The 144,179-nt window shown below is 34.2% G+C and overlaps 4 protein-coding genes and 1 pseudogene across 4 annotated transcripts; 2 read left to right on the forward strand and 3 right to left on the reverse strand.

The window, feature by feature from the left end:
* Positions 1–10,115: 10,115 nt before the first annotated feature.
* LOC111989476 (GDSL esterase/lipase At5g37690) lies at positions 10,116–12,708 on the forward strand. The gene is made up of 6 exons (XM_024021253.2): positions 10,116–10,402; positions 10,542–10,669; positions 10,800–10,926; positions 11,088–11,200; positions 11,840–12,089; positions 12,180–12,708. Exons 1-6 carry the CDS (start codon positions 10,168–10,170, stop codon positions 12,389–12,391), a joined length of 1,065 nt encoding a protein of 354 aa, XP_023877021.2. The 5' UTR covers positions 10,116–10,167; the 3' UTR covers positions 12,392–12,708.
* Positions 12,709–20,938: 8,230 nt separating this feature from the next.
* LOC111989494 (glucan endo-1,3-beta-glucosidase 2) lies at positions 20,939–25,698 on the reverse strand. The gene is made up of 4 exons (XM_024021282.2): positions 25,506–25,698; positions 21,692–22,945; positions 21,520–21,547; positions 20,939–21,365 (listed from the first exon to the last, which is right to left on the reverse strand). The coding sequence occupies exons 1-4, from the start codon at positions 25,561–25,563 to the stop codon at positions 21,215–21,217; spliced, it is 1,491 nt and encodes a 496-aa protein (XP_023877050.1). The 5' UTR covers positions 25,564–25,698; the 3' UTR covers positions 20,939–21,214.
* Positions 25,699–44,720: 19,022 nt separating this feature from the next.
* LOC111999650 (uncharacterized) lies at positions 44,721–68,259 on the forward strand. The gene is made up of 12 exons (XM_024031782.2): positions 44,721–44,863; positions 44,993–45,260; positions 45,396–45,450; positions 48,773–49,296; positions 49,630–49,663; positions 55,675–56,348; positions 56,448–56,496; positions 56,570–56,695; positions 65,304–65,408; positions 65,557–65,648; positions 66,041–66,194; positions 67,842–68,259. Exons 2-12 carry the CDS (start codon positions 45,073–45,075, stop codon positions 68,106–68,108), a joined length of 2,268 nt encoding a protein of 755 aa, XP_023887550.1. The 5' UTR covers positions 44,721–44,863; positions 44,993–45,072; the 3' UTR covers positions 68,109–68,259.
* Positions 68,260–98,081: 29,822 nt separating this feature from the next.
* LOC111999653 (protein SOSEKI 5-like) lies at positions 98,082–109,085 on the reverse strand (annotated as a pseudogene).
* Positions 109,086–136,029: 26,944 nt separating this feature from the next.
* LOC111999648 (transcription factor MYB20) lies at positions 136,030–138,781 on the reverse strand. The gene is made up of 3 exons (XM_024031779.2): positions 138,476–138,781; positions 137,569–137,698; positions 136,030–136,929 (listed from the first exon to the last, which is right to left on the reverse strand). Exons 1-3 carry the CDS (start codon positions 138,606–138,608, stop codon positions 136,254–136,256), a joined length of 939 nt encoding a protein of 312 aa, XP_023887547.1. The 5' UTR covers positions 138,609–138,781; the 3' UTR covers positions 136,030–136,253.
* Positions 138,782–144,179: the final 5,398 nt, after the last annotated feature.

Here is a 144,179-nt window from a genome sequence, read left to right on the forward strand (position 1 = left end):
ATTTTATGTCTAAATTTGAAATTTGATAGTTATAAGAGTTATTAACTAACATTTACTTTAATTGTGTTTGTATATGAAACTATATGGAGTTTTTTTTTACCATTTAAAGAAAATATAATGTGTGAAGATTCTAATATAGGGTTTAAAACCACCGCACACCCTTGGTGCGATGGTCACTCCACAAGGAAGTTTCATACATATATACACTTTATATTAGGCTAGAGTAAAATTATATCTTGTATACAAAAAAAAAAAAATATATATATATATATATATATGTAAGGACTCAATTTGGAAAAACCCTCGTAAATCAAAAGGAAATTCATCCCATAAGTCCAAACAATACATTTTTAGAGAGTGAGTTCAAGAACTAAGCCCTAACAAATGAACAACGCCCAAAACAGGACTCGCATCCGTTGAAGGCCGGCGTGCCAAAGTTACTTCTCAACGTCTCTCCTCGGCACCGATCTGAGGATCCTGACCGAGGTCCCCCCTCCTTTTCACTGTTTTGTTGGTTCCCCTTATATAGCCCTCTTGTCACCATCTCTTTCTTCCACCTGTTGATCATCCATGCGCTTCCATTCTGACCGTCCGTTCCATCAACTGCGTTATCAGTAATCATGTGATTTGTAGTGGCCAAGGTTGCCCTGTCCAGGAGTCACATCTCCATTAGTGCGGTCGGAGAGTTAGTTGAGCGTATTTATTGTGGAGGTGATAACCTGTCCTGGGCTTGTTCCCCCACTTGGTGTTGGCCTCGGTCCACCGAGGACAGGGTCATCCTCGGCAGGGTCCTTACAGCTGAGGCCTTTATACAGTATCCTCGGGCGATTCTCCATCCTCGGCATGGGCCTTGGGCCGGATGTAAAATGGGCTGAGGCTATCAAACTTTCAAGCCCCACAATAGCCCCTCAAAATCCTGCTGTCCGTATCCTCGGACAGGGAGGAGGGTTTTGATATCCCCGGGCCTTTTTCATGATTCGCCCAACATCGGTCGACATCAGCGTTGGAGTCTTTTTGCCTGCCCAATATACGTTTCTGGTGCCTCGATATTCGGCGCGCGTTTGCATTAAATTTTCTGCGGCTCCATGTTCCCCACGTCCAACGGTGTGATGGCAATCAATCGGTGGGGATTTCCTACCTTTATGGGTGGGAAGTTCCGCCTGGTTAATTTTAATTGGGGATATAAATACTCATTTGAACCGCTTGGTCTCCTTATTTGTACATTTAAGAACTTCGGCACGCACGCTCTAAATCTGGTCCAATCTCCACACTGACCAGTGCTCCTTTTCAGCATAAAGAGTCTATCCGAGGAGAATCGCCCCATTTCTGTAAGTCTCCTTCTCTCTGTAGCACAAACTTCTCTCTAATTCCTTTTTCTCTTTTGCTCTCTCTCTCTCTCTCAGGTCTTTAAGTCGTTACTAGGGATGGATAAATTTAAGAAGTTAGTTGAGTCTGAAGAGATGATAGAGAAATTCATTACCAATTATGAGATACCCCATAATGTCGGCTTAAGGTATTGCGAGGAAGGAGAGTGGTACACTAAAAGGAACGAAGGTGAAGTTGTGATTCCCATAGTAGCCTTCGTATAGGGAGGCATGAGAATCCCTATACGGCTAGTGATGAGCGGTTACCCTAGGCATTTTCGGCTAGCTCCCACCCAATGCGTCGTTAATATGTTTAGGATACTAGGGTGCGTAGACGTCCTGAATGAGAAGATGGGGTTGAGGTTAACCCACCATGATGTGAACTGGTGCTACAATCTTTAGCACCTGAAGGGTAAGTCATACTCTATGAAGACAAGGGACGATAGGGTTCGGCTTATCCAGTGCCTCCCCTATTCTAGTAAGAGGTTGATCCAAGATTTTCTCATTGTGTCAGGGGAGTGGCACGACGGTCTTCACTGCCCGACAGTAGAGGGAGAACGAGGTAGGGTACTCGAAGTAGGAGATGGTCTAACTTCTTTTCTTTTTTCTTGGTCGTATATCTTCTTTGTTTGATTGATCATAGGAGTTTTGTTTCTCTTTTTGCAGATCTGCACGCCTTCGCGCGTCATTTTCACCTGGTTAACAAGCAGGACTTAGAAGCCGTTCTTAGGGCGGAGCTCTTCCTGAACGAGACCGATAACCAGGTTAGAGCCGCCCATAAAATCCTCGGATGTAATCCAGCCCAGAAGTCATTTTCGGTCCCGAAACACATTATCAGGGCTCGTGATCCTCGGCTTAGGCAAATCACCGTCGTAGAGGATGGGTTTTCATTTTCCGAAGGAACTTCTATTCCGGAGGGCATCCCGTTGGCAGGTTCTTCCTCATCCTATCAAGCAGTACAGGCCGAATAAAGGAGCTGGGAGAAGGGGGAGAAGTGGTCGAACTAAGCTCGTTTGAGGACGAATTTGGTGCATTTGACCAAGCCGATCAGTCTGAGGATCCCTCTGGTGATTTGGGAGACCCCCATTTGTCCGAAGCCGATCTTCAACCCTCAAGGGTTGGTACTCAGAGGAAGATGGGTTCCAAGAGACAGCCCCAAACCAGCCTCCTTGACCTGCTTGAGGGCAAGTCTGGGAAAGGTGTGCCGAGGGAGTCACAGCCCAAACCTCCTCTACCTCTGCCCAAGCCTTTGCCTATGCAGACCAGGTCGTCCTCCATCCCTCCAATCTCGAACTCTCGGCCTAAGTCCTCCGATCCAAAAAGAAAAAGGCCTTCTAAGGGCAAAGACCCAATGGATGGGGGCAGATCCCATTCTTCTCCAGAGGAAGGTGAAGCCCGTCGACCTTCTAAACAATTGAGGCTTGGTGGTCAGCGTAAAGGACAAGAAATCGTTTAGCAGTCCGAGCCCCAAGCCTGGCTGCCCGCTGCCATGCTCTATGGACAACCTTTGATGGATGACTCTACTCTCCGGGATTTCCGAGGAGGCGAGGGGGCTCGTGTAGACGATGCCCTGGAGAGGTCCCTTCTCCTCCCCGTCGACATGGCTAAGCTTGGGAGTATGAGGGGGCAAGAGATTGCCTACAACCTTAAGAGATACCTGGGCAGGGTAGGACCTCTGGTACTTGTTTATTTTGTTTGAATTTTATTGCCTAGCACCTCTCTTTCCCTTAATGGCGTATTTGTCTTGGTTGGCAGGCTATCCAGGCTGTTTTCAGGCTAGACGAGGAGGTCGACATCCAGAGCAACGCTTTAGGGCAGGAGCGTGACAAGTTCCTGAAGGCTGCGAGTACCCTTAAGAGATTTGAAACAGATCTCAAGAATGCAATTGAAAGCTTGGAGGAGAGGACAAGGGCTAGAGATAGCGCGGCCTCTGACCTAGCCACTGCTACGAAACAAGCCAGGGATCAAACGAAGCGTTTGCAAGATGTCGAGGGCCAACTGCGGGCTGCTCAAGAGGACATCGCCGACCTGAAGCAAAATTTGGCCGAGGCAGTTGGGGCGAAAGGTATTGCCGAGTACGCCAGGGACAAGGCCGTGAGGGCCAAAGAAGAAGTCGTGTTTGCGAGAATAGACGTCAAGCGTTCCGTAGAACAAGCTGAGGAAGAGTTCTTCGCTGAGGGGGTGGCTAAAACTGAAGCTACCCTTAAGGCTCAAATTCCTGAAGTGTGCAGGCGCTTCTGTTCCCAGACCTGGAATGAAGCCCTCAACCAAGCAGGGGTTGATGCCTCGTCTGAACTTAGGAGAGCGGAGAGAGTGTATTATCCCCCTGCAATTCGCGAGGTTATCCCTTTTACTTCTGAGGCGAAGTCCGCTTTGCCAGCGGCAGGTGAAAGTCAGACTAAAACTGTCGAGGACACATCTTCAACTGAAAAACCTGTCGAAGGGGTTAAGCTCCATGGAGCGTTGGATGGGGCGGGAATCGACGGTCAAGAAGTGCCCTAAGGTGTGGTGAAGCCTCCTGTTGATCCCCAAGCCACACTCATTGTCCCTCAGATCCCTCCTGCCGAGGAAGGATCCTCTGAAGTAGCCCCTCGGAGGCAAGGTCCCGAGGTGTGAGTCAAAGTCGTCACCTTGTTCTGATGGCGTGGACACTCCTATTTGTTTTCTTTTTCATTTCATTTCGCTTTTTGCCTTGGCGACATTGTAACAGAATTACATACTTTCTATTTGAAATACATATTCAGTAGTTCGCTTTTAGTTCTTTGATTGATACTCCCTTTTACTTGTTATACTTTAATGTTTCACTCAATACCTTGGTTCTGTTATGGACTTAGTCTTATGAAGCAATTAGCTCTCCCTCAAGTTTGAATCTGAGGACCATACCACAACTCGATTCTATCTGACGCTTTTGTTCTTCTGCAAGTAGCTAGCTTTCCCCTAGGTTTGAGTCCTTGGACCATGCAAGACCTTGGTTCAGTCTAGTACCCAAGTATATTTGAGTGGTTAGTTTTCCCATAGGCTTAAGTCTGAGGACCATGCAAGGCCTTGGTTCTGTGTAACGCTTAGAATCTTTTTGAAGTAGTTAGTTTCCCCATAGGCTTAAGTCCGAGGACCATACAAGGCCTTGGTTCTGTCTGGCACTTAGGATCTTTTTTGAAGTAGTTGGTTTCCCCATAGGCTTGAGTCTGAGGACCATGCAAGGCCTTGGTTCTGTCTAACACTTCTATATGGGATGAAGGAGTTTGTCCTTAACGCTTGGAATCTTATTTTTGTCATGATGATGGCCTGGGCCCTACTTCACCGAGAGTGGGCCATCCTCGGGCCGGATCCTTTACCTCGTGGTGCCCTGGGTAGGGGTGGTTCGGACTTCTAACCTTATGCGTGGCAGTAACCCCGCCTTCAGTTTAAGCTTCCGCCCTTCTCAGTTACGAGGCGTCCCCTGACTGTTCGCATTTCGCGCCTGACGTTTCGATGCACGAGACGCGCCCTGATTAATATCCTCGTGGATTGATGCAGATCCAGCGGTCTACGGCCTCCTTGGAATTTGGTCAGGATTAATGCTGCTGATAACCCTTTTCTCGAATTCTGTGTGGATCAATTCCCACTAACCTCCATATTCTATATAAGGCTCCCTGGGGAGAAATGTCCTTCCACACTCCATGAACCCTCTAACAAAACAAGAAACACGTCCCTTCAGCTCTCCGAGCCCCTTCAATAACCCTGCCAGGATTGTGACAAGAGTTTGGAGAAATGGGGCGGCCTTGGATGGGAGAGAGGGCACACAGGCCAAAGGTCCTCTTCCCTCGACCGAGAGTCGTTGTGGCTGTAGCCCGCGTCAGACTTCTGGCGCGGCAAAGTTTGGGCATCATCTTGATGGTGTCGTGCATGGCGGTCAGGAGGGAGGTCCCTGAAGTACATAATGCTCTTCTCCGGGGCGCACCCATACCTGCCCTTCAGACTGGCAGTGACTCGCGCCTGGCCTATCCATTGGTGGAGGCTCACAAGATTATGTCATGTCCGGTGCCCAGGTGTTGCCGTCTCCAACGGCCAACCACAATGGGACCGGGAGAGAATTAAGGGAACATCATGGGGAGGGTCGTCATGCGCCCATGCATCTGCTCCTCTCTTCTCGCCGGCACCAACCGCACCAGCCCGGGGGTTGTTGGCAGCCTTAAAACAAGCCTGCCTCAGCCCCCTTCCCGAAAGTTAGTTTTAAAACAGGCCCGTCTGGGCCTCTGTTTGTAGAATTAGCTTTAAAACACGCCTGTCTGAGCCTCTGTTTGTATCATGTATTTACTTTTCGATTAATAAAACGTTGTGATGTTTGTTTCCTTCTCCTATTCTCTGAATCTTTTACTTTCCTGCAACGATCATATCTTGTGCAAAAGCGTTATTGTTGGTTGTTACTTCGTTTTTTTTTTTTTTGGAAGTCGGGGTCAGTGTCGCCGGTGGTGACGAAAAACTACCCAACCTTGCGCAAGCCCCCAATGGTGGAAATCACTAGCTGTCGCGCCTACTAACGCCCTAGTTCTTTCCCACAGACGGCGCCAATTGTAAGGACTCAATTTGGAAAAGCTCTCGTAAATCAAAAGGAAATTCATCCCATAAGCCCAAACAATACATTTTTAGAGAGTGGGTTCAAGAACTAGGTCCTAACAAACGGACAACGCCCAAAACAGGACTCGCATTTGTTGAAGGCCGGCGTGCCAAAGTTACTTCTCAAGGTCTCTCCTCGGCACCGATCTGAGGATCCTGACCGAGGTCCCCCCTCCTTTTCACTGTTTTGTTGGTTCCCCCTTATATAGCCCTCTTCTCACTATCTCTTTCTTCCACCTGTTGATCATCCATGCGCTTCCCTTCTGACCGTCCGTCCCATCAACTGCATTATCAATAATCATGTGATTTGTAGTGGCCAAGGTTGCCATGTCCAGGAGTCACATCTCCATTAGTGCGGTCAGAGAGTTAGGTGAACGTATTTATTGTGGAGGTGACAACTTGTCCTGGGCTTGTTCCCCCACTTGGTGTTGGCCTCGGTCCACCGAGGACAGGGTCATCCTCAGCGGGGTCCTTACAGCTCAGGCCTTTATACAGCGTCCTCGGGCGATTCTCCATCCTCGGCATGGGCCTTGGGCCAGATGTAAAATGGGTTGAGGCTATCAGACTTTCAGGCCCCACAATATATATATAGGGTTTAGATATGAATAGAATTCAAATTTAATTATATATTAAAATAGTGATGTGTAAAATTTTGATATGGCAAACTTATGTGGCACAATATTATGAAATTAACCAAAAGTCGAATTGCTTCAATTTTATATATGGATTCAAGCCTACAAAATAAAAAAAAAAATAAAAATTAAAAATCAAGTTCTGTAAATTTAATAGTATAAATTTTTAATATGCCTTCATTAAAGGTTTTTTATTCGATTCATTAAACTCTCCTTAAAAGAACAGGAAAAAGGTGATGAAAATTCTAAGAAACCATAATAAAAACTACAAACGGAGATCAAAAAACTGGAATATGAAAGCCTCTTCAAAAGTAATAATATAAATAAATTTTTATATGCGGCTTTGATATTATTCAACATGGCCTCTACAATTGACAACCCATACAAGAAAATTTGAATATTTATGGGGGAATACATCAATTAGTTGCATTAGAAATTCTAAAATGCGAAGAAGGTGAACCAAAAAAAAAAAAAATTCCAAGGAATATATAAGAAATAGTTCGACGGGGAGGGGATGTTTATAGCAAAAACATCAAGGGAGTTAAACCCCACACTACAACAGCCATGGGGAGTGGAAATTATGCATATGGTTTGTGGGGATCAGCATGTTACATTGATAGACTTAGAATCGTGGATTATAACCTCCTTATGAAGTACCCTATATGGGTACGTGGTAATGCCAGAGGAACCCAATCGCTACACTGCTCTTAATTACCAAAAGAGTCTTGCAATTGAGCCTGTGTTCTACTTTGTAGGGCCTGGTCGAGGTCTTTTTTGTCCATGAGATTTACAAGATTTGTTGATGCCAACAATTTTTTTAGCAACAAATAAATATTTAAAATATATATATATATATATATAAAACCCTCTAAAATTTAGTTGATGCCTTCCACGTAAAAGGTGAGGATAGTTTTGCTTGTTTTGAGTAGTGTAGATATCAAAGCTGAAGCTAGAAAAACTTAAAGAGTTTGTTTAGATACCACTTATTTTGTTGAAATTGAAAATTTATTGCTGAAAATACTATAAATAAAGGTAAAAGTTACCGAAATAGTACAGTGAAACCTATAAATAATACTAAAAAGTGTAGTGAAGCCCATAAATAATAACAAAAATAAGCTGAATAATAAAATAATTTTCATTTTTCATTATTGGTATCCAAACTCATGCTAATTATTAGAAGTCAAATAGAAAATTGAAGCTTCTCAACAAGGCAGCAATCAAAAGTATTAAGGTTTTTTTTCCGCTACTAAACGTTCCACTATCCTCCTTTGCAAAGAAAGAAAGACACTGCAGATTCAATTATCTCAATTGGTAAAAAAAATTTATTGTCAAATGAAATATCTAGGATTCAAACTCTTTTACACCAAAAATCAATTGTTGTTTTGACTTGATAATAAAGAACAATTATCGTGAAGCAATTGCCATAGAATGAAATTTTGTTGTATCTAATTAAAAAAAATAGAGACTCTGAAACTTTCAGTGTATCCGTGTTCAACTTGTTGAGGAAAACTCCTACATGCATGTTCTTATTGTGTTAGGAGGAAAATAATATTTAAATTTTGATTTTAGATATATTTCTAAAGATTTGGATAATTATTATTTATTTTAAAAACTTAAAATAATCATAAATTATGCCTATAATGACTATACATGACATTTGAACACTATGACATCTAAAATTGAAATCCATATCAGGAAATATTTTATTTAAACAATTTTTTTCTTATAGATTAAATGGTGTAAGGACTAGACATACGGCCGCGGTGAAAACGCGGCCTAAGGACTAGATCTTAGGCCGCGTTTTAAACGCAGCCAAAGGACTCATCTTTAGGCTGCGTTTTAAGTGCGGCTGTAGGACGAACCCTTAGGCCGTGGCTAGAAACCGCGGCCATAGACCCTCTTGTGCCTATAGTCAAGGATTTTAGGCCATGTTTGTAAATGCGGCCTAAAAAACTGCGGCTATAGGCCAAATCGGGTTATGGCCGCGTTTTTGTGACCTATAGCCGCGTTTTTAAACCGCGGCCACAGGTGCTTTTTTTTGTAGTGTGTGCCTCAAAGCAAATCATACCTCACGGTAGAACGTGCCACGTGGCATAGATTATGCATGTTAGTAGGCCATACATAAGGGGGGAAAATAGGTCAAAATTGTTGGGAAAAATTGAATAAATTTTAGCAAGTACGCACAACCACACAATAACACAAAAATTTACGTGGAAGCCCTTTCTCCTTGAAGAAAAAAATCACTGGACAAACTCTGAATAATTTCACTATATTAAATAGAGATTACAACACTTAGAAATACAATTTAAGTAAAGAAAAACTTTATTTTTCTTTTCACTCACGGCTCTCTTTCTCATTGTGTATTTTCTCTTACCCTCTCTATTTTTCTCCTCTCTTTTACTTGCTCTCACTCACGCAGTACATCAAGACTGCACCAACCCTCTCACACTTTGGGACTTCACTTCTTCTTCACTCTCTGCCCAAATGGCCGAATGGCCTCTCTATTTATTTCTTCATCTTTTCTCTCTTTTCTTCTTTTTACACTCTTAGCACCAAATTACAATAAATGCAAGCCACTTACTTTGACTTACTTCAACCAAAATCTCATTCTTCACCTACTTAAGCCGAATGGACTTTGCATCTTTCTTTTCTTTTTTCTTCAGCGTGTTAGACACACCTTGCATCAGCTTTGCATTACACCAAAAGTTGATTTTGTGGGGCTTGAGAAGACATGCAAGCTCATAAATGAACTTCAACATGAGTGGCAAGCAAGTGGGCTGGACACACTAGGTGCCACGCACCCAACAAAAATTTCTATAAAAATTATAGACTAGAAAATTTTGACACATTTCTCTTCATATCTGCAGTACATTCATTGTAAATTATCGAAATTCGAAAAAGATATTTTCTCTTTTTTTAACGTTATTCTTCAAAATATTGTAGATGAATACATATATATATATATATATATATATATTTTTTTTTTGAGAATCGTAGATGAATATTTTCATTATGTGGTCTAGCGTGATAGGCCAATAGATCATAGTTGCGTCACTTGTGTGTCAATCTGATGTGATGTTTTCGCTAGAAATGAGATTGAGCTTTTAGAAGCAGTTGGATACTTGTAAGCCAATTCATTCACATGCATACTGTTAAAGGACAGTTTTGCCTTTGAGCAGATTGGAGACGTTACAAGAAGTAACTAGAAATATTTCATTGCCATTTTCACGCCAAGTGCAAAACCTAACAAAACCAACTTTGATGACTTAACGTGGTGAGTTGCAGTTGCAGAGTTGGCCAACTCCTGGAGAGACACTCCTAGACAAGAAATTGCACTCAACAAAACGTTTCGGGCCTTTTAAGGTTTACACCTATTGCATAAACTATGGTTTTGAAAATTGTCACCTAATATGTGCAAACTTGGAGAACTGGACATTTTTTTTTTTTTTGAGAAACTTGGAGAACTGGACATGACTTAAAATGATCATTCACCATTACTGAACATACTATAAATCCACGTTACTAATTGCCACTCCTTTTAACAAACCCACAAGTGAGACTAAAGTGAAATTAAGATGGCCATGCCAAGGCTAGCTTTTGCTGCATTGATTTTTGCAGCCACAGCATCCATGGCATCAGCAGCATCACCAGTCACATTTATCTTTGGTGACTCATTAACAGAAGTTGGAAACAACAATTATCTGCAATATTCTCTTGCAAAATCAAATTTTCCTTTTTATGGGATTGATTATGTTGGTGGCCAGGCCACTGGGAGGTTCACAAATGGGAGGACTATTGGTGATATCATTTGTATGTTAATTACCCCTAAATTACAATGCCCGTCTTTTCTTTTTTCTTTCAATGCTTGATTTCTCTGAATTGCATTGAAGCTTTTTATGCAACTTGATGTTGTCTTCCACTAATGGTATCTTTTTTATGAATTTTGTAGCGAAAAAACTTGGGATTTCATCACCACCACCTTATCTTTCTTTGTCGCAAAATGACGATGCAGTCCTTAAAGGGGTTAATTATGCATCGGGCGGAGCAGGAATTCTCAATGACACTGGACTTTATTTTGTAATAACACATTCTTTTAAAAAGGGTTTATTTTTGCTTTCGAATTGATTAAACAACTTTTATTTAATTTACACATTTACAGGATTGACCATTTTCCTAAATATTCTTGATCTTGTTTTCTGCATTGTAGATTCAGAGATTATCCTTTGATGATCAGATCAAATACTTTGAGAAGACTAAGGAAACAATGAAGAACAAAGTAGGGGAAGTGGCAGCAAACAAGCTATGCAATGAAGCCATGTACTTCATTGGAATTGGTAATTACTCCAGCATTGCTGAGTATTATAGCACTTCCCCATGTTTGGCAATTTCTGTTAAAACTACTATTCACAGAAGCAAGAAACTAAAGTGAATAACAATTAAAGCAATTCAAATCTTCAACTAAAAAATTATTATCTTTTTTAAACTGATTTTGCAGGAAGCAATGACTTTGTCAACAATTTCTTGCAGCCCTTTTTACCAGATAGTCAACAATACACACCCGACGAGTTTAGGGACCTCTTAATCTCCACCCTGGACAAACAACTTTCGGTAAAAAGTTTTACCATCCCCATTAATTTATTTATCTGGCCTCTTAAAAGCGTATAAGAGACATGAATGTGGAATCACTTGCATTGAAAAAAAAATGGAACAATCTATCAGAAAGGCTTCATAGGAGTAGTTTCTTGAAAGTTTGTAGTACATAATTATACTGTAATGTTCTTCTTCAAAGTTGTGTGAAATTGCCTCCATGTCACAACCAATGACCAATCTTACCACCTACAAGGAAGTTTTAAAATAGAGTTTTGCCATTCTTTATAGGTAAAGTGTTTAATCCTTGGCTGTTTTATGTTAGTCTTTAAATCTAAAAAGAATAAGAACACTTATATGGTGTATTTCTTAACATTTTGGCCAAGATTGATTATAAATATGATGGAGAGATTTATTTCACAATTATTAGTCACTATAAAGTATAAACCATTATTTTTTCAAGATATCAGAAATGTGGTGGTTTTGATTCAAAACTTTTGAATATAAGCATGACTTATAAATTTCTCAAAAAATTAAGCTAGGAGGAAATAGTAACCCTGAATTAATCTATTTCGAAAATAACCACCATAACTATCATTACTTTAATAAGTCAAATTTACAATTTAGTGATATATGAGAACTGAACTTGCATGTGTTAAGAGGCTCTACCAACTCGGTGCACGAAAGATGGTCTTTCATGGTCTTGGCCCTCTAGGCTGCATTCCTTCTCAGAGGGTGAAATCAAAGAAAGGTGAATGCTTGGAGAGAGTCAATCAATGGGTTCTGGACTTCAACTCCAGTGTACAAAAGCTATTTGCCTCTCTCAGCCAGCGCCTTCCAAATGCACAACTAATATTTGCAGATACATACCCAGCAATTCTAGACTTGATTGATAATCCTAGTAAATATGGTAAATCCAATGCTTTCTTTTCAGCCTCAAAACATACTAGTTTGACAATGTAAGCAATGTCTTAAACATCATTCTTTTTTTCTTCTGCAGGTTTTAAGGTTTCTAATACATCGTGTTGCAACGTAGACTCATCCATTGGAGGGCTATGCTTGCCTAACTCGAAGTTATGCAATAATCGCGGTGACTATGTATTCTGGGATGCATTCCATCCCTCGGACAAAGCAAATGCAATACTTGCTGAAGAATTCTTCTCCCTCATGTTTTCTGCTGCTCCATCCATTGCACCTACTCCCTCAAATTGATCACATATCAATAGTAATAATACCCTAAACTTATACGGTTCATATATCCCTATTAATTATTTAGGAAAGCCAAGGAACAGTTTGTTTCCAGCTATGTCTTGTCGAAACACAAGCTTCTTCGATAATTATATCTAAAATATTGAGTGAGCACAATTTTAGCAATGTACAAAATAGTATTTGAGTAATAGAAATCATTGAAACTCTTTGGCAGACGATTAAGGGATCCTGTGGAATTATTATTGATACTGCAAAGCTTGTGTCTGCTATTTGTTGTGTAAATTATTCATGAAATACTAAAAGTTACTATTATTAATTAAGGTTATTTGTACCGGCTCCGGTTAATTTTGAAGTAACTTTCTAAATCTGGAGGATTCCATGTTATGATTGCAACTTTTTCTTGTCAATCCTGCAAGTTAGACTTTACAAAGTCTCATATCCTATACTCAAACCAACAAGGCAGCAGGTAGCCAATGATTTGGTGATTAGTTATCATGAGTTTGAATTCTTGGGCGGATATTGCAGAAATCCTAAGAATCCTTTCCTTAAAGAAAGACAAGTTCTAAGAACTTGTTTCACTCATCACTACAAGTGCTTCATCTTATAAAAACAGAAGACATGTTGAAGCAAAGCAAATGTAGCAAGACCAAGACTTTTCTCTAATGAGGGGATTAAAAATAGTACTGAAGTGAACAAGTGGTTCGAACTCAAAAAAAAAAAAAAATAATAATAATAATAATAATAAGGCATATTTCCTCTTTAAACTTTTTTATCGTAATTAATTGAGTTATGGGCCCTCCCCAGTGTGATGTATGAATATCAGGAAGGAATGGCAATTGTACAATTTTTTCAGAATATTACTGTGTCAAGATCAGACTACTAAGGAGAGGTGATTAAGAAGTGAGCAGTTAGAAGACAAAAACCTAATAGATTCATTAAAATTGAGTAGGTTTGAGTAGATTCATTTGGGAAATGTCAAAGGCCATCCTAAGGTGCTCGTTAAGGATGATTTACTGTGGAGTCCACCTAATAAAAAATTTGTATAGATTAATGAGAGGATTGAAAATATTATTGAAGTAACAATTGGAATTCAAAATGTTAGCTTTATTGGCTCTACACCCTATAAAGCTAATAAAAAATCTTACATTAAGTAAAATTATTTGACATAAAGCTACTTCTTAATGGGCACTACACTATCCTTAATGTATATTGAAAAAATAAAAACAAAAACAAAAACAAAGAAAGTAATATTTCCTTGTTAAAGTTTCTGACCATAATTAATTGAATCATGGACCCTCTCTAATGTGATATATGAATTTCAAGAAGGAATGGCAATTGTACAATTTTTTCCCGAATACGACTATGTCAGGATCATACCACTGAGGAAAGGTGACTAAGAAGTGAGCAGTGAGATGACAAAAAGCTAATAGATTCATTAAATTTGAGTAGGTTTGAGTAGATTCATTAGTGAAATGTTAACGGGCACTATAAAGTGCTCATTAAGAATGATTTATTGGGGGATCCACCTAATAAAAAATTGGTATATATTGATGGGAGGAGGACTGAAAATATTACTAAAGTGACAAACGGAACTCAAAAAAAAAAAAACAAAATATAAAGCATATTTCCGCGTTAAAGTTTTTTACCGTAATTAATTGAGTCAGGGGCCCTCCTGAATGTGGTATATGAATATCAAGAAAGAATGGTAATAGTACAATTTTTTTTTTTCAAAATACAATTGTGTCAGGATCAAACTACTGAGAAGAGGTAACTGAGAAGTGAGCAGTGAGATGACAAAAGGCTAAAATACTCATTAAAATTGAGTAGGTTTAAGTAGATTCCTTAGAGAAATGTTAACGGGGGACCGTAAATTGCTTGTTAAGGATAATTTATTTTACCTAATAAAAAGTTGGTATAAATTGATAAGGAACTAAAAATATTACTAAAATGACAAGTGAAATTCAAAAAAAAAAAAAATTAATGCTTATTTCCTTAAAGTTTCTGACCATAATTAATTGAGTCATGGGCCCTCCCCAATGTAATATATGAATATCAAGAACAAATGGCAATTGTACATTTTTTTTTTTCCCGAATAAGGCTGTGTCAGGATCAAATTACTAAGAAGAGGTGATTGAGAGGTGAGCAGTGAGATGACAAAAAGCTAATAGATTCATTAAAATTAAGTAGGTTTGAGTAAATTCATTAGGAAAATATTAATAGGCAGCGTAAGATGCTCATTAATGTTGATTTATTATCGAGTTCACCTAATAAAAATTTGGTATAAATTAACAAAGAGACAAAAAATATTATTAAAGTGATAAGTGAAATTCAAAAAGTTAGCTTTATTAGGTCTACACCAGTACACCCTAAAAAGCTAGTCAAAACTCTGACATAAAGTAAAATAATTTGACATAAATCTACTTTTTAACGGGCACCTTAAAATGCACTATTAACACTAACCAACTGATAATAGTGAAGATTTTCAAAGCTAGCCTTGTGGCCTTTCCTTAACCCAACTGATAAGGTGATAATAGTGGATAAATTGCACTTTACCTTTAATATGGTACAGCTGCAATGTCTGCCCTAAACCACAAAATTAAGCAATGTGAATGTCCCCCTTAACTATTTGTAATAAGTATTGTTCCCATTATTTAAAGAATTTTTTTAAAATTAAGTGAAAGTTTCAAATTTCTATTTGACAATTTTTGTTTATATATATATGGTGTGAGTCTATGAGGTAAGGTCCCTTTCAAAGTGGAGATGAGGACGATGCGTGTGTTCGTGTGAGCATAAACGAGTGCACATTGCACAAGGTAAAGCCAAAAAATCTACACAAATGATCTTGGAAATAAAGTAATATTGTCATGAAAACTGAGAAATTTTTAATGAAGAATGTCTATAGACTCTCATTGAAAACAATCCACATTTTTATTGGTTGGTCCACCATTAATGTAACACATGAAAGAGAAAAGAGAATTAGTCCAAGGTCGTTTGAAGAGTATCAAAAGAAAGGAAATGCACGTATTTTGAGCAATGAAAATGGTATTTTTGTATTAATTTCATAGAACGGTGGGCAAATCCCATCCCTACTACCCAGTACAATTTCCTTTGAAAAATATTTCTTCTTATATTAATTTGATCCCATCAAATTTAATTAGAAAGAGCATGTGATTTTATCAAAAAGAAAATATGCTCACGCTGTTCTAAAATCTAATTTATTAAAGCGTCCGCTGTTCTAAAATCTAATTTATTAAAGTGTCCACATTCATAGAGTGTTCACATTTGTGGAATGCAAGTTCTATCGGTCCTACATTTAGGGAGCGTTTGATTTGTTATGATGTTACATTACACCATAATATTACATTAATGTAATTTTATAATAATGTAATCTCAATACAAGAATACAACATTACATTGTTTAAGAAGGTAATTAGATTAAGATGATGTGATATATTTTATAATTTTCAATTATAATAATGTAAAAAAATAAAAAATAAAAACTAAAAACTTTAATGTCAATGTTTCGTCACCATAATGTACATTACATAGGGAACCAAACGCCCCTTTAATAGATGCCAAGCAACAAGGATCATATGTGTCTAACCAGGTGAAAATGGAACCCTTTAATAGATGCCAAGCAACAGGTGAAAATGGAAAGCTCCTGCTGTGAATGAATTCAGGTTAAAATATATAACAAGCCCTTTCGTTTAAGGACCCGGGTGGAAGTGTTTGCTGCAATGTGTGAAACACTGGTACACTACGCTAGGAAGGGCGGTCACTTTACTGAGGATTGTGTACCCATGTCAAACCCTTTATTTAGGGTTCTGTACACATGTATGAAATAATTTTTTAGAAATTGCTCATGCCACATGTTGTACCGTGTCCGTGCTTCTTAGAAGGTTACTTCTTATACCAGTACCATACCAGATTTCACAAATTGGGTATTTTATTAGCTTTCTTAAGGGGTGCTTGGTTCGTCAAGATATGTAATATTAATATTATATTATTATGATAACGTTAGAAGAAAAAAAAATCGGTTTCAAAAAAAAAAAAAAAAAAAACATTAGAGATTGATGTAGGGAGGAAGGTATCACCCAATTTGAATGTATCCATTCCCTTCCTAGCAAAGCATTATAAGCTGCCTTTGTATGAACAACAAAAAAGGCAACATTTGTAATCTTATTCCCTACTTTTAATTCTACAGGTATAATACCTCTAGTTTTAGTAGATTCACCAGCAAAACCACTGACTAAAACATCTGACTGAATTAAATCTGCTTCTATTTTATTGATTTTTTTCAACATTCCCCAAGGTAGAATATTTACTGCAGCACCATTATCTACTAAAACTCTATTAATAGGTATTCCATCCATGTGAACTTTAATGAATAAAGGTTTTAAATGCTGTGACATTATTTTAGATGGTTTAACTTTAATAAGTGCATTTGCCTCACATGAATTATCTAAGTTTAGTTTTTGTAATTTAACTTAGGAGTTTGTGTGATTTGAATCTTTCTTATTTGTATGAACTTGAATTAAGATATCTACATATTGTGATTATATTGCTTGTTCCCTTATTTTTCTTAGTTGAATATTTTGTACTTTTGAAGTCCTATTAGTTTAGGCAGTGGCAGAGCCCATCAATTTGGTGTGAAGTTTTGTCTTGCAATTAGTTCTTTTTAAGTTAGTTTGTATTCTCACAAACAACAAATGATCTTGGAAATAAAGTAATATTGTCATGAAAACTGAGAAATTTTTGATGAAGAATGTCTATAGACTCTCATTGAAAACAATCCACATTTTTATTGGTTGGTCCACCATTAATGTAACACATGAAAGAGAAAAGAGAATTAGTCCAAGGTCGTTTGAAGAGTATCAAAAGAAAGGAAATGCACGTATTTTGAGCAATGAAAATGGTATTTTTGTATTAATTTCATAGAACAGTGGGCAAATCCCATCCCTACTACCCAGTACAATTTCCTTTGAAAAATATTTCTTCTTATATTAATTTGATCCCATCAAATTTAATTAGAAAGAGCATGTGATTTTATCAAAAAGAAAATATGCTCACGCTGTTCTAAAATCTAATTTATTAAAGCGTCCGCTGTTCTAAAATCTAATTTATTAAAGTGTCCACATTCATAGAGTGTTCACATTTGTGGAATGCAAGTTCTATCGGTCCTACATTTAGGGAGCGTTTGATTTGTTATGATGTTACATTACACCATAATATTACATTAATGTAATTTTATAATAATGTAATCTCAATACAAGAATACAACATTACATTGTTTAAGAAGGTAATTAGATTAAGATGATGTGATATATTTTATAATTTTCAATTATAATAATGTAAAAAAATAAAAAATAAAAACTAAAAACTTTAATGTCAATGTTTCGTCACCATAATGTACATTACATAGGGAACCAAACGCCCCTTTAATAGATGCCAAGCAACAAGGATCATATGTGTCTAACCAGGTGAAAATGGAACCCTTTAATAGATGCCAAGCAACAGGTGAAAATGGAAAGCTCCTGCTGTGAATGAATTCAGGTTAAAATATATAACAAGCCCTTTCGTTTAAGGACCCGGGTGGAAGTGTTTGCTGCAATGTGTGAAACACTGGTACACTACGCTAGGAAGGGCGGTCACTTTACTGAGGATTGTGTACCCATGTCAAACCCTTTATTTAGGGTTCTGTACACATGTATGAAATAATTTTTTAGAAATTGCTCATGCCACATGTTGTACCGTGTCCGTGCTTCTTAGAAGGTTACTTCTTATACCAGTACCATACCAGATTTCACAAATTGGGTATTTTATTAGCTTTCTTAAGGGGTGCTTGGTTCGTCAAGATATGTAATATTAATATTATATTATTATGATAACGTTAGAAGAAAAAAAAATCGGTTTCAAAAAAAAAAAAAAAGTCATTAACATCAGGATCCGTTAATTCGGTGGTGAAAGGAAGTTTTCAAATCTAAAAAAGAAATCTATTTGCCCTCCCTTCCTACAACCCATTGTAGGCACAAAATATCAACTTGAATATAATCAAATACTAATTCATACCCAAAATATAAAGATTTATTAGTTATAAAAAAAATGTAGGTATCGTTTCGTTGCTCTCAGTTCAAAGGCCAAAGCTTTTCCACATGAGAGAAGATGAAAGCGGTAGAATTAGAAACCCTCTAAAATATAAGCCAAGGGAACCCACTTGAAATGCTTGACAGAGCCTTCTTCTTCTCTCTATAAAAAAAGAGGCAGTAACCTAACCTCCTAATCATAGAAAAAAGAATCATTAGGCACCCACCAAGCACAACAAGCCCCATTGCCTTATACCAAAGAGAGAATCAAATCCAAACTCTCAAACCTCTCTTTTTTCGGTGTGGTTAAAGCATAAATAAAATCATCATCGAGCAACTACCACAACTAAACCATAAAAAAAAACAGAAAGACAATTATTTGAGAATTAACTGGGAATGAAGAAGTGTGGAACCTCGAGAAATGGCGAGAATTCACTGAGATAATTGAATCTGCCAGTCCAGAGATACCCTTGCGAATTTTTTTGATTTCGCATCCCTTCGTATTCCCAATTGCTATTGATTGAGCACGGAGAATCATAGTGTTGATGCAATTCCAAATAACATCAAAAACAATTTCAACCAATTCAGTATAAAAAATATACAGATACGAAATTGAAAGAAGTTTAAAAAGGCTCAGATCTAGTTTTCGGGGGTTTGTGAAGACGAGAGGGGTGGTAGTTGATTTATATATGGGGAAGAGTGAGAGAGGGGAAATTAGGGTTTGAGGAAATGCGATAATTAATCAACCACGATGTTCGCCATAATTACATACTCAGAGGACCCGAAAGTCTTTTTTTGCGGGTCCAGGCTGGAATTTTGAATCCGGGTATGTAGGCGGCCCAATATGTGTCGACCTAGTTGGATTCATAACAGGGCCAGGTATTTGGAAGTGGAAAAGGTTTTGCTTCATTCATGTTTCTCCGAAAATGTTCTCTCCCTCTCAATGGAGATTATAAATATTGGGCAAAATACAAAACATTGGCCAAAAAAATTAGTGTTACAAAACATGTTAGAAAAAGGAATGGTCCGGGTGATATTCATATTCCTTAATTGCCTCATCTTGCTATGCTTTTGACTCAAAAAAAAGTAAGGGCTATGCTGTTTTTTCCCTTCTACCAAAAGGTCAGCACATTAGTTAACTTCACAATATACGTGTTAAGAGATCGTCATCCATTTTCAATTCAGCAACTCTTTACAAATTAAAGCATATGCTCAAGGGAAAAATGAATTGGTGGAAAATATGAGAAATGTTATGTTCATAGTATTTTCACAACAAATCTTAAGTGGCAAGTACTATTAATTGTTATTGATTGGTCAAAAAATAATTTAAGTGATGGGTTCAAATTAGAACCAATAAATAATAAATTACCACCTAACTGGAAAAATATTATGAACATAGCAATTCTTTATAAATAATCATGTTAATTGCTATTTGAGAGTCAACATTCTTGAAACACATATCCCAAACCCAAAGCAAGTTTTAGTGCAAATCTTATGGCCATAATTCTCTATAAATGTATAAAATCAAAGGAAAAAAAGTCATTTTTCAATCTTCCTCTTTATCTCTCATTATACCACTTGTGCCTAGCCCACCTTATTATCATAATACCTCTAGTCCCGGGATTACCTCATACGCATCCATCTATATTTATCTTAACAAAAGGGGAATAGGAAGGAGTCCACCTAACCCACCTTGTTTTCCCAGTATAAACCTTTGGGCATGGGTAAGAGCTATGGGTACACTACTCTGGATAAGGCTCACAAGGGTATCATTGGATATGAAGGAATTTATTAGCCAACATCTTCCCTAATCGAACTTGGGCCAGAATAAATTAGATGTCAACCATTCAACAACCTTGGTGTCAACAATTCACAAGTAAATAAAGGTCAATTTCCATATAAGCTTCTTTAACAATATCTACAAAAGATCATGACCCTAATGCTAGAGCCACATACCCATTAGGATTTGGCTTGTCTCTGGTGCATTTGTGTAGTAGAGGCAATATGGGCACAACAACATGTGTTCTAAATTGACCATGTATCATGTCAAGTGCACCTTACTCCTTAGAAAAGGTTTAAAATTCAATTATTATTTAGGATTAAAATTTATTCTAACGGCTTAAAAGACTTTAGTTTTTTTTTTTTTTTTGGGATAATTCGATACTTGAAAAATAGGAAATTTGAACATTGAACATCTATAGACCCCATTAAGAAATGTCCACTGAGCTTGAAAAGGGTCAAGGTTTGAATCTTTCCTATCCTTTGAGAGAATAGGAATTTTCTTAGAATAAACTTGCATTATTGTCATTTGTCAGGACAAATTTTCCACCTCATACAAAAGATTAATAAATTACACCTAGTCAATTTCTCCCTCGTTGACAGTTTTGGGGAAAGAAAAGAGCGTAAGATGCTTTAATTCACAGGATTTGGTCGTTCACAAGATAATCTCAGAGAGGACAAGATGCAGTTGAAGCAATATTTTTTAAGAGCAAAAATCTGGGCATTAAGAGGAATAATAATGGGTCGGTGTCATACAAGGAAGAATCATCATTCAGTTGGAAAAAATAAGAATGTAGATGGAGCACAAGACAGTCCAGGCCATTTAGCTTGTTTTGTACAAAATTGAATGAGCCACTATCTCTAAACTAGCTCGTCACTAAAAGTGAACAATCTCAAGCTCCTCCAAGCACCTTCTCAAAACTTTGAATGAAAGCTGCAAAAGATTCCAACAATACCACCCCATCTACAAGAATACTCCACACCATATTAGAAATGTGATCGTCATGAAAATGCTTTTCAAACCAGTGCCGTGAATACTATGGCTCGAAGACTCTGAACTTGTGGAATTCATAGATGGGGCTGTGATATTTACCAGGGAGCCATTCTTGCCAACACTGCATGCACATATCAATAACAAATAAAATTTTATCATTGCTCGTCTAGGGTTGTTCTCTACAAACATTGTTTTTTTATAGTTCCTCAATCATAATCATATGGGAAACTTAAAAGATGTAAAAGATTGGTTAATTAAGAAAGTTAGAAGTTTACCTTCCGGGAAATATACAAGTACCATGACCTGCATCATTGAAAAAACAAAACCATTAGAACTTCGAAATGTATTATTAAAACGCATGACCTGAGACCAAAATAAAAATATGAAAAAAAAAAAAGAAAAAAAGAAAAATAGAACATGCTGCCTTCTTTACAAGCATGATCTTACTTGGATCTGTGGTGGTGATTGCAGCCACCCCCTTGAAGTCGCATGTCCCAGGAGCCTTCCCCATCTGATGATAGTAACTGTCAAAGGCATAGGTTGCATGTGCAAGCACATTGTCTGGTTCATAGCATGCTTGACCCTGCGACAAAGGTGTGCAATCCACCTTGCCAGCTCCACAAGCCCAATCTAATGCAGCCTGCACCATCTTTGGATCAGCACCATTCTTTACTGCACAGTAAGTTTGGTTCGTAGTATCATTTGCTAACACCAGTCCTGATCCTGTCAAGTGTAATATGTAAATGGGTGACCCATTTGCATCAAACAATCCCCAGTTCTTCTCTGAGACTGGCCCCGTTTTTGTGTCCTCATTATAGAGCTCATAAATATAGGTACTAACAGCAATTCCGGGATGCTTGGGAGTTCCAGTTTTGTTCAGCACATGCCTTATCAAATTGCTGTTATAAGTGTTAGCATTTTCTAATGTTGCATCAGGTTCATGTGCATCACCTTTTGAGGGCCAGCCAGATTCTGTCACTATCACAGGAATGTTTGTAAAATTTAGGAAAGCCATAGCAAAGTATGCTGCATCAACCATTGCATCAAAGACATTGGAGTAATGCAGAAGTGTATTTGCATCAACAGCTTCTTTATTTGAAGGGAGAGGCTTGAAGAGTGCATAATCTAAAGGAATTACACCATTTGATTGCATATAGTCATAATAAGGGTAAATGTTGAGCATGAGAAATGAACCTGTGGACTGCAAGAAATTCAACATGGGTACCAAAACTGGATTCCATGAACGATTAAAAAAGGCTTGGGAGGGAGGGAATGAATCAAGGATAATAGAGGAAGAAAGAGGTGTTGAAATTTTTATCTGACGGTCAAGATTGGATGCCACAAGGGCTGAGTGAATGAACTTGAGGGCATTGACAAGGATTGTTGCTGCATTGGGGATAGTAGTTAGCACCTCAGAACCGACCGATATAGCTGTGATATTGGTGACTGGGTAATGTGCTACAACATTGTGGGAGACCCAGTTAGCTGCAGTGGAGTTTGATTGACCAATTCCAAGTAGCTGTTCATTAGGGACAGAGATCATGACTTGAATGCCTGTGTTTGCAAGCGCAAGAAGCATGGCACGGTCAGCATCGTATAGGCGGATGTGCCGGATTTGCTGGGCTTTGAGGAGGGCTACTACTTGAGTTGGGTGAGGCATGTCTGAGAGATCTGTTCCTATGTTCACACCAATAAACGCATCTGAAAAAGAAACAACCATTATAATTTTGCATTTTCTAAAGCTTATAGTTTGTAATCCATATGATGAGTAGATGCAAATGCAAACAACATTGAGGGGGCTATTTTTTTTTTTTTTTCGAAGAGGATATTTGCTAGTACTGTTTGGGACTTGGAAGAGTTTTGGTTCATAAAATGAATGATAACAGACAAGTTCATGCTACTTGATTTTCTTTAAACATCATTATTATTTGTAAGAAAAAATATATGTAACATATCAAATGTTTCGGTGAAGCACATGCTAGTTGTTGCAAGAATCTTATTCTTGCAAATTGAAAATTTGGGGGCTATGGGTTTTTATAAAAATAAATAAAAAATAAAAAATAAAAAAATAAAAAAAATAAAAAATAAAAATAAAAATAAAACCTTTTGAGCAGGAGATCATAGCAGTTGTTGCAAGAATCTTATTCTTGCAAATTGAAAATTTGGGGGCTATGGGTTTTTATAAAAATAAATAAAAAATAAAAAATAAAAAAATAAAAAATAAAAATAAAACCTTTTGAGCAGGAGATCATAGCTGACAGCAAAAGCATATAAACATCTAAAGATTAATTCCACAGTTGTATCACAGTATCAACAATACTTCCATGTCTTTGTTTGTTTGTGGTGCTTGCTACTAGAGCACATGCAAATCCCCACCAAAGAATAGAAACAGAGAGAGAGAGAGAGAGAAAGAGATACGAAGTTTTTCTTTTATAGATTTTGCATGGGTTGTTGTAGGTGGTTATGGGCAGTAGACTTAATTAATGGGTCCAAATCCATTAATAAATGAGACAATTTTAAGGAAAAAAAATCCCACTTTGGTGGATCAAATGCTAATAAATTGAAAATTCTCAAGCCTTTATGAATTTGGTGCACATGAAGGGATGTGGATAGCAAGGAAAGGAACATTAAAATTTAGCCCAGAAGAATGGCTTGGACCAAATTCAACATGATTTTTGTAGCCAATTTTTCATAAACTATATTGTATACAGTTTCATAAACTATCTGTAATTTCCTATTGGATCTACCACATACAAGAAAGATGTAATGCTTGCATAAACTTGTGTATTTAAGTTGAAAAAGAATAATAAGTAATGTAATTTCATAAACTTGTGAATATAAGCTTTAATTTTTACCCATGGCTATGAAAATCCAGTATAAATTTGACAACTATGATATTACAGAAAGCCTAGACATCAAGGTATGTGAAATCTTTGTTAATGATAGTTTGTAACAATTGCATAACTCAAGAGGAAATAGTGAAGTCATGTCTTTATTGGAACCAGTATCAGTATTGCAAGAATAATGAAGTCATATTTGTTCCCTAAAGGAGGGAAAATGGATTGATTACAATGACATAAAGATAGGTATTAGGAAGCCCACACAAAAAAGGAAGAAAATTTACTAGCTGGTGAACTTTTCTATTTGTGGGGTTAAATACTTTTTTGTTTAGAGAAGTGGGGTTAAATACTTAAATATCAGATATGTCATAGTTGCCCTTGTTGATTTGAATTGATAATAGATAATATTATAAAGAAAACATATTAATGCATCCAAGCACCCCACGTGAGGTGTATGGACAAAAGGTGTAATATAATAGGGCAACAAAAACACAGTGTAGCAGGCACCCATAACTCCACCAAGTTCTAAGCCCCAAGCAAAAGTGCCTAAATTCTCTAACCCTTGACCATTTACACAACCAAGGCAAATGCTACTACTGGCGAAAAGATAAGTAGGGCTGGGAATAGGATGAAATGCCCATGAGCTGGAAGACAATTAGACATTGATATTAACAATATTGCTAGTCTCTCCTCTTTACTCCCATCTTTTAATGCACAAAAAGAAGGAAAGGGACATTGAGGAATACCTCCAGCAATAAATCCAGTAACAATAACTTCTTCTTCATTTCTTTTCTTTTTCTTTTTTCTTTTTTAACACCAGTAACACAACTATCATCATAACATATTTTTATTGATGCATAAAAATATACATCAAAAAATTTCACCTCAGCAAGTTGAGAAAAATATATCTCCAAAACTTCTGCTATTTTATTTCATTATGTATCTTAGTCCCCTTTGCATTCCATAATAAGATGGTTCAACAATCAAGTAATCCCAAACTTCCAAGTAACATTTAAAACCCCCAACTCCCACTCTGTACTCATTTATTCCACATTTAATTCTAACCCACCAACCCTCATAAGCAAGAAGAGTAGAAGACACACACACACACAGCCTTTGGACTAGGAAAGAACCAACCCACCCCCACAGTAACAGAGAGAGAGAGTGTGTGAAAGGCCATTTTGTCTATTTCTTTGTTGGTGTATTCGCATTAAACATTGGTCACTAAATTTGTGACACTACGACCTCAAGGAGAAGCGGAGAACACGTGCATACCGTATCAATGCACTATAAACTCTAAGAAACAACTGAGATATTACAATATTGAGTAAAATTAGTACCAAAACCAAATACTGTGAACAGAGAAAAAAAAATCACAAAACCAGTATAAAGAACGCGTGCAATAGATAAAATAAAGTCACCTTCATCAGCTGCAACTCCAGAAGCTGCTAAGAGAAAAAGAAGAATAAGCACAGCCATGGATTCCTCAATGAGAGAGAAGAAGGCTCCGGAAAATCTGAAGGAAACCCAACAACGAAGAGAAGAGAGAGAGAGTGAGTGAGTGAGTGTGGAATAACAACCAAAGTCAGAGAGTAAAGTTGAGCAAAGGTTGTGTGGGAAATATAAGAGAGAGAGCAGAGTGGTGCCCACATACAACGTGTAAAGGTTTTTGCAGGAATCAAGAACAGTGTTGAAGAGAGAATAGAGAGATAACCCAAGGCCCAATGCAATTTTTTGTTGGATACTTTTTTTTTTTTTTGTTGGATAGTTGTATAGCCGGCTTTTCAGTTTTGTTAGTGCCATTTTAATTTTTCATCGTTATAGACTATAGTATTTGTCTTTGTGTGTAAATATGCGTGCTTTTCACTAGGAAAAACTGAAAAAGTAGGGGATCGCATCGTGTGCAGACAAACAATGAATGGTACTAAGTAGGGTCATCGAAAAGACAAAGGTGGACTCAACGGTCATATTTATCGTCCTTTCTTATTCTTTATTGCTACAATTATTCTATACCAGGAATAATAGTTTTCACCCTCAAAAAAATAAAAATAAAAGGAATAATATCTTTTTTCTAATTTATAATTCTGTTTGCTTTAATAAAAGAAGACTATAGTATTTGTCTTTGTGTGTAAATATGCGTGCTTTTCACTAGGAAAAACTGAAAAAGTAGGGGATCGCATCGTGTGCAGACAAACAATGAATGGTACTAAGTAGGGTCATCGAAAAGACAAAGGTGGACTCAACGGTCATATTTATCGTCCTTTCTTATTCTTTATTGCTACAATTATTCTATACCAGGAATAATAGTTTTCACCCTCAAAAAAATAAAAATAAAAGGAATAATATCTTTTTTCTAATTTATAATTCTGTTTGCTTTAATAAAAGGGTCCGATTAATTTGTGCATCAACTATTTATTTTAATTCTAAAAAAAAAAATTATCCATTTTGAGAAATTTTTTATAAAGAATTGAAAAGCTGTCAAAACAGTTAATTATTTTTACGGTTTTTCATAAAAAGTTTTCTAAAATGGTTTACGTATGCCCTAAGGACACACATTAATAAATCCCTTAATAAAATATGGTTTAAGGAATGTCTTTAGGACATTTATTAATAAAGTATCTAAAAAAAGTTTTGATACAATTTTATAATAAATATATAATATTATATAAAATAAAAAATAGTTACTTTTTTCCGTAAAATTTTTAAAAAATAAACTTCTTAAAATCAATGTCATTAGAATATCTATTAACTTTATGCTTAACATTTTTTTTTTTTTTAAGTTGAAGTACACTATTATCCTCAGTTTTATCCATTTTTAGTGCTTGAAAATGTTGAAATTCAAAATTTTAAATGATCTCTTTTAAATCTTAAAGTTTTTAAAATAAGAGCTATCAATCCATATGTTCACCTCCATAATTTTCTTGCTTATTTGCCTATGAACAATGATTTGACATTTCTTCAATAATGTAGTAACTTATTTTTCATTAAAAATTATACATATGCAAATCCTAGGGTTTCTCTTTCTTGTCAAATTGAAATGTGTATATTCAAGTCCAAAACCAAAACTCATGATTAGCTCAAGAAAAATGAAGTGTTTAAAGGCTCCACACACTACTAGATTGATAGAGTGGTGCCCACGGGAAATAAAAAAATTTGCTATTAATAGAGAAAACCTTAACCTTCACCTATTCACCCTTAAGCTAAGAAGCAAACAGGGAACCATCATCCACAATGTTATTACTAACATAGTAGAGATCTAGGTTGAAGCCACAGAGCTATCCTTGGTTTTGTGAGAGAATCAATCTTCAAGAGGTTCTTTTTGGAGTCACAGATGTAAGTCATATGGAGAATTATATATAAAATAGTATAAGAAGTTAAGAGCAATGTGGAATTACATCTGTAAGTACTATTGGAGTTAGTAATTAGGACCATGGATATGTTTAAAATATAAAAACTTTAATTTTAATAGTGGAATTTTCCTTGAGGTTTGTTGATACCCGTTTTTGATAAAACAAGTCCAACAACAGAAAGCCCCAATAGCAAGCAAAAATGAAGAAGAAGAGGTAAAAGCAAAACAAAATAGAAATAATTGGGCCATAAAAGCTCAAAGAGAAAAGAAGGAAGGAATAAAGCCTAGTGGGCCAGCATGGCAAGAAATATCAGCAAGCAAGCCCACAGGCACAATAAGAGATAAAAGCAAAGCAAGATAAAAGCAAATAGGCCATAAAAGCCCAAAGAAAGAAAGAAGAGGAATGAAAGCCCAAAAGGCCAGTTTGGCAATCATGCCAAGCAAACTCACGAATCCAAGAAGGGACGAAAGAAAACAAGGTAAGCCCAAGGAAAGAAGCCCACGTCATTCTCCGTAGAGGATAAGCACGGGTAGAAGGGATATGCTGCAGGATGAAATAAAATTAACCAGCAATGGCAAAAATGGCATGGGAATGAAAGAAAACAAAAGCAGAGAGTAGTGGAGCAAGCACACAGCAACCAAAGCACCACCAACTTGTACCCAGCCAATACAAGAGAAGTAGGCCTACGTTCAAGAAATTCAAAGGGTGTGGTTTGGTGAAGGGGGGAAAAGAGCTTATTTTCAGTTTCCAGCTAGGACCTCTTTTAGGGAAATGCTTTGTTGGGATAACATTTTACCCAAAAGAGATGGTAGATGGCTGAGACCACTTGATACATGCTAGAAAGGTAGGTAGCGAGATACTCCAAAGCCTTATCCATTCAAACAAAAGGGAAATTTGTCACGGAATGGGTAATGGAAGAAAGAGAATGCCCTGGGCATACCTGGTAGTGGTAGTGGATGGGCAACCAATGGGTTGGTGGGCAACCCTGAAAAGGTGTCCATCGCAGACCAAAAACAGTTAGTAAAACCCTAGGGGTAAAAAGGAGAAGTCTCATAAGATCTGCCTATTATAAACAACGGCAATGACCATGGATAAGAAGGAGGAACCCAATGGAAGAAAGCAGAAAGAACTATGAGAGAAATAACAAAGAGAAAGAAAAAGGAAAAGTGATAAGAAAAGAGAGAACACACAGTAGAAAGGGAATGCATCAGTAGGAAATTTTTTCCCTCCCTCTTCAGCAAACCCACTCTTTGAAATCCCAGAAGCAGTAACAAGTAGAAATTTAGGCCCATTCTTCAAAATGCATAACTTTATTTGCATAGTCCAACAGTAAGATTATTCAGGTTCGGGTTCGAGCTCTTTTTAGTTCACTTGCTGCGGGAAGATTCCGCATCTCACTCTCATTACAAACATTTGCACACATAACTTTACCTACTGGAAACTTATTATATTTGTTGTATCAGTTGTTCTATTGTAGCATATTTATTATATTTGTTGTACCAGTTGTTTTGTTAACTTAACCTGTCTGATGTAACTAATCCATTTGCTATTTTTGCTATAAGGCATTTACTTTTAAGTCCATAAAATGTGTGTTAATGCCTACGGAGTAAAATGCATGTGTATTTGTTTATCTTTGTTGTCTTTATTCTTGGATGCTAGGCTTGTGCACAGACTCGCTCATAGTGCGGTCCTGCTAGAATATTAGGCCAGATCTAACTCTCTGACCCACAGCAGAACGGATTTGGGTGTAGCAGAACATGCTTTAGCCCGTTGATACAAAAAAACCACTTACAAGGTTATTGGTTAACACTCGCAATGGTTTTTCCTGTAAGTATGTCCTTACTTAATAGGTTTTGTACTTTGTTATTTTAAAAACTCTATGGACTAAAACCACTTATTTGAAACTTCGTGGACTAAAAATGCTTAAGATATCAACTTTAAGAACTAACAGTATTTTTCAGTATTTTTTTTAAATCACTTTAGTTAGGGCACAACTATTTTTACACATAATAATTGTAGATACCTGAACTTTGTTATTCCTGTGGAAGGGGTGGAAGCTTGCTTCTATAATGGACCTCATCAAGCATGGCAATGTGGAAATAAACACGTGTGCATTTGAAGGTGACATGTACATATACTTGTATGCATTGGGGGATTTCTTCTTTAAAAAACATGGAATCCCTATCAATCATTAGTATTTGAGGTGTTATTGGTCACCTGTGCCTATTTGACTTTATTTTTATATTAAAATATATATATATGTATAAAAATCAAAGCTAAATTTGAGGATTTGATTATGTGTAGGGAAGGTGTTAGGAACCTCATAACAACCGTTCGTAGATGATTTACCTTTCTTTGATTATCTTCCATATGGTTTTGAAATTTGTTAGTTTTTTAAATAGGGGCAACTGTCCCAATATTGTTACACAAGTCAAGGATGGCATATGTTGATTGACTCCATTGGTTTTGCTTGTGTTGAGGTACAAATTTTCAGATCTATCACATGTCCTATTCCCATTTGAAATTATCTACCCATTCATCAAAAACTACCTAAATATCTTTCATCAATTGAAATTGGGCCTCTACAATTATTTCTCATCTTATTACCAAAATTGGGCCACAATATAATCATCACAAAAAAGCCCCAAAGACTTATATCTAATTTTATATCATAATTTGGCAAAGCCCAAAATACCAGCCCTATAAACTCAATACATACATCCCATTTTGTCCAAGCCCATACCCAAAAAAAATCATGGAAATATCTATCAAAACCCAAGCTAACTACTTGGCAATGTTTGTCAAAGCCTAAGCTAATTACTTTGCAACATCAGTATCATAGTTCAAGGTAACTATTTGGCAACAACAATACCCAAGATAACTATTTGACAATATCAAAAGCCCAAAACAATTTCTTGGCAATATCAAAAAGCCGAAGATGATCACTGCTTGGCAATCAAATATTTTAAGCCCTAGACTATTACTGCTAGACACATGATTATTTTGAAGCTCAATATCACTTGGCAAATACTATGATCTCAAAAGTCCAAGACAAATAATGTTTGGCAAAACATATTATATTATGTGAATATTTTACTTAAAGCCAAATACTAATAATTCTTGACAAATAAAATTACCTAGCAATTATATCATAAGCTGATGAAGATTATAAACCCATGGAAATTATTCATTTCATACCCTGTTACAAGTCCATGAAACTTATCTTAAAAATCCATTATAATAATTTATGTCACAATGTTTTATTTCACTAATATTTAAGTCCATGAAAGTTATATTTATTTCCAAAACTTATGGCAAACATTATAAACCCAGAGCAAATACTATTTACAAGGTAATCCATGACAAATATTATTTATCAAATGGTATAAAATAATTAAACCTATGTCAAATATTATTTATGAGAAACTATACAAATTATTGTCTAAGTCCATGGAAACTAATTGTTAGGTTATAGATTGAATCCAGTTAATTAATTCAATTACCCAAGTTGATTAATTAATTACATGTAAAATCATAGAGGCACAAACAAATCACCAAATAAACTAAAGTGCAGTAGAAATTAAATTAAAACAGTGATTTGTTGACTAATGAGAAAAACCTCTCACAATTAGTTTGGTCTTGATTTTGTAGAGACTTCATCCCTTTGCACAAATCACAGTACGTGACTAACACCTTTGCACAAATCATAGTACGTAACTAACTCCACAACAACACTTTTGATTGTTGTAGTTGATTTGCAGCAAGTTCACATAAAAACGCCAATAAGATTTTTCAATTGTTGGTGCCGGAGACTTTCCTTGGTACAGAGCCCAAAGGCGCACAAGAATTGTAGCAAGATCTTTTTCTTCAATAGGAAAATCTTATAAAGCTCTCTATGATTAGGGTTTTCTTTCTCTACCACCATGTTTATATAAGAGCTTAATGGACCTTTTAAATAGGCTCTCCTATTCCTATTAGGTTTACTCAAACCATGAGAACAATAGCCAATTAGAATCCAAATGTTGTAGGCTATATTCTGAAATCTCGTAACTCGATAGATTAAGAGGTATCAAGATAGGTATCGAGCTTCATCAAATCTCGATAGATCGATAGGTATCGAGGAGGTATCAGAACTTGCAGATTCAGCTTTTCTTCACTTGTTTCTTGTTGTAATCTTTATGTCTTCAATAATACCACTTGATAAAGTCCTAAGACATACATTCTAGAAACTACTTAGAACTACCCAAATACAAGTAAAGTGTGTTTTGTCAAATGATATGCCAACACATGAAAAATATGACCCTATCAATCCCCCCTTTGACAATCTGTGACAAAACCACAAGAATACATTGAATGTCCTAAAATATACTCTCCTCATGATTGCAAGAAAAATAAGTCTAGTCTAAAAGATTTGAACTTTGGAAGTTGCTGCAAGAAGAAGACTCAAAATACTAACTTGGCTTTAACCTGTCTTTTGTGAATGGAACTAAACAAGACGCATCAAGCAACTATGTGAAAAAACATTGACAAGTTAAAATAATAATAATAAAATAAAAAAACCTAAACTCAAGAAGGGAACCATAGGCCTACATGAAGAACATGAAAACAAGATTCTATGTTCACAAAGGGATTTAAAAAAAAAAAATTCAAAACATGAAACACACATGAAATGCGTGCAAGAGAAGCTCAATCTATCAGAAGTTATCGAGTGAGGTGTTGAGAAAGACTTCGATAGATCGACATAGGTATCGAGCAAATAGAACCTTAGGAAAGGATTCTCGATGGATCGAAGATGTATCGATAAAGAACTCGATGTATTGGGTAGGTATTTAGATGCAAAAGATTAAGATTTTTCAAGCATAAAGCAAAGGCAAACATGAAAAAATCAATGCCATGAACCAATCTAGATTAAAATAGTTAAACATATGAATTAAAAACTTAGAGATTAAAACTCCAAAAATAATTTTCAAGCAAAAACACAAATTTTTGTTTTTTTAAAACATATACTCACACTAGTACAAGAGTAATTTTAGATGGTCAAATCATATTGTACTTGTAAATTGTATCAAGAGTAGCAAAGATTACGCACGTGTTTTTGTGTTAAAACATTTTCAAGTAAGCATGTGTCTCAAAATGGAAAAATAAAATATAAGAGAATCATGAAAACTCACACACAATAATAACCATTTGATGGAGACTATTACCTTCAAGGTACATCCTATAACTCCCACATTTTCTAAAAACACGCTTGTAATCATATTTTAAAGCATTTTAATTCTTTTTTCCTTTTCTTTTTCTTTGATCACATCTTTGCACATTCTTTTTAAGCACAATTTAGCATATCATTCATGGGTATATAAGAGAGAGAAAAGAAAATATCATTTTTATTAATACACATTTTTCTTGCTATGCAAGTACTACACTTTACTGAGCACTTGTTATAACCCCTTATTTTGTTATCAAAATAAATAACATTGTTAAAAATATGAATTACAAACTAAAAAAATCTAGAGGGTGTTACGATTGATGTTGCTACATTGGGCGATAATGAGCAAATGATATGTTACCATGTGGCCAAAGAAGAAGAAAAAAAGACTAAATAGAGAAGCAAGAGCTAATTTTGTGTTTAATATCTTCTAAAAAAATTGTGTTTAATAAGTTTCTTTGAAAAATATTTATCATTTTTGAATGTTTATTTTATAATTAGATTGTTTATTACAAAACATTTGAGTATTTGTCAATCGTACATAAGACCAAAGTCACCATTATTGCAAAAAAAAAAGGTACCAACAATTCTATTATTGATAAATAATGAAATAATAAAAGAAGAATACACACACACAACATATATATATATATATACTACTATTTAAGGGGCTTTTCTATTTGGATTCCTCATTTTTTTTGGTTCAAAAATGCTCATACACCTCTATGTTTAAGTAGAGATAAAACTAAAGGACAATTGGTAAAAATACAATTCTAACTCCCACTAAAACATTGACCAAAAAATATGGTCATTCTCCTAATCTCCTGTTGATTTTTAAATTATTTTATCCATTTATAAAGTAGATTCTCTAAATAAAAATTATATATATAAAATAAAAACACATAGTTTTTTTTTTTTTTTTGCTAAAAAAAAAGCCTTATCGCACGCGCAAAGCACGTGTGATGAGGCTAGTATATATATAAAGGGCTTCTCCTGTTTGGGAATCTTATTTATTTATTTATTTTTTTTGTTAAAAAATGCTCATACACTCTTATGTTTAAGTAGAGACAAAACTAAATGACAATCCTATAAAAATACAATTCTAACTCCACTAAAATATTACCTAAAAAATAAGGTCACTCTCTTGTTGATTTTCAAATTGCTTTATCCACTTATAAATTAAATTCTCAAAATAAAAATTGTATATAAAAAATAAATATGCAGGTTTTTTTTTTCTATCAAATAAGACCACCAAGCCCAACGTTTTGTCCTATGAATTAGGCTAATTAATTGGGTTTTAGGCAGATATTGAGGGTGTGCAATTCAACCCACAAATTTGATGAATTTAATCCAATGCAACACAATGTGATGTCTTTGGTTTGCTTTTTGGTGGGTTGATGGGTTTGTAGTAATTTAATTTTGAAGCTTGGGTTGGGCTTGGATTAATGAAAGTTTCAACTAAAAAAATATTATCAAAAACCACTTTATTAATTTTTTAAAAATATATGCATTTTAAAATTGTTAATTTTATTTATTTATACTTTAAGATTTAGCTTAAATTTGTTAATATGATTTATTTTAGAGATTAGGGCTCAATTTTGTAAATTGCAATAAGTTATTAAACAATGAATTTAAATAATTGAATGAAAACTCTTTATTGTATAATGGTGTCAATAAGACAACTCAACCCAAATGAAAACCCAAGATTATTGGGATGTTTTAGTCGTTTTTTTCGAGCTATCATTATTTGATTTAAATTCAAAATTCCTGAAAAATAGATGGAATGAAATTGAAAAATACATAAAATCCAACCAAACCCATGCACAATCCAAAAGCATACACAATCCTAACTAAGATGAGACGGTATCTTATAAAATGGTCTAACAAAATATCTCTCTCACAATATGTGAGATTTACATGTGATATAAGAGGGGTGTTTTATAAGACCATCCCATGAGACAATTTTTCACTAAAATATGAGTAATTAATGCTACATAGGCCAAAATAAAATAAATATTCATAATATTTTTCACACGGTAAGCTCTCTTGCTAGTTTTCATTTAAGCTCATCACTGAAATTACTTTTTATTTTTTATTTATTTTTATACTAATAGGGCTACAAACGATTCTGATGATGTGCAAATCATCAGTCTTGTAGGTTCGTCCAGATAGAGCTGAATCCACGTCACTAACTCTGCAAATGTAGAACAATGGCTCCTTTAAGGTGATCACCGGTGTGGTGCCTGCCACAACGCCTCCGATACTAAAACTAGTAAATAGGAGCTTTGAGAGAATAATAATAAAATTCAGGATATTAGAGCATCTGTATGATAGTACTTTTAGGGTTAATTGTCTATACCTTCTTTGTCTCTAATTAATGTGTATATATACTACTTCATGGTTTCTTGCTGTTGGGGCCTTAACTGTGGTTTTAGTGCCCTTTTTGTAACACCTCAAGGCTCATGAATGGTCTTGATAAGGCTTCAACAGTCTGCCAACTGATTGGTAACTGTTCGAGGTGTTGAATGCTCTTATTAATGACTTGCCTATGTTCGTCCATGATGTGCCGAGGTGGACAAGTATATTTATTAAGGTCGTCCAAGGAAGGAGAGTTCGTTGGTCCCATCAGCTGCCCCCCAAGTTCTGTGGTCGTTGTGGTGTGTAATGAAGACTATCAGAAGATGAAAGGTTTTTTGTCCAGACATGACTCTTGGGATTTCACTCTGCATTTAATGCATAGTGGCGGCACCATGCATATAGTGGCCACGTGGCGTGTTCTGACCAATGGAGTTAATGCTCTAATTGTGTGACTCTTGGGTTTCTTACTGAATTTTAGTTTTTGTGCCTTGGTTTTTAAACTTCCTCTCTTTTCCACTTTCCCCTTCACTTTTTCCAACTATCTCTTAATCATTGCTTTGTGCTTCTTCTTCTCCAATCCACTTTGCGATTTTCTTTGAACTTTTGCATTTTGCAGTTGAGCTTTTGACGTATGTCTCTTTTTTCCTCTTTCCTTTGCTCTTTATGGCGTAGATAGGTTATGTTGGCTTTCTGATTTCCTTTTCTTTCCTTTTTTCTTTCTTTTAAGATTATCCTCTCTCTTTCTCTATTTTCGGGGTTTCCATGGTTAGTAGCTCTGAAGTTAGGATAATTTGCCCCTCAATTTCATTCCTTTTTTTTTTTCAAGGTCTGGTTCCTTCTTTCAAGTGTTGGGGGAGAGCCTTCACATCGCTTCAGAGTTCCTTACACAGGAGACAAAGATTGCGTCCGCAGTGTCCCAGGTGGAGGCTTTGGAGGCAAAGAACTCCAAACTGAAGAAGGATTTGATCGTTGCTATGGACAAAGCTAATACTGTCAAGGAAAAGGTTAAGGGCCTCTCCGACGAGCTGAGGACGAAAAAGCAGCTGACTTTGAAGAAAGACGAGCAACTTCTGGTTGCAAAGGAAAAAATCAAAACGTTTGCTACGAAGTTCGTTGAAGCCTTCCAGACGACAGAGGAGTACAATACCGTCCTCTTCAACTGGTACTTCAAAGGTTTCGAGCTCCTGAGGCGGTATCTTGTCAAGCATCCCGTTGGAGTGGATTTAGAGAACCTAGACCTTGAAGAGGTGGACAAGGAAATGGTGGCTAACGAAGCTTCTCAGTCCACAACTCTTGAGGGTGATGCTCCTGGGACGCCCCTCTGCCTTCGGTTGGTGACGACGCAGCCACATTTGCCTGAACCTGTTTACTTGCTTTTATTTTATTTTTGGGTGCCCGTGTGGCTTTTTAATTATACTTTTAGAACAATGTTTTTATTCTAATTTAAGAACAATGTTTTTGCCCAGTGTTTATGGGCTTTTACTTACTGTATTGAAACAATGTTGGTTGCCAATTGTTTTTGGGCCTTCAGTTATATCAGTGATTTTTATACTTACTTGTTTTCATTCCTTCTTTGCATGATACTTAGTGATTGCTCCCTTCCTTTAGTTGCCTCTGTTGCGTTAGTGATTTGCATTGTTGTGACTTAGTTAAAGTTTCTGTTGTGACTCATACTCGTTGCTGGGGGTCTTGTCCCTTCAGTAACCTATATCCATCTAAGAGGAATCTTGTTACTTAGCCAATTTTTGTGACTTACACCCATTTAAGGAATCTTGTCATTCTTAACTTTGTCAGCAACTTACATCTGTTTATGCGGAATCTTGTTACTTAGCCAATTTTTTTGACTTACACCCATTTAGAGTATCTTATCATACTTGGCTTCATCAGTAACTTACATCCATCTATGCGAAATTTTGTTACTTAGCCAATTTGTGTAACTTACACCCATTTAAGGGATATTGTCATATTTGGCTTTGTCAGTAACTTACATCCGTTTATGCGGAATCTTGTTACTTAGCCAATTTTTGGCTTTTAAGCTACTAGGTTTGCTTGCATTGGGTCATTGGCTGAATAATTCTTTTATTTCTTAAAAAAATGAATACAATTATCTATTACATCTATTGATGGTACTTCTTCAAGTGCTCAATGTTCCATGGTCGTGGTAGTTTTTGCCTGTCTAAGGTCTTTAGGTGATAACTGCCTTGTCTAGAGTAATGGACGATCCGGTAAGGTCCTTCCCAAGTTGGGTTGAGTTTCCCTTAGGCTGGGTCTTTGGTTGCCGGGGTGACTTTGCATAGGACAAAGTACCCTATGTCAAGTTGTTTGAGTTTCACTCTCTTATTGTAGTACTCGGCCATCTTCTGTTGATACTTCGTCATTTTGTTGGAAGCTCTATCTCTGACTTCGTCCAAGCAATCCAGGTTGACCTTTAGTTGATCGTTGTTGCTTTCTCCATGGAACGTCTCTCATCTGATACTGGTTATTCCCACCTCGACTGAGATTAGTGCCTCGGTGCCATATATGAGTCTAAAGGGGGTTTCTCCTGTCGGGGTTCTTACTGTAGTCCTATAAGCCCACAAGACATTGGGCAATTCCTCCAGCTAGGCTCCCTTAGCGTCGTTTAGCTTGACTTTGATGATCTTGGGTAGTGTTCGATTAGTCACTTCCTTGTCCATTCACTTGTGGGTGTCCTAGAGATAAGTACTGGTTTTTGATCCTTAAGCTTGAGCAAAAATCCCTAAAGCCTTGATTGTTAAACTATCACCCGTTGTCTAACACGATCGTCCGTGGAATCCCGAATCTGCAAATTATGTTCTTCTATACGAAGCTCTGGATTTTTGCTTCAGTGATGGTTGATAATGCCTCTATTTCAACCATTTTGTGAAGTAGCCAATAGCGACTAGTAGAAACTTTACCTGCCTCTCACCTCGGGGCAATGGGCCGACGATGTCAATTCCTCATTGTGCAAATGGCCATGGGGAGGTTATCATCGTCAGTCTTTCTACTGGAAGGCACTGGACATTTCCAAACCTTTGACATTTGTCGCATTTCTTAATGAGCTCCCTCGCATCCCCCTGCAAAGTAGGCCAGAAGTGACATGTTCTGATAACTTTTCTTACCAAGGATTTAGGGCCTGCATGGTCTCTGCAAACCCCTTCATGGATCTCTTCCATAATATATTTGGCCTCTTCTTTGTCAAGCACTTTAAGTACGGCATGGAGAAGCCTCTCTTGTACAGGGTGTCATTCAAGATCGTGAATCTGGCTACTTTCTTCCTGACCTTTTTGGCCTCCTAGATGTCCTATGGAAGGTGTCCATCTTGAAGAAAGGATAGGATCGGGGCCATCCAACTGCTTGTGCTTTGGATTACGAAGGTAGAGACTTCTTCAATGCTGGGGTGTTTTTGGACTTCCATCTCTAAGCCCATGCTCGTCGGTCTTTCTTCTGCGATGCTTGCTTCACGATATCGTCTGCTATCATGTTCTGGCTTTTGGGGATCTACACGAATTCCACCCTATCGAAAGCCCATGTTAAATGCTTCATCAGCCTAAGATATTGTTGCATTCTCTCCTCTTTTGCTTCATATTCCTTTCTTATCTACCCTACTACTAGCTTAGAATCACTCTAGAGGAGCACGTTTTTAACTCTTAATTCTTTCTCGACCTTTAACCCCATCGGTATTCCTTCCTACTCAGCTTCATTATTGGTGGCCGGGAACTTTAGTTGAACCTCGTATTTAAGCATTTCTCCTTTTAGGGTGATGATGACGACACCTACTCATCCCCTCTTTTGGATTGACGAACCATCAGTTTGTACCGTCCATCTTTCTTCTTCGTTGGGCGCATTGTCCTCGTCTGGGATGGTGAAATTGGCGATGAAGTCCACTAATGCTTGTGCTTTAATAGCTGTCCTAGGGTGATATTCGATGTCGAACTGGCTAAGCTTGATCGCCCACTGGACCATTCTCCCTGCTGCCTCGAGCCGGTTCATAGACTTCTTGATGGGCTGGTTTGTCATTACCAAGATGGAGTTCACTTGAAAATAAGGTCGCAATTTGCGTGAGGCTACTATTAATGCATGCAATCTTCTCAATTCTGGGGTACTTGGCTTCTGCTCCTTGAAAAGCTTGACTGATGTAGTAAACTAAGAGTTATTTCCTATCCTCTTTCCAAACTAAGGCTGAGCTTACGGCTGTGGTTGATACTGCCATATACAGATACAAGTTTTCCCCCTCATTGGATGGACTCAAGAAGGGTGGATTGCTCAGGTAGCGCTTGAGTTCTTGAAAAGCTGCCTCACATTTGTCAGTCCAAGCAAAAGCTTGCTTCAATGTCTTGAAGAAAGGGAAGCAATTGTTCGTCGCTTTAGAGACGAACCTGTTGAGCACAACTATCCTTCCCGTCAGCTTCTGGACTTCCTTAACAGTCTTGGGCGATGCCATGTCAAGTATGGCTCGGACCTTTTTAGATTTTCTTCTATCCCTTTATGGGATACCATGAATCCCAAGAACTTCCTCGAGGTTACTCCAAAGGCACACTTACTAGGGTTCTACTTCATTTGGTACTGCTTAAGTGTGGCTAATGTCTCTTTGAGATCGTCCAAATATGCAAGCTTTTCCTTATTCTTGATGAGCATGTCATCCGTGTATACTTCCATGTTCCTTCCAATCTACTTACTGAACATTTTATTCACTAACCTCTAGTAGGTTGCTCTTGCATTTTTCAGCCCGAAGGGCATTACCTTATAGTAATAGAGCCTTTGACTCGCGATGAAGGAAATTTTCTCTTGGTCTTCTTCAGTCATCTTGATCTGATTGTACCTCGAGAATGCATCCATGAACGTCAGTAGTTTATGCCCTACTGTGGAATCCATCAACTGATCTATCCTTGGTAGAGGAAAACTGTCCTTTGGACAGGCTTTGTCTAGGTCCGTGAGGTCTACGCATATCCTTCACTTTTCGTTCGCCTTTTTCACTAGGACGACATTGGCGAGTTAATTTGGGTAATAGACTTCTCGAATAAAGCCTGCTGTCAACAGCTTGTTGACCTCGTCTGTAATTGCTTGATTTCGCTCTAGAACAAATACTCGTTGTCTCTGCTGGACAGGCTTCTTCTCGGGGTCCACGTTTAGCCTATGGTGAATGGCTTCTGGGGATATGCCTGGCATGTCCTTGTGACTCCATGCGAAGACATCCAGGTTCTCTTTGAAGAACTAGACGAGCTTCTTCTTCATGTTTGCACTCATAGTCGTCCCTACCTTGGTGGTCTTCATTGGCTCCCTATCCACCAGTTCCACGATTTCCAAGGTTTTCACTTTATCTTCTTCCTTTTCCTCAATCATCCACGTATGGTTTTCTTTTGCAGCTAACACGACCTAGTAGCATTCTCTGGCCAATATTTGATCTCCCTTTACCTTGCTTACACCGTTTTCTGTTGGGAATTTCACCTTCAGGCAGTAGGTGGATTAGCAGCCTTCCAGTAGTTGAGTGTGGGCCTTCCAATAATCACATTATAAGATGAGGGACATTCTACTACCAAGAAGTTTAATTGACGAGTCAATTGCCTCGGCTAAGCTCCCACTGTGACCGTCAGTGTCACTATGCCTTTAGGATACACTTTGTCTCCACTAAAACTGACGAGGGGAGAGTTAAATAGGCGCAGCCTTCCTAGATCTAGCTTCAACTGCTGAAAAGTGGTGAGGGAGATGATGTACGCGGAGTTGCCATTATCCAAAAGGATTCTCCTAGTGTTGAATCCTTCTATTGTGAGCATTATGACCAAGGGGTTGTCATGAGGCTGTTCACTTTTCTAGCATCTTCCTCAAAGAAAAACATGTCCCTGTCCATTCGTCTCTGTTTCATCGAGGGCATCCTGTGGACGCTGTTCACCTACCTTTGATATGACTTCTTGAGAGATCTAAATGACCCTCCCGTGGATGGCCCACTTGTGATCGTTTTTATCTCCCCGATCACGCTTGGTGGACGCTAGGACGTGTGGTCCTCGTCCTTTGGTCAGGTTTCGCGTTTGTCCTTGTCATCGTCCTTGGACCTGCTAGATTCTCCCTTTTTCACAAATCTCTGTAGTTTCCCTTTTTGTATAAGTTCCTCTATTTGCTTCTTCAAGCCCCTGCAATCTTCTATGTAATGGCCGTGATCTTTGTGGAAACGGCAATACTTCTTCTTATCACGTACGTTAGATGACGAGTGTAATGGCCTTGGCTATTTGAGGTAGTGCTCATTTTTAATCTGCGCCAAAATTTTGTCAACAGGCATAACTAGGGGAGTAAATTTTACCGTTCGAGGAGCTTTTTTGTCTTCCTTTTAACCCTGTCGTTAGTCTGATGATTTAAGCGTTCCCTTTTTCGTCCTCTATGGTCATCTTCTTTCCTTCCTTTTCCATTGGTTTTCTTTACATCATTTATCGGGGCTAAGGCGTCTTCATCGTTCATGTATTTTTGTGCCTTCAAGAGCATCTCCAACATCGTCTTTAGAGGATTCTTCACAATTGAGACCACTAACTCCTTGGATTTTAATTCGGCTTTAAAGGTTGTTAGCTGCACCTTGTCATTAGCTTCGTCTACCTCTAAAGTTTCCTGAGTGAAACGCTTCACGTACGACCTCAAGGTTTCCTTTTCTCCTTACCTGATAGTGAGTAAGTGGTTTACTGGCCTCTTTAGACGTTGTCCCTCGACAAAATGGCACAAAAAGAACTGCTCAATTGTTCGAAGCTATCAATGGACGATGTTGGTAATTTCATAAACCACTCTCTTGCAGCACCTTTAAGGGTGGTAAGGAAATAACGACACAATATTTCATCTGGAGGCTGTTAGAGACTTAGTGTCATCTTGAAAGTGTTTAGGTGGTCCAAGGGGTCCTTAAGTCTGTCAAACGATTCAAGTTGAGGCAGACGAAACTTTGATGGTACAAGGCATTCCAAAACCGCCGCTGTAAAGGGTGAATCCATTGTCCCAACCATTCTATCCAAGTTTCGATCTGTTTTCCCTTTAATAGTGTTTCTAAGCTCGTCCATCTCCTTCTTCATCTCCCGAAGAAGATCTGAGCTCGGTCCATTTGGAGTGGGTGGCCTTTGACTGTCACTCCTCTTTTTACTATCTCCTTCCTCTTCCTGATTGGTCCTGGACCGGTTCTCCTCCTGTTGGAGTTGCATCCTCATCTCTTGGTTCTATCTTGTAAGTTCTTCCGTGCTAGTTGTAAGTGCTTGGATTTGCAGGGCTAGTGTTCCAGAACCTTGATTAGACTCCATCTGAATTTAGAACTTATCTGGAACTGCGCTTTCTAACCTAAGTGCAAAAATGTCATTCCCCACAGATGGCGCCAAACTGATGACGTGCAAATCACCAGTCTTGTAGGTTCGTCCAAATGGAGCTGAATCTGCGTCACTAGCTCTGCAAATGTAGAACAATGACTCCCTTAAGGTGGTCACCGGTGTGATGTCTACCACAACGCCTCCGATGCCAAAGTTAGTATAGGAGCTTTGAGAGAATAATAATAAAATTCAGGATATTAGAGCATTTGTATGATAGTACTTTCAGGGTCAATTATCTGTACCTTCTGTCTCTGATCAATGTGTATATATACTACTTCATGGTTTCTAGCCGTTGGGGCCTTAACTGTGGTTTTAGTGCCCTTTTTGTAACGCCTCAGGGCTCATAAATTTGAGTTTTGATTAGACTTCAACGGTCTGCCAACTGATTGATAACTGTCCGAGGTGTTGAATGCTCTTATTAATGACTCGTCTGTGTTCGTTCGTGTTGTGTCGAGGTGGACGAGTATATTTATTGAGGTCGTCCAAGGAAGGGGAGTTCGTCGGTCCTATCAGATTCAAACCGAGTTAGGTATTAAAAGTTCAAACTTATTCATTTAATTTTATTTTAAACGCAAGTGTAGCTGAAGCTCATTACCAAATAATATTTCATGTTCAAGTTTTGTTCATTTTCTTGTTGAACAAGCTTAAGCTTGTTCACGAGTATCTTGATTAACTTATTTTTTCCTGTATATAGTTAAATAATGAATAAAATTTCTTACCCCTTCACAAATTTATGAATTTCACTATTTATAATATCAACATAAACTACAAATATGAATTTGATATTATATGAACTTAGTTACAAATTTACACAATTCATTCTCAAGTCTATACAAGTATATTTTTGGACAACTATACATATAAAATTATAATACAACTAGCCTCTAAGCACGCACATTGCGCGTGCTTAGAGACTCTTCAATTTTTTTGGGTAAAGGTTAATAATTTGCAGCTATTATAATTTAGAAATATATATTTTTATTTTTCAAAAAAATAAAAAGGATAAACTTTAGAGATAAGCAATAAATTTAATTTTTTTTTTGAACTTAAAGAGAAAAAAATCCTAAATTTTAGGAGTTCTCTTTTTGAATTCAAAATGAAATTTGTTATTTGATATTTATGACCCTATTTTTAAATGAAGTTAATATTTATTAATGAAGATATTTTTGAACCACATAAAAGTCTAGGTGAAAGATGAGTATCCTCTTATATATAGTATAGATATATAGTTAAATCGAGTTTGCATGTTCACAAGCTTGTTTACGAGTACATTATTATGTTTGAGCTTGACTTGTTTAAAAGTTGTGCCTAAACTTGTGATTGAGTATTATTGGTTTGTTAAACAAATGAATTTGAATTTTTTTTTCCCCTAGCTTGACTTGAGTCGTTTATAAATAACTTGGTTCATTTATAATCTTATCTACCACTTAGGAGTGTCCACGGGTCGGTTCGATTCAGGTTTGTGCTCAATCCGGAACCGACCTGATCTAGTCGGGTGGCAGGGCGACGGACCCGCCGCCGACCGTGAAAAATCACGGGTTGAGTCTGATTAGGCTCGGGTACACAGCGGTCGGGTTCGATTTTGACCAAAAAACAAAGATCAAAGACCACAAATTTCACAAATCTAAAAAAACCAATCTACACTGAAGAACAGATCTACAAACCCAAACACTAGTAACCCATAAATACAAAGAACACAAATAGAAATTGAACTTGCATGAGACTGAAACAAAGAAATAAAGAGAAAATTACTGAAAACTACATCCTTGACTCGCAGATCGGAGATGGTGAATGGCAGAGATTGTAGATCGACGATGGTGAATGGAAGAGAATTGCAAATCAGTGATGGAGGTTGAGAGATCAGCGCAGATCGGCGATGATGGAGGTTGAGAGCTCAGCACAGATTGACGATTATGGAGGTTGAACCTCAGCAATGTTGAGATATTAGTGTAGATTGGCACATATTGGAGATGTTGAGAGATTGAGAGAGTGAGAGAGAGCCTTAAGACTGAGAAAGAATGAGAGAACTGAGAACTAACTAAACACTGAGCACTGAAGGTTATATATCACAGTTGGGTCGGGTTTTGGAAGGGAAGACTTGCCACTCGACCTGCTAGAATCGGTTTGGGATGGTAGGAACCCATCGTCGACCAACAAGTTGTCCGGTCAGATAACGGACGGTTCGAGTTTGGCCGGGTGGGTTGGGTCTTCGGTTTTGTTGGACAGGCCTACTACCACTAACAATTTATCATGTCAACAAAATGTGAAATTTGTTATTAAATTTATTGTGTCCATTTTTCAAAAAAATTCAAATCTCAAATTTCACCCTAAAATTTACCCATGGTATATCAATCACTTCAAAACAAAGATAATAGAGATAAAAAAAAAGAAAAAAAAAAAGAAAAAGAAGAGAATAAAGAATTGGGGTACAGCCTAAACGAAAGGAGCGAAGCTTGAATTAAGCTTCGGTCGCGCCATAAACCGTGACACTCGCTCGACACCAACAGTAACGCTTCACGCGCATCCCTGTCAATCCCAAGGTTCTCTCTCTCTTCCTTCTCTTACACTATTTCCCTAATGTTTCTCCAAACCCTAGTTCTCAGTTCCTTTGTAACAATTCTGCAATTTAAAAATCCAAAAAAGTTAATCAAACTTACTCTTGTTTGCAGATTTTAAGAATTTAATCTTATTTATATGCGGCGGAATTGGTTATTATGGCCGTTAATCCGCGAAACTGAGAGCTCCGAAAATGGTTCAATTGAATGCAAATTTGTTTGATTCCTCCGAGGTTGAGGCCGAGGCCGAGGCCGAGGCTGGAATTTTTGAGCTTGAGCATGTTCCATTGTCACAAAGGCGAAAGCTTTTGAGGGCTTCAACTAAGCGCCATAAGGGTTTTGGTGGCATTGTCCAAAATGGAAGCGAAACAAAAAAATCTATGTCAGTTCTCTCTTTTATTTTGTGTTTTCTGATTACTTATTGTTTGTTTTTAATGTCATTATAGATTTTATAAGTGTGGGTTTAGTGCTAGAAAAGCATTGTTTTTTTGTTTTTTGTGTTTTAAATTTTATGCAGGCCTTGCGTTGATGTCGTCGTCAAAAAAGAAGATTTGAACTGTGATTCATCACAGGTAATTTAGCATTAAGCAATGGATGTATATATTTCTGTGAACGAGGTCTGGTTCAAATGACGCTTGTTAGTTTGTGGGTTTAAAACATATTGGATGCATGTGTGTAACCTACTGATAAATTTTAAAAAAGAGGGCTTAAAGTGTTTAAATACACTATTTGTCCCTTAAGTGTAGGCCATAGGAACTAAAATGCATCATTTTAAGTTTGTTAGGGACCAAAGCGATCACTTTTAATTTTTAAAGGACTTAAATCACTTTCAATTTCCAGGATTAAAATCACTCATGAGATAAATTTTAGGGACTAACAATATATATATATATTAAAAAAAAGTGGCTTCTCTAGAGGCACTTCAACTTTTAAAAAGAAGAACCTACCCTATTAGCTTGTTTTGTAATGGGATTTTTGCTTATTTGTGAAGTAGCATGAGCTTTTCTAGACAGCCCCTGAAAATCTATTCAAGGTTAGCTTCTAAATGCTGATACAGCTTTTTGTATTTTGTAAAACTGCAGCCCTTCCAAACTTGCCTTTATTGTTTGAAGGTTTGAATTTTTTCATGTATTAGGAAATTCAATGAATGCTTTACTTGTTCCAGAATAAAATTTTGCTTTCCAATTAGTAACTATTGATTCTAAAGTGCTTGAATATCAAATAAAAGTCATCTTTTAAACCTTTTATAAATGGAGCCTATTTTATGGTGGCATATTTTGTCATCTAAATTTTGCAGAGTGTAGAGAACTTTTGGTAATGAGGTTTTCATTTAATATATATTAGGGGTGGCAATATTTAACGTGACCCGAGAACATGACATGGATCTTTTGTGGGTTAGTGTTTAGTGTAAATGCCTAAATGGGTTTGTGTCAGAGCGGGTCGACTTGCTTTAACCTGCAATCAACCCAAAATGATTCAATTCAGATAAATAAATGTCATTTTATCCAACATAAATTTAAATTTAAAATATAGAATTGAGAAATTAAAAGAATATAACTGATTATATTGATAAATTCTTAATTTTCTTATTAAAAATTTTTTTTTGGTCATTTTTAAATGAGTTAGAAATGGGTTGTGTAGGTGTCAACCTAACAAGACTTGTATATTAAGAGTTTGTTTAGATACCGCTTATTTGCTGAAAATTGAAAACTTATTATTGAAAACACTGTAGCAAAATAATTTTTTAAAGGCAAAACATAATAGCAAAACCCATGGCTGCATTTTTCAGTTCTTGGTGGTCCGTGAATAGTACGCATGGGACCCACTAAAAAAACGTAAAACGCGAAAAACTCTGTATGCAAACACACGCTAATCGTATTATGTGGGTTATATCATGTCAACCGGCGTAATAAATGGGTTGTATTAGGGTTGAGGAGTTTTGACGTGACTATTAAATGGGTCAGGTTAGGGTTGACCCATCTAGTCAAATATGAGACGAACACGACTTGCTAACTTGAATTGCCACCCCTATATATTGGGTGCTCTAAGACTCGATGGTCAAGAGATGCTAAGTAGCAAAAGCTTTTGATATCTTGGATTAATAATTCATAAAGATGGAGAGATTGAAAACTATGTGAATCATACGATAAGAGCATGGTGGATGAAGTGGAGAAGCACATTATGAGTATTGTATGATCGTAGAATACTTATTAAGTTAAAGGGAGAATTTTATAAGATTGCTATAAGACCAACTATATTCTATAGTACTAAATGTTGGCTATTAAGAATCAACATATTCCTAAAATGAGTGTAGTTGAAATAAGATTTTTTTTTTTTTTTGATAAGTAGGTGAAATAAGAATGTTACAATGGATAAGTGGAAATGCTTGAAAATATATGATTCCAAAGATAGGGGTGACCTCTATTGATGAAAAGATGAGGCAAAGTCGTGTGAGATGGTAATAAATGGTATGCCTTAAGATAGAATAGAAATGGAGGAAAAAAAATGCATTCGGCCGATTCCGACTAATATGTTGAGGATTTATAGTTGATATCAAAAAATTGGGATTCAGGTGATAGCCTAATGGTAAGGACTTCCTTTGTGGTGCCTCATGTCGGTTGTTAGGACCCCACCTCCCTCTCCCCCACTATTCACCCATTAGAAAATAGCCGACCCCAACAAATTTGGGGCTAAGGTTTTGTTGTTGTTGTTTGCTATGTAATGTTTTATTATTTTAGAATATGACAAATAATCAATCCTAGGAAAAGAAACAGAAACGGTCATCAGTATTCCTTATGTTGTCTATAATCTTTTGTAATTGTTTATATGCTTCCCAGCCATTTAATTTTGTTTTCATGATTATAGGAACCACACGAATTAGGATAGGATTGTAATGGAAGCTGTTTACATTGATCCCGTGGTCAGTATATAACACCCCTCCCATTTGCATCAAGATTGGATATGGAGTTATGTATGCATGACCTATGGTCTTGAAACTAAAATTTATATTCTGTTAGGCATTGCAAAGTAAAGTGAATATTTGCTTCAAGAATTTATTATATGATGATTGTGCCAGGTACTTTGGTTTGAACAATTTACTTGCAGTCGTTATAATTGGGTTTAGAAATTTTAGAGCACAATAACATTGAAATGGTATAGAGGTCTTAGACATTGGCGAGAAGATAATTTAAGGCATTAAAGCATAGGACTGATTACGGCTACTTTGGTTGGAATAGAAGTTGAGCCATATTAATTAAAAAACAAAAAGAATTTGTTGAGTACTCCGTTGATGAATGAACCTTTAGTTTCTTTCTATTCCCTTTTCCTTTTTCCATGCATTGATAATATATTATTAAGTAGGTTTAAAAGGTAGAGCTTTTTGTTTCTGATAAGTAAACACAAATCGAATTTTATTCTAGTAAAAATAATAGGTTGGCTAATACTTCAGAGAGTTAAGAGTAGATTTATCCTTTATATTGTGGTATTTATAAAAAAAGATCAATTGTACTGTGGGAGACAATGGAGACACACTGTCAACAAAAAGAGTGGATACCATGTCTCTTGTCTAATTAAATTAATTAAACTGTTGAGAGAATTTTATAAACTCTAGAAGTCTTGGTAAATCATATAAAGGGCAATTAAGAAATAAATGGATTGCTGATGAATTGAGGATTGAGGACAGATTTAGGGATGAATTCACTTTGTGAAGTTTGAGTTTGTTATCTATCGTCTCATACATGTGTTTTACTTACCCAAAAAAAGTCTCCTACATGGGGCTCCTGTCTCTCTCTCTCTCTCTATTTATATTGTTTTTTTCAGTAAATAGAATATCCCTTAATTATCAAAAAAAGAAAAAGAAAAAAGAAAAGTAAATAGAATATGCTTGTTCTGCAGGGAGTTCTCCCTTTCCCTTCTGCTTGCTCTGCCAGAGTAGGAGATCAGCAATTGTCAAAGAAACAAAATTATGATATTAAAGATCCCAGCAAAGTTTCTTCTGAAGATCCATGCTGCAGAATTCTGCTTGACTCTGCAATTGATCATTGTTCACAAAGTTCTATTTGCGGAAAATATGTGGGTATGCCTGGAGATGGCAACCACCATGACACTCAAGTAAATGCATATCCTTATTCTGAGCAGGGAAGATGTAGTGGAGTTAACACTGATGATATTGGAGAAGAGAAAAAACATGATGTTGATGATTGCACTTTGCACAAAAGTCAGACATTGCTGGTGGTTCCTGCCAAAATTAAGGTTGAACATTCTGACAACTTGCTAAATTCATTGGGTAATGGTGTAAACGGCTTTGCTGGTGATGACATGTCAGCAGTTGCGGTAAAAACTGAAATCCCCAGTGACTTTCCCGATGATGATCTTGATCACATTGTGCTGAAAGAGCGGCGAAGGATGCTGCTATCAAGGTGCCATTTTGTTATTTATCATTATTATCTAGTGGTGCCTATTTCTTTAGATACATTATGAACTTATGATGTGTCCTTGTTGTCAATATGTGGTTTTCTAAGCACGTGTCTTTTCAATTTCCTGCCACACAAAAACACAGGCACACACACACACACACACACACACACACACACACACACACTCACACACTCATACATACATACATATGAAAATATGGTGTGTACATATATAGATGTATGTGTGTGCTTATGTATGTGTATATCTGTGTATTTGCATATGCATGTATGTAATGTAGAACTAATCAAATATGGTCTTTCTATGTTATTTTGCAGGAAACTGTTGGAGCTTGCTAACCCACTTCAAGAGGTAATTTATTTTTCTGCTATTTGGTTGGTTGAAGATATTTGTAATTCGTGAGAAGTAATAGGGTATTTTTTCAATACCCTATTATGCAATTTTATAGTAAAAGCATTGTGCTTTTTTTTTTTTTGGTTGGAAAACGGGCTTGTTTTCCAGTATTTGTTTGCAACATCGAAAATAAGCCGGAAAACATTTTCTGATGTTTGGTACGCATAGAAAATTAATAATATTTTCTTTTTGATAAGTAATAAGATATATTGATATCAAAAGGGAAAGACCCTAGTACACAGGGAGTGAACAAGGAGCCAAACAGATCAAACACAAAAAAGCATTGTGCTTTTTTTTTTTTTGGTTGGAAAACGGGCTTGTTTTCCAGTATTTGTTTGCAACATCGAAAATAAGCCGGAAAACATTTTCCGATGTTTGGTACGCATAGAAAATTAATAATATTTTCTTTTTGATAAGTAATAAGATATATTGATATCAAAAGGGAAAGACCCTAGTACACAGGGAGTGAACAAGGAGCCAAACAGATCAAACACAAAATTGCAAGAATCTAGGAAAACAAACAGAGAAGGGAAAGATTTGTTTTGCAAAGCAAACAACCAATCCAACAAAGTTCTAAAAAAGAAAAGCTTAAGGTCTGGAATAGATCTCTCAGAATCTTCGAAACAACGACTATTCCTCTCCCTCCAAAGACACCACATTAAGCCATGAGGAATGATGGACCATATATAACCATTTCGATGACGACCAAAGCTGCCTTGCCAGCACCCTAACAGCCCCAAAACAGTAAGGGGCATAACCCAAGATACTCCAAATAAACCCAAGACCATAGACCAGAGATCCATAGCAACGGGGCAATGGAGGAACAAATGGTCAACCGATTCAGCATTACTCTTGCACATGTAGCACCAATCCAAAATATTTTCTATAATTCCAACCCAAAACTTTCATTTATATCATTAATATAATATAGAGCAAGTGCATGAGTATATACCAATTAAGTTGCTAGAAATGGTTTGTAACACGTAGTCAACTCAAATTTGGGTTTCATGAAACCAATCTTAGAAACCAACAAATCATTTGCACCAATGAAATCAAGCACAAGCAGAATCAGAAACTATTTGAAAAGGTTGTTCACTGTGGGGAAGACTGGTCAATATCTTTAGGAAGGAGGTGTGGGAATCGTAGTCCCTGCTGTCACCTGATATGCGAAATCACTGTCATTGGCTCATATCCTCTTACCTCCACAGCATTGATTAATTGATTAATGTATTTTTAATGTTTGGGGAAAAAAGTAAGGGGTTGACCTGATCTCATGGCATCACAGTTCTAAAACAATAGTGATCCATTGAAATCATGTAATTTTTCCCTGAACCTGAGTGTGTCAAACACTCAAACCCAAACATTACCCAACCCGACCCATTGCTAGGTCTACCTATATCTCAACAATGAATTTGAAGGAGCTAAATCCAGGTGGGAGGTTGGTAGTCAATTAACTTATGAAACCCCTGCTTCTCTCCCTTGTTGGCTTTGAGTTCCTTATTGACAACTTGAAATATGAAAAGGCTTGAACCCTAGCTTATTTGGGAAACCCTATTTTTATGGCTTTAAGGTGAAAGTGCAAGGTATGCATAAATATAAGTTTTGGATTATGTTTTGATTGCTAAGGAATGTGTTGATAGCAGATTAAAAAATGGTATACAGGTTTTACTATGTAAACTGGAGTTGGAAAAGGCATACGATCTTGTAAATTGAAACTTTGTTATATATGTTGGTGAAATGTGGCTTTAGCAAGCAGTGGAGGAAATGAATTATTTATGTCCACAGTTAGTTTCTCTGTCCTCGTAAATGGGAGCCCTAGTGTTCTTTTTGAAAGCTCCATGGGTTGAGACAAGGTGATCCAATATCGCCTCGTTTATTATTAGTGGTGATGGAGGCTTTAGATAAACAGTATATAAGGGTTTTACAGTGGGAGGTCAAACAATGAGCCATTGATGATCTCACATCTTTTGTTCGCAGATGAAACTTTGATTTTATGTGGTTCTGATCCTGAGCAACTTGGGTATCAGAAGTATGTGCTGTTGTGTTTTGACATGGTGTCTGGCCTAAAAATCAATTTAAGCAAATTTGAGATGGTGAGGTCCCAAACATATTAGTTTTGGCTGAGATTCTGGACTGCAAAGTGTCTACCTTGCCTATGAAATATTTGGGGTTACCTTTGGGGGCTAGTTATAACTTCAAGGCTAAAAGAACTGATTTTGGAGAAGATGGAGAGAAGGTTAGCAGGCTGAAAGAAGTTGTGTTTATCAAAGAGAGGCAGAATCACTTTGATAAAGAGCACTCTATCTAGCTTACCTACCTATTTTCTTTCCTTATTCCCTATTCCAGTAAGTGTTGCTCATTCTCCTGAGAAGTTACAATGGGGTTTTGAGCATGGGAGGGTTAGGGGATGATGTCAAATTTATTTAATAAACTGGAACGCTGTATGACAGCCAGTCTGATATGGTAGTTTGGGTATAGGAACCCTTGTACATTTTAATAATGCGCTGTTGGGGAAATGGCTTTGGGACAGCCAGTCTGCCACTGATACTAATTCTTTATGGAGAAATGTAGCAGCTATGAAGTGTGGGTGTATTTTGGGCAATTGGACTTCCGGTGTGCTTAAGGAACCTTATGGTGTGTTCTTTTGGGAACCTATCCGTAGAGGATGGGGGAGGTTTTCACGATATGTTGAGTTTGGGGTGGGTAATGGACTCATAGTTTGTTTTTGGCTTGAGTTATGGTGTGGAGACTGGAGATACAATCCTAGAGGATGCTTCTCTGATGTTGTATTACATGGTTAGAAATAAGGAGGTGTTTGTGGTGGATAATACGAATTGGAATTCTGGGGTACTTCACTGGGATATTTCGTTTACTAGATCTGTTAATGATTGGGAGGTAGGGATTTTGCAGTCATTCCTTGGTCTTCTCTATTCTTTTAAAGTTACTAGGGTCGAGGAAGACTGGATGTGTTGGACCCATACTAGGATGGTATTTTTCAGGTTTAAGTCCTATTATCGGGCTCTTACTACAGGTTTCCCTAGAAAAGCATTTGGAAGGCTAAGATTCCTTTTAATTAGCGTTTTACACATAAAGCAGTTTGTGACAAATTCTTACCATGGAGAATCTTTGGGGCAGAATATGTGCCTTGTCGATTGGTTTTGCATGTGTTAGCAGTGGGGAGACCACTGACCATGTGTTACTTCATTGCGACTATGCGCATGATCTTTGGTCTATGGTGTTTTGTCTTTTTGGAGTGCATTTGTTATGCCAAAGAGTGTGGTAGAGGATTTGGAGTGCTGGAAGGGGGGCTTTGGTAACCATCATACTGCTGATGTATGGTCCTCATGCCTCATTGTGTTATGTGTACCATTTAGAGGGAGATGGATCTTTGTACTTTTGATGGGATTGAGAGTTTTTCTGTGGATAAGGCTCTCCAGTGGGTGTAAAGGAAAATCTTTGAGGGAGAGTCTCAAGAGGCTCTTTGGTCACAAAGCCACATTGAGAATCTAGAGAGAGTCTTGAGAGGAGAAGTAGAAAACAGAGAACACACACATGAATACATAACAAACTTTTCCTCTCTAAAAATTTCAACTTTCATTCTGAGTCCATTTGTTTTTCTTGTTTTTGATTTCCCTTTCGTTGAATTTGAAACACTATTTTGAGAGACAGATTGACCAAAATATTTTGAGAGAACAAACCCAATCCTGAGAGGGGCAACCCACAATCTGTATGGCTCCATCCATAACCCCAAGTCTCCAAGTACAAAAACCCACACACAGAACCAACAACAAATACATATCAAAAAAAGAAAAAATAGTGTTTTTCTGTGGAGATAAAATTGTCTCCTTTATGATCTGTGTTTGATTGGTTGGCTGCCTTAAATGGCCATTTTTGTCTACCTTGGAGGATTCTATATTTATGTAATTTTAGTTGATGCTTTGTTGCATCCTAGTACACTGCCTGTATGGGGACCACTTTCGTTTAACTTTCAATAAAACATTATTACTTATATAAAAAAAGTATAAGGTATGCATAGACGGTTAATGCAAGGTATAATATGAGGGATGAAAGTGTGTTGGGCACCTTGTACTTATTAAAAAAAAAAAAAGGTTGTGTTGGGCACTTTGTAGGTTGATGCCTGGATCCTCGAGTCAAACACCTGCCTGGGCACTTGTGATGTGTTGGTTGGTGCTAAATTATAATTTTTTGGCTATGATACTTTGATGTTGCATGTTTTGCTTGGAAAAGAAGGAATGTTTTACTTACGGTACTTAATTGATTTTTTGTTTACAGAATTTTGAAAATTCACTAACTTTTGTACAAATGTGATAGCCAAATTGGAGACTGAATTTTTTTATTTTTGGAACTCAGTCTGTTCATATGATATTCATTTTAATGAAACAAAATAAACACAACAGTGTTACTTAAATGCCCTGAGATGGACCAAAGAAGGTGGGTTCAAATTTAAGGTAATATGGGAAGTTAAATGGATTAATGCTTTAATTTTTTGAAACTTGCAACCGTTTTTGACATTTCTTAGAACGGAGCACCTCACCTATTTTGTGGCTGAGGGAGTATTATTTAGGCATTTATGGACACAGGAATTGGCTTTGGAGAATTTGTTTCTATGCACATTTTACGTGTTGACGATGGAGTGACTACCCTGTACATTACAACCCTGTACATTACTAAGTCTTTTGGACTTCTTTGATTCCATGTGTTTAGTTGTTTTCTTTTGTGTGTGTGTTTGTGTATTCTTTTATTTTTCCATTATCTTTCTTTTTCTGCCATTAATTCTCTCTTGTATAACTTTGATTAACCTGTGTGGAGTACCTTCGCTATTCTTTTATTTACTGAATTCACTTATCAAATAGTGTAAAAAGCCAAATTCTGCCTTTTTGTTACAAAAACTGTTTTAAAATGATTAAACTTGCCATAAAATTCTTCAATTCCTCCACATACTACACAGTGTTGGAAAAAATCTGAAGTATCTTAATGCCCATGAATTCTATGCTGTAGATTGTAATGCAAAACACTTATTCATATCCAGAAATTAGTAAATTATAGATAGTTTGTATATTGTTGCTTTCTTGAAGAATTAGTGTCCCTTCTTTATGCTTGGGTAAAGTTTCATTCCCAGAAGAGGATTTTATAAGAAAGGGTCATTATGAAATTCACCTTTGTCCTCAGTCAGCCTATATTCTTCTCTGCTGCTGTGGAGAAAGAGTTCTTGCTCAGCATGAACTTAGCTCAGAAGGTAGAGAAGAGGACTATATATCTCTATATTGCTGGTTACAATCACTATGATTGAGTAGGATGACCTCCTGGGAAGTCCTCGAGTTGCACCCCTTTCTTCTAACTTATCCAAAAAAAAAAAAAAAAAATGATTGAGTGGCATGGCTTGCTTTAAAAGAATTATAAGACGTGTTTTATAGTTTGTTCCTTTTAGTTCCTGTAATTCTTCTTGCGTCTAGTATTGTCCTTTTTAAGATTCAAAAGATATATTGAATTTGTTTACTCAGTAAATGTGATCTCACTGCAGTGTGGAATCTTTCATTTTGCTACATGAGCTCAGTCATACCTTTCCCATATATATAAATCTGTGTGTGAGCCCTTGTGCACACATGCTTGTGTTTGTCTCCCTTCCCTGGCTAATTAATTTCTTTTGTAATCAATATAATTTATTATGTAATCCCCCTTCCCCTCCTCCTTTCAAAGAAAAAAAAAAAAAAAAAAAAGAAGAAGAAGAAGAAGAAAAAGAAAAAGAAAAAAAGAATGGAAACAAAAATTTGGAGATAATATTATTTCTATGTCTATGTATGCATTGGTTATTACCTTCTTTGATTTTTTTCTTTTTTTTTTTGCTTGCTTTCTGTTTTCCATGCAATGCACACCAGGAAATATGTGGCTTGCAAATGTAGTATTACTCTTTGATATCTTGTGTTTGCTACTAACTTTAAATACCACAGGGTACTTCTGGAGGCTTATCAGAAATCCTTAAACAACAGTATGCTGAAAAAGGAAAGGAAGACATTCATATTGGAGAGTTAGTTCCTGGAAATCAGCTTGACGACAAGCCTGAAGGAACTGCTTTTGTTTCCTGCAGAACTTTGGTAACTGGTTTGCCAGATGACATCATTGCAGAAACATCTTCTGTAATCAATCAATATTCAAGCGAATCAACTAAATCAGGTGATGATATGGAAATTCATGTAAGTGACAAGAACTCGTCAGAAAGAATGATGTTGGAGTTGAATTCATCTGAGGGGCAGGGTTATGCGCCTGCTAACACAAGTAGTGCATGTACTTCACTTTCATCAACCTTTGTTAAGGTCAAGGATGAACCTGGGGATAACAATGACTTACCTGACCCTGACAAGAGTGCTAGACATAACTTTTCCTTTAACAAGCAGCCATTGAAGAGTGAATTGGGAGCGTCTGATAAACTATATGGAGATGATGTAGACCATATGCCACTGCGATCCCGGATGAAGATGCCAACGTTGGTGGAAAATAACATATTGAGGAACAATGAATACTTGAAGAAAAGTGTGCTGTCTTCTGTTGGGTGTAGCATTATTGCTACAGAATCTGCTGATCCAATACACATCAGCCGTCCACGGAAGAGAAAAAAGACCGTCACGTAGTTTCTGTTTTTGACATATTTATATTAATTATATTTTCTTGTTCTAGCATTATTCCACTTTTCTTAGGGTTTTCCTGCTTGTTAATTCAATTACAGTGATTCAGTTGAGTCAGCATTGGAGGAAGATGCTCCTGGACTACTGAAGGTATATATAGCCATGTTATTGTTGCAGTTCCTGTGACATTTGGATGAGGATTAATGGAAATGTCAATTGGCAGGTGTTGATTGACAAAGGGGTCTCTGTTGATGAAATTAAGCTTTATGGGGAGATGGAGAGCGATGAAGCTCTTGATGAGTCATTTATTGAAGAGAGTTTTTCTGAGCTTGAAGCTGTGATTACAAAGGTGTGCCACAGTTCTGAGATTTAGATGTATTTCTCGTCTTTGCCTTGCAGTTGCTCTGATAGTATGATGTGGTTTTCTTTTACTTTTGTGGTTTCTCTGTTTTAAACCATATAGGTAAACTATACATGAAATCATCTTAAGGTTATTATTGCTCTGAGGATGAAAGACATAAGTGACCAATTAAAAACTGAACTTGGTTGAAAGAAAAGAATTGACATGGATATGCAGATTTTTCTTAAGAAGAGATAGAATCATTGATGTTTTATTTTGGTGAGTATCATGGTTGCTAGAGATGGCTAATTTTACTTTTGTCTATTCTAATTGAAAATAAATTGGATTTATGGGCGAAATGTAATTTTGGCTTGTTCACCTTTGTTATGAAGTATATGCAATATTTTCTGGAATCAATTTAATGAAATGAAAGAAAATTTGGGAGGGGCAGTCTCTAATTCATGTTGCATCTTTTTAATTTTTTGTCTACAAGATTAACAATCTATTTAAATGTGTTGAATAATAGGGTCTACTGTCTCTTTGGTTATAATAGTTGGAGTTCATTGTTCAAGTTCCTTTGTGATATAAGATCATTGTACGTATATCTTGATTACGCTCAGTCATCATACTGGCAAAAATGCCCTTTATTAGGTGCCCAACATTATATTAGTTATAAGGCAACTGTCCATAGCTTTCATTAAAGTCATGGGTAGAAAGAGCAATTTTAAGTTTTCCATCATTGTTGTAGTGATAGCTCTCACTAACAGTCAGTTATTGTATATACTACTCCCTCTGATCATTATTGTTTGTCTACTATTTCATTTTGAGATGTCCTAAAATATTGTCTATTTTGAAAAGACAATGAACAACATTTTTATTAATGTTTTTAACTTGGCCTTTATTTATTACTGATGCTCTTTTGCCTGTTTCTATGTTTCATTGGTTGTCAAATTTGATGCCCCATATTTTGCAAGAAAGGACAAAGCTTCAACTATTTCATATATCATCTATTTTGTCTCTGGGTTCCCTTTGTTAAGAATTGTTTTTAAAATAAATATAGTGCAATTTGCAGCGGTTTATGTTTCCACTCTAATGGGAGTATTGTTAGAGATTAACAAAAACAACCTAAACATTGTTAGGATATCTATGGTACTCCAAGAATTCATAAATTAACTGTCATGTGGAGCTTATGTATTCAGAGAGATCACTCTAAGATGTAACACCATCTTGACTGACCTGTTGTACCACACATTTGTTCTTGGTCTTTCATGTTGCTTGATAGCCATTTGATTTCATCCATTTTCCTAGCTTTATTTAAAAAATCCAAGGCATACTCCCTGTTGGATGTGAAATGGTTTCCCTTGTATGAGAAACAGAATGGAAAAAACAATATTGCTTCGGTTGTTTATGTGATATAGACATGAATGTCGAACATTTTTATTTGATACATAGACATGGAACATAGATGTGACATGCCATAGACACATTGATTTAGAAAATATCGCATAGACCATGGACTCTCCCAGGGAATAGTATTTGTTATAAGAAAAATAATCTTTACTTGTATGAAAGCAATATAAGAGTTGGGCATTTTCTGTAAACAAAAAATTGGTTTATACAGTTGTCTTAAAGCACATGGTTGGTGTTAAAAGGAAAGAGTTATATTTAGTTTATTCTTTCTAGTATAATAATTGAAGTTTGGGTCAGTTGAATTAGTAGAGGAGTTACTTTTTCTTTTTAACTGAATAAACATCATTTATTTAATAGCCAAAGATTATGGAGAAGAGGCAGATGGTTGCAAATCATCTCCCCCCTCTTGGTAGTAAACCCAAGTGGTAGATATAGTGACGGAGCCTTCTGCAGAAAGAGGTAGAGCCCAAACGTCTGAAGCAGGAGTTACTTGTTGGAGGGTTTTTCAGCACTAATTTGTTGATTGGTTTACGTTATTAAAAAAAAAAAGATGTTGATAGGCTACAATGATAAGAGTTTCACGTTCCTATGCAAGTGCATTGATCCAATTCTTGAGAGTGGCTACTTCATGTGGATATGTAAAGGTTAGGAGCATATAATTAAGGATAGCAATGGGTCCTGCTAACAAAATCTCCCAACTGTACTTGGGGTTTAGTTCTCTACCCCATCCCCATCCCCATCCTGCTCTATCCCACCTAACATAGCATGTGGTTCCATTATCTAGTTGCCTAGCTTGCTTTAAGAAAATCCAAATGCTATAGCGGAATGAATTTGGTGAGAGAGAGAGAGAGAGAGAGAGAGAGAGAGGGAGTGTGTGTGTGCGTGCGTGTAAATGGAAAGTTGGGGGGGGGGGTGTCAGTGCGAATCAGAAGTAGGGGGAGGGGCAGCTAATTGGCAAAAGGAGAAAAAAAATTTAAAGTAGTTTTCGTATCATATATTATATAATAAAAGTTGCAGCCTGTAACTTGTGGTTGTGCCAAGCGGACAGATTCTTTATTTTTTCCTCTGCTTGATTTCATGCCTTCTCTCTATCTCTCTCTCTCTTCTCCACTGTAGAAGCATCAGTTTGATTATCCAGTTCTACTCAGGGTTCTGGGTGTAGCAGGAAAATAAGCTATATGTGAAACAGTGCTCATACAAAAATGCTCTTTCTTGGCCATTAGATCAGCAAGGGTGTGATTCAGATGGAACAAGAGAAGATAAGGTCTGTTGTTGACTGGGAAGTGCTAAAGGAGAGAGCAGGCAGCAGCAGTGAAGCCGGATGGTCGACGTGATTTTAGATATTCCCAATTCATTAGAAAGTCATTGCTCATAGATAAAGACTGTTTCAACATAACAATATGACTGTAATAGTGGACTTGAAATTGTAACCTTCCATTGCTCTGTCTTTGATAGCATGCAGTTGATAATGAAGACAAATATTTAGAAAGTGCAGTGAGGGATCTTTATAGGTAGTCAGTCTTTAGTTAACTCTGCCCATGCAATGCCCAAAGACTTCCATGCCTTTCCTGGTTGGACTTACCCAACTGGAGATTTTGGACAAGTTTTTCTTCATATTTAGAGCAAGGAGTGAAACTACAAGAAAATTTTCTTTATCTTTATGGATAACCAACTCATTTTCAAATATAGTTGGAGCCTCTTCCCAAGAAATGGGTAAAACAAATGGAAAAATTGGAACATGAGAATAGATTTGATTCCAATGCAGATTACCCATCACAGACTCACTTAGACAAATCATCTGATCTATTCCATCAACATTGATTCTTTCCTTCATGAGGAAATTGCATAAGTGATGATTGAGATCACCAATTCTTTCCTCCTTTTTTCAGAAAGCAACATAAACCTCTGACCTGCGAGTCATGTTATGGGGAACTCACCATTCCTGCTCTTGTCTGGTAACTTTGGCAAATGAAACCAAAAAGATCATGGAATTTTGAGTGGGGCACAAGCTTTCTTTGAAGACCTAATCCGTTGAATGTACTGCATAAAAAGAAGGTGAAAGGTTACAAGTCCTGAGGATTGCAGTGAGCTTCCTAGATAGAAGATAGAGAGAGGAAGCATTGTACCGGGCCTTAGGTGACAAGAAGGAAGTCATTAACTCACTTCAAGATGGGGTTTCCATGCTTTGAAGACCTAATCCATTGAATGTAATGCATAAAAAGAAGGTGAAAGGTTACAAGTCCTGAGGAATTGCAGTGAGCTTCCTAGATAGAAGATAGAGAGAGGAAGCATTCTACCGGGCCTTAGGTGACAAGAAGGAAGTCATTAAATCACTTCAAGATGGGGTTTCCATGCTGCAAATTATGAGTATGTTATAATTAAATTTTGCTTTCTCTAAGTGAAACTCTACTTCCAAAATTTAAAGAATTTTAAAAATACCATTGCGATTAAAAAAGTTTCTAGAAATTTAAAGAAATTTTATAATTTATATTATATTATTTTAATTATTTTAAAAATATATATTATTTTAATAATCTACCATACTTTTTTTTAATAAGAGTCGGGTCTTATACGTGATTGCATTGTGTGTTTCAAGCAAGTATTAACATTTTATTCTCTATGAAACTCTACTACTTTACAGTCTTTACTTATCAAAAAAAAAAAAAGAAACTCTACTACCTAAGTTTTAAAATATTTAAAATACTATTATGATTAAAACTCAATTATCAAAACTTTCAAGAAATTTAAAATGTATTTTCTTATTCATTTTTTGAATTATTTTTGTAATCTATTATAATTTTTTGTTTTTATAAAAAATTGGTTTATACAATGTGCTCTTGCTACTTTTTTTATTTTTATTTTTTCGAAATCTTATTTATCTATCTATTTCAATTATATTATTGAAGGTTTTTTTTGATGTACATGTGATTTTTGATTAATCTGTGCATTGGATAGACACTTTTTGTGCTTGCATTGCGTGGTTCACCATAGACGTGTACAAAGTGCTTTTACCATGTGATGCATTCTAACTATTTATTTGGATTAGCTTATTTTGGGAAACTTATTTTTAAAAGTGGAGCTTGTTTTTATATATACATATATATATATAAAAGGTAAAGAAAAAGTGGAGCTTGTTTTAATTAGTGAGTTTTTAATAAGCTGTAACTAGAAAAAGTTGAGGCTTTAAAAAGCTATACCTAAATAAACTAGGGAAAATAATATCACCAATAAGCCCTAACAACTAAATAAAAATTATTAACATAGTATTTACTCTAAGTGAAACTCTTTTACTAATGCTTTAAGAAGTTCAAATTAATTTTATGACTAAAACTAAATTACCAAAAGTTTCAAGAAATTTAAAATAAATTTCATTATTATTTTAATAAAAGCTTGGGTGTTACGTTATTTATTTTTTCCATGTAAATTAATTTTTGTTCTTTCATTTATATAGTCTATTTTATTGTTAAATGTAAGTTATATTCTTGAAATATTTTATTTTGAGAGAGAGAGAGAGAGAGAGATTGATTTTAATTTAGTTTTATCTAATTCTAGAACTTAACTGTTTTTTTATTGGTCAGTTGAAATTTGTTTTAGGTTTTCTTAGTTAATTATTTTCATTACTATTTTAATTAATTTCTTAGACTCAAGAGCATTTTTGTAATTCAATAATTTGGTATTCTTAATTCAATTAGAATTAGGTTTTATGTCTCTATATAAGCAAGCTATTGTGTTCCTAAAATATTTCCAATGGTTTGATGGGGTGGCTTCATTTTTCTATCTATTAGAATCTCATATTCCCATTAGGGAAGAGAATGATAGAATGAGATGGAAGTTGAAGAGAAATGGGGATTTCACTGTGTGATCTTTTTATGAGACATTACAGTGCTCATCTTCTATGCCTTTCTCTTGAAGAGTTTCATTTTTTGTATGGACAGTGGCTTGGGTGATAATTCTCATTTGTGAGAACCTAATCAAGAGGGGTTATTCAATAATGAGTTGGTGTTGTATGTGTCATCGTAGTGGGGAGACTGTGGATCACCTTTTGTTACATTGTAGTGTAGCTTTTGGGTTGTGGAGTTTCATATTCAGGTTGTTTGGGAGTTTTACCAGAGAAGGTTCTTGATTTATTATGTGGGTGGTGGAGTAGGGGACCAAATATCTGGAATTTCGTTCCTTCATGTTTGATGTGGACTATTTGGAGGGAAAGAAATCGATGTACTTTTGAGGGTGTGGAATGCATGTCTACTCAATTGCAAGCATCATTCATTAGCTCTTTCTATGAGTGGTCTTTTGTATTGGGTCTCACATATATTAACTTTGTTCAATTCTTCATAGAGTTGATCACATGTAGATATTTTTTTCAATTGTAATTTTTTAGGCTACTTTATGTATTTTTCCATGGAGGAGTCTCTTTTCAATAAAATTATTCTTACCTATCAAAAAAATAATACAAAATATTTCCAATGGTTTGGTTCTTACTCCAGCTAACCCTAGGTACTAACTCGTAGATTTATTCTCTCTTGCTTGGTGCTGATTTCTAGGTTGTCTATCTTTTTTATTTTACTGTTCTTTAATTTTGTTTGTTGTTGCATCCGTTTTGGTTTTTTCCTACGTCAAGTTTTGGTATCAGAGCTGCTTTGTTCTACATCAATTTTGGTGTTAGTCCAACATATCAAACCAGCCCAGCCGATTGATAAAAAATTCATGCCCACTCTGGACCAACACAACATACGACCAGTTTTGATTAGGCTACTATGGAACAAACCCTAAAGAATATCGTGAAAACTGTCCAAAATCTATTTGCAAAGTTAGATAAGCATGTTAGAATATATGACCAATGGAATGCCTGATTAGATAGAATGATGGATGGATAATGATAGCATCCATCCAAAGGCTGACCAATAATCTTGAAGTTAATGCTTCACACACAAGATAATAATGTTGAGCCTCCAAAAATTTGTGTTGAAATGGAAGTTTTGACGTTAACAGATATTGCTGCTATAAAAGCACACTGCAGAGCCTAAACAGTATGATGGAATGTCTGAACCATGTGCAATAGACTTACTATAGCCTGTGCAAGGAAAACTCTATTCTAATTTTGTTTATTTATTTCTAGAAGTCGGTTGCATTCTTATTGGTCGTTTGGATTTTATTTTAGGTTTTATTAGTTAATTAGTAATTTGTTTAATTTCTTAGAATTAAGGTTATTTTTGTAATTTAATAATTTGGTTTTACTAGGTTAATTAGAAGTAGGATTTAGTCCTAATAATCTATATAAGATACTATTTTACTCTTGTGGAGACAATTTGGTTGATTAATAAAATCCCTCTTGTGATTTTTTCAATGGAGTGTTGTTGACTCCAGTCAACCTTAGGTGCTGATTCTTGGATTTGTTCTCTCTTGTTTGGTGTTGAGTGTTGACTCCTAGGTTATCTTTCCTCTTCTTCTTCTTCCTCTTCTTTTTTTTTTCCTTAATTTTGTTGTTGCATCTAGCGGTAGATAGGGTTCAAGTTACACTTGAGGTAAATCATGGTGTGGAGAGATTTAATCCCCATGTCATTTGATTTCCCAAAATGTGGTAAATTGAGGAAGGTTCCAAATAAGAGCCAGAAATTTGAACAATGTAATACTTTATTGAATAGATCAAATACTTGTTCAATCTCAATGTTTGTTGATTTGGTGTGGTAAGACGATGCAAGATTGAGTAATGAAAGTCCTACTAATCACAATGGTGGAAGAAACTATGTCAGAAATGCAAGTTCTCATTCTTTTGTGACAAAATAAAGAAGACCAAAAAAAAAAAAAAAAAAAGGCAAAACGACAAGGGGTTTTGATTTGATGAATGTATGGGGCAACCCAGTGACCTCATATTGAATGGTTTGCAGTTTCTTAGCAAGATATCCTTGATGAGTGGAATTGTGAAGTATTTGTTAAGGTTTTCTTTATGGACCTACATTTTGGATTCTGCTTGTTGTAATGAAAAGCAACTTTCCTAATGGGATTATGGGGGTGGGAACTAACAATTGTACTTTATGTCTGTGTTTAGCATGGTTGAATATAATCATGAAGGCAAATTTTTTTTTTCCTTCCTTTCTTTGTTTGCAGCAGTAAAAAATAACAAAGAGCTGTTCCAATCAAAGAGACGAAGAAGAAGAGTTTTGAGAAAGTAAGAGACGTGGATAATAATGATTCTCATTGCCGATAGATCTAATGGAAATCAACAGTGTTAAAAGCTTGTAAAATGCGAGAAGTTATACCAAGTGTAACTTTAACTTATCTTGTATATGCATACATCCATACATACATACATGGGCCATTTTTTGTAAATATACTTGAGGTGGGTAGCGCAGCCAAAATCCACCCCCATCCTCACTGGGTTCATAATTTCTCTCCCTATTCAAATCCTCCCTGATCAGGGTATATTAGAGTGGGGTAAATTGCTGCTCTACATATGATCTTCCCTTCTAGGATTTGTCTAAGTGGGATCAGTACTATTTGACGGTCTTAGCATGTGAGATTGTTAAATTTATTTGTACCTGTATTTGATTCATATGAAGGACATACATTGGGTGCGTGTGTAACTTAGAAATACTTTTTTAAAGAAAAAGTTGAAGGGCTTGCTTAAAGTTTAAGGATTGTGGGTTCAAATTTGGGTACTGGGTAATCATCACCAAATTTTCTCCTAGGAAACACTCAATTATTTAAATCTAATGACTGTGGTTTCCCCTAAAAAAAATAAACAAAAAGAAAAAGGAACGCTAACTTCTTCAAAATCTCATAATTCTTGTTTTAGTACACTATAAAAATTTGTCATTTTGATTCCAAAGCAAAGCACCTGGATAATACCTGAGTAACATTAGTTCCTTCTCTCCCTCTAAGACTTTTCTAACTTTTCAATCTTTTTTTCCTTATGATGTAATCTACATTTACAACATATTTGAGGGTATAGGTTGAGACAATTAAATTGTAGTTTCTGCATTCTATTGCTGATGTAATAGTTCCTGCCTAATTGGTGGATTGTCTGTAAGAATGACTTCGGAGTGTCATCTGGCGTGTGGTAGTAATGAGTGAAGGAATAGAGTTAAGCACTTCTGGTGGTCAAAGTCTCTAAAATATGATATTATTGATTTATTTTTTTTCCATGTGGCAGTTTGCACCTTTCGATGAATTCGGTTCCTTATCTTAGTTTCTTGATTCATGTGGACAGCTTTTCTCTCAGCGGGAATCCTTTATAAAATTTGCTTCTGTACGATGCACAAAGGGTGCTAGAGCTACATATTGCTTGGCCTGTCTATTTTCACTTGTGGAGCAGGTAACAAATTTCTTAAATCTGATTATCTGAATATAGTGGATGTCATACTCATTTTTGTCCATTAGCTAACCATCTATTTGTATTGGGTGATAAGTTTTAATTTTTTTAGTCATTCTTTTCTGATATAAGTTATTTCATTTTTTTATAGGCCCGATATTTGCAGTTTCGACAATGGCCTGTTGAATGGGGGTGGTGCCGAGACCTCCAATCATTTATATTTGTCTTTAAAAGACATAACAGGTGCATGATTTTCATCATAAAATTGCTAGTGTTTGTATGTTTGTCAACTTGACATTGTTGGCATACTGCCTAATATAGCTTCAGCATTTGAAAGTTGGGATTGATTGTTTTAACACTGTATTAAAGCCGTATAATGTTGAAGGATCCTTGTTTTATAAGTCTCAATGATCCAAAACCTATTAGTTTCATGTGTTCTGAAAATATTAGGCCTGCTGTTGGTTTGGTATTATTTGGAAGGTGCACACATTAGGGGATGTGTTCGTGTTAGCGTTTTGCTGATATAGACCTAATTCTTAATAGCCTAAGCTTTTGGGATTGATGCTTTCTTACACAGATGATGTCTGATGTCTATCTTTTTGTCTACTTGTCTAATGTTAGAGTTCCTGATGCAGGATAGTGCTGGAACGTCCTGAATATGGTTATGCAACGTACTTTTTTGAGATAGTGGATTCCTTACCCGTTGACTGGCAGATCAAGCGTTTGGTGACAGCAATGAGGCTTAGTAGCTGTGGCAGGGTTTCTCTAATTGAGAACAAAGCATTAGTGGTAATGGCTTTAGTGCATCTTTCAAGATGACTGGTCAATTATATCATTTTCTTATGGTTATTACTGACTTTGTTATATTAATTGGCCTACTAGGACTGTATGTATATAATAAATGTCTATGATAGATGTGCCATGGGGCCATGTATGGCTGGGTAGGAAACTACGTTGACCTCAACCTTCTGCTCCTAGATTAGGAAATTTGGTTTTAAAATTTTTTATGTCATTGTTCAATCTGATGCTTGGGACACTTGACTGGATTCTAAACTCTGTTAGGTTAACTTCTAACATCATGTGTAGGCTGTTACCATTTAAAAAAAAACATTCCTTGGATTTTGAAAAGTCCAAGGTATATACTAATGCTTATTGCTAAAATTGTTTGCAGACTATTTTCATACAAAAATTGGTATAGTAGCCCGAAGGAGGTGTGTTTGTGTGTTGTCTGTACTCTGTATTATGTTACTTTAACTGTTTCATTTCTCTGATTATCAAATGTCAGTTTTTCATATGCGTGCTCATGGTAATAAAAATTTGAGTAGCTTCTCATTACATTTGGAATTTGTACACATAACTAGCTTCTCATGTCACCGATCCCAATTGGAAAAAGAAAAGAAAAGTTACTTCTAGTGTTACTCTGTTTGCAATCTAATTTCTTTTAGCTATGGCCTGTACTCATAGCTGGCAGTTAATGTAAATCCATCAATTTGCTTTAAAAATAGATTGGGTTGGGTGGTTCTGTTACTAAGCAGGTGGCTGGTTTTGGGTATCTTAAAGTTGATCCCACCATTAAAAATGGGTCTGTTTGGGCTCTTTACCGGCCAATCCAAGTTCTACAGATCAGTTGTAGTTTTTATTTTTTGGGTGCAAGAAGAGTCTAGGAGAAGATGAACAAATGCATTTCATTAGTATGGGCCAAAGGCTACCTTAAAAAAAGTTTCCTATCAGGGGTAGTCAGTTGATTGTTTGATTTTATTAAATTACCTTTTTTTTAAAGTAACTTTTTTAAAATGTTAAATTCTGAGAATAATACTGGCTTGATGGTTCTGGTTTGGAGTTGACCTTATTTATCATGTTGGATTTGGGTTGAGCGTTTAAGGAACCACCCAGAATTATGACATAGATTTCTCTAACTGGATTTACGGTTAAGATTATTTGGTTCATATATTTCTTTGCTTTTATCATAAACTGTCTTCTTGACTCTCTCTGATTACCTGCTGTATGGTAATGTATTTTGAGGTCCATATATATTTAGTAAAGATGAATGTTGAACTTAATATAATTGAGGTAGAATGTGCAAATGTTGAAGAACTCTAGGTAATACATATGCTTGGCATGACTTGAATTTTGTAATGCATACAATGCAAATGATTCGGGGAAGAAGCAGCTGAAACGAAAGTCTTCATCATGCTAGACTGGTGACTAGTAGAAAATGCAATGTGGTTTGAGTATCCATATTGTGTTTAGCTAATTATGAAGGGGATGGACACAAAATTTGTAATGCTAAATGCTGGTTAAATGAAATCTCCTACTAACTATTTAAAAACAAATTCATGATGCTTCTGTAATAATCTATAAACATGAAATTGATGCTATTTGCCTATATATGTCTTTTGCTGTTTAATTGTGTCTTGTGCCTGGGAATCTGTTAAGGTTGGAGAAGACTTGACAGAAGGGGAAGCAAAGGTTTTAATGGAATACGGTTGGGTACCAAATAGCGGCTTGGGATCAATGCTTAACTATTGTGACAGAGTTGTGCATGATAGAAAGAATGAGAGAGACAGCTCAGAATGGAGATCCAAGATAGCAAAGATGCTGATGGATGGTTACAACGGTGGAATTAAGGTTGCAACCAACATTCCAAAGAAGCTTGAGAACAACGTAGGTTCACAAAACCCAGAAATTAAGTTGGAGTTTTAACTTGTGATTCGCTTGTTTTGAAACGTGTAAATAATTACATAGGCTAAGAAAAAAGAAAAATTATGAGCTTTAGGACAATTGCTAACGGTTTATTGTACTGGTGTATTTGTCTCGTTGTACATGAATAAAATTTTCCTTTTATTTACTTTTATTTTTAAATTTTGTTTATAAATTTTAATTGTTCTAAGTGTAAGACATTCCCTTTTATGTCAGTTAATAAAGAATTGTCGTGGGATTTCTTTTTTTTTTGAGAAACTTGTCGTGGGATTTGAGAATGGAGAAATTGTTCCTTTTATTTCACTTTCATTGGCTATGGACAAAAAGTGATTGTCTGTGGTGTATGTGATCTATTTTAATAAAATAATCATTTAAAATTTAATAAAAAAAGGGGTAAAGTTTCACTTCAAACTAGACTTCTATCTCTCACTTAAAAATTAACATCACTTTATATTTTGAAAATTTAACAATTTAATTGTATGTTTTTTATGTTTTTAACATGCATGTCAAATTTGAAATTTCATTCAAATAAGATGTTAATTACTATTAGATTCATAGACTTATTAATGTGCATAATTTAAGATCACAAAAACTTAAAATTTAAGAATTTGTTTGATGACATAATTATTGATTTTTAATATTTTTGAAATTTTACAAGCATGACAAAAATAACTAAAAAAAGAAAAGAAAAGAAGCAATTTATCAGGGAATTTGTCAAAATTCATGTTCAATAAAAGATATCCAAAATGATTTGGTTAAAGTTCAATTTTATACCTTAAAATTTTAAAATTTAAATTTTATCCATTGAAGTTATATTCTGTTTGTGTTAACAATCATTTTATCCATATTTTCTGGTCAGTATTACATAAGATCAAATAAAATAATATTATGTCATTTTTATTTTGTCATGTCAATTATTAAAATGAAATTTGTAAAATGGAAAAATTACAATAAACTAACCAAAAAAAAAAAAAAAAATTTACATTTTCATATCTCGGCATCCAAACAAAATTTCAGCCACCAAACCCCACTACCACATCGTAGCATCACCGCAGTGAAAATTTTTCCAGAATCCAAACAAAATAACAGCCACAAACCCACACTTGCAATGTACAGTGGTCCTTTGCCTAACAAAAGATCCTCCACCCAATCTCGAAACCCATGTCACGGCAGAGAGAGAGAGAGAGAGAGAGAGAGAGAGAGAGAGAACCCTTTGAATTGTGGATATGTCACGTACTCATGCCCACCTTTTTCGAGGAAATTTCTTGTTAAATTAAGGGAATAAAGAAGAAACAAATGCTTGTGAATCTAATCAAATGTAAACTAAAGTTTAAAACAACAAATATACAAAAATCATATCATACACCCACAGAAAAAAAATTGGAATCAAAATCATCTGTAAAGGGAGCACAAGTTAGAAAGATTTCTAAATAGTTAAAAAAAAAGTGGGAAGAGTATTGTAGCATTTTGTAAGTTTTTTTTCCGTTCAATCTCTCTCTCTCTCTCTCTCTCTCTCTCTCTCATATTTTCCATGTGCAACCATGTGGGTGGCCTAGTATTAGAAAATTCCTAACTCTAGGGTTTAGTGTAATAGGTTATTGAAGCAAGTTTTTTAGATAAAGAAAGGTGGTGAGACAATGAGGTGACCTCCTTCATTACTTGTCACCCAAAAGAAGGAAACTCTAGCCTCCTTTTTATCTCTTCTTTGGTCCATAGCCTATACCCGAGTTTAAAACGCAGCCCAAACCTGTTCTATAGTTGTATTTTCTACAAAATGCAGCTATAGGGTTATCTGTAGCCGTGTTTTTAAAAATGCAGCTCTAGGTCCCGCAGGGAGCTATAGTCGCACGGGATAGGTCATGTTTGAAAATGCGGCTATGGAAAACGCAGCTATAGGCTATAGTTGCGTTTTTCAAATGCAGCTATAGCCCTCTTTTTTTTGTAGTGCTGGTATGTGGACTATTGTAGGTGCTCGTATCTCATGGTTCCTATGTACCAACAAGTCCCTAGAGTCCGTAAAGGTCATGTTAATTGCTCATTGCTGAAATCATAGAATGATGTTGTGATTCAACATTCTTCTTTTGTTGTGCATGTGTGGATCTAAATGTTTGTGTCAAAACCTAGAGGTATGTTCTCATAATACCTCTTAGATATGAGTCATATGACCATAGGTGGGTTTCCTTATTTCCTTCATTGGTATTAGTTATTGGGATCATTCTTGAAGTGTTGAAGCTCATAAATGACTGTAGACATCTCATTTTGTACCCATTACAACTTTGGTTCCCATTCCCCAATGACGACATTACTAGGATTTATTTATGGAAGAAATTTTTTTTTTTTTTTGGTAGAATAAACCTTTTTTTGGAAAAGAAAGGTGGTTAGAAACCCTAAGTGTGTGTATGCATACACGCGTATGCGCACACACACACACACACACACATGCGTATGCGCATGCACACTCAAACTATGAGTACACATACTTAGGGTATGCGCATGCATACCCCGAGTATGTGCACGCAACAAGGGTTCTAGAAACTATGAAAGGAAAGCTTTTTGCACATAATTTCATGTGGAATGAATCCTACATTGTTTGAGAGCTGCCCTACACCCCTATTTTACCACTATATAAAGCCATAAAAGGCACTTTTTTCAAGAGGAGGCAAAACAGAGAAGATTCATTAGAAAATAGTGAATCAAAGAGGGAGTTTTTCACAAAACACCCTCAAGTAAATTTTTTACTTGGTTGGGACCTATTTTGGTCTTGACTTTTGAGTTCTAAAGCTTACTAACTTGCTGGTTTTGTTGTTGATTAGATTGATTGAGGGGAGCGATCAAATCAAGCTCTAAAGAGTTCTTATGTTGAGGTAAAGATTCCAACTTTGGCTCTTCATTTTTCTTTGTTTTATTGTTGGTTTATATGTTTTTATTAATTTAATATGTTTATGTTAGTTTAGGTTTGCTTTGTGTTCCTGTTAGAAGCATATTAGGTTGCTAGCTTTTCTTGTTTTGTCTAGTTTCTTTTTTGTTTTGCATGGTTTAGGTTTTTGGGCGTGTATATGTGCGCATACTTTATGCATATGTATGCATACTTAGTTGGGATGCACATGCATACCCTATGTATGCGCACGCACACTCATGCCTAGAAACCCAAATCCATTTTTCCTGCCTTCTTAGTTGTTTTCTTTCACATGTTTAGGTTCTATTTAACTTGTTTTTCACATGTTTAAGTCCTGGGTTAGTAGGTCAATTTGTTTTGTTTGTTTATTAAATAATTGATTAGGGTTTGTGTTTTTGATTGAATACTATGAACATGCATATAAACATGAACATGCATTGATGCATAGGTGCTGTGATGTAGTGCATAAACTGTATGAACATGTATTCGAGTGATTGAACATGAGTTTTTTGACAATATACTTGGTTGAATACCATGAAGTTTTGGATTGATGCTTGCCTTTACCTTGTTGATTTTTAACATAGGCATGAACTAATGTCCTTAGCATGTAAAAAGAGATGTTGCTTAGACAAATTGAATTTGGGTTGTGCATAATTATCAAATAAAGAAAGTAAACAAATGATATTGTGATTATTAAATGTTGTTTATTTTTGCTAATAAAACATTTCAAAATTCGAGTAACATTTCACCCCAAAACCTAGTGATTTTTTAGATTGTCCTTGGGTAAATGAAAATTATTTTAATGGGAACCGTGGTGGAGTATATTAGATTAATTCTCTCACGAAGACTTTACGTGTTATAAAATTTTTAATCTCATGAATTTTATAAAATTACTATTATCTAATTTTGTTGGATGAGGAAAAATATAATTAAGAAAAATGCTAGAGTTACAAATTTTTTTACAAACTGCTGATGTGGTGCGTGATTATTGGTAAATAAAAAAGTAATGTTATTGGTAGGCTCAGATGAGAACCAGTAAGAAGTTGGCCATAACAATAATTTGTAAAAATGTTGTAAAATAGTTAGTGACTGTAGCATGCTAGCATTGCTCTATGATTAATATGTGCTAAGTAGTTTATTTGTTCATAGATGTACTGGTTTCCTAAATAAAGATATGGATAGATTTTAGTGATTATTAATATATTGAGTATGGCTGGTTTGCAGCTTTAAAGGCGCAAAATTCAATTATCCTCTATGCTCATTAAACACAAACATTGTACGTACAACCTAGATAGGAGTCATTTAATTTATAACATTATTCACGTGGGATGCAATTATAATTTTATCATTGGTAGATCTAATAAATGTACCACATAAGTTGTTGGAATGCATTATATGTAGTGAGTACTTTTGGATTTCACAATTGAAGTGTGAATTCGCAGTTACAAAATTTGATCCCATATTGGTTATGTTGAGCATTTAAGTAATGCGTCAATTATAGCAGCCAAAGTGAAAAAAGTATCATGGAATAGTTGCAAAATAATGGGAATGACTAGTTAGTTGGAGCATATGGGCTTATGATGAGGTGCCTAGAGCTACTACATTATTTTGAGCTTATGCTAAGCACTTTGTAGTGTCAAATTTGATCTATATGAGTCTATGCATGAAGACTAATTTTGAGTATTTCAATTTTTATCCATGATATAGTGTGCTAAATGAGACAAGAGCATATTTGGTACACCATGCTGGATATAATTCCACACTATAATTAGTCCCCTACTTTAGTTTTTGGAGCAATATGGAGTTCAATTATTTTATGTATTATCTTGAACTTAAGAGAGCAATATGTATTATCTTGAACTATTTAAGGAAGGTTTTGACATTACTTTAATGAAAAAATATAAAAAGCTGTAAAAAAAAACTAATTTTTTTTTATTCTTTTTCCATAAAAAGTTTCTAAAAATATTTCATAAACTAATGGTTTTAGACTTTTAGTGTATTCATTAACCTTTTTCCATTAAAAATTTATTTATTTATTTTTGGGTTTGGTGTGTCCCACAAGTTATAGATGACTTGTAAATTTCTTATTTAAGAGTTTGAAAATAGTCTCACTAAGTTTACTCAATGTTTTAGTCACTCTTGTGAGATACCACAATATTCAACTCTTCATATAATAGGAGATTTAGGGTCCATTTGAATATTTGATTAAGGAGGAGTAGAGTAAAATTGGCTGGAAATAATTCTATTTTTAATCATCTCTACTCTACTCCCTCTCTTCTTTCCCCTTGATCTAATCCAGCTTTTACAGAAAATCATTATTGATGCACTAGAATCAATGTGTTATGTGATCAACGGTTGTCTCTTTTAAAATTGATGAATAACTGAATAATAGAAAGTTACACTTGCAGCCAATTATATATCACGAGGTCTTAGTTTGGTTAAGACTAGGTTTAATATGTGCCACTTAATTCCTTTTGCAGTATGTAAGAAATATTGTAAGAATCTTTTTGATTTATTCGTGGAACTTTTGCAAACGTTATGCCGGCGCTCTAGTTTGAATTCGTAGTGCAGTATATATTTCAACTTCAAAGTTCAAAGCATAATTTTAACCTAAAACATCGCTGCCCCTATTGATTGGTTTGCTTCATTACCGTCATGGCATGGTTCTTGTTCTGAAACCATGTCAGGGCCGAGTGAATGGAGCTGGGAAGAAAATAAAGTGTACGAGAATGCTCTTGCAATGCACTATGAATACTTTGAAAAAGGAGAGTGGGAGAAGATTGTTGTGTTGATTCCTACCAAAACCCCTACTCAAATAAGCATACACAACGCACATCTACTGGAGGATATAGAGTCAATTGAATCTGGTCTGATACCACCCCCAAGATTTCAAGAAAAAATCAGCGATGACTAAGGTGGTGACATTGATCTTGAAGAAGGAGAGGGATCATCAACAGAACTTGAGTGATGAGCCAGTTCATGTTTGTGGTAGCTACTGCCTACTGCTACCAAGGAAATTTTGATGATTCCTAGTTGATATTGCATGTGCAAACTAAGAACGTAGGTTTTAGAATTAGTATGTAATAACAATGTAATTTTTTTTTCTTGTCTTTCTAACAAGATGTAAGAATTACATTGATTTGATATAAGTGCAAGAATTGAAGTACTATTTGTTTGTTTATTTTTCTGATATTATTTGATACGGAACTAAGCTTGAGCTACAATCACACCAAACATATAATTCGATATCTCATATTCGAGTTGCATTGGAGAGACAATAAATAATGTGAATTAGGGTTTTGAACTTCTAAGAATAGTAAAACATACTTCTCGACCCCAATTAAATAGGTAGTCAATTTCTTCACCCTATTTCATTTAAAAAAAAATTTCCAGTATGACAAAAGTCATTTTATTTATTAAACTCACAACAATTACTTTTTTAACGAACAATAGATTTTTCTTACACACTAAGAAAATCCAAATAAATAACCAAGGCAAAATAGTAATTTGAGCTAATTAACTTTTAAAACTTATTTATGACTTGGTTGTACTAAACCGAAACTACATAACAAGGAGCAATACCAAGTCTAAAGCAACATTGAATGAATGAATGCTCATTGTAACCCGACTTCACAAGACCTGAACTCCAATATGAGATATAGATTAATATTTCTAGTGCGATTGTCGCTCAAGCAAAGCTCCTTAGCCTAGCATATATTCACATTCGGATCTATTTGGATACCGCTTATTTTGTTAAAACTGAAAACTTATTGCTGCTGTAGATAAATGTAAGGATTAGTTGAAATAGTACAGTAGAATCTTGAATAATACTAAAAAGTGCAGTAGGACTCATGAATAGTAATAAAAATAAGCGGAATAGTGAAAGAATTTATAATTTTTATTGTTTCCCAAACGCACACTTCGTATCAACTAATATAAGAAAACAAACAAACAAACAAATAGTACTTCAATTCTTACACTTATGTCATAACAGATAAGAAAATTTCTCATATCCAATTAATAGATGTAATTCTTATTACTTCCTGGAAGGAAGACAGAGAAAAAAAGAAAAGAAAATTACATTATTGTCCCATAATATTACGTACATTCCTAGTTTGCCCATGCAATATCAACTAAGAATTAATCACCAAAAGAAAAAACCTCGGTGTAGCAGTACCTGCCACAGACATGAACTGGCTTATCACTCAAAGTTCTGTAGAAGATCCCTCTCCTTCTTCAAGATCACTGCCACCACCATTGTCATCACTCCTTTTCTCTTGAAATCGTGGGGGTGGTATCAGACCAGATTCAATTGACTCTATATCCTCTAGTAGATGCGTGTAGTGTGAGCTTATCTGAGTAGGGGTTTTGGTAGTGATCAACGCAGCAAGTTTTTCCCACTCACCTTTTTCGAAGAAATCATAGTGAATTGCAAGAGCATGCTCGAACACTTTATTTTCTTCCCAAGTCCATTCACTCGGCCCTGACATGGTTTCAGAACAAGAACTATGACGGTAATGAAGCAAAACAATCAATATGGGCAGCGATGTTTTAGGTTAAAACTATGCTTAATTTGAAGTTGAAATATATAGAGCATCTACGAATTTAAACTAGAATCCACCGACTGAACTTCGACACTAAAGTTCCACGAATAGAAGATTTTAAATCAAAATGATTTTCACAAGATTTGATACATACAGAAAAAGTAATTAAGTTCCACATATTAAACCAAGTCTTAAAACTATGACCTCGTGATATACAATTGACTGCCTGTACAATAAAATTAATAGAAAGAGAGGATTTAAAAGAGAGCATGCTTTGATCGTTTGATGTATATGTTACTGAAAGTAATTAAGTTCCACATTCTTACAAGGTTTTGATTTGGACTTGGACCAAATTTTAGGAACGAAAATTGTATTTCACATCTCTTTTAACCGTTTGATGTATATGCTATTGAGTCTTTATTGGAATTCAAAACTAATTGTAAATTACAGAGCTAAATGGTTTTTTTTTTTTTTTTTTTTAACCTATTTTTCCTAGAAGAAAAATTAATTTACATATGCTTGTGATGAATTGAATTGCAGAGATTGGGATTGTGAGTCCTAGTTGCCAATATCCATTAATTATTTGTTTTGGATCTTTTGATGTTTTTGTTTATGTTTGCCAATTAGTTTCTTGTTCAAATTGATAGGCTTTAATTTGTCTATAAGATTGACATCTTGAAAGATTGCCTTTAAATTGAAGGGATTGGATATTTTTTTCTTTGATAAGTCTAAGTAGTCTATAGATTACTACTAAAATTTTTAAAACTTGGATTTTGACTATAACATTTTTGTTCAATCAAACAAACCTTCAATCAAACAAACTTGAATGTAGGGGATTTGTGTAAATTACCAGCTTATTGAAATAATGTATAAAAATTGTGTAATTTAATTTATTTTTGGTTAAAAAGGAAGAAGTTGACTTGGAGGTCCTGCACTACCATATGTGCTATGTTTCTAGTAACTGCGCATAAGAACCTGACTATGTTTTGTTTATAAGGTAATTAATTGGCATTTTTTTATTACAAATATTTTTGTGTGCCTATAAGGTAATTACAAATATTTTTTAATTGGCATATATATATATATATTTTTTTTTTTTTGTTTTTTTTTGTATCTAAGGCTTAGATGCATGACCCTGCCTTATAGTTTCTTGTTGGGAACCTAACTTGTTCTTTTGCCCCTACTTTTGTCTTTTATAGCCAAATATTGCACTTGGCGTGTTATAGCTTTTAAGGATGGATCTAGGTCAGAATCTATGAAAAAGCCAGTGTTGAGGCATGTTTTTTGAAACTTATTTTTTTATGCAATTCATTATATCTTTATGTTGTCCTGTTTGTTGTGTATGGCTCTTCTATGATAGGTTAATGCTCAAGTCCATGGCATAAGGTGTTGGAGATGATTGTCATTTAACATATATATATATATATCTATATTACGCATAATTTTCTGCTTGCCTAAATTGAATCTGAATTTGTTTTTTCTGCATAAATTATGAACAATTTAAAAGCAACTAGATTTTGAACCTTTTCTGGCCTACCATTGTCAGTTTCTATTCTTTTTCTCCCTAGAAAAATAGCTGATGGTAATGCTGGTTCACCTGGTTATCCTTTCAATTTTAAGATATTTACTTCTTTACTGAAAGTAAATTTGTGTTTGTAATTTGCTGATGGAAGCGATGAATCTCACAAATGGGCCATCATTTTACAGCAGCCCTATTGGCATAGCTTAGAGATTAGATCATCTCCATACAGTATTTTAGAAGCTCATAATCCATGAAAATTTGAAGTAAAAAAATGTACTTTCGGGTAGTGATTACCAACCATGTCTTAGATTTTGGCCCATTGCTGTTGATGAATACTACTGTTGGCCAAGAAATGAAACTTTAGTACTACAAAGCACTTGAGTGACCAAAATGAAAGATGCAAGTGAAGAAACTGTTTTATATTGCTATGTTTGAAGGTGGGAAAGACTTGTTTGAAGGGTGGAGTGGATTAGCCAAGGAGATTGCATGAGATGCTTAGCATATGAGGATAGTTGCTGCATTTGAATATCCATATTTGAATTGCTGATGATTAGATATAGTTGTATTTGAATTTGTCTTTGAATTTCCTTAGTATTTGAATTTCTTTAAGATTATTTGTATTTAAACACTAGGGGAATAATAAGCAGCAGAAAAATTGTCCAAAACTGTTTTCTATCTTTTCCATTATTGGTGATCAAATATCATCTTAATCTTTAGGAAAATCCCAGCCATATCATATTTAGACTTGAGGTTATATTACTTGAACAGTGTATGAGAAAGCCAAAATAAATTATGTCATTACATGAACTTTGGGAAATCAAACTTGATATTTCTAGTAGGTCAACGTGGCAATTGATTTTTGGATACTTATTCATATGTCAATTATCCAAAATTAATATGACCAATGACAATGACGATAAAGATGATATCATTAACATATACATAGACTTGTCATCCTTTTGTAATTCTTTGCTGCCAAATATCAGTTGTCTAAGATTGTGGAGTTCATCTAAAATAAAACCTGCATGATTCATAATACAAAAGGAGGATCATAGGATTATAAATACATTTGAAATAAAATTTGTCACGTTTTTTTTAATAAAAATTTCTAATTGAGAATACATTCACCCAAAATAAAACCTGTCATAGTTCAATATACAAAAAGGCATATGACTGAAAATACATATTGAAATAAAATTTGTCACAATTTTTTATGGAAGTTTCTAATTGAGAATATATTCATCTAAAATAAAACCTATCACTCACAGTTTAATATACAAAAAAGAGGATCATATGATTGGGAACACCTATCACAATTTGTACATCAACTTTCTTGGAATTGTTGTAATAGATCCTGCATAAAATAACATACAACCAAATACAAAAAAAGAAAAGAGTGAGCATAGTTTAATGTTAGGACATATGTGATTCATTTGTTAGGAACATATGTTACTATTTTATGTAATTGGCTAATCTTTGACAAAACGCACTTTACTTGTATTTGGGTAGATCTAGGATGTGTTTAATACTTCAAGAAACTGTGTTTCAAGATCAAGTGTTGAAGCTATGCAAATTTGTCTAAGATTCAAGCTGAAAAGTACAAGGTCATTAAAGCTCGATGGTTAGCTCGACAACTAGTATCTATCGAGCTTGAAAAGCTGTTCCATCCCCGTAGTTCGACAGTTGCTCGACAGATAGCTATCTATTGAGGTTTATGAAAAACTGATTTTCAGTTCTGTTTTGACTCTAATTCGTGATTATGTGTTTGAGCTTTCTTTTCTTATAACCCTAGACATATAAAAGGATTATTTTAAGGGCCGTCAAAGAGAATACAAGTTGCACAAGTGTTAAGCAAAGTTTGTTCAAGCAAATTGTGACTGGAGACAGAGTTTTGCCCTAGCTTATCGTTCTTGTGTAAAAGTTGTTGTGTTTGTGCACCGTAGGGTTTTGTGTTCAAGCATCTTCTTGATCTTCATCGTCTGTATGAACTGAAAAACTTTGTAGCCAATAATCTTCTCTAGTTGGTGATTGAAGTCGCGTACTGGGATCCGCACATTTGGTTAATCACGTACTAGGAGCCATACATTACAAGGAGAGATTGTCACTACAGAACAAGTTCAATTGGGTATTGGGGTAAGGGTTCAACTGTAGGTTGGTATAAGGTACTGGGATTTCTTTACTTGTAACCGCTTGTTGTGATAATAGTGGATTCTCGGGAGTGACGACCTTAAAATCACCCGGTGGAGTTTTTGCCGTGTTGGTTTTCCCCATTCGTAAACAAATCACTGTGTCAATTTAATTTCTGTTGCACTTAGTTTAATTAGTGATTTGTTTATGCTACCACGTGTTTCCATGTTAATTTGATTAATTAATTAAACTTGACTAATTAATCAATTAATTCATCACAATTGGTCAATACGTTTTTGGCCTATCATTTAAAAAAATTCAATATATTCTAATTAAACAATAAGTGGTCATATTGTAAATAATGATTGGTTGGGATGTCTACACATAGTAGATGATGATGTAGAAGGATATGTCACAATTGGCAAATAGTCCTAATTAAAGATGATTGACAAATACAAAAAGAATAAATAACAAAAACATCTATTATAGAACAATTTATACTAAGTAAAAAATAAAAAACATCATATACCTATACAAAACTTGTGGAGTACAATATATTTGCTTTGGCTAATGAGTTCAGCCTTGCTATCAAAGATTCTTAATTTAAAAAATTAAAAATTTATTTTTGAAAATATCATTAAAGATATGTATTATCTTGAAATTGAATATATTATAATTAAATAATCTCAATTTGACTTTGTTGACGCGTTGACTCTCAGTGTGGTGTTAAGCTTGTATTTGCAAAATCCTTACAAGAAGTAATTCTATAAACCAAAAATTTAAAAAATAAATTAATATAATAAATCAATAATTTTATATAATTACCTGGAATGCTTATGTGACGAAAAATTGCTTCTCACATGGCCTGTTTGTTTGCAAATGGTACATCTTCTTTTCTTCTTCGGTTGTTTTTCTTTTGGATGCTTTTGTCTCAAAGCTTTAGGCCTTCCTTTTGAATGCACATGTGGAGCATCTTGCAAAGTAATTGGAAGATTTGATAATACTTGATTGTTTAATGAAATATTATTAGGACTTCCTAAATCATCAACATCACAAACATCTTGCATGGCTAGAAGCTCCTTATGAACTTTTCGTAAAGTTGTGTCCAAGATGCTTGTATTCTTCTCTGACTATGACCCTGCCTCTGCAACTTCCAAAAATTGAAGCATCAAACTATTTCTCATTAAGGTAAAAGAACTTTGGGCTCCACCTATACAACATCACCAGATATTTCATGTACAATGTATTTCTTGGCATTAATTGTCCATCTTTCTAAAATATAATGTGAGGGAAGAAAGTGCACAAGAGATTTCTTCACAAAAAGGGCAAGGATATGCTTACAAATGATTCCAACAAACTCAAACATATGGCATGTACAAATAGCTTTTGTCTCAACAATATCAAGTGACACTTCATAAAATGAACTTTCTTTCCCATGAGCTACCACCTCATATATCTTCTTCATGATATTTGGATGCTTTGTACTTTTTATTACAAAATGACTCTCCTTGACATTTCATAAACATCTTTCTTGTATAAACTTTTGCTGTCTCTGCTTCCATTTTGTAACTTGTTTTCAAAATTGGCATTGAATCTTTTTGTTTTTACATATTGTTCTTTCTCTTTAAGATAATGTGCATTCAAAATTTGCTCATATTGATACACAAAGTTACTTATCGTTGAACTTGAACAAACATAATCTTTAAAAAATTTATTCATGCTTTCACTCCTTTGAATTGTAGATATCCCAGTACAAAATTTCTTTCGTAAGTAAGCTGGAATCCATTTTTCATGTCGGATATAAAGATTTTCCAACCAATTGTTATCTCTTAATCCATAGTTCTCCATAATCTCACTCCATTCTAAGTCAAACTTTTCAATGGTGATTTTATCATGGATGTAATGGTCTAATTCTTCCTAAAAATGTGGATATTTATTATATATATGGGACAAATAATCTGGAACTTTCTGTAAAATATGCCACATACACAATCTATGAGTCGTATTTGGCAATACATTTGAAATTGCCTTAGTCATAACCTTTTCATTATCTGTGATAATTGTAAAAGGAGGATTTCCAAGCATTGCATTAAGCCAAGTCTTCAACAACCATGTATAATATTTTGTTGTTTCATTTACAAGCAAAACACATCTAAACATCACAGATTGATGATGGTGGTTAATCTAATGAAAGGAACAAAAGGCATCTTATAGCAATTTGTTTGGTATGTAATGTCAAAAGTAATGACAGCTCCAAAATATTGGTATGCAATTCTTAACCTAGCATTTGCCCAAAAGAAATTACCTATGCACCCATTTTCATAAACTTCAATTGCATAAACAAAACCTAAATTTTTACATTGACTCTCAATAAAATATTTGTACATTCCTTAGGCATCTTCATCTTGAAGCAACTTTCTTCTTTTATTACCCAAATAATTTTGAATATTGACCAGAATATATCCAACATTATAATCACCACCGAATTCTTTACTTAACACAAACATTATCTTGCTTGGAGGTATACTTGGTTCATTGAGTGTGCCTATAAGATTCTTTTGGGCACTTGTTATCACTCTATGCCCATGTAGCAAACTTGTACTCTTAGGAGTAAGAAGCTCATGATTATAATCCTCCACACACTTGCATACAATCCATGTATCTTCAATTTTCTTTAAACTCATTGATGCTTTGTATTCCACTCTTGTTTCTGCATGCTTTGGACCTATTCTTTCTTTGTCTTGATTTCGTTTACGACAAAACCCTTCCTTCAAACAAACATTTTCAATTCCAACCAATAATTTATCTTTTTTAGTCTTTCGAGTATGATTTACTTGAATGTCAAAACCCTTTCTCCTTGCATATGCATTATAACATGCTTGAGCAGCATCTAAGTTATCAAATACCATATGAAGACATGATTCCAAATGCCTATTGCATGCAAAATGTTGATTTGAATAATCCAATGACTAGTCTACATTATTTTGATCTTTGTTATATTCGACCCATCATGTACTAAGTCTTCCACCATATCATAAAGTGAGATTCTTTCAAGTTTTTTGTTGTTTGCACTCATATTTTTAATTCAAGTAATTTTAAATTTCAATATAGCCTATAAAAAACAAAAGAGAAGAAAAATTCATAAGCAACAGTTGAGAATAAATTCAAACTTTGTACCATTATAATACCAAAATCTAAAACAATGCAAACTTGCCCAATTTGGAAAACTTGTTTTATTACAAAGTTAAAAATTAATTGGAAAATTTTATGCTAATATTAAAATTATTAAAGAAAAAGGGTAAATTTTCAACTCAATTTAGGATACAAATAAAGAGTAAATACAATCACTTAATACAAAAACAAACAACCAATTTGAATTTTTAGAAATTCAAATTAATTCCACACAAGTACAACAAAAGCAAGGTACATTTGAACAACCTGCTCAACAACTCAATAAACTCTATTACGTAAAACAACTCCAACTACATCCTTAGTTGTACTCTGGTATGTATAGAGAGCAAATTGACATTACAAGTAGGAGAAAATTGATATTACAAGTAGGAGAAAATTATACTTGAAGCTAAAAATATTATAATAGCTATCAAATAAATGATATTGATTGCACCCTAGAGGCCTAAGTTGATAGTGGAGAATTCAACAACCATAGTGAGAAAACTTGTGTGGGTTCTTTTTTTTTTTTTTTGATAGCACACAGGCCCAAGCAAGAACAAGGATCCTGGGCCTTATGCTTAAGTTTAGTGGACTACGCTTGGTTCACTGCAGCTAAGTTGGGCTGATTACGAACTAAGTTATGCACAAAACATAGATCCTACAATACATACACACTAACACATAGAAAATATACACGTATTGCATAGTAAAGAACAATAAAGAATGATGTAAGTAAATGGAAAATGAATGCAAAACGTTAGGGATCCTCAGGATAATAAAAAATGCTTCATTATTTTCTTAAGTTTTCAATACATTATGCTCTCATTGCACTAGGATATATTACAAGGTCCAATAACCACATGACCCAAAACGGTGACATGTTCGGCCATTCCTTTACAGAGATAGCTTATAGAGATAACTTACAGAGAATCGGCGACACCAAGATGACCCCTAAAACACAAAGAGACCAAAACTGTCATGAGAACAAAGAGGTGAAAGTGAAAAAAAAAAAAGGTGAGGGTGATGGAGATAAAAAGAAAAAAACTTGGTGAGAGTGTGCGAGAGTGTACCGGAGGGAGAATGAGCTCGGCGGCAAAGAGAGCTTGACGACGGCGAATAGAGCTCTTCAACGGTTGCGAAGAAGCTCGATGGAGAACAGTGGAGAGAGGGAGAGAGTAAACGGCGCAGAGAGTATCAGTTGCAAAAAGTCTTAGGGTTTGAGTGAAAAAACTGAACAGCTTTAATTTATACTATTAGCTTTAGCGACAGAAATTTTTCGTCGCTATTGCCTACTTTTCCGTCACAAAAGATCCCAGTTTTTGTTACACTTTTAGTGACGACATCCATTTCGTCACTATAATACACTTTTAGTGACGAATTATGATTTCCTCACCAAAATTCTGTAGTGACAAACCTGTTTTGCTCTACTTATTTTTAGTGACGACATCCATTTCGTCACTAGAACACGCTTTTAGTGATGAAATGATTTTCATCACTAATGCTATTCAAAGCAACACCTACTGTGAAGAAATGGTTCATCACTAAAACTTTCAACTTTTAGTGATGAAAAATTTCGTCACTATAGATTAAATAAGTTCGCGCCAAACATTTTACCGCAGGCGCCCAAATTTTTGATCACCAATAGTGACGAATATTACGTTTCGTCACTAAATGTTATAATTTTTTTCATTATTAGTGACAAAATTTATATTTCGTCACTACATCTCTATTATTAGTGACAAAAATAATTTCCTCACTAATTTTCCTCACTAAAAATACATTTTGTTGTAGTGTCAAAAATCACAGAATTAGATAGCTCTTTTAGGCTTCCAAGACTTGTGAGGTTTGAATCCCTTTGAATTCAAGTGTATTCTCTAGTGCCTGTTTCAGGATCCCGGACGGTGTTTTCCCTCTCTTCTCTCTTTTTGAATTTTGAAGGAGTTTTCTAAAGGATATTTTCTCTCTGATTCACTTTGTTGAATGGTTTTTATTGATGGCTTCTCCCCCTTTTATAGCATCTTCCTAGGGTTTTTGGTATACCATTGATTCCTTCCATTTGATGTCCTCGGTACTAGAACCAATGTTGTGCCAGCAACGTTGGTGGCTGGTCCATTCCTTATTTTCTCACTATTTTCTCCTTTTGAGATTTCCCTCCAAAAAGTCCTCAGCTGACCTTCCCCTTTTGGGGGTCCTAGGGATTGACTTTTAATATATTTTTCCAAGGTTTCTAGAGAGGCTTTTCAGAACCTCCCTTTTGGCTATCTCATCATTTGTCTTTTTTCTCTAAATACACAGATTCCCCCCTGTCAGGTTGAAAGATCCACAACCACCTTCCTTAATGGTTCACCTTGCTGCTCTTCTCGAGGTACCAAGCTTCCCTTCATAGGTGTTGGTTCCTAAGTCATTATCTATTTCCAAAGCCTTTTTTCTGGGTTGCAGGCATCTGATGGGACATGTCTTTCTTAGTTCCTTGTGCCCATGAGCATGCTTCTCTGAGCTATCCATTTCCCAGCTGATTCTTTCCTGCACTTCTCGAGGATCCCCTCCTTAGTTCTGGCAGCTCCTTAGTATCCTAGTCCAGTCTTTTTCTGGGCTCCTTGGGGGTTCTTCTCATAGAAGCGGGGCCAAGCTTCCTTTGCTTTTTTCTTCCTTCTCTAAGGCCCAAGGCTTACCCATTCATGAGCTTGGGCTTCTTTTTACCTATTTTAAATGGGCCTTGGCTTATGGATTGAGACTTTCTATACTTAAGGGCTCATTAGTTTTTGATTTCAATACTTGTAATATTTTGGACCTCAACAACTTGTTGAAAAGCCAATTGTAAGAAAAAAAAAAATTCCCATTCAATTAAATTCATTTCGGGGTTGAACTAATATAGAGACTAAAAGTATAGAACTTTTCAGTGTTGGATTCCTAATTGAACAAGATCCCAAGAAAAGAAAATCCAAAAATTTAGGTCAAGGTTTAAAGAAAAAAGGAAACACAAACTGAAAATTAAAGAAATATGAAAAATAGAAAGGAAAATATATTGGATGTATTTTACTTCCATTCCCTTTCTCTAATGAAGCAATTAAAAAAAAAAAAAATCAAACAATTTCAAAATCCTGTCATACAAGAAGTAATATTATTCTGAATCTTCTAAAAGTGGGTTAGATACCTTCTCTTTGCCTCTATCTAAAAGTACCAACCCATCCTCCTTCCCATTACTTCCGATCATTGAAGAACCACAATAAGATTCAGTTAGGACTAATTTTAGGATCATTAAATTTTTTTTATACCAAAGTTTCAGTGTAGTTTACTTTGGCCTTTGTAACTAAGCAATGAAATATAATCAAGCAACTTCTAGGCATAATACAAATCTAGAACAATATTTTGTAATAAGAAAATGCCAATTAATTGCCTTATAGACACAAAACATAGTCAGGTTCTTATGCACATTTACTAGAAACATAGCATATGTGGTAGTGCAGGACCTCCAAGTCAACTTCTTCCTTTTTAACCAAAAATAAAATTACACAATTTTTATACGTTTTTTCAATAGGCTGATAGTTTACACAAATCCCCTGCATTCAAGTTTGTTTGATTGATCATAAATGTTATAGTCAAAATCCAAGTTTTTAAAATTTTAGTAGTAATCTATAGACTATTTAGACTTATCAAAGAAAAAATAATCTAGTCTCTTCAACAACAGAAAAATGTCAACCAAACAAGCATTTTCATAAACAACTTAAACAGTGGCGGCTCCAAGAATTTTGTTTAGGGGGGTTACTACAAAATTTTAATAAAAAGAGAACTTGAATATATTGAATTATCGAAAATAATAATAATAATACATAAAGTTTTACAATTTTATTTTACAAGTTTTCAAATCTTGAATGTTACATGATAGTTCATTATGAATATCTATTGCTAATGTGGGTAGCTATGAGTCTATGATCATTTTATTTTGTTAAATTTGTCTAACATTTTTATCTTTATACAATTATTATTATCTATTTGACTTTGTTTTCATAAAAATATTTTAGACTAAATGACTAATTTCAACTAATTGACTCCGTATTAATTATTAACGCACACAATCACACTTATTTATACATAAATTATACATTACGTGTCTACTTAACCAATTAAATGCTTGAATAGTCTTTTTTTTTTTTTTAATGCGGCTAAAAACTTCTTCAACACACACAGAAGAAGCTGTCCCCTAAGCAAGCTAGATGGCAAAAGTTGTTGCAGGAGTATGTTTTTGTGTGGAAGCATAAACTTGGAAAGCATAACCAAGTAGCAAATGCACTTAGCTGGAAACAAGTGCAAGAGTATGTTGCTGCCTTGACTAGAGTTGAGTCCAATTTTGTGAAAAGAATCAAGGAGAGTTCAAAGCTTGATGCTACCTACCAGAAATTGATGCAAGATGTGACTGTAGGCCTAGTGCATCACTATTGGCTTGAGGATGGGTTGTTGTATGTAAAGGGTGGCAAGCTGTATGTGCTTAGTGGGAAGATTCGTAGAGAGTAGTTGAAAGAGACTTATGATCCACAATTGGCAAGACATTCCCCCCCCCCCCCCACCCCAAGATTTTAAAATTTTTTTTGGTATATATATAATATATTATTTTTAGCAATTTGTTTTAATAAAATTGCACTTTTTCCCCTTCAACAATATTATTGATATTTTTAAAAGTTATAAAAAAAATATTAGCCCAGCAACAAAATTAAGCCCAAATAACACCCCAAAACAGACATGCAAAAAAAAAAAATATATATATATATATATAAATAAATCAAAGCCGATTCTAACTAGGAGTAGGAGAACACCCAACGGCAAGACACACATATAAAAGGGAAAAAGAAGGGGATTTCTAAGCTACTTAAAATATATATATATATATATTATGTNTTTTTTTTTTTTTTTTTAATTTTTATACAAGACAAAAAATCTACTCTAGCCTAATTTAAGTGTATATGTGTGCGAAATTCCCTCTTAGAAACTTGAACCCCGACTCTTGCTCTCTACACTTCACAAACACTTATACTTGTGAGTGACCATCGCACTAAGGGTATGTGGTGGTAATGCTTGAACAATCATTAACTTTACAATTGTTTTTTTGAATTTTACTAACTTTATTACAAAAAGTTATTATAATATGATAACAATGCACACACATGTACAAAATTTCTTTTCTATTTCTTAATTATTAAATTATATAAAGTTATATTATATTTATATTGTACATACAAACATCCACACACATCATAATTTACACAAATACGTAACATTATAACAAAAAGTAATGTACACAATTAATATTAAACACACTCACACACATATAATATAAATTTATAATAAATAAAAATTACACTTACAATTCACAAACACTTACTCTTTATTCGGTTTCTCACCCCAAAAAAAAAAAAAAAACCTTACTTTTTATTCTTAAAGTCGAAAATACTTGTAATAAAGATGTGTAAAATTTAAGTTAGAGTGAGCCAAAAAAAAAAAATTTTAAAAAATAAAGTATTAAGCTAAAAAAAAACTATTTTTTTTATATATATATATATATAGCCTTTTATTTTGAAGTCAAGGGGTTCATTTGAACCCCCTGAATTTGCTTTGGCGTTGCCCTGAACTTAAAGGCAATCTTTCAAGACGTCAATCTTTTAGACAAAGCCTATCAATTTGAACAAAGAAACTCATTGGCAAACATAAACAACAACATCAAAAATCCAAAACAGAAAATGAATGGACATTTGCAACTAGGACTCACAATCCCAATCTCTACAATTCAATTCATCACAAGAATATGTAAATTAATTTTGCTTTTAGGAGAAACACAAAAAAAAGAAAAGGAAAAAAAAGAAAAAGATTTAGCTCTGTAATTTACATTTAGTTCTGAATTCCAATAAAGACTTAGTAACATATACATTAAACGATCAAAGGAGAGGTGAAATACAATTTTCATTCCTAAAATTTGGTCCAAGTTCAAATCAAAACCTAGATTTAGTTTTATATATATTATGTTCGCAAAAAAAAAAAAAATTAAAGAAAATAAAACCTAACTTAAGGCAGAACGCAGAAGACCTCAAACTGAGGAGTTGGATAGCATAAAGCAAAATAGCAGAAGTAGAGGTTGACTAGCATACCATGCCTGATGCCACCAACCACCACCAGTCCACCACAGCACCGCCTAAACCGGGTAATTTTTTTGGATGAGAATATTGTATCCCTTTCATATTTGAATCTCTAATGCTTGTTTGATAAACTTAGATTGTGATTTGTGAGGAAAATTTAAAGAGAGGCATAGATCAGAGACATAAGAAAGTAAAGAGACTAGAAGACACTAAAGAGAAAGACTGAAAGAGAAAGATAAAATTTATATTTTTTTATGAATAAAAAAGCTGTCCAGTGACTCCATCTCCTCTCTTTTGAAAATCAGAAAGCTAAACATGCAACATCTAATGCCCAACAATTCAACTTCAACACGTCAACACCTAATCCTAATGCCCAACAGCCCATGTGATGTGATGTTTTGTTCATTTTATGTGCTTTTCTTTTGTCTGTTAGTGTTTTTGTAATTGTATATTAGTTTAGTATCTTTAAAAAAATTAAAGAGATGGTTTTTTGATAAATAATTAAAGAGATTATTTGCAACTATAAAGAGATGGTTAATTGTTAAGTGCTTGTGATCATAGTGCTTGTCTATTGTGTATAATGATTTCATTGTAATATCTTAAAAACAATAATTTTGTGTATTTTTCTTTGTTGATGGTTTCTTAAATGAATGTTTATTTGGAGTTTCAATTTTCTTTTTGTTTATACTTTTGCCCCCCTAACTCTAAGTCTTGGTTCCGTCTCTACTAGTAAGGAAAGAATCAATGCATTGTTGTCCCATTCTTACTATTGACCTAAGATGGAGTTAGACATTGAGTTGTATGTCAAAACTTGCCTTATTTGTCAACAAGATAAAAGATTAACTCAAAAGGAAGCTGGTTTGCTACAACCTCTTCCTATTCTAGAAAATCCATGGGTTTTTATTTCAATGGATTTCATTACTGGTTTGCCTAAAGTGAAAGGGATGGGTTTAGTCTTTGTAGTGGTTGATCAGTTTTCGAAGTATGCAATATTTATTGTTGCACTAAGTACTTGCATTGCAGAGGTAGCTACTGATCTATTTTACAGAAATGTGGTGTAGTACTTTGGTTTGACTGAAGATATTGTGAGTGATAGAGACTCTTGTTTTACTAGTCAGTTTTGGATAGTTTTGTTTGGATTGTTGGGTTCACAATTTAAGTTTTCTACTTGTAATCACCTATAAACAAATGGTTAAATTGGGAGGATCAATGCTATGTTTGAAGATCACTTAAGGCACTATGTGACTGCAAGTTAGAAAAACTGGCTGGACTTGTTGGATTTAGCATAGTTTGCTTATAATTTTCACAAGTCTTCTTTGATGGGAATGAGTCCATTTGAGTTGGCAATGGGGTAGTAGCCCTTGACCCCTCATGAGAATGCAAAATAGCGTTCAGGGGGCAAATGTCCTGCAACATATAGATTTGCTATGGCTAAGCAAGAGTTGATGCAAGAAGCACAAGACAGTTTGTTGAAAGTAGAACAGAGAATGAAGAAGAATACTGATAAAGGGGGAAGGTCTCTTGAGTTCTAGGTTAGGGACAAAGTGTTGTTGAAGCTAACTCCATAGATTTGGAGGAAGTTTAGAAGTGAGAGTGTGCATTGAGGCTTGATTCTAAAGTGTGATGGTTCTTTTGTAATTGTGAAGAGAGTTGGTAATGTTGCTTACAAGTTGAAACTACTAGAAAGATTGCAGATTCACCCAACGATTCATGTGAATTTTCTAAAGCCTTACCACGAGAATAGTGAGGATCTTGTAAGGAATGAGATAAGGCATGCTCCACCTACTGTAATGGTGCAATTTGACCGTGAAGTAGACTGAATTCTTGGCAAGAAAGTGACAGGTTATCGAAAGAGAGGAAACATGATAACTTATTATGTAGTGAAGTGGAAAGGGAGTATTGAATCAAAAGCAAGTTGGGAAAAGGCATTGACATTATGACAGTTTGAAATGGAAGTGAAGGCTTGAAGCTACCCTACTGATAAGAACACCGGCTTCTTTTGGTGGGGGTGATTTGTTAGGAGCTTTACTTGTTGCTGATGATGGCATGGGGAATGAGGGTGTTTGGACAACATTAGGCTAGAGGAGGGCCATGGTGGGCAGAGTTGGATTTTATGATTGGCAGCAGCAGGTGGTATTAACCCTATGTTGTGGTGCATGACATTGGTGGCTTAGTTGCTGATTACTTATGTGTGGGCTTGGTGGCTTATGTGCAAGACAGGGTTAGGCTGCTATGATGATCAGATGCTGTGTGTAAGGCATTGGGCTAGTGGGTGTTGGCTAAATGCATGGACAGATGCCAGTGGGTTGATGTCAGTTACTTGTTGTGCTGCATGTGGGCATGCTGTGTGGGTTGTGTTGCTGATGGGGGAGGGCTTGGGCATGGGCCAAGCCTCCTAAAACGTGGGGAAACATGTTGTGTGGGATGTTGGTTGATGGGTAGAAGCCCCATGATTTGTTGAGACATGGGCTGTTTAGTGGCAGTTACAAGTAGTTATCAAGCAGTTCCTGGTTTTCTTGATGTTCAGACTTGTTATGTAGGGGTTGAAACGTGGAGAACAGACCAAGACAACATTAGTTGAAGGTGTCCTAAATCAAAACACAAGTGGCAGATTGTCCAAGACTCAGGTAGTTACTAGGCAGTAATTGTCATAGCAATTAATTTTGTGTATATGACTCTAATGCTATTAAGGGTGTCAATAGCAGAGTGTATTTGGCCTTTAGGAAAATTCTATGATACGGGAGACGCAAGAAGATTATTGTTTAGTATTATTTATGTTTGCAAGCCAATTGTATTTTTATGTTTTAGGTCTTATTAGTTTATTAGGCTTTTAGTATTTTAACTTAGAAGTAAGGTTATTTTTGTAATAAGACAATTAGGGTTTCTTAGCCAATTAGAACTAGGGTTTAGCAATCCTTTATAAGCAACCTATTGTACTCCTTGAGAGTTAGTTGATATTTTGATGAATGAAAACAATGGCTGTTTGGTCTTTCTTTGGTCTGGTGTTGACTCCAGGTCTACCCTAGGTGCTGACTCCTAGTGGTTTCTCTGTTTAGTGGTAACTCCAAGTAAGGCCTAGGTACTGACTCCTAAGTCATATCTCTTTATTTTATTGTTGTTTTAGTTTTATTCTGGTTGTCCTGCGTCAATTTTGGTATCAGAGCAAACACTGATATGTTTGAAGCATCATTGCAAGTCAATCCAGAACTAGATAAAAAAAAAAAAAAGCTTTCACCATATATTTTCCACTACTAGAAATCCAGCCACCACACCACCTTCAAAATCCCTTCACGACATCTCTGCCAAACCACATCAGAAAACCATCTCTCAATATCCACACTTTTCAAGCCACCAGAAGGTTACTTGTCAACCAAAGTCCTTTGACCCAACAACCAACAAACCCTATTTGTCAATCTTGGCCACCGTTGAAGCACCACACTATTTGCCAGAAAAGCCAGCCACCCAAACCACAAACCTACCCACAACCCACAGNCCAGCATTTTTCCAGAGAAAATCACAACTATTTGTTGAAGCATTATTTTAGAGAATCATGGTAATATTAGAAGCACCTTATTTTGATGGTTGTGAAATTTATCCACGATATTTTGTCTACTGGATGAATGGGATGGAACAATTCTTTGAGCAAGCAAATTTTGCAGATAACAAAAAGGTTAGGTATGCCAAGTTGAAGTTAAGAGGTAAAGCACAAAGGTTTTAGGAGAACCTTGAATATTTCTGCCATATGAAGTATGAACCTGCCATTAGTATGTGGGAAGATATGAAAGAAAATTTTTGCGATGAGTATTTGTCACCATACTATCGAGCTAAGTATCTACCACAATCTCAGTGTGGTACTTTTCAAGTTGAAGCAAGTACGATGAATCCTCATCCTTATCCCATTTCATGTCCTTAGCGCACTTTTGAACAATCTATTAAGGAATTATCTACCAAGGAATTAAAGGAATTATCTGTAAAGCTCATGAAAGATGTTCAAGACAAGATTGCTCAGATGAAGCAAAAGAAGACTCAAACCGATTCAATTGGGAAACCAAGGATACTTGATCACAATGAACTTATTGTTGGCCCAATAGAAAATAACATTGATGATGATATCTTGGTCATGAAGAATCCTCCAACAATACCAAAGCCTAATGTTGACACAGACGTACATGCCTTGACAAGTGTTGCTTTAAAATGTGTGCAAGGAAATGAATCTATTGAAGAGCAGCAAGGTGAAGAGATGGTGTCTAAAGAGAGTATTATGTTAGAGGGTGCACGTGATGTGATATTAGAAGCTAATGAATCTGTTTTTGATCAGCCTTCCATGGTGAATGAAGACAAATAGTTTGCTAAAGTGGAGAAAGTGAATAACATACTGCTTCCAATGGTTCAAGATAAGATTATGTTGATTCCACACATTGATTTTGCTATTCCAGAAGAGTTTGTCATGGTGGAATTCAAGGTTTTTCTTTTCTCTATGCTCCTTAAGGTGATTCCAGACTTGAAGCAAGTGTTACTTGTCAGCATCCTAATCCTTCAACGCTTTAGAACTCGAGGTCGAGTTTTCCCCAACCAGAGGAGAATGATGCGGGAGACACAAGAAGATTATTGTTTAGTATTATTTATGTTTGCAAGCCAATTGTATTTTTATGTTTTAGGTCCTATTAGTTTATTGGGCTTTTAGTATTTTAATTTAGAAGTAAGGTTATTTTTGTAATAAGGCAATTAGGGTTTCCTAGCCAATTAGAACTAGGGTTTAGCAATCCTTTATAAGCAACCTATTGTACTCCTTGAGAGTTAGTTGATACTTTGATAAATGAAAACAATGGCCGTTTGGTCTTTCTTTGGTCTAGGGCTGACTCCAGGTCTACCCTAGGTGCTGACTCCTAGTGGTTTCCCCGCTTGGTACTGATTCCTAAGTTATATCCCTTTATTTTATTGTTGTTTCAGTTTTGTTCTAATTGTCCTGCGTTATTCTGTGTATTTCTCTAAGCTTGTAAAGGGTTTTCTTTGTACTTGAGATTAAGTAATAAATGTTGGGGGTGGGTTCCCTGTAAACATAGTGTGTACGGTGTGTGTGAAGTCCCTATATAATTTATTCTAAGTGTTCCTGCAATGTGTGTGTGTGGTGTTGGTTGAGACTATAAGTCAGGGACTTAAGGCCATCACAGGCAGAAAATTGAGTAAAAAATTTAATCCTGTGACATAAGGTCCCGTTTCAATCAGTTAGTATGGTAGAAGAGTCTCATCTTAATAAATAACGTGTATTAGGGTTCCTAAGAATAGTGAAATTTACTTTTTGACCCATATAAATAGGTAGTCAATTTCGTCATCGAATTTCATTACTTTCTTTTTTCAAGTATCACAAAATTATTTTTTGAATAACCCGCAATAATTAATTCTTTGAAAAATAATTGACTTTTCTTACACACTAAAAAAGATGCAAATTGATAACGTAACCAAAGATGTCATTTCTTGATGAATATCCATATTTCATGAGTGTCCTAGACTCACTGGCATTCTCTTTAGATATGGTACCGTTTCTACATGTGACATTTTATTTTGTACTTCATTCTTATTTCTTTTGAGTTATTGCATTTGTGAAACTCATTTGATCGCTTTTTATATGCAACGTTTATTGAAATCTTTGCCATGAAATAAAGTGACACCACCATGAGGAAATATGTTGGCTTTGATCCAAATTATGTAATTGGTGTTGTAGAAGTTGGGGATGTTATGGAAGTTGATGCATACTGTGATTTTGATTGGTGATTATTATTTTTTAGTGACCCACCCATTGGGGTAGTAAGTAAGTGTGATCCTTCTTGCGAAGGAAATACACAGGAGATGGAGGAATATCAACATGTTGCATTGTGCATATTCTCGTTATTCATATAAATTGAGCAATCATTTTCTATAAATTTTTAGGTTGAAATCCATTGAATCTATTGACTTATTATTATTATTATTATTTTTTGGCACCTTTGTTATTCTGTCGGCCTTTTGTTTTATAGAACTTAGTGTCTTTTGTTATTTCTTGCAAGTGGACTATTATTGAGATTTCAAGCAGTTAGAGCAACTACATCAATTGATGCAAATTTTCCTTCTATTTTGCACAAAAAAAGCTACTTTTTCTATTTTACACACCCATTTTTACAAAACACCCACATCAATTTATCTATTCTAAACATTTATTCAATAAAATATTTATTCTTTTACAATTTTTTTATTATTCTCTCCCTCGTTGCCTCTCTCTCACAAACCCAATCCGAAACCCATCTCTCCCTTACCGCTTCTCTCTCGCTGATAATGAGACAATAAAATAGACTCAAAGTTCGATCTTTTGTCATTCAAATTTCAAAAAATTGCAATTTTTTCAATGACTCACCCAGTCATGTTGCACTGAGTGAAGCGAGGAATGTGGCGAGGACGATACTGATCATGAGCAACACTTTATTAGCCTTGTCCTCGTCGTCTTCGGATTCTGAAACAAGGAAAGACTCGACGCGGTGGAGCAACTTGGAGTAGACTCGGTTGGTGGAGGAGGACTCATCATCAGTGAATTGTTGAGGGATGAGTCTGGTGGTGTCGGAGGATAGGGCATGGAGATAGTCGCTGGCCTCGGTTGAAGAGAGGAAGTCGTTGAGGAGTGAGGTGTGAGTTTGGTGTCGATCGGACGGCTGTGGTTGAGGAGAGGGGAGGAATCAGAGATGATTGATGGTTTGGGGAGAAAAAGAAGAGTGCTAGAGACAAGAGAGAGAAAAACTAATAAAATAATAAATGCAAATGCTAAATGCACAATTTTACACCCACTGATGTTGGTGTTTTTTTGCTCAAAATGTGTAAAATGAGCGCCTTTTTCTATTTTGCACAACTTTGCATCAACTGATGTAGTTGCTCTTAGTTATTCTTTAAGAAGTTTAATACATGTTAGGATTTCAAGTTTTAATTTCAAAAGATTTCTTTGTGAGGCGTTATATGAGATTTTTGTATAAGAGTTTAGATCACTTGGTTATTTACAAATGATGAAGAAGAAAAATAGGGTAAATTTCCAAGAGTATGTCTAATATTGGAGAGAGAGAGGGAAAGAGGGGGGGGGGGGGTAGCCATCCATCATGCATAAAGAAATGGTGTAGTTTTGTAGACACACTCAACTTGAGCCTCCTTACATTGAGAAGATGATTGGAACACAAGTTCTTAGCTAAATTGATACCTATTAGTATTAGGGATTGAATATAGGATGGTAAAGGATGACATAAGGTGCAAGATAATTAATGACATGTGAGTGGTGCTAGCACTAGTAGTAGTAGATAGAACTAGGTCAATTTGGGCCACCCGTGGCATGTGAGTTTTGTAGTTTATCTAAGCCGAGAGAGTTGAGATTTGGGCTTATTTCAAGAACACTAGTGTGGGGAGCACATGCAAGGCACGTGCTACCGCTTGATTGAAAAAATTAAGATAAAAATTTTATTTGAAGAAGTATGAAACTATATACATAAAAAATGTTCTCCTCAAAAACAAATATATATATATATATATTTACACACACACATAAAAAATGCATGTCATACAAAGTTAATCTTGTTCGTATAAGAATTTTGATACCTATTTGCTAAGTGCAATATCCACTCATTAAAAATTTCTAAGAATGATAACAAATATCATTATCTTCCAACAATAAGCAACTGAGTGTTGCTAAATCCTTGTCACAATATTTAAATTTTTGTAATGAATGATGTTATATGCTACAGTTGAAATTCTTCAATAAATACCTTCAACCATACACAATGAAAATTTTGCAATTCATACTTTCTTCTTTATCATTCTACATGAGTCTCGGTGCAATACTTAGCTTAATTAGTTTTTAACAAACACTCATTTCAGGCAAGAAAAGGAAAAAAGAAAAAAAATAAGAAAAAAGATAACAAAAGGCAAGGAAATAAAATATCTTATATTACCATTCCAACTTTCTAAACATTACTACCATCTAAAACTCAAATACATGAAAATTTTTGGGAGGTTAAAATTTAGTGGGAGTATTTTACACATTACACAACGGAATATTTGAAGAAGTATAAGCTTTCATTAGAGTTTAATTGAGAGAATAATAATGACATATTTGTTCTTTTCCAAAATATTAAGGGGGAAATTTCTTGATTTTAAAGTTTAAGGAGGCATTGTGAATTACCCCAAATATAAAGGATGAAAATTATTTTAATCCTAAGGTTTTTGTGTGTGTGTGTGTGTGTGTATAAAAATATGTGTTTTCACTTAAAATGGTGCAGAAAGGAAAAAAAAAAATACAAAAAATCAACCTAAGAAAACAGTATGTGAAACAATGAATTTTGGCTTAACAAAAATTAACTAATAATTTTTTTTTTTCTTAGAAACACAAAGAATGACACAACATTTTTATAATACCTTTATAACTTTGTTATATTTTACTTTGACTTGTAAAGAATTGATACCTCAATAGTTGTGAAAATATTGTGATGACAACATGATGTCTTAACACTTTCACAAGAGAAATGCTATGTCCACAATATTTTCATTACAAATTATAAGCAATAGGTTGTTATGGATTATTATTGGTAGTCAAAAAAGTAATTTCATTGGTAAGTTTAAATTAGAATAACAATTTACCACCTAAGATGTGTTATTAAAAAATGTTGTGGATGTAGTATTTTTTTTTTTTTTTTGCAATACCTTTATTTTTAGTTGTGGTAATAGTATTAAATACTAAGTGTTACGTCTACAATATTTTTACAACAAATCTTCAATTGTAAGTTATTAATGATTTTAATTTGAACTCATCACTAAAATTATTTTTCCCACCAATAATAGTAAATAATAACTTGTTACTTAAATTTATTGTGAAAATATTATGGACATAATATTTTTTTAATGTTAAAAATTTTTCTTTCTCACCAAACTCACCTTTTTGGCTTGCTACAAAAGGCAAAGGTTGAATAAACCAAATGTACTGTAGCAAAAGCTGTTGGCTCTTTTTATATAGTTAGTAGATATTGTGAAATTTGTTATGTCAGTATAACAATATATATGCCAACTCATATAAATATTTAAAAGAAAAAAAACAAGGCAAAAATGCAGAATTGACCCTCTGACTTTCACATTTTTTTTCATTTCAGTCCTTTAACTTTTAGTTTTGTTAATTCAATTTTCTAACTTTCAATTTTTGTCAATTTAAGGCTCCGTTACAACGTAGTTAGTGCTGCTGTTAGAACCACTAAAACTTCGTTACAACTCAACAACATCAGATATATATTAGCGCTAGGTTGGCAAATCACCAACCGTCCATCAGCTTTCATTAATGATTCTAGGGTTTCAAGGATTGAATCTGACGGCGGAGGCGAAATCTCGTCCCTACTCAGCTCCGTACTTTGACCATGGCACATTTCGCGTTGACTTTTCTCTTCGCAAACTTGCTCGTCTTCTTCTTCATCTTTTTTGATTTCTTTTGCTTTGACTGGCCTACGTCTCCTTCACTTGTCCTTAGTCTAAGTCGATGCGTCGGTGACGGCTTTTCCGGCAGACTCGCCGGAAGACGAGTCAGCCTTGTAGACCTTGTACTCATGGAGATTGATCAAGCTCTATGACTGGTTCCTTAAGATATATATTAGCGCTAGGTTGGCAAATCACCAACCGTCCATCAGCTTTCATTAATGATTCTAGGGTTTCAAGGATTGAATCTGACGGCGGAGGCGAAATCTCGTCCCTACTCAGCTCCGTACTTTGACCATGGCACATTTCACGTTGACTTTTCTCTTCGCAAACTTGCTCGTCTTCTTCTTCATCTTTTTTGATTTCTTTTGCTTTGACTGGCCTACGTCTCCTTCACTTGTCCTTAGTCTAAGTCGATGCGTCGGTGACGGCTTTTCCGGCAGACTCGCCGGAAGACGAGTCAGCCTTGTAGACCTTGTACTCATGGAGATTGATCAAGCTCTATGACTGGTTCCTTTGCTGCATTATCACCGTTGGAAAATCCGAATCCTCGCTGGACTTGTTTGTCTCCGGCGGTGGTGGCCTCAGAGATCTCGACGAAGATGAAGACATCGAAGGCGTAATCATTTCGTGGAGCTTAGGGCTAAGATAGAGTTCGTGAAACTTCGAGCCTTTGAGAACATATTCTTGTTCGTGAGCTGGATATATGAAATCGTTCTCTTATAAATCATGCCAAACGAAGCCCTTTTTATAGCTCCTGAATTAGAAAACAAAATTAGATATGAAACTGAAAGTAGCAAAATAATTAGATCAAACGGCTTAGATAGCCATTCCCTGGTAACGGAGTTTTAGTGGTTCTAATGATAGCACTAATTGAGTTATAATGGAATCCTGAATTGACAAAAATTGAAAATTAGAGAAATTAATTGATAAAATTGAAAGTTAGAAGACTGAAATAAAAAAAAAATGTGAAATTTAGAGGGTCAATTTTGCATTTTTGCCCAAAAAAAAGCACAAGCTGATGATTAAAAAAAAAAAAAAAAAAAACCACTATAGCTGCTATGGCTATAATGTCAATTAAACAAATCAAAACTCATTGTATAATTGTGGAAGTATTATGAAATTTGTTGTGTCAGTATAAAAATATGTCAGCTTATATAAATATTAAGAAAGAAGAAGAACAAGCCAATGACTGAAAAAAAAAAAAAAAAAAAAAAAAAAAAAAAAAAAAAAAAAAAAAAAAAAACTATAGCTACAATATCAAATGTCAATTGAACAAACCAAAAGACACTGTAGCTATGCACATTCGGGCATTTTATATATAGAGATAGCGGGTTCTTGAAGTCTTAAAAAATGGGTTTCAACTAAAAAAAAGAAAAAAAAAAGTTTCAGATGAAAAGGTTGGGCCACAATTACGGGGAATGCTAGGCTAACAGTATAATAGAATTCTTCCTTAGGTGGGCTGGACATTTTAGATATGGACCAACTGAAATTACTGGGCATACTAATCGGTTTGAGGCCCAACTCAGGCTCCATGGGATTTGTTGTGTTTAAAACTAGCAGAGTTATGGAAATTTGTGCTTTTGGTTGGTTTTCTAGTTTTAATTTGTTATGGTCACTTGTTATAATTTCATGGAACTAAAACTTTGGTTAGGATAGAGAAGAGAAGGGGGGGGGGGGGGGGGGGTTGTTGTTTCTCTTCAATGGTGGGAGACTGAGAGTTGAAAGTGTCAGATTACATTTCATTTCAATTTTAAATCATTCTCTAGTGCCCACATGATATTGATATCCTGTTCTCAACGATTTTTTTTTTCATTATTTTTAGGTTCATATTTTAATTATAATATTCTAAAAAATGTAGGTGTTATTATTATTATTGAGAAGTAGAGATTTGAGTTTGATATTGATATATTAATTGAAATATCTTAAAAAAACTTATATGGATTTTGATTAATAATATATAAAGAAATATGTCTTTATATTTAATTTGATTATTTAAGTTAATTTTTCTATATGTACTAATTTAATATATTTATTTATATTTTAAATTAATTATGATGTCATCACGGTTCAATCTCGGTTCAACCTTGGTCCAACCTCAAAAATCATGACCAAAATAGGAATTTCACGCAATTAACTTGTAAAACATATTTATGACTTGGTTGCCCTAAACCCAAGCCACATAAGACATAACAAAGAGTAAATCATTAGACAAAGGCAATGGCACTGTCTATTTTGTACTTACAATGATTTGTCAAAAGTTTTATGGTTCGCTGACACTCTATGGTTCTTCCATGAATGTGAACTTTGATTGTTATAAGAAAAACAAAAACAGAAGCGTTTCTCCTATTTCCTAATTATCTCGCATGCAGTATGTGAGCATGCTTAAGAAAATTCATCAAATTTTATGACATTTAGAAAAACATGCAATGCATGTAATTTGTGAGTTGTGACCACATCAACCAGGAAAATTCATACCTGATCTTGGATGTTGTAGCTTAGGAAAGAGGGGACAATATGTATTACCATTCAGGTACGGTATCTCAGATTGGAGTTAAGGGTATGATGGAATTGAGTTACAGTGAGCATTCGGTGATGCCTAATATGGTTAATTTGTACAGCATGCATGTATGCACTTCCATGGAGCAATGGCCTTATATTATCTCTAAGCTGAAAAGGCAAGATTAAGAAAAATAATAATGAGTGTCCAATTAATCCAAGGCCGTAGATTGAGATCCCAGAAAAATTTCTCCATAAAATTTTTAAAATCATAACCATTCATAGTTAAACGAGTTGTCTCAATTTTGCCACATTATTAATAACTTAAAATTGATACCAAATTAACTCTTAATATTTGTTTAAATAATGATGGCATGACAAGAAAATTTAGCTTTTCATTTAATAATGAATCATTATAATCCTTATTCCTCAAAATAATAATAATAATAATAAATCATTATTTGAGGCCCAAAACAAAGATTTGGGTGAAAGGAGTGTAATAGAGTCATGAAGCATGTAGGGCTAAGTGTAGGAAATTTTGGAGGCCCAAAAGCCCTGAGAAATTGTTGCTATAAGCCCATTGACCCAGGTGTGTACTGCCTCGCTAGTACTTAGCACATTAGTAAAATTTAATGAATGTTCAACAGTATATAATAGTTGACGAATGGTAAAGAAATTGAGAAAACAAGATATATGTTGGCCTCAAATCGACTTAAAATTTTGGATTAATGTAGATAATATCCAACATTTATATCAATAAGTGCATTTGAAAACTCTCTATATTTGTCATTTTACAAGTGATATTACAACTAATAGACAGAGGTGTGCACCAAGATAAAAGATGGTGTGCCTAAATGGCAAGTGATAAGTCCAAAACGGATCCCTTGTTGTTGGGAGCAGAAGTTATATATATATATATATGTGTGTGTGTGTGTGGTGTGTGTGTGTGTGTGTGTGTTTGTGTTGTACAGCAAGCTCAGAAAGTCAAGATAAAGTAAGTTGGATATTCAATCTACCAATCTAATGAATTTGAACGAACTCATCTTATTAAAATTAAAAGTTTTAAAAATATTTGTATTTTTAATTTAATGTAATTTTTATTTTGAATTTATTTCAACATTTTAAAACTTAATTTTGAAAAAAAAAAATAGAGATTAGATTTTGGTGTGATGACAAGTGCCTTCCACCAAAAGTTACAAGTCACAAGCTAGTTTGAGTTCGAGTTCAAGTTCGAGTTCGAGTTCGAGTTCGAGTTCGGGAATTAGCCTCTCAAAAAATAAAAAATAAAAAATAAAATTTTGGGGTTAAGTTGCAACCTACCATGATCTCACCTAGACCTCATCAAAGTAGGAGTTTGTACATTAGATACAAACTTTTTTTTTCTTTTTAGAATATTATTTTTCAATTTTTTAACTGAATAATGAACTTAAATAATGATTTTAGAAAAAATCTCACAAAGGGAAAACAATTTGATAAAGTAAGTGTTAAAGGAGGTGTGAGAGCCATGAGAGGTAAACTAGTTATTAGACAAGGAGGAGCGGACATGGCGTCAACAGTCAAGACCATTTTGGTTACAAAATGGAGAAAAAAAAAAAACTCGTTATTTTCAGAGAAAACGAAGGAAGGAGGGTATTGTATTCTTTGAGAGAATGTCTTGTATTCTTCCACACCTTCAACCTCTCCCATTAACCATCTTTAAGAGGAGAACTTCACCAAAACACTAAGAGTAGTCTTGAGTGATTTGGATTGCTAGAAAACAGCAAAGACCTTTTGAATTCTGAAATCTTCAAGAGGCCTTGAAGTGTTCGAGAGATTAGACTAGCAGTAGACATACTTGACTTGCATTTGGAGACTCTGAAGAGAAACGATTGGTGTAGTCTGTTACTAGCAAGAGCTAGAGGCTTGAGTACATGTTCATTGCTTAACTGGTGGTTTAGTTAGTCGTTATGTATTGCAACTATCTTCATAGTGGATTTTGTTGTAGAGTTTTGTCCCTTAAGGATTTCTCATCATAAAACTACTTATTGTCTGTGTGTGCGCATTGTGATTTGTGTTTCACTATGTTGTTCATTGTGTTTGCTATTTAATTTGGATTCATCAATCATTTGGATTAATTTGAAGGCTATTCTCTCTTAGATTTATTTCTAAGTCCCAACATGCTTTTGTCCTTGGACATCTTATTATAGATAATATTTTAATTTATTTTGAGACTCAATTCAACTTATTCAATATGAGACTCTTTACTTGTAGCTCAACTCTTTAATAATAGCCAATAGCCTTGTAGCTCATCTGTTCAAATTCCATTTTTTGATAATATTGTTATTACATTGCACCAATAATCACACTTATTTTGAGACTTGAAGTGAGACTTGAAACCTCCTCATGCCATCTCAAAATTTCCACCTATGTTCAACACTCAACAGTGATCACTCTACTAAATAATAAACAATCATCTGAAAAAAAAAAAAAAAAAAAAATGAGGTGAGTTTAGGACTCATTCTATTAATAAACATGCCTTTGACATGAAAACATGCATTGAGTCTCAAAACAGTTAAGCTACAAGGCTTGCTTGGTCTGCAAGTGGCTAAACCACCGATATTTGTGTTTAGAAGTTAGAAATCTTTATTACATCTATCATTTTTAAAAATAATTTTCCCTTAGTTTTTATTTTCTTTATATTTTTTAATATTGAATTCTATATGTATAGGCATGTAAAGCAACGTTTATTATTTAAATTATTTTAAAATTTGTTAAATTTGTTTATGTCTCATAATTTCCAAAACTATATTAATATACTCTAAACGTGTAATCTATAATTTGTTTAGTTGATTTAAAATGTTGTAAGAATATTAATTGTGATCAATTTGATTTAAAAAATAATTTACAGTCTATTAATTGACTTGATAAAAAAAAAGTTTTTAAAATTATGTACGAATAACTCGTGGTTTTTTTTTTTTTTAATGAATACACATATAACTAACAGATTATTTTTTGATTTAATATTTCTTAGTATGTTTAACCGGACTCTTCATGAAAAAATTGTCTAACTCAACCATTGATTAATACCTTTAAACGCTGCTAAAATTCTAAGTGCAAAGGTGCTTTCTTACTTTAGTGACATCCAGTCACCTAAAAAACAATGTTTCCCTCTGTAATTTTTTTTTTCTTTCCCTTCTCCTTTTATCAATAACCTAAGAGCATTCATATTGTTTTTGTAAAATTTTATATAATCAATTTAATAATACACCCTACAAACCCTTCTTCATTATGAAGTAAAATATATTAAAATAATCTTAAATAAATATTTTTACATCAACAAAACAACTCTTATCTTTAAAAAAAAAAAACAACTCGTATCTAAGACGTCCAGTTGCCAACGCATATTTAAGACACCCACCCAACCCACTGTAGCACGACCATTACATGGTCACAGAGGGTTGGCCCAAAGCCCAGACCACTTAGGGCCTATGGCTCCCACTATAAAATATTTCTAACCCTAAAAGAAAAAAAAAAAAAAGCCCGCCCCCCATGGTAGAAGACTCAAAATTTAGAGTCTTTTGGCTAAATATTACCAAAATTAAAACATATTTGTATTATAGGTACTGTTTGAAGTTATTTGTGGAAATGAGGAAAGAAATTGAATTTCGGCAACAGTGTTGCCGAAATTCAACAAAAAGTAGGAGAGCGAATGAGAAAAAGGAGGAAAGAGAAAAGCCTAATGTTAGGAACAGTAAATCTTGAATTTCGGCAACAAATTCATCTGCCCAAATTTCCTATGCTGCTCGGACGTGTGAGAAGTGCAATAATGAGTGGGTGCCAAAAAAAAAATTGTAATTGTGGCAATGGTATTGCCGAAAATGGTAGGGGAAAAAAAAGTGAATGCGGAGGAATTAAAAAAATATATATAAAGTGTTACGTACACAATATTTTTACAATATTTTCACAACAAATCACAGGTAACTGGTTATTATTAATTTAAATTTAAATTTAACATTCAGATTACTATTTTAATCCAACAATAACAATAAATAATAACCTGACACTTAGAATTTATTGTAAAAATATTGTAAAAATTGTGTGCACTTCATTTCAAAAAAAAAAAAAATTCAATTGTGGCAATGGTATTGCCGAAATACCATTGCCACATTTTTGAAAAAAAAAAAAAAAAAAAAAATCCCCCACCATTGCCGAAATTGTGGGAATTTTTTTTTTTTTTTCAAAAATGTGGCAATGGTATTTCGGCAATACCATTGCCACAATTGAATTTTTTTTTTAAATTTATTTTTAGAAATGAAGTGCACACAATTTTTACAATATTTTTACAACAAATTCTAAGTGTCAGGTTATTACTTATTGTTATTGTTGGATTAAAATAGTAATCTCAATGTTAAATTTAAATTTGAATTAATAATAACCAGTTACCTGTGATTTGTTGTGAAAATATTGTAAAAATATTGTGTACGTAACACTTTATATATTTTTCTTTAATTCTTCCGCATTCATTTTTTTTTTTCCCCTACCATTTTCAGCAATACCATTGCCACAATTACTTTTTTTTTTTTTTTTTTGTTTGGGCACCCACTCATTATTGCACTTCTCACACATCAGGGCAACGTAGGAAATTTGGGCAGATGAATTTCGGCAACACTGTTGCCGAAATTCAAGATTTACTATTCTTGACATTAGGCTTTTCTCTTTCCTCCTTTTTCTCATTCTCTCTCCTACCAACACTGTTACCGAAATTCAATCTCTCTCTTCATTTCCATAAATAACTTCAAACAGTACCTATAACGCAAATATGTTTTAATTTTAGCAATATTTAGCCAAAAGACTCCAAAATTTATAATAATGCATTTTTAAAAAGAGACTAAATCTAAAACAAAAAAGAGACTAAATCTATGAGGAAGTGCTATAAAATCTAAGTTTTACACCCTCCAATCCTAACATACTACATCATCATATCACATATTAAAAAATATGCATAATTACACCAAATCAATTATAATATTTATTTAAAAATCCAATCTAGCTTGGAGTTTATTGAGATGTTATTAACTATGATATGATATATTGAGTTTTAAGTAAAAAACTAATGTGATAATTTCTTATTAGATGGTGTAAAATTCATATTTTACATCATCCAATAAAACATTGTCACATCAGCTTTTTATACCACATTCTTACCAAATTTGGGCTTTTAAAAAAAATTTCCGTATACCTTTCTTTCTCTTTTTTTTTTTTTTTTTTTTTTTTTTTTTTTTAAGAGCGATGTTATGGATATTAAAAATTTTATTATAAGCTTATAAATTGACATATAACTGTAGTAAATTTTGTAATAACTTTAGCATTTTCTTTTTTCATTTCTAAAAAGGCCTACAAAATATAATACCAATAGAAACCTAGCCCAATTGAAACTATAAATTGTTTAATTAATATTTTTGTTTTTCCAAATGTGTTAGATTGTTAACATTAGTTATCTAATCTCCTACAACCCTACATACCAAAAAAAATCTATATCTGTATTAACAACAAGATACAAAAATTAAAAATTATATTACACATTTACTTAATTATACATTACCTTATATCCAAGATAAAGTACGCATCTTTTTTTTTTAATAATTATTTTATTTCTTTTTGTTAAATTTATGTTTCAACTATGATATTTAATTCTTTATATGAAATTAACTTTTAGTTAGTATTATTTCATCAAATTAAGCATTTAATGCATCAAATTAACCATAATTTGGTTAGTATTAAATAAATTTATTTAATTAAAATTTATATATAAAAGGGCCCACATAAATATATCGTCTTAGGCCCTAAATAATGTTGAGCCAACCCTATGGCCATGCAAACCAACTCAATCCAAAAGCAATCTATGAACCAATGAAAACCCATGCACTAGTCTCCAACAGCAACCCTAACCCATTGCCGCCCCAATAACTCTCACCCATACCCGCCAACCACATTGCACCTTACCTGAAATGGTAACCTGACCCATCAATTATTAGACCCATGAAACTCAATTTGTAGAAAAATCGCCAATGTGGAATAAGGAGATAAACCAATACCCACCGCAAGTGAAACCCCAAGCTAGTGACCTACAACCCTCAAAATATGGAAGATTACATTTTACATCCCTAAACTATATCCCTCTTACACTTACCTTCCAAAATTATGCAAATATACACTTGCTCCCCAAAACTATTACCCATGTAAAACTTTGCACCACATCCATGGGTAATAGTTTAGAGAAGGGTGTATTCTTATAGTTTAGGGGAGATAAGTGTAAAAGGGGTATAGTTTAAGGGGGTAAAATGTACATTTTTATAGTTTAGGAGGATAAGTATAAAATGAGATATAGTTTAAGAAGTTGAGTATGTTTTATCATAATTTAATAGGTTAAGTGTTAAAGGAGTAAAGTGTAATTTCCTCTTCAAATATTTAAAGGGTGATTAACTGGATGCAGGGTGATTTTGTGTAGTTGGTTCCCTATTTTGTATTTTAATGGCTTTTGAAGAATTGGATCTAAGATTTTTGTCGGTGAAGGAATTCTTTTTAGTCAGTTAGAAATGACTAAATGAGAGATTCCAAAGGCCAGTCCAGTCCTATGATAGCCACCTTTGGTTGATTGAACAAGGTTTCTAATTTCATTATTCAGAAATAGGTTTCTGGTAAAGGCTTTGACACGTATGAATCTTATCCCTGAAATTAAAGTGCACGCCATAATTAGAACATCGATAATCTTATGATATACCCCATCTATATTTGGAATTTTGGATAAGAGCAATTATGGTATATTGGTATATACCAAAAAACATTATCGATTTTCTGTTCCCCATCCCCGTTTGTTAACCCATTAAAAAGAAGAAAGAAAAAAAAGAAAAAGAAAAAGGAGCAATGATGTCATATATGCAATATTGCGTATGTCTAACTTCAGGCTTACATCAAGATTAACTTGAGTAATTGTTTTCTCTTGTCTCTTTGTTTCAATAAACAACTTAAGTAGTCTTTACACTAAAGACTAAACTATACAAGAAACACTTCTAATTATGTTGATGATTTAATTTAGCTTTGAAAAAAATCAACAGCCTAGCGAGAGCAACATTTTTATGGTTCGGCATTGATATAATTGAAGAATGTAAAAAAAGGCTAGTCACAACTTCTTTCTACAAATAACAAAGAAATTAATAAGTTTTCAATGAACCTCTAAGTTTAGAAGGATGCTTAACAAATTGATAAGCCTTATATTATATTAGATAAAACTGTGTTTTAAAATTTGAATATTTAAATTATTGATTTGTTGCGTGTAGATATAGATAAAATCATTTATTATATTAAATTCGTTTAACTACATATATATAAATACAATTGTTGTTTTTAAACCTTTTATCATGTTTTAATAAAAAAAAAAAAAAAAAAAGATACAATATTATTTCTCTTAATCTCAACGTGAGAGTTTACAATTAAATTATTTCCCATCCTATCTTTCTTTTTTCTTTTTTCTTTTTTTTTTCCTGGATATGATACTGAAAAGAGTGGAACCCAACTAAGCAGTCCTGCAACTCCAAAAAGGATCCATTTTACCTTTATCTTAACAAACTTGGAAGGTACATATATGTATACACTATACACTGATGTGTTAAAAAAATGATATATACAGGTAGCTAGCTCGCCGGCAAATCTAATCAATAATTTCAAAGACTAAGGAAAGCCCAATGAAAATGTTTAGGGTTCAATGGGTTACGTGTCTTAAAGCTACTCATCCACAAATTTATTAAATGGAAGCAAATGATCAAAGTTATATTTCCTCCAAAACATATTGTCTCCCTTTCATATTCTAGTGACCCCAAGCCCCTGCAAATGCGTCCACCTTGACACATTTCAGGAACAATGTAGAAGCACCATGTGGTTGCAGAAGATAAGGATTGATTTGTATAAAAATTGATGGGGGCATTACCATGAAGACAATCAAATATTAAAAGGCTTTTGAATATTCATTATCATCATCACAATCAGCATCATGATGAGATAAAGTGATGCATATATAAAAATTAGGAAAGATGCTACCAGAAATTCCATTGTGGGGCTCTGAATCAAACATGCTCAAATGTAGTCCAATTTACAATTCCACCTTTTGGACCCATAAGAGAGTCTTCCCCACAAATAAAACCGCGTTCACTGTGATTTCAGCCTCTGAGCTTGCTAGGGTGGACCCAAATAGTATGAGACACTTCATCCAATACAGGCTCAAGAAATCTCAGAAAGGAAACAAGTTGTTAACCACATCGTACATCAAATCTACCAATAAGAAAACATTTTACTAAGTCATTGACAGAGCAACATAAGTGTAACAATTGAGTAACAGTTGTAAGCAACTGGGGTTTCATGTCGGTGGTACGTCACAATAGTCGGTTTCTTAAGTCACCTTGGTGTAAGCAATAGCTAATGAAGTCGGAGCAATTACAAATTGAGTAATGTTGGTGATATATAAAATGACACAATTTTTGTTATAATTTGTCTATGTGGTGAGTTGTGAGTGACAGATGTGTATTTTCATATAAACTCACTATCACACTTTTACCATTCATAATTTGCCACATGAGCGAGTTGTGCCACAACTTCTACCATTTTATATGGCACTAGTATTACTCGCAATTATATAGCCGCATCCAATTTCAAATTTCACATTTTGACAATGACCTTCGAGCTCAATTAGTTGGTATTTCTTAGTTTATTATTCATGACATTCAGAGTTTAAATTTAATCTCCCCATTATAATTATTAAATTATTAAAAAAAGACTAATAATTAATATCAATTTCATATGAGTAATTGATCAATCAATAACTAATGGAGTTGAGCAATTATAATTATTTTTATTTATTTATTTATTTTTTTACAAGATAGAAATTTCATTCTAGTCTAATTTAAGTGTATATGTGTATGAAAGCTCCTCATTGGAGACTTGAACATCGGCTTTTGCCCTCCACACTCTACAAACACTTATATTTGTGGAGTAGTCATTGCACCAAGGGTGTGCGGTGAGTGAGTTGGAGCAATTAGTTACATTTTTTAGTATGTTCATGATATTTAGGATTCAAATTTTTCCTTCCTCATTATAGCTATTTAATTATAATAAAAAAATGCTAATAATATCAATTTTATAAGGGTAATGGGTTAATCAGTGAAACCTAACTTATTATGTATTAATCACAGCTTAACATATTAGTTAGATGTAAATTGAATCGGACAAATTTTGACAACAAACTTGGTTGTAGTCTAAAATTACAATTCCACTTAATATCTTTTTATTCGATATGAACTTTGACAAATCCATCATTGAATTATATTTTCTTCTTATATTATCTATACTTGCAAAGTTTCCAAAAGATCAAAGATTAATAGTCATGTTATCAATCAAATATTTAAATTTCAAACTTTTGTATATTAAAATTATGCATAAAATAAGTTTATAAATTGAATAGTAAATAACACCCGATTGGTATGAAATTTGAAATGTGTGTTGAGAACAAAAAGAACATGCAGTCCAATTTTCAAAATATGTAGTAATGTTAATCTTTTTAGTGGAATTTGAAACCTTGGACTATAACCAAGTTTGTATCCAAACTATATCCAATTGAGTTTATCCCTAGACTTATTGTGACAAAAATTCTCATAAAAATATTTCACAATTGCCAAAATGATAAATCATTAATAATAAATAATAATGCAATCCGTGAAGAGTCCATATTAAAAACGATAAAAATCTACCAACTGCACTACTATAATAAAAATATATATTATGAAAAATATTGTGCTCGTAACATTATTACTCTAGTATTATATATCAACTAAATATAGTTTGAAACCTTTTATACTAGAGTAATATTAGGACCACATAAAATAACACAATTTTTGCAACAACTACCACAAATGGTAGAGATGTGTCCTCACATGGACTTGCTATCATATTTCTATCACTCATAAACTCGCCACGTAGTGAGTTATTGCAAAAATTGTGTCATTTTACATGGTCTTAACATTACTCTTACTGACAGAAGCATTTCAAACACCACATGTCAAACTACGATAGGTCAAATTCTGAATTGAAAAATAATTGTACGAAGGGATACTACATGAACCTTTTAGAGTGAAGCATGCACTCATTGGAGCATTGATTCGGTATATTCATAATGAAATAGCAGATAACACACCAACCTTGTGGCTGTGGAGGCAGGGGAGGGTCCCAACATCCACTAGAAAGAGCCAATAGGTACAATGCGCGTGGGGCGACCGGCCTATAATTCTGCGACCGCCCCAACCAAATTAAGAAGCCATTGTAGCATGCCAAGTTCCATATATGGCCCTCACTCTTTCCCATGTACAAAAAGTTTTATTTTTTTTTATTTTTTTATTTTTAAGTGGCTGACATATCATCCTTGGACCTAACAAAAACAAACACATTTGCTAACTTCTAGCTTGTTGTTCTTCTCCTGGAGAAGGCATATCTTTCAACCTTTCATTGTCTTAATTATAAACAATGCTACCCTTGTATTATTTTCTTGCTTTTCTCTCAATCCATTCACTATTCCACTACTTTTTTATTTTCCTAAGTTACTAAATCTGTACATATCCATCTCTGTGTGGAAGCAATTATTGTTAAGGGGGACATCTTCCTTTTTACATGTGCAATTCTTTTTTATCGTGCACTTTATTATACCCTTCAAGTCGTGCATTTTTGTTTGATAGTTTTAATGTTTTATACCTACAAATTTAAATTCTATATTACATATTACATATTACATTTTCACGTTATAATTTCCTACATTGTATTTTACTTTGGTTTAGTACCGTCCCATATGCATGGCTGTCTCAAAAAGCAATTACCTACTTCTGGAAAGTCAAATGGGCTCACTGCACGTTTCAGACTAAGCCTAAATAAACAGCTGCTCACATAGTCAATAGAACCATATCAAGATCAGATAATTTTCTTCTAGAGTGCCTCTTGAAATAATGCATTATGACCGTCCATATTAATTAGTATTAGTTTTCTAGCTATTATCCACTTTATAAATAATAAAGACAGTCAAATGCATAATGTGTTCTAGGCCAACATCCACAATGCTAATTCACTCTCTAGTGCATGTGTGCCTAATTCAAATCAACCCCAATTTATCCTCACGAATTTGAAAATCAACATTGATGTAACATATATAATCAAGGTAAGAATCAGCAGGTTTGGTGTTCTTCTTGACTAACTAGAGGTTCATTATGTTCTTCTGTCACTTCTGTGAGATTAACAACAACGACCTAAAAAATTCCATATTTTATGACTCAATTTTCACTCTAAAAACTGGATGGTTTCAACTTGCAAACTAAACACGTGAATCCACAAAATATTCATATAAATCTTGGGAATATGAATATATTCTAATGATTCTATGATTGTGATGTTTATTGCTTTCGTAGGTGATAAAGTGAGAGAACATACACACAGCAAAAACAACTACCTTCACTGCAGTCCACCTGTGTGTGCTGTGCTCAATAAGTTGACTTTGAATGGGCTGAAGAGAGATGATGATGGTGACATGTACAGACTTGTTCATGCAGTTACCATAATAACCTGTCTGTTTAGTCCACGCGTTTGTCGGCGAGTCGACATAAAGGCTCTCACGATGACTTTTCTCATAAAGGGTCCCGCTTTTTTTGCTCTTTTAGGGTAAAAGTCGGAGTCGTATTATGAGATGAAGACTCAAGGGCTGTTAGCACCACGCGCACTAGTTGTTTGCCTCAACACCCTTTTTTTTTTTTTTTTAAATCTAAAAAATGTTAAAATTATTGTCAAATTTATTATAAACTATTTACAAATTAACATATCAATAAATATAATTGATCTTGAAGAATAGAATAAACAAATATTTGAATTATTTTGATTGTTAGTGGCACACTTATTTATAAAACGTCTAAAATAAAATTTATAATATTTTAACACTTTTTTTTTTTTTGTGTGGATTAGTTACAATTTTTTTATTGAAACTATCACTTCAATTAAACTTAACATTTTAAATTACTGAAATGCACAATCAACCTCCCAATTCTAAAAACTTAAACTGTTTCACACACCAAAAAAAAGAGACTAACTGAATATACTATTAATGATCAATTTGCTAGCAAATTGAGTAATGTATTACTCATTTGAATTCATTATATGTTTTTATGATTTAGTAAACACTTGTTCTTATAAGATGTGCATCCATTATATATTTAATATAACTTTATTTTATGTTATTCTATATATATATATATATATTATTTCTCAAGTTTGAAATAAGATTATGTTAATATAATACTTTATTTAATTTATATAATTTTTATTTATGCTTACATCAATACATCATACAAATAAATTTTTGGTGAGTATATACACAAGAGGATTGTGGAAGTAGAATCTACGTTTGATATAGACTTAAGTGATCCAACAAAGTAATGGGAGCATCTGTCACTCTGCGATGACAAAATTTTGTAGGTCATCCGCCTGCAATTATTATTAATTGATTGTAGGCCACAACCCTGAAGTGATTGGGTGGTGAAAATAATTTCAAACAAACAAGTTAATTTAGCCAATGAAAGTAGGACTTTCTATTAATGAAAATTTGAAATTGAGATCGACTTCATCCATTCTATTTAGTACACACTAAGAATCATTTTAACAATGTTTAATGATCTTCCCATTCAATAATTAATATGGTATACAATACTATATGTCTTCATTAATTAAATTCCATCTTAATCACAATCCTAATAATTAGTCTCTGAGCACTCACGTCAAAAGTTTCCACAAGTTCAGGTTGAAATAGTTTCCATGTATTATTAATATTTCGGACAAAATTGCTAAATGCCCTGTTTGGGCAAACTAAGCAACATTTTATCCTATTTTTTAAATTAATTAGGAAAATGTCCCTCTTTCAAAAATCGAGTTAGACCCTATAGCGGCGTTTTTAAGAAGCCTATAGTGACGTTTTCAGGACCTATAGTGGCGTTTTGTAACTTGACCTATATGAAATCGAGTTATAGGCAAAAAAAATTAAAAAAATTGCATATAACTCGATTTAATGAAGGTCGAGTTACAAAATATCACTATAGGTCTTTAAAATGTCACTATATGTCCTTAAAAACGCCGCTATAGGGCTCCAGAATTTTTTTTTTTAATAACTCGATTTTGAGAAAATCGAATTTCAAAAGAGGGACATTTCCCTAATTAGTTAAAAAATATGACAAAATGCTACTTAGTTTGCCCAAACAGGGCATTTAGCAATTTTGTCCTTAATATCTCTTTCTCCATATATATATATATATATGCCTAAGAATTACCTTGGCCGAAATCCCAAGGGCTAACGAAATCTTGAGTCTCGAAATTCCATGACATGCATAATTCGATTTTCCCTCTTTCCATCCGACGTCACTTATCCATGGGTTCTTTACTGTACCCAATGTGGAGCTGTGATGAAAATTTTTCTTTGGGGAAATTTCAAACCTCACAAATTTGCAGGAGTTGGGAGTTCCAGCTCCTAAAATACAAAAATGCTTGGTTTCCTCCTTTATTTAGCTTTCACTAAAGGTTAACCACCACCCCATTTTTACTTATTATTATTATTATTATTATTATATTTCATAAAATGCTATTTCAACTTTGGGTTTTAAAGTTTGTGTGCAAACTAGTAGTAGTAGAAAAGGAACAAAGGCCCATTTTGTGACCAAAAAATGATCACATGCATGCATACATTGTGGTAGACAATGAGTAAAGGACTATTCTACCTGAGTGCTAGGTTCGATTGATCTCCTTTTTTTCACAAAAAGCTTAGACTAGTGGGTATCCGCACTTGTTATAACACGCCTCAACCTCTCAAGTATATTACATAGGGAAAGAAACGACCACTACAAATTTCCTATGATTTTTTTTTTTTTTTGGGTGCATATGATTGCTACTATCGAAGTTGGGAAAATGGTAGTGTTGAAAGGTTTTTTTTTTTTTTTAATTAATTTTTTTTATTCAGACTATGCGATTATGATTGAGATTTTTATCTAATTCTATTAATTTAAACACATGCATAATATTATTGAATTGGAGGATCACTAGACATTGCTGAGGTGGTCATTCCAATTTATTGAATAATTCCTCATTCTTTTGAGAGAGAGAGAGAGAGAGAGAGATGTTTTGGTAAAGCAGTGGTGTATTTTTGTTGCATAGTCTATTAGGACTCTCTGAAAAAAATTCTAGGATTATTATGAATTTATGATATTTTCTGTCCGCGTCTTATGAGTACAACATTCCTTTTGGCTTATCTCTCCACTAGAAGGGTATAATTACAAAGAAGGCTCCATCAAAACGTGTAATGGTTTGTGAGAGCTTTCTTTCATTTATTCTTCTTCTCTAGAATTGGCGGACTTGTTCAGCTTGAATTGATTTATGATTCCTAATGGACAGAGAGAATATATATATATATATATATATTTATATATATATATATATATGGTTTGAAAAGTAATGCAACAACTACAAATTATTTTATAACATTTTTACAAACTGCTGATGTAACTTTAGTATTTTCCAAATAGTTATTGTAATTAAAAATATGATATTAGTAATCGGCCCATATTAGAACTAGTAAGAATTTGTCACATCAACAATTTGTAAAAATGTTGTAAAATAGTCTATGTCTGTAGTATATGATGTGTGTGTGTATACACACACACATAATTAAGGGTCAACACTGTAAAGTAGACGTGGGTATTATTGTAGGGAGCTTTAACAAGATAGTCCAAATATATGCCTCGACAGAAGAGGTCATTACAAATTAATGAGACGAATGTGGTGCTCTCTTCGCAATGTAATTTCACTTTCCAGAACACATGTAAAGTGGTTCTAAATTTTTTGTCATTGAGCTACTTATGTGTGTGCAAGTGCCCGGCCACCAAACGTTGATGATGTTGACATATGTTAACAAGTTTAAGAACAAAGCAAATATGATTAGGCTAAATATTAGATATTAATCCTTCGAGGCTCAAAACCATGAAATCCATTTCGTGTTTACTCCATTTTTCATGACCCTTCATACATTTGGCATGCCCAGCTGTTGTGTAATTGACATTATTGCATCTATTGATCATATCTTCTAATTTTAATAGTTAAAGATGTAATTTTATTATTCAACTATATATTATAATGATTATATTATTTTCAAGTAATTTAAATTAAGAAGGTTGAAAGTTATTAAGTTAATCAAGTCTATTACCGTATGTTATCATAAGTCCACTTCAGAAATTTCAAGGTTGTTTAAGAACTTAATAAAATATTATCTTTTTATGTTTCCATTGAGATACACTGACAAATTAAATTTGTAGTTTTGTATAATTACTGCCCAATCTCATTAGTGTTAGCTATAGGCTGTTGGCCATGAACATCAAAAAATGTCTAATTCTATAATGCTCGAAACCATGCCTTTTAACTGATAATTAAAATGCATCTTCTTTTTCTTGTTCAAGTTAAATTTTTTTGTCATGCGTATCTATATTCTACCATTAGTAAAGAATTCTCTCCATTTTGAAATGAATTTATTTTATAATTTAAATTAAATATTATAAATATGAAAGTGTATTAAATATTAAATGGTATGACATTCTCTATATTGTTAAATTCAAAAAAATAAAAACTTAATTGTAAAATGGACTTTCTCCTTTGCTAAATAGATGAAGAGGATAAATATAAAGAACAAAAAAATTCATTCTATTGTATCTAAAAAAACCATAAAATTAATAAATATGATAGACTATTATACACAGGTATATTGATTTGTAACATGATTGCAATAGGATTTGACAGATTGACAATTTAATGTGAACAGGTACAATGTGCCTTCTTGTTGGCATTTCGTGACTTGCGTTTTGCATGCAGACCACGCCTGGGAAAAAAATGCTTTTCCAGAACCTGGTAACTAGGACCCAACAAATAAAGGTTGGTAACTAGGGTATTTCTTTTTTGCTTTTGCTTTTAAGAAACGTGTTAATAAATACTCTAAATGTATTTGTTAAGAAGTATTTTTTAAATTTTTTATTGGAAAAAACAATAATAAATAATTTTTTTTTACCATTTTATGTTTTTCATAAAAAAAGTATAATTTTTTTTAAAAAAATAATCTTAAAATACCTATTAACTTAATTTTTTTTTTTTACATATTTGTTGTAATTTGGTCAAAGAGAACTGGGGAAGTCACATCATCAAATGATGCAATTGCAACGCATCCACATGGAAGTGATTGCAAATCCCAAATAGTTAAGATTCTTTTTATTGACCTTAGGAAAAATTATAAAGAGAACAGGGGAAGATTCCATTAAACTTTTCTATAGGCAAGGACAGGAAGAGCCAAAAAAGAGTGTGAACACAAACATAAAAGTCAGAAAGATTCAAAAGAAGATAAGCGGCCCATATAACTCGACAAATCACGTTCGCGGTTCCACATTTCTAAGCGAGCAAGAGAGTGAGAGTTTTGAATTCAAACTTTCAATTAGTTCCATTTCCACTACTGACCACTTTACAGTCTTTGAATGGTTACATTTTACTATTTTAGAATGAATTGTTAATTTATATATCTCTCCATTAGATTAGGGAAATATTTTATTATTTTATTATTTCATGCACTAGTCTAGTGACTCTAGTCTGACGCGGTTTGGTGGTCATACATACAAGTGTAAAGCCAAAATATTGGCCGTATAAGTTAGGCGAAAAGCACATTTTAGTCCCTACATTTTCACGCGATTTCCATTTTGGTCCCTAAATTTTTTTTTTACCGCCTTTAGTCCCTATCCTGGAAAACGCGTCTCGTTTTTGTCCCTACCGTTACATTAGAAACGGAAATTGCACAGGTGGCAAACGGAAGATGACGTGGCCATTAAAATAATAATAAAAAATATTATTTGACATTAAAAAATGCCACGTCAGCACCTAAATTAAAAAAAAATAATTTATTAATTTTAACTAAAGAAAAAAAAATTAAAAACTAAAAAAAAAATTAAAAACAGAATTACAAACAAAAAATTACAAATATAAGAACATAAAAACTTGTTCTTCTTAAATCAAAAAATAAACCCAGCAGGAAACATCAAACCCAAAATCAAAGAGCATGAACATCAAAGAACATGAACATCAAACCTACAGGGAAAAAAAAAAACATGAACATCACCAAGTTAAAGAGGTTGAACAAGAACAAACACAGGAAAACTCACACTAAACCACACCCAAACCAAACCATCCTAAGAATAGAAACCCAGCAACACCCATACCACTACAAGTTAATAACTTAAAAAAAAAAAAGAAATTTCAAAATGCGAAATTCCAACAACAACAACAACAACCCAGCAAACCCCAAACCCAAACCCAGCAAACCCCAAAACCAAATGCGAAATTCCAACAACAACCCAAATGCGGAATTCAAAATGTGAAATTCCAACAACAACCTAGCAAACCCCAAACCCCAAATGCCTAAAACGATCACCGATCAAACCAACAACAATGAAACCAGTCAACGAACAGGACCGAGAAGACCGAGTGGTGTCGGAAAAGCTCCCTTCAATCCCAACCAACGAACCCAGTCAAACCCAGCACCCACCAACAAGCTCCCTTCCACCGAGACGGAACCGGACCAAGAAGACCGAGTGGTGTCAGAAAAGCTACGCCGGTCTGGCCAGATTCCAGTATCGAGAAGACCGATAATGACCGAGTGGTGTGAAGCTCGCGACGGCGGTCCTCGAACACAGCAAGGACTGAGGGGTTTTGGCCGATCGTATCGGCTTCGCTTTGCGTGAGAGAGGCGGAGAAGCCATCTCTTTCTCTCAACCCAGATCCAAAGAGAATGCCAAAAGAGAGATAGAGACAGAGATTTTGATATGAGAGACAAAGAGAGCTTTAGATGAAAGACAGCTTCAATTTAGATGAGAGAGAGCTTTAGTAAGTTGAATCTAGTGGATGAGCAATGAACAAAATGTTTTTTATTTGGACTTCAAATAAAGGAAAATGTCGGGTTTGATCTTTGATTCTGAGTTTAATGTTGTTTTCTCATTTTCTGTTTTTAATTTTTTTTTAGTTTTTAATTTTTTTTTCTTTAGTTAAAATTAATAAATTAATTTTTTTAATTTAAGTGCTGACGTGGCATTTTTTAATGTCAAATAATATTTTTTATTATTATTTTAATGGCCACGTCATCTTCCGTTTGCCACCTGTGCAATTTCCGTTTCTAATGTAACGGCAGGGACAAAAACGAGACACGTTTTCCAGGATAGGGACTAAAAGCGGTAAAAAAAAAATTTAGGGACCAAAATGGAAATCGCGTGAAAATGTAGGGACGAAAATGTGCTTTTCGCCATTATTATATATATATATATATATATATTAATATAGATGTCTAATGTTCAAACCTCAAATCCTCCCCTCAAACTGTATAATTTTCAAAAAAGAAAATAAAATCATTTCATTATAAAATAACTTAATAGTAATACTTGTTACACATAGTTTTACACACATTTGGTTTTAGTTCAAAAATGGAATGTACAATTATGCGCAAGAGTTTGTCTGTTTGTGTATAATAAACGCAACTAAGGCTGTGTTTGGTTCCAGTAAAATATTTTCCGGAAAATAAATATTTTCCAGAAATGCTATTTTTGGGAAAGGAAAATATTTTCAAGTGTTTGGTTGCATTCTAAAAAATATTTTGAAAAATATTTTCTGGTGTTTGGTTGTATTCTTGAAAATAATAGAGAAAACACATTTTCTCTTTGATGCTCATATTTTCTCACATTTTCTCAGCTTCCAAACAAAACCCAACCAAAAAAAAAAAATTCATCAATGGCGCGATCTGAGTGAAAGAAAACCCATTCGTTGGAGTGGTGGGTTTGACGAATGGGTTCGTCGGAGTGGTGGGTTTGTCGGCGCAGTGCGATCTGGTGCGATCGGCGCGGTGTGAGTGGGTTCGTCGGCTATCTAGTGCGAGTGGGTTCGAGAACGATCTCCCTGGTGGTGCGATGATCTCTCTACTCTCTCTTCTTTCTCTCTTTGTCGCTCTCTTTGCACGTGGTTTGGAAATGGCGAGACGATCTCGATGATCGGTGACTGGGTTCGACGAGGGTGGATTTGAACGATCGGAGCGGTGCGAATGTCTTGCTTCGATTTGATCTGGTTGTATTCTTGCTCCGACAACGATCTTCTCGCTCTCGCTCTCTCTCTCTCTCTTTTATTTTCCAAGGCCAGAAATCATTTGAAGTAAAAACGGAAATCATTTTCCACTATTTTGGCTATATTTTTGGTTAATCCAGAAATCAGTTTAACCAAATTTGAAGTAACAACCAAACACCCACTTTTCTGAGAAATTATTCTCGGAATTAGTTTGAAGCCAAAACAAACGGAGCCTAAGTATAAATTTGGACAAAGCAAGGGTCAAACTAGTATACAATCTAACACATCCCAAGGTCCCAATTCTTGGAACAATCAAATTCAAAGATCAATCCCAAGTATGCACGCCAGATTCAATGCCAACTGTACCTTTAGTGGTGCAGCACGACCTTCAAACTCCCATAAACCTTAACCAGCTCCAACTCCCTCAGTCAATTCACAAAGGAGAATCCACGTCTATGGTTGACAATTCCCTACGTTAAACTCTTCCCCTTCTATTTATACAAACCCTCCATTCTCCTCTCTTTCTCAGACGACTAACAAAAGCCTCGAACTTTTCTCTCTTTCTCTGTGTGTGTGAGGCTGTGACCTGTGAGCAATGGCGCACCTAAGCTTTGTGGTTTTGGTTTTGGCATTGTCTCTTGTCTCCACTTTGGCAAACTCTCCAGCTCCCTCCCCATCATTGTCTCCTGCTAAGCCACCAACTGTGCCTCATTCTGCACCAACTCTACCACCAACCGTGCCTCATTCTGCTCCAACTCCGCCACCAACTGCGTCTCCAAAAGCATTGCCACCGGCCCAATCGCCGTCTCCAAAGGCCACTCCTCCGCCACCTCCACACTCTCACTCTCGTTCTCCTTCTCCTTCAAAACCACTCTCTCTCCCCCCCCCCCCCCCTCGGCCACCAGTTTTCTGATTTGGCTTGTGCCTTTAAAATAATAATTTAAAAAAAAAAGTGAAATGTCCATACATAATTTTTTAAAACAAATAAATGTGTATAAAAAAATTGTATTGTCTTTTATTTTATTTAATAGAGACATAATTGTAAATTTATACCAACTTCATTTATCATAGTTTTCTATCTCTCTACTTTTCTATCATCCCAACCAAACACATATGAGAGAAAACTAAGGTTATGTTTGGTAACAATTTTTGTTTTCTATTTTCAAAAACTTGTTTTGGGGAATAAAAAAAAAATTCTTGTATTTTTGAAATCAAACATGTTTGGATAGTTGAAATTAAAAAGAAATTTTTTTGAAAAAAAAATAGAAAATACTAAAATACGTTGTTACTAGGTTTTGATCTCTAATGCTAACTCATTAAATGAGACAGATTCATTAAATTAAATGTATGTTTTTATTTACTTTTGAAAATTAGAAATTGAAAACAGCATTTTGAATGTTTTCAATTTTCTTTACAAATTGAGTTTTGAGAATAATTTTTGTTTTCTGTCTTTTTTGGATTGTCAAATCAGTTTTTTAGTCTTAAAAATAGAAATTTGTTTTTGGAAACAAAAAATAAGATGAAAAAACAGTTACCAAACATATCCTAAATATTTTCTATTCTCTCACTTTTTTATCCATTCCTCATTTTCTATCATTTCACTTTTTTTACCTCTCCAACCGAACCGACCCTAAAGAAAAATTATGGAGTAAACACAGTTATTGTCGCTACATTTAATTGCAAGATGATAAATCCAAATTTTGTTTAGTCTACTTTGTCTTTGGTTGCGGTTTTTTATTTTATTTATTTATTTTTTTTTTTAATGGTCAGCAAATGGATTTGGGTTTTAAAGTCAATGGCACACGATAATAATAAGTTAGATTTTTCTAACAAGCTAGGGTGCACTTTGACTGTGGACGGATCGCTGACGTTAATATTGACGATTATGTGCCTCACTAATTGTCCTTTTTTTTTTTTTTTTCGAAGTCACTCTTTAGCGCGTGCTAGACAAACGATGAAGCTACGTTTGCATTTTTTTGGCTGGTCATATAATGCCATATGACCGGTCAAAGTACAAAAACGCTTAAACAGTATTCGTAAACAATATTTTGCTTTTTGAAAAATATTTTATTATAGTATTTTTAGTAATAAATTTTTAGTTTTCAACAAATAAGCAGTATTCAAACAGATTTTTAGAGGGTATTTTGCAAAGTCTTAAAGAATTTTAGCTTATTTTATAAATTTATTCCATTCAGAAGGAAAATTGTAAATTCTAGACTTTCCCAGAAATTGGAGCTTCTACCTTGACGTGAAGACAATTTTGGTGCATTATCCATTCCATTGAGCCGTTAATACTTACCTAAAATGGAAAAACGACCACAATTTTAGTGGCTACCTAGTTATATATCTCAAATTCTCAATTCTCAAGCCATATTCAGAAGGTTTATGCACAGACTACAGCATCGCCAAACTAAAATCAAAATTCAAAATTTATGCATTCTCTGCCAAATATATAAATATATTATTTTGGGTGGTTCTGCCGTTTTATGCAACATAATTATTATTATTTTTTTTAAGTTCTTTTTTCCGGCAATGCATTCACATAAGAATACTGATTTTCTATTTTGTTTATTGAATTTACCCAATGTAATTGTTAATTAATGTTTTTAAGTTTTTAACGTTTTATATTGATGAGATCAGATTCATAGAAATAGTTTTGTTAATTTTTTTTAAAATTATTTAGAAGAAGAATTAACAAAAATGATGTATATAGTGCATCAGATATTGTTGTAGGAATATGTTGTATATAGTGCATCAGATATTGTTGACCCAATACTTTTTTTTTTCTTGTTATTTAAAAGATGTCGCAATTTCATGTGGGCGTTGAATTGCTCGAAACTTTCATCATTAACAAAATTTAACAAATGTTTCAACCAAGCAATTATATCCAGAGATGGAATAATTCAGACAAGACTTTTGTTTCAAGAGTACATTATAAACGGGAAATAGAATATACCCTTATCATTTGAAATGGAGAGAGCATATATATTTCATGGTTAATACTATTTTCTCACGATTAGCCTGTAGCTAATGATGATGAAGCACCTGTATTTTATGGTATCGAACTACAACAATACATAGAATAAGCTTAATTTTCTAGAAGTACCTTTGGAAACTTAGTTAAGAAGATTTATCAAAGAGCAGTAGCATTCTAGAAAGTATTCGATCTCATCTACATAGTATATATATGTTGCTTACTTATGGGCTGATATGCCAAAAATGTATAGACCTATATGATAACTTAATCAATTAATTAGCCAAGTGAATTAATTAAGTTTAGTTATATGCAATAAGCGTGGTAGTACAAACAAATCACTAATTAAATTAAATGCAGCGAAAAATAAATTTGATATAGGTGATTTGTTTACGAATAGGGAAAACCACCAAGGCAAAACCCAACTAGGTAAATTTAAGGTTACCACTCCCGAGAATCTACTATTATCAAAACAAGCGGTTACAAGTAAAAGGAATCTCAGTACCTAATACCAACCTACAGTTGAACCATTACCCCAATACAAAATTGGACTTGTAATGTAGTGACAATCTCTCATTTCAATGTACGACTCCAAGACTCCAAGTACGTGACTAACTAATCGATGCATGGATCCAAGTACGTGACTAACACACCAACTTGAGAAAGATGTTGGCTGTAGAGTTCTTCAGTTCATCCAGACGATGAAGATCAAGAAACTCCTTGGTTACAAAACACTTGGTGCAAAGATACAACCGCTTCTACAAGAAAAATATGAACTAGGGCAAATTGTCTCCGATCATAATTTGAGTGAATAATCACTTTGCATCAAGTTGCATCACCTTTGACGGCCCATAAAATAATCTTAGAGAAAATGGGCAAATGCCCTTTTCGTGCAAATTATGTAGCGTTTTGCCCAATTTCCTAAACTAATTAGGGAAATGCCCCTCTTTTGAAACTCAATTTAAAATAAATCGAGTTAGGCCCTATAGTGACGTTTTTAAGGAGCCTATAGTGACATTTTAAGGACCTATAGTAACGTTTTGTAATTCGACTTCCATGAACTTGAGTTATAAGTAAAACAAAATAAATAAATAAATAAAAATTGCCTATAACTCGAGTTCATGGAGGTCGAGTTATAAAACACCATTATAGATCCTTTAAACATCACTATAGGGCTCTAAAATTTTTTTTTTAACTCGATTTATCTCAAATCGAGTTACAAAAGAGGGGTATTTTCCTAATTAGTTTGGAAAATGAGGAAAACACTACAATTTTTGCTCAAAAAGGGAATTTGCCAAATTTTTTTTCTAAATAATCCTTATATATATATATATATATATAAGGTTATGAGAAAAGAAATCCTACACAAATAACTTGGATATGCGTGAAAAACAGATTTGTTAATATGAATTTCGTAATTTTTTATAGATACAGCTTCTGTCAAGAGCTGTCAAGAATTATGCATTAAATCTCGATAAATATATCTGTCAAGCTATAATGAACAACACTTTTTCACTTTTTTTTGAATTGACTTGCATGGCTTCAATACTAGATTTGAATTCTTGTTCCTTGAAATATTAAACACATCCTTCTCGATAAATATATCTGTCAAGCTATAATGAACAACACTTTTTCACTTTTTTTTTAACTGACTTGCATGGCTTCAATACTAGATTTGAATTCTTATTCCTTGAAATATTAAACACATCCTAGATCTACCCAAATTACAAGTAAAATACGTTTTGTCAAAAGATTAGCTAATTCTACATGACATATGTTCTAACAAGTTTCACATATGTCTTAACATGGGCGAGAGTCATAACATTACCAAGAAAGGTGTTGCGTACATAGAAAATGGAGTGGCTAATCATTTATATGAATTCAGATTGATTTCCGTTTAATTACCATAGATTAACATGCACCATATGGAAAACAATAAACAATGTATCAAACTCATACGAAGCATGTAATGATGAAGTGGAAAATTGTTTGAAAATGAATATTAAAGAAAAAAATCACCATATATGAGAGTTATCCTTAACTCCAAAAAAATTCCATTATTATAATTGAGGTTATAGAATTAAAACATATACATGTTCCTAATTCCCGTTTAGAGAGAATTGTTGTAAACTTGTTGTTTTATAGCGAAAGTTTTTGATAGATTAGGTCCCCTGATTTTTTTTTTTTCCTTTTCATTGAAATTTTTTTCATATAAATAAAAATTTAGTCTCAAATTGTTGTTGTTGATTGTTACCTAATTTTTCTATTGGGTTATATTATGTTTGGCTAAGTTATTTAAAGTGTCTATTAAATTAAATCAAAGAAAAAAAAATCATTTTGTGTTGTTTGTTAGTAATAACTTCAAAAAACAAAAACAAAAAAATATAACTGTTAATTGTTTTGGCGTTGTTCTAAATTATATTATTTTATTTATTAAAAAATGCTCTGATTTTGTTTATATGAGCACGGGGAAGGGGCAACAAATGCCTATATAATCTTCATAAATTTAATTTGGTATATATAACTCTTTTACAATGTCAAGCAACATTGTCGAAATTAATAATATTTTGTCAAAATTAATGTTTTTATATAATCAAAATTATATTTGGTATAACTATTTTACAATGTCATGCAACATGGTGACCTTTCATTATAATATTATATTGTCAAAAATAATGTGAGATTATAGAATTTATACATAACCATCATACTTACAAGATATTAAGATAATTAGATCTCAATAATTATCCCATTTAAAAAAATATTCAAAATTTATTTTTTTTTACCATGTATTAAAAATATAATAAATAAATAAATGAGTTTCTAATTTGATTGATAATAACATAAAATGGATCTGAAATCTAAAATATAATAAATAAAAAGTAATTATTGGGTACTCCTAAAATATAGCAACTTGTTTATAGTGTGACCCACCATTCACAAAAGAAGAGACAATACTATATCACTATAACTTGAAAGTACCGAATAATATTCCAAAGGTTTGCGTACAACCAAGAAGACATTAGTCTTATAGTGTGCACTCACAAATTGGAAAGCACACAAGGTGTAAAACTAGAAAATCTAAATAGAATTGAGAGAATTTCATTGATTGAGAAAGAATTACAAGAAATGGAATGAATGAAATGAATACATAACAGGTACTCTGTTTTATATACATAGGAATTATAACTAACTCTATAATTGGCGCTAAAAACAATTATTTGAATCTTCTAGAAACTGTACATGTGGCATGCTTGAGTAATAAACTCTTGGATTTGGAATGAACTCCTTCAATGCTCTTGGATGAAGAATTCATGATGTGGCATGACTTCAAGTAGTTCCAAGACTTCTATGCTCATCAAGTCATCTAATGCAAGCCTTGTGGTCTGTGTAGTGCACTCGTCATCAGCAAATGCTGCATTGCTTGCTGCCTTCGTGGCTTGACCAATGTATTTAGCATTAGCAACTACTGCACTGCCTACTACTCTTGTGGCTTGGCTAGTACATCTCCCATCAACAGCTGCTGCACAGCTGGCTACCTTTGTGGCTTGGGTTATGTAACTCTGCTGTGAGATGTTGCTTGCACTTTTAACACTCCCTCTCAAGAGCACAACTCTTGCCTTTTGCTCTTCCAAACCTGTATGATGATACTCCACTATAGAAGCAAAAATATTGATAACACCTAGCTTTTTTATTAATCTTAAGAAACTTTCCACTCCTAATGCCTTGGTGAACACATCTGCCAAATGATTCTTAGTTGAAACATAGAAGGTTTTAATTGTACCATCAAGGATCTTGTTTCTCACAATATGACAATTAGCTTCTATGTGTTTTGATCTCTCATGAAAAACTAGATTTGCTGCTATATGAAGTGCTGCCTGGTTATCACAGTACATCAACATAGGCTTATCATCTTTAACATGTAAATCTTGTAGCAAATGCAAAATCCAAGTCAATTCATAGGTAGTTGTAGCCATGGCCCTATATTCCGCCTCTGCATTGGATCTAGACACTATACTTTGTTTCTTAGACCTCCAAGACACTAATGCATCACCAAAAAAACACATAATAGCTTGTTAAAGACTTTCTTGTGTCAGGGAATCCTGCCCAATCTGCATTATAGTATTCTTTTAAGTGCAAATCAAATTCAGTGGGGAAGAAAACACCTTGGCCAGGTGTTCCTTTAATGTACTGAAGTATCCTAGTGGTTGCTTTCATATGTGGTGCTCTAGGTTGTGCCAAGAATTAACTAAGCCTATGCACTGCATATGTGATGTCTGGCCTGCTCAAGGTCAAGTACATGAGCTTCCCAATAAGCCTTCTATACTGTCCAAGATCAGAAATCAAGTCCCCACCTCCTTTGGATAACTTCAACTGCTATTCTATTGGGGTTTGAACTGGTTTACAATCTGTCATACCAGTTTCTTCAAGGACTTCTAAAGCATACTTCCTCTAGGTTAAGCTGATCCCATTCTTATTTCTTGCAATTTCTAAACCCAAGAAGTACTTAAGTGACCCCAAATCCTTAATCCCAAATTTCTGATCTAATACTGACTTGAGAGAAACAACACAAGCATGATCATTGCCAGTGATTACCATATCATCAACATAGACAAGTAGGGCAGTGAACAAAGACCCTTTGCTATGCACAAACAAGAAGTGATCTGCCTGAGACTGAACAAAACCAAGTTGCTTTATTGTTGCTGACAGCTTTGTATACCATTGCCTAGAAGCCTGTCTCAAACCATAAAGAGACTTAACCAACTTACACACCCTAGGAGCAGCTGAAGAAGTAGAAGAAGAGACTGAAACACACTCTCCCTTACTGTGAAAACCAGGAGGCAAAGTCATATAGACCTCTTCATCCAAATCTCCATGGAGAAAGGCATTATTGATGTCCAATTCGTGTAAAGGCCACTATTTAAGAGCAACAAGAGCAAGAAAGACTCTCACTGAAATTGTTTTAGCAATATGAAAGAATGTTTCAAGGAAATCAAGTCCCTCCCTTTAGGTATAACCCTTGCCAACTAGTTTGGCTTTAAACCTCTCAACACTACCATCAGGATTAAGCTTCACCTTGTATACCCACTTGCAGCCAATGGGAGACTTACCAGGAGGTAAAGTAGTCACATCCCAAGTGTGATTCTTCTCAAGGGCTTGGATTTCTTTATCCATGGCAGCCCTCCAAAAAGGATCTTGAACAGCTTGGGAAAAGCTTTGAGGTTCTTTGGGACTAGAACTGACTGCCAACAAGTAAGAATGATAACAAGGCTCCAAATGGGAATAGGTAAGGCACTGAGCAAGATTATAAGGGCCACCAGCTGCAACAGTAGTACGAGCATAGTCTTGCAAGTAAGTAGGAGATCTGATGTCCCTAGTTGACTTCCTAAAAGGCATTAGAGGGATTGAAGCAATTGGTGGAGATGAATGAGGCACCTGATTAGAATGAGGCACTTGAACAGGACTAGAAGAAGTAGCATTAGAAGGTAAAACAATAGGAATAGGTGAACAAAAGAAGATGAAGTAACATCATCAAAATCCAAGGAAGCAGAATCAGGTATACTAATTGGAGTAACAAAACCATCAATACCAACAAAGCAGGAAGCTTCAACAGTAGAAGGAATAAAGGGATCTACAACTTTAGTTGAAATAGAAGCAAAAGGGAAAGAATTTTCATGAAAAACCACATCTCTAGAGATGAACACCCTATTAGTAGACAAATCAAGTACTTTATATCCCTTAACTCCAAAAGTACCCCAAGAAAACACACTTAACAGCTCTAGGTGTAGATCTATGATTAGAAAGTGTAGAAGCAAAGCATAAGCAACCAAAGACTTTTAAATGTGCATAACTAGGTGGATGACCAAACCACACTTCAAAAGGAATTTGATTTGATAAGGTAGATGAAAAATTATGTTGATCAAATAAATAGCAGAAAGAACAACATGACCCCACAAATGCAAAGGTAAATGGGATTGAAACATGAGAGCTCTTGCCACATTCAAGATGTGTTAATGCTTCCTCTCAACAACAACATTCTGTTGTGGGATTTCAACATAGCTTAAATGATGCAAGATGCCTTTCTTGGCAAAGAAATCTTTCATGAAGAATTCAGTGCCATTATCAGACCTTAAAGTTTTAATTTTCTTAGAAAATTGGGTTTCCACTATAATGCAAAATTGTTCTAAAATAGATTGTGATTGAGACTTATGCTTCAACAAATAAACCCAAGTGCACTTGGAGTAGTCATCAATAATGGTTAAAAAATATTTGCAATGATCAATAGTAGAGACTGAGAAAGGTCCCCACAAATCACAATGAATAAACTCAAAGCAAGATTTAGAGAAATGAGAACTTTTATTGAAAGGTAAACGTTTTTGTTTTGCAAGTGGACAAATGTCAAAATTAAAGTTCTCAATAGAAGTGAAACAAGGTACATCATTTGGTTTTATTGAAGCCAATTTGGCATTGGACAGATGACCCAATCTGGAGTGCTAGATTTGAAGTTGGGAGCTATGTATAGAAGCTGAAATAGAAGCTGCAATAGAAGGTGTAGAGATGCTGCTCTTGTCCAACAAGTAAAGTCCATTGCATTCTCTACCCAGACCAAGTGTGCTCTAATGAGCAAGGTCCTGGATAAAGCATAAGTTTCCAAAGAAAATAAGGCAACAGACAGTGGACTTGCCTAGTGAACTGACAAAAAGAAGATTGAAAGTAAATGATGTAACACATAGAACATTATGAAGTATAAGGTGTTCTGAGATTTTCACAATGCCAACATGGGTAACTGAAGCTACATCTCCATTAGGCAAATTAACATAAGTGTTTAAAGTAGCAATGATAGTAGTGAAACATGTAATGGAATGCACCATATGATCAGTAGCCCTTCTGTCTATGACCTAATCAGTGGCATGAAAAACCTCTCTATCAACTACTTTGGTAGAAAAAATGAAATACCTTTAGGAATGAAAGGGAACAATGAATTGGTACTTGACATGATATCTACAAAGGTGGAATTGACACTACCTGAAGACAAAATGGATGTGGAAGTCACACTAGCTGCAACAGGCACACCAGGAGCTCCAGAAAGCATGCTAGAGACAGCACCACTTGTACTAACAATTGCAACATGGTGATTAGTACTTGAATAGTTCCAGAATTGAAAAGAACAAGTAATTGCTCACACTATGCCTTAGAAATAGGACATTAAGTAGATGCATTGGAAGGGGTCTCAATAGCATGGCCTTGAGGATAAGAAACATGGTTAGCATTGGAATTTGGCTTGCCTTTGTGCTTGTAACTTGGTGCATAGCCATGTAGCTTGTAACACTTGTCCATAGTGTGTCCAAGCATATTACAATGGGTGCACAAAGGCCTCTCCTTCTTAGGTCCATGTTTGTTGCAAGAATTCCCTCTGGTGTTGGCATACATTGCCATTGAATTAAGCTTAGGTGTGAAGGCAGAACCATGACCAATGCCTTTGTGAGATTCTTCTTGGAGAACCAGAGCATATGCTCATTGATGGAAATGGCTCAAGCATGAGAATATGACTCCTTACAGTCTCAAAATTCTCATTGAGCCCTATCAAGAACCTCATGACATAGGACTTCTCATGTGCAATACTCAAAATCTTCATTCCTCCACAAGTACAAGCTGGTAGAGGTTCATAATGAAGCAGTTGATCCTAAAGCTTCTTGAACTTAGAGTAATATTTAGTCACTGACAATTGACTCTAAGTTATCTGTGAGATATCTTATTGAAGATTATAAATCTTTGGTCCATTTCCCTGAGAAAACACACACTGCAACTCAAGCCACATATCCCTCGTAGTGCTGCTTGAAACATCAACATGCATAAAGTTGTTCAACCAAGAAAGCACCATTGTGTTATAGCTTTCCCAATCTTCGTACAAAGGAGAATCAATTTCAAGTTTTGTAATCTTGCCATTTACGAATCTTATCTTTTTCTTGGCAGTTAGTGCTAGAACCATAGCCCTAGACCAAGATTGATAGTTCTTCATTCCCAACAGTGATTGAGTGACCAAGATATTCCCTAGATTCTTGCTTGCACTAAGGAAAAATTGATTGGGAGAATTGATCTTTGTGTTAGAATGAAGGACTTGTTGTGTGGATTAATTGTGCATAGGATCAGAGTCACTTCCTTCAATAGAAGCCATTGATGCTATTCACGAGCTTGAATGAAGCTTCTAATGAAATTGGAAAAGAAAAACAAGAAATTCTTTAAGATTCAATATCAACGAGGATGAATTAAGACTTTGTGAACCAGAATTCAAGAATTTTCTTGAAGAAATATCTGTTTGGAGAGCAAGAAACTTTGGAATTAAAAAATGAAACTAGGAAATTAGTATGAACTATGCTAGTTGCTCTGATACCATGTAAAAACTAGAAAATCTAAATAGAATTGAGAGAATTTCATTGATTAAGAAAGAATTACAAGAAATGGACTGAATGAAATGAATACATAACAAGTACTCTGTTTTATATACATAGGAATTATAACTAACTCTATAATTGGCGCCAAAAATAGTTTTTTGAATCTTTTAGAAACTGTACACGTGGCAAGCTTGAGTAACAAACTCCTAGATTTGTGGAATGAACTCCTTCAATGCTCTTGGAATTCATGATGTGGCATGGCCTCAAGTCGTACCAAGACTTCATGCTCATCAAGTCATCTGATGCAAGCTTTGTGGTCTAAGCAGTGCACTCTTCATCAGCAAATGTTGCATTGCTTGCTGCCTTCGTTGCTTGACCAACGTATCTAGCATCAGCAACTGCTGCACTGCCTACTACTCTTGTGGCTTGGCTAGTGCATCTTACATCAGCAACTATTGCACCACTGGCTACCTTTGTGGCTTGGGTTATGCAACTCTGCTATGAGATTTTGCTTGCACTTTTAACATTCAAAGTTAAAGATTTATTATTTTGTGTGAAACTCAACCCACATATAATAGGGATGTAACATACAATGACTATATATAAAATATCATCTCATAAATTGGAGAGCGGTTTTCTAGGGGAATTACCTTTGGTCTCATAAAAAATCCCCCTCCCTTTATACTTTAAATTTTTATCTTTTTTTTTTCTTCGTGTATACCTCATTTCTATCTTAATTAAACTTCATTAAAATAGAATATAAAGAATTATTTTTCTATTTTATCAATTTTTTAAAATTCCAAAAGTTATATATAAAAAAAAAGATTAAAATTTAGTTATTTTTTGACTTTAACAAAATCTATCATAATTCTATAATTGAGATTAATCTAGTTACTAAATATCAGTATATGATAATTATAATTGAAATTATGACTATAAAAAAAAATTAAAACATGGCTTATATATATATATATATATATGTTGTAAGGACCATATTTGAGTCCCTGGCCCAAAAGGTGGGTGGACTTAGGTTTAAAAAGCCTAAAACAATGAATTTGTAGAGAGTGTGTTGGAAAACTGGGCTTTAATGAATTAAACAATAAATAAAGTAGATCTTGATGATAAGAGAATGAAGATAGACAAGTTTTAACTAAAGAAAATCGTCCTCGGTAATGTCCGAGGAGATCAATTATTATATATTTCTCTTAGGTTTGGTTACAAATGCAATTCTTGATTGCTACAGTTTTTTTTCCTTTCTTTTTTCCATCTTTCATTCCTCAGAGGTTTCTTACATTATATCTCTCACTTTCAATGATCTTGGCCCTCCATTTGCTGATCATCCATGCCGCTACTTGAGTGCTTGTCCCATCAAACACCCTCTCTGGCCCTTTGTGAGTTGGGGTAGCTAAGGCAGCATTGTTCAAGGGTCTTCTCCACATAAATGTGGTTAGAAAGTTAGCTACAAAGCATTTAATGTGGTGGCAATAGCTTTTCCTTAGATACTTCCAACTCCCATTCTTCTAGTACGTTCATAATGCACGTCCCTATCAGTGGAATTTCCTAGAATGTCACTTTGAACGATAGGATATACATTTGATCTGTGCTTTGTTTATCCGAGGAGATACTCCTTCTCGGGCCACCTTTCCCAACCTTTCCATTTGCATCTTACTTATGCGACTCTGAGCTTAACACCCTTACTACTGTTTATTCGTCTTCGGACCAACCAACGTCCTCGACTAAGGCTCAAGGCCCAATATACAATTTTGGGCCATTATCCCTATATATATATATATATATATATTATTATTATTATTATTATAATATATTATATAAATTTATCCTCTTGAAATCAAATTCGGGCTTCATCAAAAGGCCCAATATACAATTTTGGGCCATTATCCCTATATATATATATATATATTATTATTATTATTATTATAATATATTATATAAATTTATCCTCTTGAAATCAAATTCGGGCTTCATCAATGTCATTGTGTACAAATCATGTGTGAGAGAGTAATGTTTGGTGTTGTGTTGTGCAGCGAGGGCTACTAGTATCAAGAAAACCATGTTCCTTGGCGGAGATGATGGTGAGTTTTGTCTAAACTTCAAACCCAAGCTTAAGCTTTTATAATGGGAAAGGAAGCTTCAAATAGTCATATAAAAAGGAAATGAAAAAAAAAAATAGCATCCACATTCATTTTTGATGAACAGCCTCCACATTCATAATTTGTATACATAGGCACATTCTCATAGAAGGAAGAAGAAAGTGTACACTGGTACATTGCGTATGAAGTAGTTTATTATATACATGTGGTTGTAATTCATTATTATTAAATTATTATTATTTTGATAGAAATGATGTACATTTCAGCTGAGTTAATTAGGATCTACGTTATTAAATTATATATGTCAACAATATATAGCTTAATTGACACTTTTTAATATTTTTAAAGAAAATATAAATAATTCAAATCCAGCACCTCAATTATTGACGTATAAAAAATTTTTTAAAAAAAAGGTGGATAAATTGATCATTAGTTAAAATCAACTAATATTTTAATCTTTAGAAAACTTTAATGGTTAAGCAAACTCCATAGTCCATAGCAATAAAGGGTAAAATTTTAAGAAGGAACCGAAAAAAAAAAATTTATATAAGGATTAAGCAAAATGATAATATACGGTAAGGGTCGGACTCATTCATGTCACTGTTACTCGTAGCCTACGGTTTTAACTTGCACGGCAAAGCAATCCCTCTGTATGATAATAATAAATAAGAAAAGAAAGAAAAAGGAGGAAAAAAATCATTTTTTTTTTTAAATTTTAGCGAAGTAAAATCGTTGAATAGCATGTATAAATATTTTTTTTCCTAAAAAAAAAAAACAATTATTGCAGTTATTAATTACTGTCATAATGCCATTGCACTTTTTGATACGACAAACAAGACCCTGAATAGGAAAATTACACATCTCTTTTGTTTACTTTTAGTTTAATGCATTTGGAAAAAAAAAAATTATGCCTTTTGTCTCAGTCTTTTAGCAAATAATCTAACTTTATGTTTTTGAAATAAACTCTTTTTTTAAAGCTTTTTATAACACATTTTAACTTTAAAGTTACCTAAAATTATATAGTTTGATATACGCTATACAAATAAATTATTGGAAGTAAGCAACACATATTTTTATAAAAGTTGACCAAAGCCGCGTTTGGATTGACCAGAGAATCTTTCATTTATTAACAGGTATCCGAATCAAGTTGTCTGTATCTTAATCAGTTTGTTGATATTATAATTGATTAACTCTCAGTTTGCATTAATTAAATTTTCCAATCTTGTTCTAAAAGATTAACAAAAATTAAAATAATAGTAGTAAAAGACTGATGGCATATTTAATACATTTGAAAATGATAACCAGCCAACCAAATTATATATTTCTTTCAGTGGTTAAGTATTGTTAGGGTTGTCAAGAAACATTATTATCTTCAGCAATAAATTGCTTCTGTGTTGATCAGTAGCCTACGTAAAGACACATTCTCCTGATGGAAGAATCTTTTACTTGCTCTAAGGTGTATCCAAATTAACTCAATTAATAAAGTTCTTATCGAATAACGTTCTTATGTTCAATCTTAGACTAATAATCAATTAATATTTGACCTAATAATAAAGAAACATGTATTCAAATCCTACCGGTACAAAACATTAATCGGGTTCAAACTTCAAATCATGAAAAAGGAAATATGACCATAGAAATTGAACGCTTTTTTTTTTTCTTTTTGGAGAAACGTTGAAATTGAACACTAATAAGCGAGGGAACAAGCAATTTCATGCCAGAATTAATGTAATTCAAGTTGAAATAACGTGACCAGCGTTGACAAAAAAATTAATGATATATAAAACACTATATATTTGCATCAAGTTGCACAAAATAAAATGATTACATATATATGTTGTCAATACAAAGAACCTACATTTTACTCCTCATATCTCTGCCGAAACTTTTATTCAGATGCTTTGGTACACAATTTTGTATTTTTTTGCCGGGTACACAATTCAATAATGATTAGCTGACTTTTACTGTATTTTTTAATTTATCCATAGAGTTTATAAATATTGGGAATTTGGAATTTTTTGAAAACAAAAGTAGACATCTCAGTCCGTTAGAGGTGTTCCAACTCACAAGCAACTGTAGCCAACTTTTTCAATGTTCTTCTCTATATTTAAATAAATCCTCAATATGAAAGGCTTTTGTAGTGAAAACCAATCAAGTTACTAAGTAGAAAGAGTCATAAAATATAATTGACCCAAAAAAAAAAAAAGAGTCATAAAATATCCAGTTTGTTTGAACAAGACCACTAATAGTTGAATGCACAATTCACTCATAGTTTCTTTTCCCATTGCCAAGAGACTAGTAGTTTAATTAGTATATTATGATATTTCTAACAAAAATATTCAAAGTTCAAATTCCTTTTGCCGTATGTATGTATCCGTATTTAAATATTTTTTTTTTATCATATTTAAATAGGGAGGAGAAGAGGACACAAAAAAAAAGAACATAAAAGATTAATTATTGAGGTTTGTATTTTACAATGCATCCTAGCATTTAAAGGTTGATGTAACAATAAAATAAGGTTAATCTATTTCACCAATGTGAATGGTGGCCTAGTGGCTAGGGCCTTGGGCCAACAAGATTTCGTTATGCAGAGTGTTTTGGGTTTGAGTTATCCCTCTCTCACTAGGAACGTATTGGTGCTCTATATACTTCATTAAAATGAGGTCGTAACTCGGTAGTAGTTAAAAGTTACAATGACTACGTTCAAGTGAGAAAATTGTATTGGTTGCCCACTCCTAACCATTTTTAGATTAACAATGCTCTTTTAACAATAGGTTTCAAGCAACAGGTCATAGCAAACATCCTACCTTGTCCTTCTACCAAAAAGAAAAGAAAAAAGAAAAAAGAAAAAAGAAAAAGAAAGATACCAAATATAAATAAGAAAATGGTGACCACAATTTGTTAAAATAACAATCCAAAATACTTCGCTTCTCATATACAGAAAGGTTTATCATACCCCTTTTTTTTCCTCTATTTTAAAATGGTAACATTAAAATGCTAATTCAGAGATGGGGTTTTCCCGGATCTTGATTTATTTGACTCTGTCGGTGACAACTAAAATCCAAATTACAAATAAGCCAGTATGAAAATTCTGCAGTTACAATTGGCTATATGCCCAAGATTCTTGATCCAAAACCATTCTTGGACACTGACTCAGAGAAGGATTAACAGTCTGCTTTCTGTCACCATCATCATTTATCAACAAATCCCAACTGCTTAAGTCATCATTCCACAAGCCCATGCTGTTGTTGCTGCTATTGTTGTAGTCACAAGGCCACTCAAAATCTGGGAACTGTAAGTCCTGAAAAAAGTTGGAGGAATTTGAAGAAGTGGATGACGAGGTAGAAGTTGATGAAGAAGGAGCACATTGGACTAAAATCTCATGGGGTTCAATTATTGGAACTTCATCTATGCAGAAGCCATTCATGAGCTCCATTGGGTCAAATGGGCTTGTCATGCTTTTGTCTTCCTCTTTGGGTTCAGTGATAGAGGATGACTGCAATGATGTCTCTGTCTCAAGCTCCTTGCTTTGATCAATTTCAGATACAGTATCAGTTGGAGAAGCTTCTTGTTGTTTTTGCATTTCTTCTTTTTGGTGTTGCAGTTGTTCTTCTTGTTGTTGGGTTTGTGGTTCATCAGTTGCAGTAGAGATTGGGTTGTGAGTGAGAGGATCAATGCCCATCTTTTTAAGCTTTTTCTTGATGTGGGTGTTCCAGTGGTTCTTTATCTCATTATCTGTCCTTCCAGGGAGATGAGAAGCAATCTTAGACCATCTGCAAATGCCAAGAAAATATTTTGGACTTCAGAATAATAGAAATTAGATTTAAGTTTTATATATTGATTAATATGTTTTGGAATTATCCAAAGGAAGACTGACTTTGAGGCCGGTAGAAAGGTTCATGTAACTACGGGTATGTCCAAGATTCTAATATGAAAATTGCGTACATGACAAAATTGCCCTCATTATATTTGGTGTACATGAAAAGCGACAATTTGTGATTAGTACATTATCACTTTTTCTTAAAAATTATATTGTACACCAAATATAATGTGTTATTTCAATAATTGTGAAATTTTTCGTGTATACTTTTTATTTTGATTGGCAAGTTGTAGACTAATAAAACTAAAACCAAGATATAAAAAAGAAATAAATAGATAAGTGCCATGGGGACCAAGTCTTCCATTACTGATGAATAAAAAATTTCCATATGATGGATGTCATATTATAGAAATTGCAGAGCATTGGAACAAGATAGTGATTGAAAGTCATTATAGTCAAATGTAGAAGAGTAGCATTAAAAAAAAAAATAAAAAAAAAAAAAGGAATCTAATTACGAAAGAACCCATGAGCCAGGACAGAGCATAACTGGAAGAAGCGATGTCAAAGCTGGAAATGGAATAAAAGAATGAACCTGTTGCCAAGTTGAGCATGGAGATCAATGACCATTTTCTCTTCACATGCTGATAAAAGGCCTCTCTTCAAGTCTGGCCTAAGATAATTTGTCCATCTCAGTCTGCAACTTTTTCCACACCTTAACAATCCTGCAATGAGACCCACCATTACCATAATCAATAAAAGTGGTCGTTTATCTCTCTTCATTCTTCATTCAAAATCATGATTTCCTGCTTAGCTTTTAATCATTCGGAATCATTTTGGTGGTCAGCTTTTCCCGTTCACTCCTCTTTAATTATATAACCAATCCAAATATTTAATTCATTACACAAAATATAGGAAAAAATAAATTCAAAACCAGCTGGCTTCTTTCACATTTTTGCAAGAAATGCAGCACAATAAAGTACAGGACAATTAAAAATGAAGAAATTTCAAAATGATCAAAGCTTGCTTTCTTTCAATTGCAGCAACCCAAAAAGAGGGAAAAAAAGAAGAAGTAGCCTTTTTTTTTTTCAATCATGAAAGACAAAATTCCATTAAGAAGAAACAGGTTCAAATTTATCAAAGCTGGCTTCCAGCTTTCCTTACATTTCTGTAAGGCATGAACAAATTTCATTTTAACATGACTAAAAATAATGTCTGGTCGCTTTTAACTCAATTCACACCTCCTGACGTTTCTAATGAAAGCGTTCAGATTCAAATTTTCTCTGCCCAACTATCCAATCATAAAAAAAGATAACTAAAAATAATAATAAGAGAAAATTGAATAAAATCAAAGAACTTTTTTAAAACATTAAAAATAACACCCCCTCCGCCCCAATCCAAAAGAAAGTGCCTGTACTCAAAAAGTTTCTAAAAGATTTCTGTATCTCTCTCTGTATGAGATTGTAGTCATGAGGGAAATTAATAGGCCAATGAAAGGAGACCTGCAAGTTTAGGAACAGCTCTCCAACAGCATTGGCCATTGTTGAGAATAAAGTTTATGAGCTTCTTGTCTTCCTCAGCTGTCCATGGACCCTTCTTCAACCCAACTTTGTCACAGCATGGTTGCCTCCCCATCCTCACTCACCCAACAAAAAAACTCTTAACACCCACAAACTCCAATATTGAATATATACAACTACTTGTAAATTCAAGATGAGAGAGAGAGAGAGAGAGAGAGAGAGAGAATGAAAGAGAGATAACGAAAAAACTGGCTTAGAGATATTGAGATAACAGGGTAGTGAATATACACCTCTACCAACTTATATAAACCAAGCCCCCCCAGATGGACTTTCGGCTTTGTATTTTTTTTTTTATATTATTTGTGATTATCATTATTTTATTTTATAGTTAAGCATACTTTTTTTTTTTTTTAAGGGGGGTTGATGGGACATACTTTTTATTTTTTTTCAATAAAATTCTGCAAAGTTAAACAAATAATATATATTGCATTGCTTATGTATTTTTCTCCGACTTTGTCCACGTGTTAAGTAGATATGTGATGCGTACAACACGTGCGACGTCTTCATCGGAAAGCACCACCGCATCCAACTCTTTTGCTTCAGTTTGAAGCGTGAGATGTTGATCCTACCTTTTCAAGTCACATACCTTGGTAGAGGAAAGGTGAAAGTAAAAGTAAAAGTAAAAGTAAAACAACCCCAAAATCTTAGGGTAGAAAACATGGTATGAACTATGAACTATGAAGTATCATTTTTTTTTTTTTAAGAGAGGGAAAAAGTACCAATAAGTTTAGGTACAATGAATTTTCAATTTTCATTATTGCTGAGGGCTAAGGTGATAATATGTGATAAATTGATGATAATTTATCACCTCAATAAGTTGTGAAATTTATTGCGTCAATAGCATTGTTGAGTACTAGTCACCAACTTTTGCTATATAAGAGAAATTTCAATAGAATATGATTTTCTCTCAAAAAATCACTCTCCCTCTTTTATTTATTTTTAATAATTCAATAATTAGAGTGCATTTCTCTTATTTTTATTTTTTATATAAATATCAAATTTGATGATTATGATAGTTACTAATAGAAATTTATTTTGTTTATATTTATATGTGAAATATTAAATATGAAATCTGGTAACTGTGGTAGTTATTAATAAATATTTATTATAAATATGAAACTATTAAAATAAAATTATAATAGTTATTGATAGATATTTATTAGGATTTTATTTCTATATTTCTACAATTTAAATAAAGAGATTAAATTCTATAAGAACTTACTGTAAACCCTTCAATAAGAATATGCTACATCATCATATTACTAAAACATAAATACATTTGATCACATAAGATAACATCTCAATAAATATCATATTTCAAGTTTTAAGTAAAAGGTTGATGTGGTGTTATTATGTGTTATAGGATGTACTGAATTTTAAGTAAAATGTTGATGTAACAATATCTTATTGGATGGTATAAAATATGGGTTTTACACCCCATCTTTACCAAATTTTGACTCTTATAGAAAATATAATGTAGCAAAATTCTTTTATTCTTTTTTCTTTTTTGGTTGAGAAGAGTATCAAGATTGTAAATGAGGGTTTAAACTTTAAACATATAATAGAATTTAAAGTCGATTTAAAAATATATATTAGAATATTGAGGTGTAAAATTGTAAGGACTCAGAAACTTAAATATTGAATCTTTATGAGATCAATTAAAAGCCAAATGTTTATAAATGTGTGCGTGTGTGTATAATATTAATCCAATTTAGCAAGAAACATTTTTGAAATAATATTATTTAAATTGACATTGTTTTGAAATTATTTGAGGATTTAGTCTTTTTATTCTTTTAAAATTGTGTTTGAAAATATAATTTTAAGTGTTGAAATCATATTTTGAAGACACAATTTTAAATTATCAAATTGGGTTTTTAAAATGTGATTCTAAAATAGATAAATACAAATTTTAGTATTAGTTCAATTATTCTGAATTATGAAAAACCAAACATAAATATTTTTTTAATATAAAATTTAAAACTAGTAGAGTAATTGCATCACAAATAATCATTTAAAACTAAAATATATCTCAATATTACAAATAATCAATCATAATATGTTAAAACAAAATAAACCACAATAGCTAATATCATATCATAGCAATCAATTTAAGGAAAATAGATAAAGGGAAATGTAAAGGATGACGGTAATGATGTGAAGGTGACAAAGAATTCAAAGATGAAAGTAAAAGATAATGGCGACTAGGGTTTCAAGTGATAGTGAGAAGTGAAGGACGAGGGCAATGGAGGCAAAGAATTGAACGATGAAAGTAAAAGACAATGGCGATTAGGGTTTCGAGTGATAGATAGAAGTGAAGGATGAGGGCAATGGTGGCCTTGCACCACAGTGATAGAAGGGTGAAGATGGTTAAGAAAATAAGGTGAGGTAAGAAAAAATTGAGGTTTGAAAGTGAGAGATGGGCATGGGGCTTGAGAGAATGTAACTAAGGAAGAAAGTAAGTTTATGTACATAAAGTTTTGAAGAGTATATTGGTAAAATGAAATTTAATTAAATGAGTTAGACAAGTCAAATGGGTTCAATGAGTTAGACACGAATATGACACATTTATTAAGCGGGTTAGTTGTATCAACCTGCGTATGACATAAATTTGTTAAACTTGAACCTTAATTTGTTAATTTCATGTCATATTGTGTTATTCGCGAGTTGCGTCAAATTCTACCTCTCCTAATTGGAACCGTCAATTGTCTAATAAACTTATAGTTGTGTCGAATTTTGCCTCTACTAATTGGAATCTATCAGTTGTCTGATAAACTTATATGTAACAAGTCTTACATTCTTATGTACCGAGTGAAAATGGTCCAGTTTGATATGGACAAGGAAAGGTAGACGTCCAATTTGTATTCCTACCATACGGTTCCAAAAGCATTTATTGATGAATGCCACGGGAAGAAGACAAATGGGTCCAATTTGTATTAAATCTTACACTTTCATGTACTAAGTAATAATGATTACGGTCGGCTCAATATGTATAATTTAAGTTCGAGTCCACACCTTTTAAACAGAGACGGAACTATGCAAGACCAAGGGAACCGTAGCCTCCTTGGAATTAAAAAAAAAAAAAAAAATTAATATATATAATACGAATGAGTTGAAAGTTTGAACTTTGAGTATAAAAAAATTATACTCACTTTTCCAAAATTGAAAACTAACCTCCCAAATATGACACGATGATTGTTGTTTGAGACCCAAACTATAATTTTGGAATTTAGGTATTGTCATGCTCTTTTGCTCCACCTAAATTATTGTTTAGATTTTTTTTTTCTCATTAATTTTATGTATGTGTATGTGTTTTTTTTTTTTTTTTTAATATATATATATATAATATTTATTGATTACTTGGAGATAAGGGTGGCAAAATCCAACACAGCTTGTAAAACCCAACATGATCCACTTGTGTATAAATAAGTCATGGGTTTGAGCTAAATATGTTAAGGTCATATTCAGATGTACATGACTGACCCGTTTAATAAATAGGTCGTGTTTGTGTTCAACATGTGAACTTGTTTGACTAATTTGACCTGATTAGCTTATAAAAACTTTTTGATATGGAACTTTGACACATTATTAAATTTGGTGATACGGAGGTTAAAACCTTTTGGAATAGTAATTTTATTTTGAATGAAGGAAATAATTATTAGCTTTTGTTATTATTGCTAGATTTATGATTGTAACTAAATGTTTATTACTTGATTTATGGTTGTATTTTAATTTTAGATATTGAAGACTGGTTATTCGGTTCAAGTATAGCCTACTAATCAAAAAGGTTGTTTGGGTCATTTATTACCTATATTAATCAAATAGGTTATTAAATGGGCCATTTTTTGTCGACCTTAACATGACTTGCTAATTAAACAAGTTAAACTTGTCATGTCGGATTACTCGTTTTAATAAATAAGTTGTGTTAGGGTTGAGAAATTCTAACTTGTTTATTAAATGGGTCATGTTTGGGTTGACCCATATAGCATAATACTTACTACTTGACCCAACACGACTTCAACTTGCGAACACGAATTGCCACCCCAAATTGGAGAACCTACCATGCCCTTTTTACAAGGGATTTTGGAATTCAAAATCCACAAAATACCCTTCAATTTCATGNAAAAATAGTCATTCCCCATGCATATTGCTGCCTAGAGGGCGTCCGAAGAAACACAATAATATACTAAAGAAAAATTATCAAAAATATTTTTATCTTAACCCATACTTTCTAAGCAACCAAACAGGCCACAAGAACAGATATTTATGTATTCTAATATTATGCCATTATTCTCACTTCATAATATGTTTTATTATGACAAAGAACAAAAATATCTTCAACCTGGAAATGAAACTATGACAATAATTGAAATTCCATTGAAAGATATTCTACTAAAATGCATAAAGTTCAGAATCAACAAAGTCCATTGTTAGGAGACAAAATTGGATATACCCCATTTTATCATCCAAAATTTCAAATTCCAGCTTTCAGATAATTCATTTTTCTTGTGAAGATAAGCTAATACAGATTTTCAAAGAACCAGGTTGAAAACAAATAGTTAAAAGAATTCATGTATAACTATTAAACTGGGTGTTTCGTATCCTGTGCAAGAAGTAACAAGCAAACATTATTAAACTTCAGTAAAACTATTTCCTGTGTTTTCTCAGCAACCAAACTAATGGAAACAGAATTCCAATATTCATATAAAATTAAAAGGTTAATAAATAAATAAATAAATAAAATCCCACAAATCAAAAGCGGCAAAAATAAGAAGAAATAGAAAAGAAAAGGCTAAGAAGGTCACCTCCGGAGCCAATTGAGAAGGAATCCCAGAGACCCATTTCGAAAAAAGTGAGTTTTGGCGCAATGGAACCAGCAAGCAGAATCCAAGATTTTTATCAGACAAGAAAGCTAAGGAATAAGACGAAAGTAGTGAAAGAAAGAAAGGAAGGAAACTTCTTGGGCTAATGAAGGAAATCTGTATTTTACGCAAAAAAATACTTTGTCCGTTTTCAGGTACTTTTGTTGTGAATGTTGTCCACCATAACTATATCCAAACGTGGGGGGTAAAATCTAGAAACCCACTGTACAATGTGGGAAAGTGGCGACAGTGTGAATTCAACTTGGACCCAAGTTCTCTTCCCCCATTGCGCAGGTTCAGTTTAACTACAAAACTCTTGAGAGGAAAAAATTTAGAAGGTAAAAAAAAAAAAACTTACTTTTAAATCTATACTTTTTAATCAAAACGTACTCTTTTAATCTCTACTTTTTAATCAAAACGTACTTTTACTAACTTTTTTTTTTTTTTAACTTTTAATTTTATACATCAAAAGTGTCATTGCATTGTGATATTATGCAAGACCTCATTCCATTCTTGACAACTAAAAAAAAAACACTACACGAATCTCCATATAATAATAATAATAATAATAATAATAATTGTGGGGACATTTTTTGCCTCAAGATCAAGTGTTGCACTTATAATCATTTTTTGCTTAAGAGTCCTACGAAAGATTGCCTTCCTTTTTCTACGTTATAAGAGATGAGCCAATTGAGATAGAATACCACTAGTTTGGTTAACTATTGTCCCATGCATTTGATTATTTTTGAGGTTTATTTTTCTAAATG

This window comes from Quercus suber, unplaced genomic scaffold (assembly GCF_002906115.3).
Source record: "Quercus suber isolate HL8 unplaced genomic scaffold, Cork oak 2.0 scaffold_227, whole genome shotgun sequence".
NCBI classification, from domain to species: domain Eukaryota; kingdom Viridiplantae; phylum Streptophyta; class Magnoliopsida; order Fagales; family Fagaceae; genus Quercus; species Quercus suber.

Coding starts and splice junctions, on each gene's coding strand:
- LOC111989494 (XM_024021282.2), bottom strand. CDS start 25,563: ATGGCTGTGCTTATTCTTCTTTTTCTCTTAGCAGCTTCTGGAGTTGCA. Junction 22,946..25,505: donor TGGAGTTGCAGCTGATGAAG/GTGACTTTATTT, acceptor TTTCTTTTTCAG/ATGCGTTTATTGGTGTGAAC. Junction 21,366..21,519: donor ACTTGTATATTTCCCGGAAG/GTAAACTTCTAA, acceptor ATGTGCATGCAG/TGTTGGCAAGAATGGCTCCC.
- LOC111989476 (XM_024021253.2), top strand. CDS start 10,168: ATGGCCATGCCAAGGCTAGCTTTTGCTGCATTGATTTTTGCAGCCACA. Junction 10,927..11,087: donor CATGTACTTCATTGGAATTG/GTAATTACTCCA, acceptor CTGATTTTGCAG/GAAGCAATGACTTTGTCAAC. Junction 11,201..11,839: donor CCCTGGACAAACAACTTTCG/GTAAAAAGTTTT, acceptor GCATGTGTTAAG/AGGCTCTACCAACTCGGTGC.
- LOC111999648 (XM_024031779.2), bottom strand. CDS start 138,608: ATGGGGAGGCAACCATGCTGTGACAAAGTTGGGTTGAAGAAGGGTCCA. Junction 137,699..138,475: donor AGCTGTTCCTAAACTTGCAG/GTCTCCTTTCAT, acceptor GTCTCATTGCAG/GATTGTTAAGGTGTGGAAAA. Junction 136,930..137,568: donor CATGCTCAACTTGGCAACAG/GTTCATTCTTTT, acceptor TGGCATTTGCAG/ATGGTCTAAGATTGCTTCTC.
- LOC111999650 (XM_024031782.2), top strand. CDS start 45,073: ATGGTTCAATTGAATGCAAATTTGTTTGATTCCTCCGAGGTTGAGGCC. Junction 56,349..56,447: donor AAGAGAAAAAAGACCGTCAC/GTAGTTTCTGTT, acceptor ATTCAATTACAG/TGATTCAGTTGAGTCAGCAT. Junction 56,696..65,303: donor TTGAAGCTGTGATTACAAAG/GTGTGCCACAGT, acceptor TCATGTGGACAG/CTTTTCTCTCAGCGGGAATC.